At 42.3% G+C, this 121,896-nt stretch overlaps 2 protein-coding genes across 9 annotated transcripts; one reads left to right on the top strand and one right to left on the bottom strand.

Moving 5' to 3' along the window:
* Positions 1 to 241: 241 nt before the first annotated feature.
* Positions 242 to 33,030, bottom strand: LINS1 (lines homolog 1). Of its 6 annotated transcripts, XM_027521651.1 has the most exons (8): positions 32,527 to 33,030; positions 6,601 to 7,100; positions 6,402 to 6,491; positions 5,424 to 5,565; positions 4,164 to 4,754; positions 3,014 to 3,185; positions 2,212 to 2,306; positions 1,149 to 1,235 (listed from the first exon to the last, which is right to left on the bottom strand). In XM_027521651.1, the coding sequence occupies exons 2-7, from the start codon at positions 6,997 to 6,999 to the stop codon at positions 2,240 to 2,242; spliced, it is 1,461 nt and encodes a 486-aa protein (XP_027377452.1). In that variant the 5' UTR covers positions 7,000 to 7,100; positions 32,527 to 33,030; the 3' UTR covers positions 1,149 to 1,235; positions 2,212 to 2,239. The 6 variants fall into 6 exon arrangements, with proteins under 6 accessions (XP_027377450.1, XP_027377447.1, XP_027377448.1 ...); XM_027521649.1 differs by lacking the exons at positions 1,149 to 1,235; positions 2,212 to 2,306 and adding an exon at positions 242 to 932 and having other exon boundaries at positions 32,527 to 33,027; XM_027521646.1 differs by lacking the exon at positions 2,212 to 2,306 and having other exon boundaries at positions 242 to 1,235; positions 32,527 to 33,026.
* Positions 33,031 to 33,281: 251 nt separating this feature from the next.
* Positions 33,282 to 88,932, top strand: ASB7 (ankyrin repeat and SOCS box containing 7). 3 transcript variants are annotated; one of them, XM_027521654.1, is made up of 7 exons: positions 33,282 to 33,820; positions 33,974 to 34,065; positions 41,654 to 41,777; positions 43,695 to 43,961; positions 71,098 to 71,703; positions 85,108 to 85,207; positions 85,557 to 85,644. In XM_027521654.1, the coding sequence occupies exons 4-6, from the start codon at positions 43,751 to 43,753 to the stop codon at positions 85,164 to 85,166; spliced, it is 876 nt and encodes a 291-aa protein (XP_027377455.1). In that variant the 5' UTR covers positions 33,282 to 33,820; positions 33,974 to 34,065; positions 41,654 to 41,777; positions 43,695 to 43,750; the 3' UTR covers positions 85,167 to 85,207; positions 85,557 to 85,644. The 3 variants fall into 3 exon arrangements, with proteins under 3 accessions (XP_027377455.1, XP_027377454.1, XP_027377453.1); XM_027521653.1 differs by lacking the exon at positions 85,108 to 85,207 and having other exon boundaries at positions 33,294 to 33,767; positions 85,557 to 88,932; XM_027521652.1 differs by lacking the exon at positions 85,108 to 85,207 and having other exon boundaries at positions 33,294 to 33,820; positions 85,557 to 88,932.
* The last annotated feature ends 32,964 nt before the right edge of the window (positions 88,933 to 121,896 follow it).

Raw genomic sequence — 121,896 nt, 5'->3', positions numbered from 1 at the left:
GACACCTTGATTTTGAACTTCTAGCCTCCAAAACTGAGAAAGAATAAATCTCTGTTCTTTTAAGCCACCAAGTTTGTCAGAATTTGTTACAGTATCAGTAAGAAATTAATACAGTAACTATCCCAAATTTGAGCAAGTTTGAACCACCATAGATTTCAAATGTTGTACAACTGTATCAAGTGACTTGTTATCTGATATATCTTTTTCAGTCACTAGGCTGCTCCCAAAAGGCAAAAAAGCATGGTTTAGAAAACTCTTTTGAGGTTTATTTATTATTTTTAATACTGTTATCTCATTAAGGCACAACTATATTAAGGGGAAAAACAGTTCCTGGAAATAAAATGTCACTGTTTTACGAAGGGGTCATACTTTTATTATATATTGTCTCAATATGTTTTAATAACTTTAAAAGTGCTGTTGGATTATACGGGAACAGATTTTTCTTCTGCAAACGGTAAATGGCACCTTGTAGCTCTTCAAAGCACTTTACTGTTCTGTAAGATATTCCCACTTCAGAAGCAGTGTTATTTGGGGCTATATCACAATAAACAGAGAACAGGGTATTAGATTCTTCAGTAACCAGAGGCCTTGACTGAGACTCTGGGCTAAGTTCTTTTTTATCCCCACTTGCTCCAAATGTGTCCTGAGTTTTCTTCATTGCTTCTTGGTGTGAAGACGTTAGTCTGCTGTTTACTAAACACAGGCTTGTGGATCCTTCTTCAGAATCATCAGAGCTGTCATAATCTACCAGACTTTGAGAAGCTCCTGGGGTAGAAAGACAATTAGCCTGGAGCTTGGTGTGGGCCTTCTCCAACGTTACACCATGGTTCAGTGGTTCAGAAGAAGCAGCAGAAGCCCAGGAGACCCAAGAATGAGCATCTGTGTGACTACCAACAACAGCCAAAGGACTAGCTTCTGCTGAGTTGCTGTTTCTACCTTGGACAAGTGAGGAGATACAACAAATATGTATGTTATCTTTAGATTCAGTTACATCAAAATAGTTGCAAATGGTTAAAAAATTATCCCAGTCTTTTTGCAATAATTTTAAGTATCTAACAAAGTATTCAAGAAAACAAGTTTCTGATGAAATCAAAAAATCAAGAAGAACGGTAGGATCAAATCCTATATTTTTTAATAAAAATAAAAAAATACAGTGTGGATTATAGCCATTTTCATGTGTGTGATGGTTCCACATTTCTTTTTCTTGGGTCAAGCTTTCAGTAGCTTCACATTCTCTGAAAATAACAGACACTCCAGATTAATGACTCTTTATAAATATAAGTTTTGACAGATATGATTCACATACCATAAATTCTGCCACATTATTTTTTAATCTATGCATTATTTTAAAAAGAAAAAAATTCAAAACAATCTCTACAAACTCTATACAAACCTGATCCAATAAAATAAATGATATCCTTTGACTTTGGTAGTTCTAGTTTTTATCTGTCCAACAAATGCCCTCCATCTTCCTGTCTATTGACATCAGAGTCTCTTATTCCTACAGGTAACTAATTCCACATGGTAAGGTGGGAATTAACCTCCTTCCTTTCCTTCCACACTTGTCTCAGCACGGGTGGGCAGGCGACCCAGGCTAACTAATCAGAGTACCCATGGTCCTAGCCACCATGATTCCAACATGAATCTGTGACCCATGCAGGTTAATCAGACCTCCTCTGGGATTTCTGCTGGCCTATTAAAGATCTTAACTGTAAGGTTGCTGTAAGTCTGGCACTGCTGGTGGCCCTGCCTGAAAATGAATTCAAAGCTATGAGACAGAAACAAAGAGAAATAATCAGTGACATGATTTAAGTCATGCACAGTTGCACCTGATGCCAACTTGATTCCTTGGAATTCCCAGGAAGTAAATTCCTTTTTTGGCTTAGACTAGTTTATATTGATTTCTATCATTTACAACTAATCTTAACCAATTCAGTTACATTAAAAAATATATATATGACATGAGCACAGGCCTCTGTGATCACACAAAATTCAAGAAAATTAGAAATTCACATGCAAAATGAATTTACTTCAGAAGCTTCCTCTTTCCTGAGGCATAAGAAGTCAGCTTTGAATATGACTATATATTCTTCAAGGCATGTGTATTCAGACTGAATTTGTATTTGACCGTTTCTGAGCCTAATTCAAATCACATGCATGCATTCTGTGTTCTTGATTAGAACCTTTTGAAAATTGGCCCCAAACACTTACAGTCTGAAAGCAGTCATTGCCAGAAGTGTCATAACACAAGTAAGAACTGGCAGCACAACACCACACCGACAACCATTAGTAAGAAATCCCTTTCTCTGAAGCCAGGAAAGAAATGGAAATAAAGCAAATACTTTACGGTTTTAATAAAGCAGAAGCAGAAATACTGTAAAAGGTCATCAGTTATTAACTTCATAACCAATTACAGACATTTGCCATAAGAATGACCCAAGTACAGATCTTTTAATAAACAGAAATAGGATCAGTATAAAATGTCATCAGTAACATAACTTCATAATCAATTTCAGATATCTGCCTCAAGATGATATCAGTACCAATTCAACTGTATATTAAAAGTTCCTTTGATTACTTACAAGTTTGAATTCAGCTTTACAAAGGCAAAAATCACCTTACAGAAGTTCAATACAGACAAGTTAGTCTTAAGGGTGAAAAGAGTTTCAAATGTCAGTTAAAATATGACTTAGACAATGGTATTAACTTATTCTTGATCACACAGGTAAAGCAAAGATGGAGACTCAGCCAGAATCCATATTGTCTAATCTCAGTTTAGTTCTAATTCCTAGATCTGTTTAGCCATTCAAGTTTTCATAATGAGAACTCAATTGTAATCTATTTTCATGTAGGGCAGTGTTAAAGAAATTGGAACTTATAAGGAAACCACAAGATTGTTAGGGATTTTTTCCCCTAATGATGGAAAGTAAATTGTATGTCCAATACATTATTAAAAATGTTTTCTGCTTTCCTGGCCATGTTAGTTAGTATAATTACTTTAAAATATACAAACCTGGTCAACTTCAGGTAGATGCCCAGCAATGCTTTGGCAGCCTCCAGCATGTCATCGTCTTGTTCTATGAAGACCCTAGACAACCACTCACAGAGATTGTGTGATTGCAGAGAGGGCTGAAGGTGAGGCTTTAAGAAGGTCAGTAACTCAGACATGAACCTCTGGTAATCAACTTCAAAAAATGAAAAATTTAAAGAGAAAACAACAGTTTATGAATGCATTTATAATAACTTACCTATTCACATATATTTATAACATCTAGAGCACTTTAAAATGCATTATCATAATTCACACATTCAAAAGTTTGAGTTAGGGATTATCTCTACTCTGTAATATTAGGAAATTGAGCTTCAGAGAAAAAAACAAAAAAGACCCACTTGGTAGGATATAGTTAAAATATATAGCCAGATCATCTATTTGCCACAGTGTCAAATAGGTAGTATCTCTGAGAAATAAAAGTTACATGAGTTCTTGCTAAAAACATAAATGAAGAAACAGTAGAACAGAAATTGCTTCACTGGATGCCACAGTGTTTGTACTAGAGGCAACAATACAACCAAACAAAAATAATTTGCCTTCAAAATACCAGCAGAAAAAGTTCTTGTTTGTTTCAAGTTTTTTTAAGCATTAAAAGAAAGTACTACTATTAAGCACAAAAGTCAAAAAGGTTTTGAGGCATTTTAACTGCAATTTAAAACTCTTGATTTATGTAACCAACGCCATCTAGTGTTGTAAATGACAACTGCACAGGATTACACCCTACATTAGTTTAATTCAACTCCTAATTATCAAAACTCTGTATTAGTAGATACACCAATTTTGTGAAGGAAAATATGAATAATATACCACAAATATCTGAACATGAATTGACTAACATTGCTTACTTTGACGAGACTCAACAATATTTTTCTTTTAACTACAGTTATTAACTATGCTATGCAAATTCAGTTTAGCACACAAAACTGAAACTTTTAAAAAGACAATTCTAGCTTTTTATCTTTATTGGAAGAAAATTTAATAAATTATAACTAGAATAAGATACAACTTAAGTTAGTGAAATTACAATCCTGAGCTTTGATAATTATGAATAATTTTACTTCAGTAAATAATTATCCATTACTTTACATACAAAAGGCATTCAGAAAGTTACCTTTCATTTCATTTGCTGAAGAACAATTTTGAAACTTGATTTCTAAGGATCTTATGATAAGTAAACTCAATGCTCTAAGAATCACATGATCTGGACCAGGGTCATGCTCATATCCAGCTAGGACTTCACCACCTCCAAAGCAGGAACATTTTCCACGGACAGACAATGTCCTCAACAAGCCCAAATCCACAGCTTGCAGAACAGCACTGGCCAAAGCTAACAGGTCCACATCCAAAGGGTTATCTGGTGGCATGAAGGTAGGGACAGATCCCCGACAAAGGTCTTCACCCACTTTGCAGAGAAGGCACTTTTTGATGAAGATGATCAACTTCCTTTTGACAAAAGCCTGAATAGGCCAGGTAATAACATCAAACACACAAGAAGGTTTCAAAAATAAAATCCTCTGGCAAGTGTAATGTAACTTCAGGTAGATTCTGGAGGCTATAAGAAGTTCAAGCAATTCCAGGAAACATATCAAACTGTTTATTAGTTTAGAAGCATCTTGGTGGTTTTCAAAATGCTGAGAAAGTAAGGACTTGTAAAAGGCTTCAAAAAGAGTGTCAAAAGGAGTCAGGAACTGTTTTAGAATTTCTGCAATTATAAAAATAGTAATTATAAGCAACAGGAAAAACAAAGTTTTCTTAAAACACAATTTTACAATTCAATTTTTAAAATCATCATCACTTCGTAAGGCGAAAAAATGGATTGGATTATTTACCTCTAACACAAACAAATGAAGATAAACATGCCAACAGCTAATAATCACGGCTAATATCCATTTTACAAACATCAGCAACATCAGACTATGCAAAGGACATACAAAAATGAAAAGCTTTAATTTGAATTTTTAATAATAGTGAAAAGAAAGTGAAGTCGCGCAGTCTTGTCCGACTCTTTGCGACCCCATGGACTATAGCTTTCCAGGTTCCTCCCCGTCCATGGGATTTTCCAGGTGAGAATACTGGAGTGGGTTGCCATTTCTTTCTCCAGAAGATATTCCTGACCCAGGGATTGAACCCAGGTCTCCCACATTGTAGGCAGATGCTTTATCGTCTAAGCTACCAGGGAAATCCAGTAATAGTGAAGTTTTACATTTTTCCTTTTAAAAAGGTATCCTCAATCAAACACTATGGGGCATGGTTTTTAGTTTTTCATACTTCAAAACAATTAGAGGTTGTAAAATAAGTTTTACTCATAAAAATATAATGCTCCCTGGGAATAAGACAATGACAATTGTTTATTGGGGAACATAGTTCATACCTGTTTTTTGTGAAGATGTATCTTTAAAGATTTCTTTAATTACAAAGGTAAGTATCCAGAGGCAGTACACTACTTTATTACTTTCAGAATATTCAGAAATATTTTTTTGGCAAAAAGAAATCCAGGAATTACTCAATGTTATCTATAAGTGAGAAAAAAATTTTTAAGTAGTAAGTTGTAATACAACATTTTCTTTGCCATTACAAACTATCTATTAAATACACAATTCTACACAACATTGTTTACTTTGTTCCAAAAAAAGAAGTATAATATTTGCTAAAACAAGGACATAAATATCCCAGTATTCCTTAAGTCAAGAAATTTAATACGCCATAGAAATAGAAAACCAAGAAGGAACATGAAATATTAGCGGTGGTTATTATCTCTGGTGGCTGGAATGATATGAAATTTTAATTTTGGTCTTTATACATTTTCTCTTTTTCCAAATTTTCTATTGTACATACCACCTTTTTGTATTCAGGAAAGAATGTTGTTTTAAGAAAGGAACAAGCAATTATAGCTAAAATAAGTCAGGAAATGTTTAGATATATTTATTAACTAATTCAGAGATAAGAGAAAAATGATTAATTTGTTCATATTTTTTCACTATGCTGAGGACCACTCTTAGAATTTATATTAAACCTATGAAAATGGTCTTAGTCTCAAGCAGGGGCTCCTAAGCCTTGTTTTTGGAAGGGAGGAAGGAGGCCCACCTACTCCTTTGAGAATCTGAACAGTTATGGACTCTCTGACTTGCAGTCTATCTTTTGAGTTAAGAATCTTATCTGTAATGATTTATAATGTATTTAAGACTCTAATCCTTGAAATAAGTCACCAACATATTATTTTATTCTTACATTTTTGTGGATTTACACATTATGTGAGCAAATATTTTATTGATAAAAAAACTGAATGCCAGAGATCAATTTTAAAGAAAATATAAAAGTAATAGTAACATAATTTGACTACTTATCTTACCTTTTCCTTCAGTTGGAAATACAGAATTAGTGCAAGACACTTTGCAGCCATGTGAGATAACAATTTTTCCGAGTTTTGGAACATACAGGTCTATAGGAAAACAAATACATTTACCTACTGTTGCTGACTGTTTTAAAACTTTCATTTAAAAAAAATCTAGATCTTAAAAAACACACACACACAAAGTAAATGGGCTTACCAATTGAGATTCGATGTCAGATGATTTTAAAAGAATTTTAATTATATCTCTGTATTTCTCCTTTGCATGGAATTCAGTTTCCACAGACAATATTCTGGTTATCATCACTTTGATCACTGTTAACTGAAGGAGCATTATTTCTCGGGTACTGCTCATCTGAGAATGTCTCTGCAAACACATAGGTGCTACAGAAAAGGTAGGTAAACTGACAGAGGATGGCTCCTGCTTGTCCTGAACATCAGGGGCGTTTGAGCAGTCTGAGGAGGTGGTTGTAGAACAATCTTGATCTGAAAATGCTGGGTAGAGATAAAAGATGTAATCATGGCTGTCATTTTCAAGTGTGGCTCCAAGAAGTACCTTCTTGTATAATTGTTCTAAAGCTTCAAAGAAAGTTTCCATTTTGATGGCCAAAATCTTTCTTAGAAGAAGGTCAACAACTCCAATTGTAAATGTTAACCTTGGAAATGCGATCAATCTCTAAGACGTTTCTTCAGTAAAACCTAAAATAGGAAAAGTAATTTTAAAAGTGCAAGTGTTATACACATTACAAAGGAAGGGCACCTGTTTTAATTGGAGGATAATTACTTTACAAGGTTGTGTTGGGTTCTGCTGTACAACAATGTGAATCAGCCATAAGTATACAAATATCCCCTCCCTCTTGAACCTCCTAACCCAGCCACCCTTCTAGGCCATGTTACCTAGCAACTTCCTGCTAGCTGGCTATTTTACATTTGGTAATGTAGGTGTTCCAATGCCACTTTCTCAATTCCTCTCACCCTCTCCTTCTAATGGAAAAGCACCTCTTTCTATTTATTTAGTCTCTCAAGTTAAAGGTAATACTGACTGCATAATTTTTAAATATGGAAAATTGGTAATAACATTATTTTAATGTATAAAAACAAAATGTATGTTTTTCATGTAGATTTAAGACCATAAAATTATTTTTAGTTTTATCATAGCAAAAACTTCAGCTTTCCTCTAACCTTCTTCAATGGGCTATTAGGGTTTCCCAACATTGGCGTGATTAACAGTAAGAACTGGGTAATTTTGCTTTGGTGGGCTGTCTTATGCATTGTAGGAAGTTTAGCAGCATTTCTGGCCTCTACTGATTAGATGTCAGTAGCAGGCCCTGGGGGTTGGGGGGAGGGCAAAATTGTCTAGGTTGAGAACCACTTGGCCCATAACACAAATTCATTAACTTTCACCTTCAACTTACAGATGAAAATCTAACGTCAGAATGCTATGCTAAGTCACTTCAGTCGTGTCTGACTCTGTGCAACCCCACAGACAGCAGCCCACCAGGCTTCCCCGTCCCTGGGATTCTCCAGGCAAGAACACTGGAGTGGGTTGCCATTTCCTTCTCCAATGCACAAAAGTGAAAAGTGAAAGGAAGTCGCTCAGTCGTGTCCGACTCTTAGCGACCTCATGGATTGCAGCCTAACAGGCTCCTCCATCCATGGGATTTTCCAAGCAAGAGTACTGGAGTGGGGTGCCATTGCCTTCTCTGTAGAATGCTATGTGGCCAAATTATTATGGCTATGTGGCCAAATTATTATGGTTATGCTGATTAACTCCCAACTTAAAATTAATAACATTGTTGTTCAATCTCTAAGTCATGTCTGACTCTTTGGGACCCCAGGATTGCAGTATGCCAGCTTCCCTGTCCTTCACCATCTCTCAGAATTTGCTTAAACTCATATTCATTGAATCAATGATGCCATCCAACCATCTCATCCTCAGTCACCCACTTTTCCTCCTGCCTTCAATCTTTCCCAGCATCAGGGTCTTTTCCAATGAGTTGGCTCTTCTCATCAGGTGGCCAAAATACTGGAACTTCAGCATCAGTCCTTCCTATGAATATTCAGGGTTGATTTCCTTTAGGATTAACTGGTCTGATCGCCTTGCTGTCCAAGGCACTCTCAATATTAATTTTCATAACATTAAGTTAAAATATTTTAATGCCATCCCAAGAAAAAGACAGGATATTAAGCAAAAGCAATCCAAACATGAGGAAACTAATTTGTATTTGTAGTTGGTTATAAATTTATATATCCTGGATGTCTCAGGCTCCTCTGACCTGATGGAGACCAGAAAGAAAGGAAAAAATGAGACATGGCTTTTAAGGAGAAAAATGGGTAAACTACTGACAGATGACTATTAGAGAAAGCATGCAGTTACTACAGAGCAGGCACGGCTAGGAAAAACTAAAGACCGTGGTGTGACCAAGAGAGATTACTGAATAGCCTTTCAATGGAATAATGGGGCCGCTGGGAATTACCTGATCCGATGGGGCTTGGTCTTTTCACTGCCTTTGAGCTGTTTTGTTGTTGTTGCTTAGTCGCTAAGTCATGTCAGACTCTTCTGTGACCCCATGGACTGCAGCCCACCAGGCTCCTCTGTCCATGGGATCTCCAGAGCAAGAATGTTGGAGTGGGTTGCCATTTCCTTTTCCAGGGTCTCTTGCCAGCTCTGGGATCTAATCTGTGTCTCCTGCATTGGCAGGCATATTCTTTACACTATTTTACACCTTGGTAAATTATAGGTAACTAATAGCAATGCAAATAATTCTTGTTTATGGACATGCCCATAATCGTCTGGTGAAAGGGTAACCCTCCCTGTAGTGGGAAAACCCAGTTTTGCTTTCATCTGTAAACTCATTTTAATATTCCTTCTCTATATAAATTCACAGTTCATCAACTTTTAAAATGGTTGTGACATTTGGCTAGTTCTTTAATTAGTTAAAAAAATTCGTTCCACCTTCATTTTATATGGGTCATGATCTTGTCCTTTTAAAATGCATCCTTTAACAAAACCCATGGAATTCTCTCCTTTAGCCTGGCCCACTGACAAACACCCATCTTTCACCCCTTCCCTCCTCACCAGAAGCAGTCTCGGAGGGAGCGCGGTCTCCTTCACTGGGTCCCACTTTGACCACGGGCCGCTGGCCTGCCCCTGGTCTTCCGCCCTCCCTCTGCAGTGGGTTCTTCCCCTTGCTTTATTTCAAAGGACTTCCAACCCCTGGTCACCCTTATAAGGCAAAGCTGCCCTGTTCTAGTCCTTTAGTGCAGAAATATTAAGAATCCTATAGATTTTAATAAAACAAACTTCTATGGTGCATATATCACACAGTTTATAAACATAAGTATGGTAATAGCAGTAACCTTGTTCCATCCGGCAATGTTAAAATTGACCTGAGCCTTGTGCTTCCAGAAAGCAGTCATGGTTAAGAAGCGCTACACCTTCTGTGTTCCAAGGAAGGGCTGACCACTGGTGATAGGACCCACCTCCACCTTTCCTTACTGACCTCCTACTTTTATAAACTCTGTATTTTCTCCTTCTTCGAGAGGTTCCCATTAATAAACATTCTCCCTGTTGCATCCCATGGACAGAGAAGCCTGGTAGGCTGCAGTCCATGGGGTCACACAGAGTCGGACACGACTGAAGCGACTTGGCGGCGGCAGCTGTTGCATCAGCTTGAACAAAATCATCTCATTAATTGTCTGGTATATTTTGTCTGTCACAAAGCAGAAATTAGTTTTCACATTCTCCTTCAAAGATGAATTCCATTGTGCTTATTTTACTTTTTAGTTTAATTACAACATTTCTTCCCAACAAAACTATTAAGGTTTTTATATATATTCTGTGATAATATTTCTATACATCTTAAGTTCTTAAATTTTACAAGTGAGAATAAAACTGCTATTTCAACTATTTTCAACCTATAAAAAGGGCCATTGCGAAAGGTTCATTTCAACACACAAAACTAAAATGTGAATGCCAATAAATTTAGGTAAACAAACACACACTTCCAGGGGTTAGGGGTGAGAGAACTGGCTGTTTTCTATCACAGTGGGACCTAGGACCTTGATAGGAGTGGTTATAAGAAATCAGATTGAAAAATTATAAACTTGAAGATACACAGAGTCAAAATATGCTTTACAGGCAGAAGAAATCACAAAAGCATAAACTAGGGGTCACAAATGGCAGGCAGATAACAAATGAGTGAAGAGAGTAGGTGCTAGGCGGCTTCTACTCTCTCATAAACCTTTCCTGATTTTAGTGTCTTTTAAGACATTAATACTGGCCAAACAAAATTGCATTGAAACAAATGTCTATGGTAGCCCATTGAGAATTGAGAATTGTAGCTGTTTACAAGCAATTATATCACTAACAGCAAGGAAGGACAAATCCTGAAAAAACAAGCTAGGGGATTAAGCAACCACACTTTTTTTTCTGGAATGGCTGTTACAAGATGGGGACATCTCAAGCTGCATTACCATACTGGTCTGGAGAAAGGCATACCCCTCAAACACCAGGCTCTTCAGAGATTCCAATAAAGCAGGTGTCTGATAAAAGACGCTTAGAATGCTGACAGGCTGTGAATCCAGTTATCCTGGATAAATGACAAGAGATCTGCCTAGTCTTGAAAGGACACAAATGTTAGGAGGGACCTAATTAGGACAAGTGAATGAGTAGTGCTTTTTGGAGTTTTCTCCAGAAAACACCTCGTGGCAGAGGAGCGTGAACTCCCATATTAGGGGGCTAAGGGCATGCCCATTACAAGCACAAAATTTGCTTAAAGTCTCTCTTGTACTGTTTAAATACTATAAACTACTTGAATTTTATACTCAAATCTAAATAGTATTATGCTGGTCTTAATATAAAAAAGACAGTCCCCACAATTTTCAAATAAAAAAGATGGTCCCCACCCATCCTCACACAAAATCAATGATTTAGGGATCAGATCAGACCAGATCAGTCACTCAGTTGTGTCCAACTCTTTGCAACCCCATGAATCACAGCACGCCAGCCAGGCCTCCAGTCCATCACCAACTCCCGGAGTTCACTCAGACTCACGTCCATCGAGTCAGTGATGCCATCCAGCCATCTCATCCTCTGTCGTTCCCTTCTCCTTCTGCCCCCAATCCCTCCCAGCATCAGAGTCTTTTCCAATGAGTCAACTCTTTGCATGAGGTGGCCAAAGTACTGGAGCTTCAGCTTCAGCATCATTCCCTCCAAAGAAATCCCAGGGCTGATCTCCTTCAGAATGGACTGGTTGGATCTCCTTGCAGTCCAAGGGACTCTCAAGAGTCTTCTCCAACACCACAGCTCAAAAGCATCAATTCTTCAGTGCTCAGCTTTCTTCACAGTCCAACTCTCACATCCATACATGACCACAGGAAAAACCATAGCCTTGACTAGACAAACTTTTGTTGGCAAAGTAATGTCTCTGCTTTTCAATATGCTATCTAGGTTGGTCATAACTTTCCTTCCAAGGAGTAAGCGTCTTTTAATTTCATGGCTGCAGTCACCATCTGCAGTGATTTTAGAGCCCCCCAAAATAAAGTCTGACACTGTTTCCACTGTTTCCCCATCTATTTCCCATGAAGTGATGGGACCAGATGCCATGATCTTCGTTTTCTGAATGTTGAGCTTTAAGCCAACTTTTTCACTCTCCACTTTCACCTTCATCAAGAGGCTTTTGAGTTCCTCTTCACTTTCTGCCATAAGGGTGGTGTCATCTGCATATCTGAGGTGATTGATATGTCTCCCAGCAATCTTGATTCCAGCTTGTGTTTCTTCCAGTCCAGCGTTTCTCATGATGTACTCTGCATAGAAGTTAAATAAACAGGGTGACAGTATACAGCCTTGACGTACTCCTTTCTCTATTTGGAACCAGTCTGTTGTTCCATGTCCAGTTCTAACTGTTGCTTCCTGACCTGCATACAAATTTCTCAAGAGGCAGATCAGGTGGTCTGGTATTCCCATCTCTTTCAGAATTTCCCACAGTTTATTGTGATCCACACAGTCAAAGGCTTTGGCATAGTCAATAAAGCAGAAATAGATGTTCTTCTGGAACTCTCTTGCTTTTTCCATGATCCAGCAGATGTTGGAAATTTGATCTCTGGTTCCTCTGCCTTTTCTAAAACCAGCTTGAACATCAGGAAGTTCACGGTTCACATACTGCTGAAGCCTGGCTTGGAGAATTTTGAGCATTACTTTGCTAGCGTGTGAGATGAGTGCAATTGTGCAGTAGTTTGAGCATTCTTTGGCATTGCCTCTCTTTGGGATTGGAATGAAAACTGACCTTTTCCAGTCCTGTGGCCACTGCTGTTTTATCCAAATTTGCTGGCATATTGAGTGCAGCACTTTCACAGCATCATCTTTCAGGATTTGGAATAGCTCAACTGGAATTCTATCACCTCCGCTAGCTTTGTTCATAGTGATGCTTTCTAAGGCCCCCTTGACTTCACATCCCAGGATGTCTGGCTCTAGGTGAGTGATCACACCATCGCGATTATCTGGGTCATGAAGATCTTTTTTGTACATTTCTTCTGTGTATTCTTGCCATCTCTTCTTAATATCTTCTGCTTTTGTTAGGTCCATACCATTTCTGTCCTTTATCGAGCCCATCTTTGCATGAAATGTTCCTTTGGTATCTCTGATTTTCTTGAAGAGATCTCTAGTCTTTCCCATTCTGTTGTTTTCCTCTATTTCTTTGCATTGATTGCTGAAGAAGGCTTTCTTATCTCTTCTTACTATTCTTTGGAACTCTGCATTCAGATGTTTATATCTTTCCTTTTCTCCTTTGCTTTTCGCTTCTCTTCTTTTCACAGCTGTTTGTAAGGCCTCCCCAGTCATTTTGCTTTTTTGCATTTCTTTTCCATGGGGATGGTCTTGATCCCTGTCTCCTGTACAATGTCACAAAACTCAATGCATAGTTCATCAAGCACTCTATCTATCAGATCTAGGCCCTTAAATCTATTTCTCACTTCCACTGTATAAGCATAAGGGATTTGATTTAGGTCATACCTGAATGGTCTACTGGTTTTCCCTACTTTCTTCAATTTAAGTCTGAATTTGGCAATAAGGAGTTCATGATCTGAGCCACAGTCAGCTCCTGGTCTTGTTTTTGCTGACTGTATAGAGCTTCTCCATCTTTGGCTGCAAAGAATATAATCAATCTGATTTCGGGGTTGACCATCTGGTGATGTCCATGTATAGAGTCTTCTCTTGTGTTGTTGGAAGAGGGTGTTTGTTATGACCAGTGCATTTTCTTGGCAAAACTCTATTAGTCTTTGCCCTGCTTCATTCTGTATTCCAAGGCCAAATTTTCCTGTTACTCCAGGTGTTTCTTGACTTCCTACTTTTGCATTCCAGTCCCCTAAAATGAAAAGGACATCTTTTTTGGGTGTTAGTTCTAAAAGGTCTTGTAGGTCTTCATAGAACCATTCAACTTCACCTTCTTCAGTGTTACTGGTTGGGGCATAGACTTGGATTACTGTGATATTGAACGGTTTGCCTTGGAAACGAACAGAGATCATTCTATTGTTTTTGAGATTGCATCCAAGTACTGCATTTCAGACTCTTTTCTTGACCATGATGGCTACTCCATTTCTTCTGAGGGATTCCTGCCCGCAGTAGTAGATATAATGGTCATCTGAGTTAAATTCACCCATTCCAGTCCATTTCCATTCACTGATTCTCAGAATGTCGACATTCACTCTTGCCATCTCATTTGACCACTTCCAATTTGCCTTGATTCATGGACCGGACATTCCAAGTTCCTATTCAATATTGCTCTTTATAGCATTGGACCTTGCTTCTATCACCAGTCACATCCACAGCTGGGTATTGTTTTTGCTTTGGCTCCATCCCTTCATTCTTTCTGGAGTTATTTCTCCACTGACCTCCAGTAGCATATTGGGCACCTACTGACCTGGGGAGTTTCTCTTTCAGTATCTTACCATTTTGCCTTTTCATACTGTTCATGGGGTTCTCAAGGCAAGTGGTTTGCCATTCCCTTCTCCAGTGGACCACATTCTGTCAGATCTCTCCACCATGACCCGCCCATCTTGGGTTGCCCCACGGGCATGGCTTAGTTTCATTGAGTTAGACAAGGCTGTGGTCCTAGTGTGATTAGATTGACTAGTTTTCTGTGAGTATGGTTTCAGTGTGTCTACCCTCTGATGCCCTCTTGCAACACCTACCGTCTTACTTGGGTTTCTCTTACCTTGGGCGTGGGATATCTCTTCACGGCTGCTCCAGCAAAGTGCAGCCAATGCTCCTTACCTTAGATGAGGGGTATCTCCTCACCGCTGCCCTTCCTGACCTTCAACATGGGATAGCTCCTCTAGGCCCTCCTGTGCCCCCACAGCCACAGCTGTTAGGTCCATACCATTTCTGTCAATAAAGGACAGAAATGGTATGGGCCTAACAGAAGCAAAATATATTAAGAAGAGATGGCAAGAATACACAGAAGAAATGTACAAAAAAGATCTTCATGACCCAGATAATCACGATGGTGTGATCACTCACCTAGAGCCAGACATCCTGGAATGTGAAGTCAAGTGGGCCTTAGAAAGCATCACTACGAACAAAGCTAGCGGAGGTGATGGAATTCCAGTTGAGCTATTCCAAATCCTGAAAGATGATGCTGTGAAAGTGCTGCACTCAATATGCCAGCAAATTTGGATAAAACAGCAGTGGCCACAGGACTGGAAAAGGTCAGTTTTCATTCCAATCCCAAAGAGAGGCAATGCCAAAGAATGCTCAAACTACTGCACAATTGCACTCATCTCACACGCTAGCAAAGTAATGCTCAAAATTCTCCAAGCCAGGCTTCAGCAATATGTGAACCGTGAACTTCCTGATGTTCAAGCTGGTTTTAGAAAAGGCAGAGGAACCAGAGATCAAATTTCCAACATCTGCTGGATCATGGAAAAAGCAAGAGAGTTCCAGAAGAACATCTATTTCTGCTTTATTGACTATGCCAAAGCCTTTGACTGTGTGGATCACAATAAACTGTGGGAAATTCTGAAAGAGATGGGAATACCAGACCACCTGATCTGCCTCTTGAGAAATTTGTATGCAGGTCAGGAAGCAACAGTTAGAACTGGACATGGAACAACAGACTGGTTCCAAATAGAGAAAGGAGTACGTCAAGGCTGTATACTGTCACCCTGTTTATTTAACTTCTATGCAGAGTACATCATGAGAAACGCTGGACTGGAAGAAACACAAGCTGGAATCAAGATTGCTGGGAGACATATCAATCACCTCAGATATGCAGATGACACCACCCTTATGGCAGAAAGTGAAGAGGAACTCAAAAGCCTCTTGATGAAGGTGAAAGTGGAGAGTGAAAAAGTTGGCTTAAAGCTCAACATTCAGAAAACGAAGATCATGGCATCTGGTCCCATCACTTCATGGGAAATAGATGGGGAAACAGTGGAAACAGTGTCAGACTTTATTTTGGGGGGCTCTAAAATCACTGCAGATGGTGACTGCAGCCATGAAATTAAAAGACGCTTACTCCTTGGAAGGAAAGTTATGACCAACCTAGATAGCATATTGAAAAGCAGAGACATTACTTTGCCAACAAAAGTTTGTCTAGTCAAGGCTATGGTTTTTCCTGTGGTCATGTATGGATGTGAGAGTTGGACTGTGAAGAAAGCTGAGCACTGAAGAATTGATGCTTTTGAGCTGTGGTGTTGGAGAAGACTCTTGAGAGTCCCTTGGACTGCAAGGAGATCCAACCAGTCCATTCTGAAGGAGATCAGCCCTGGGATTTCTTTGGAGGGAATGATGCTGAAGCTGAAACTCCAGTACTTTGGCCACCTCATGCGAAGAGTTGACTCATTGGAAAAGACTCTGATGCTGGGAGGGATTGGGGGCAGGAGGAGAAGGGGACGACAGAGGATGAGATGGCTGGATGGCATCACTGACTCGATGGACGTGAGTCTGTGTGAACTCCGGGAGTTGGTGATGGACAGGGAGGCCTGGCGTGCTGCGATTCATGGGGTCGCAAAGAGTTGGACAAGACTGAGTGACTGATCTGATCGATCTGAATGAGGGATGCTGATAATGAGGGAGACTATGTATGTGTGCAGGCAGAAGATATACGGGAAACCCCTGTACCTTTCTCCCAATCTTGCTGTGAACCTCAAACTGTTCTAAAACATATACAGTCTTTAAAACAAAACAAAAACTAAGTATGCAACTACCATAGGATCCAGTAATGACACACTTGGGCACTTATTCCAGGAAAATAAAGACCTATATTCCCACAAATACCTGTATGTGAAAGTTCATAGTAGGTTTATTCACAGCATAAAACTAGAGACAATCCAGATGCCCTTCAATGGATGAACAGTTAACTATGAATGATGAATAGTTAACTATAAATGGATGAATAAATAACTATGGTATATCCATACTACTCAGTAATAAGAAGGAAAGAACTACAGACACATGCAATGATTTGGATGACCCTTAAGGGGATCATGCTGAGGAAAAAGCCCATGTCAAAAGGCTGCATACTGTACGGTTCAATCTTGAAACGCCCAGAAGTAGAGCACTGGAGAGATCAGTGATTGCCAGAGGACAGGAAGGGTCGTTTTCACTTGGTGAGCAGGGCTGTAAAGGCCCTATGACAACAGCTGATGGGGAACATGCTGATCTATCTGTGTGACAAAACTGCACTGAACTAAATATACATACACAGAAATGAACATGGGCAAAAGGAGAGTCCAATTAGGAGCAGTACACTGGTTGTATCAATATCAATCCTGGTTGTGGTACGGTTCCAATTTTGCAAGACACTACCATTGGAGGGTACACAAGATCTCTCATTATTTCTTACAACTTCAAGTGAATTTACAATGAGCTCAGATTAAAACTAAATTAAAAAAAACATAACTTGGGTATAGACATTAGCCTTCTGATCCTTAGCAACAATATGCATAGGACTTCATTAATATCAAGGAATTAATTAATATAAATACTAAAATATAAACATATTAGGGCTTCCCTGGTGGCTCAGATAGTAAAGAATCCGCCTGCAATGCAGGAGACCTGGTTCTGATCCCTGGGAAGATCCCCGGGAGAAGGGAATGGCTACCCACTCCAGTATTCTTGTTTGGTGAATTCCATGGACAGAGGAGACTGGTGTGTTTTAGTCCATGGGTTGCAAAGAGTCAGACAAGACTGAGCAACTAACACTTTGAGCTTTTCAGGTGGCACTAGTGGTGAAGAACCTGCCTGGCAATGCAAGAGATAACCCAATGGTCTGATCACTCACCTAGAGCCAGACATCCTGGAGACTGAAGTCAAGTGGGCCTTAGGAAGCAAAACTATGAACAAAAACAGTGGAGGTGATGGAATTCCAGCTGAGCTATTTCAAATCCTAAAAGATGATGCTGTGAAAGTGCTGCACTCAATATGCCAGCAAATTTGGAAAACTCAGCAGTGGCCACAGGACTGGAAAAGGTCAGTTTTCATTCCAATCCCAAAGAAAGGTAATGACAAAGAATGTTAAAACTATTGCACAATTGCACTCATTTCACATGCTAGTAATGGGAGAAGGCAATGGCACCCCACTCCAGTACTCTTGCCTGGAAAATCCCATGGACAGAGGAGCCTGGTAGGCTGGAGTCCATGGGGTCACTAAGAATCGGACACGACTGAGCGACTTCACTTTCACTTTTCACTTTCATGCATTGGAGAAGGAAATGGAAACCCACTCCAGTGTTCTTGCCTGGAGAATCCCAGGGACGGGGGAGCCTGGTGGGCTGCCATCTATGGGGTCGCACAGAGTCGGACATGACTGAAGTGACTTAGCAGCAGTAAAGTAATGCTCAAATTCTCCAAGCTAGGCTTCAACAGTATGTGAACGGAGAACTTCCAGATGTTCAAGCTGGTTTTAGAAAAGCCAGAGGAACCAGAGATCAAATTGCCAACATCCACTGGATCATAGAAAAAGCAAGAGAATTCCAGAAAAAACATCTGCTTCATTGACTATGCTAAAGCCTTTGTGTGGATCACAACAAACTATGGAAAATTATTAAAGAGATGGGAATACCAGACCACCTTATCTGCCTCCTGAGATATCTGTATGCAGGTCAAGAAGCAATAGTTAGAACTGAACATGGAACAATAGATTGGTTCAAACTTGGGGAAAGAGTACATCAAGGCTGTATATTGTCACCCTGCTTATTTAACTTCTATGCAGAGTACATCATGAGAAATGCTGGGCTGGATGAAGCACAAGCTGGAATCAGATTTCTGAAAGAGATATCAATAACATCAGATATGAAGATGACACCACCCTTACAGCAGAAAGCAAAGAACTAAAGAGCCTCTTGATGAAAGTGAAAGAGGAGAGTGAAAAAGCTGGCTTAAAACTCAACATTCAAAAAACTAAGATCATGCATCTGATTCCATCACTTCATGGTAAATAGATGGGGAAACAAGGGAAATGGTGAGGCTTTATTTTCTTGGGCTCCAAAATCACTTCAGATGGTGACTGAAGCCATGAAATTAAAAGATGCTTGCTCCTTGGAAGAAAAGCTATGACAAACTTGGACAGAGTATTAAAAAGCAGAGACATTATTTTCGTAACAAAGGTCTATACAGTCAAAGCTATGGTTTTTCCAGTAGTCATAAATGGATATAAGAGTTGGACCATAAAGAAGCCTGAGCTTTGAAGAACTGATGCTTTTGAACTGTGGTGCTGGAGAACATTCTTGAGAGTCCCTTGGACTGAAAGATCAAAGCAGTCAATCCTACAGGAAATCAATCCTGAATATTCATTGTAAAGACTGATGTTGAAGCTGAAGCTCCAATACTGTGGCCATCTGATACAAAGAGCTGACCCGTTAGAAAAGACCCTGACGCTGATGCTAAGAAAGATTGAAGGCTGGAGGAGACGGGGACAACAGAGGACCAGATGGTTGGATGGCATCACCAACTCGATGGATGTTAGTCTGAGCAAGCTCTGGGAGCTGATGATAGACAGGGAAGCCTGGCGTGCTGCAGTCCATGGGTTCCCAGTCGGATACGACTGAGAGACTGAACAACAACAGTGCAAGAGATGTGAGAGACATGGGTTTGATCGCGAAGAGTCAGAAAGAACTGAAGCAACTTAGCACGCATGCATGTAAACATATTAGAACTCTGATCTTAATTATTTCCAGATTGAAAACTGAGAATGGTTATTTAAAAATATTTACTTAAAAAATTCCTAAGAAATAGCACCTTTAAGTGCTGTCTATTTACAACATTCTCCCACAGCTTAATTTTAAAATTATCAAAAAAGAAGCTGTTAGTAATTTACACCTTGTCTTTTAATAAAAAAAAAGATGACTATTTCTTTTATAAAGTTTTTATATATAACTGCTACATTAAATTCAGAATACAGGAAAATAACTACTTTCATGATCAATATATTAAGTAAAAAAAACTTTTCTATGAGAAGCTAATAGTTTCCTAAGTGACTGGAATCTCTCAATATGGGGCAACAATATGCCCAACGCAACAGTAGGTTCAAATCTGACCAAAGGCTGACAGCTACTTTCTCTCTCTCTCCATTTACAAGGATGCTATGATTCTTAAAGTAGAAGCTGAGGCACTCTAAACAAAGGCTGCTTCTGAGATTCCAGTCCCTTCCCCCCAACTAACACAGCATTTACTTTGTCCAAAAAAATAAAATGGGTCTGGGTCTGGTTAGACTCTACAGAAAGTTGGGAGGGGGAGGAGACCCTGGGTGGCAGTGCCAAGGTTTGGAAAGGCTGAAAAGGTGGTGAAGGACTGAGAAGGCCCAGAAAATGAAAGGACAGAGGTTCCCATCACCCAAGTCCACTGCCAAGGCAATCACCGCTGGTCAACTCCAATTTCAAGAGCACCTCCCTACCCCAGAGGCAGAAGGAGAGGAAGGGTATGTTCCCACACCGTGTCCTGGGCTAGGCACCTTCCCTTTGTGCTACTGGTTCTACCCTTCCCCTTTCTCCACGCCCATACATGCTGCAGAAGGAGACCTGTGGTGGCGGTGGGTGGGGACAGGCTGTTCTTTCCAGGTTCAGGAACTGTTCCTTCTACCTACCTCCAGGCCGAGAGCACATAGTGACCGGGCCCCAGGGAACGCCGTCCTTTGCTCATTTCCTTAGAACAAGTTTCAGCTGCCCCAGAATCACTTGCAAGGCACATAAGAGCAGACCATGCCTGGGAGTTCTGGGATGGGGCCCCCCAACTTTTATTTCTAACAAGTTTCCAGGTTACTGCTAAAACACTAAGAACACTTAGACCCTGTCTCATGTTTGTAAATTGACCTCCTATTAAATTCTTATTGGCAGAACTCTGATACAGGTCAGGTGATTTTTTTCTTTTTTTTTTTTCGCATAAAGCAAAAGCCTGATAATTAACTTATAAAGACTTAAAATATATTATTAAGTGATTAAAAGTGTTTTTCTCCCAAAGCGCTATACTGGTAAGAGCCTGGAACCTGGGGTCTACAGTCACATGTCTCCACCACATCAGGGTTACCACAGGGCAAGCTACTAAGCCTCATTCTCCTTCCATGTTCCAGGACGTGATGACACTGGAAGGGTTAAGTGTGACTGTCTCCACAGTAATCCCCAGTGCACATCTGTCAGTGTTTCCTGTGCTCCAGCCGGAAACAAGACAACACAGAGTGGGACGGACTCCAGGCCCTGTCCGCCGACTCCTTTCTGTTACAGCCTTTTCACTTCTATTTATGGTGTAAAATGGCTAAAAGAGAATGAACATGAGGGGAGAAAAAAACAATGCTCCACCCCCATTTTTAAGGCGGTGGCAAGTTAAGGAAGGCACAAATAGAAGTCACTGTTTACCAGATTCTTTTTTTTTTAATCAAGGTATAATTGATATATAACATTATATTAGTTTCGGGTGTACAACATGACACTCTCATCTATATATTGCAAAATGACTACCATGTTATATCCAGTTAACATCCATCACCAAAATTTCAAAAAAGTTTTGTGTGTGGTGAGAACTTTTTAAGATATGCTCTCTTAGCAACTTTCAAAGGCAATAGTACTGACTATTAACCAAGGTGTACATCAGCAGTCCCCAACCGTTTTGGCACCAGGGACTGGTTTCATGGAAGACAATTTTTCCATAGACTGGGGGCTGAGGGGGGATGGTTTTAGAAGGATTCAAGCTCATTTACTGTGCACTTTATTTCTTTTATTATTACATAATATATAATGAAATAATTACACAACCTACCATAATGCAGGATCAGTGGGAGCCCTGAGCTTGGTTTCTTGCAACTGGACAGTCCCATCTGGGGGTGATGGGAGACAGTGATGCCCGAAGTGTGCTGCCTGTGTCTGTCTACTCCATAATCTCGTCGTGGTTGCTGTCATTGCAGAAAACCCCGCTTTACAAAGAGAGGAGACGCTGGAAATGGAGGCAGGCTTTTTAGTGCTTCTGTGGCAATCTCAGGATATTCTGCCTTGAGTTTAATCCAGAACATACGGAGATCTGAAGTTGTCTCAAACATACTTTTAAGGCCACTGTAATTTGTGATCTCAAGCAGTTGATCCTCTACTTTTTCACCTGGCTTATTCACAAATAGGTCATGGGTCTGTTCCTTCCCAGTTCAGAGGTCTTTTGTGGTTGGGAAGTTATGCTGACTCTTTTGAAAGCTGACACAGGTGATCATGCTCCAGCTGGGAGAAAGAAGACCTCGACTCAGTTTCTTTCAAAATCTCTGCTAATGTTTGAAATATGTCAAAAATCCCAACGTTCACTCATCGACCCATAATTCCAGTTTGGCTTTGAATGCAGCCACTTTTTCTGCCAGCTTGAACACACTGGTCCTTTTCCCTATAGTGATAGATTGAGTTCACTGAGAAGGTTGAATGTGTCACACAAATAAGCAAGGTTTGCAACCCATTCTGTGTCAGTGAAATGTTTTGCCAGTGGTGACTGTTTTTCTAAAAGAAACCTCTGGAGCAGCTCTTGTAACTCAAAAACTCTGGCCAGTGATCCACCTTTAGAAAACTATCTGTGTATAAGAGAAGACATATAAGCTCTGCGTCCACCTCCTCACACAGCTATGTGAACAGAAGTGAGTTAAGGGCATGTACCTTACTGTGGTTAACAATTTTAATCACATCCTACAAAACACTGTTAAGCTCAGGTGGCATTTTTCGGCTAGCCAGCATTTCTCTATGGATGACACCATGTGAAGACTCAACAGTCAGAGGCGACCTCTTTGACCTGATTAGTGAAGCCAAACAGTTGTCCAGTCACGGCAGCCTCTCCATTCGGGCACATACTGACACAAAATGACCAATTCAGTTTCCCGAGAAGTAGTCAATGACTGGAATAGTTCTGCAGCTGTGGTGTTGGCTGGCAACAAAAGCGCACATAACATTGTTATGCACACCCTCCTGAAAATATTGCATGAAGACAAGCTTTGTTGCCTTGTTGTCAACACCGGTAGACTTGTCAACATGGATTACATGCCACAGCGACTCATTAATCCTCCCTAATAATTGTGCCTCAGGATCCTGTGCTGTTTCATCAGTTCATCTAGTTATGGTGTTAGTCAAAAGAGGAACACGTGTCACCTTTTGAACTGAAGCCTCTCCTAAAAGTTCAGGACAGTGTCCTTAAGCAGCGGGCAGGATCAGCTCTTCACCAACAGGAAAGGGCTTCTTAGCTTTAGAGGTGCTGTCAGCCACTAAGAATGACGCTCTCAGTGCAGACACATTTGATGAAGTGGTGGCCTTCAATAATTGCTTCTGTTTTTCGTATTCATGTATTTTTTCTTTTGGAAAACTCCAAAGACATGTCTTTTAATGCACAGTGCTTGGTCTCCAAGTGGCAAAGCATTTTCGAAAGTTTCATGGCTTGGTTGGATAGCCAGTGTCTCCACATATGATACAAAGCGAGCTTGGAGAATATGAAGCACCTGATGCAATGAACCCATAATTTAAGTGGAACTCAGTTTTTCTTTTATATGCAGCTTTCTTTTCACTGACAGTCTTAAGAGTTTTCTGCTGTCTTATCACTGAATCTTGCCCTCTTTTCAAAGAAACTCTCCAGTGATGTTTGGTTTCCACTCATGTTGGCTAGGGTTAGCATGTGGGTTTACCAAAGCTGTGACTAAGACAAGTGTGTAGAGCAGGAAAGAGGGCACAGACAGAAGTGGCAAATAAAATAATGAGCAGGCCAAGTGCAGACTAAAATAAGTATCAGATTCTGACTTAAATCCTGCCACCAGATACAGCTGTGCAGTTGAAGTGCATCAGCTCACTTATCACTAGAAAGCCTACCACCAGATGTAGCTTAATTGTCACTTGCCACTCACTGCTGGGTTTTGATGAGTCTGCAAGCAGTTGACTTATTATGGCTCTGTGCAGTCAAACCTCTCTGCTAATGATAATCTGTATTTGCAGCCCCTTCCCAGTTGTAGGCATCACCACCCAGCTCTACCTCAGATTGTCAGGCTTACGACTCTCGACTCTCCTAAGCAGTGTGCAACCTAGATCCTTTGCATGTGCAATTCACAGTAGGGTTTGCTCTGTGAGAATCTAAAGCCGCCGGTGATCTAACAGGAAGTGGAGATGAGTGGCAATGCGAGAAATGAGGAGTGGCTGCAAATACAGAAGGAAGACAGAGGAAGCTTCCCTGCTCATCTCCTGCAGTGCAGCCTGGTTCCTAACAGACCACGGCCTGATGACAGTAACGGCTCCTGGCCCAGGCGTTGGGGACCTCTGCTGTACATTACAGCTCCACGTCTTATTTATTTTATAACTGACTGTTTGTAACTTCAGATCCCCTTCGCTCATTTGCCCTCCACCTCCACCCACCCCTCCAATCTCTAACAAACACCAATCTGTTTTCTGCATCCATGAGCTTGGTGTTTTTGTTATTTTCTTTATCCATTCATCCATCAACACACACTTAGTTTCTATAAACCGCACAGCAAAGGAATCAAGTAGTAAAATGCAAAGATAACCCACAAAATGGGAGAAAATATTTGAAAGCCACATATCTGATGAGAGGTTGATATCCAAGACATATAACGAATTCACATAAATTCTATAGCAAAGAATCCTCCCAAGTCAAAAAGCTGATTAAAAAATGGGCAGAGGATCTGAACAGACATTTTTCCAAAGACATACAGATGGCCAGCTGGTAATACTAAAAGATGCTCAACATCATTAGTCATCAGGGAAATGCAAGTCAAAACCACAATGAGATATTACCTCATACCTATTATATCGGCTGTTTATAAAAAAGACAAGAACTAACAAGTCTCAGTGAGGATGTGGAGAAAATGGAATCCTTGTGCACTGCTGGCAGGAATATAAGTGAGTGCAGTCTCTATAGAAACCAGTATGGAGGGCCTCAAAAAAATTAAAACTAGAACTATTACATGAAACAGCAGTTTCACTTCTGGCTATTTATCCAATGGAAATAAAAACACTAACTTGAAAAGATATATACTCCCCTATGTTCAATGCAACATTATTCACAATAGTCAAGACATGGAAGCAACCTGAGTGTCTATTAAACAGATTAACGGATAAAGAAAATGTGACTTTTCTATAGACACAGATATTATTATTCAGTCATTAAAAAAAAAAAAAGATGAAATCTTGTCACTTGTGACAATGTGGATGGACCTTGAGGGTAGTATGCTAAGTGAAATAAGTCAGATAAAGAGAAATACCATATGATCTCTTTGACATGTAGAATCTAAATAAATAAAGCTTCCCAGTGGTGCTAGTGGTAAAGAATCCTCTTGCCAATGCAGGAAATCAAGAAAAGTGGGTTGGATCCCTGAGCTGGGAATCCCCTGGAGTAGGAAATGGCTACCCACTCTAGTATTCTTGCCTGGAAAATTCCATAGACACAGGAGCCAGGCAGGCTACAGTCCATAGGGTTGCAAAGAGTAGAAAAAGACTGAGCATACACACATATGAAAACAACAAAAAATTCATAGACACAGAGAACAGACTGGTGTTTGCCAGTAACAGGGGGTGGCGTGTGGGCAAAACAGGGGAATGCACAGTACAGTGACTGTACATTCATGGGATGTAACGTACAGTACAATGACTATAGTTAACAATACTGTATTGTACTTTGTTCCCATTGCTGAGGGATAATCTTTAAAGTTCTCATCACACACACAAAAAACCTATGTGAGGACATGCATATTAACTAGACTTATTGGGATGATCATTTTACAGTATATACAAATCTTGAATCATTATGTTGCTCACCTGAAACTAATATGGGCTTCCCTACTAGCTCAGGTGGTAAAGAATCAACCTGTAATGCAGGAGACCCAGTTTGATTCCTGGGTCGGGAAGATTCCCGTTACCCACTCCAGTATTCTTGGGCTTCCCTGGTGGTTCAGATGGTAAAGAATCTGCCTGCAATGCAGGAGACCTGAGTTTGATCCCTGGATTGGGAAGATCCCCTGGAGAAGGGCATGGCAACCCACTCCAGTATTCTTGCCTGGAGAATCCCATGGACAGAGGAGCCTGGTGGGCTACAGTCCATCATGGGGTCACAAAGAGTCAGACACAACTGAGTGACTAAGCATAGCTCAGCTTCAAATATGACTTTCTCCAGCAAGGTTAAGTCCTCCTGAGATACCTAGACTCAGTCTTCTAGAATTACTGTCCTCTTACAGAATATGTCACAATTGTACTTTAAATGATCTGTGCAATGATTTCTAAGACTCCTGCTTTAAAGAGGAGTCTAGTTCATCACTTCTTCCCCAGCTCCTAGCACAATGCCAGGTACACAGTAGGCATTAAATATTTATTGAATGTTTTGATGGCTGAATACTGTTTCAGTCAAGTTCTCAGAGATCTATTAACTTCATTCATTTGGTGTTCATTAGTAATATGTATCTCTGAAATAATCCTAAAATCAGCTACAAAGTTCATTTTAGTACTATTTTGATCTCAAAAAAACTTTCAACTGCTGTGTAACTTTTAACTTCTGAATTTTAAAATACAATAAAACTTTCATGCCAAAAAATAAATGTTATACATAGCAGTACTATCCATAGTAGGGCTTGAGTTCTGAGCTCATTCAATCTTTACTATGTTACCTAACAGTGTGCTCAATGTGCTGGAGCTGCACACATTGAGTCACAATAAGGGGTGAATTAAAACTACCCTGAAGGGAAAAAAAAGTCTGATCAGGGCTATAAGGAAGCTCGAGAGCCAGCAGTTAGCTTCCTTCCTTTCAGCATTTTTTTCTTGGGACTGTAAGGTCAAAGTCTAAAAAGAGGAATTTTTATATCCAGCCCCTTCTTCCTTTCCTGCCAAGTACTGCTGAACAAAGTTATGCTGGAAGGCAGATGACAGACTGTCTGGTGGCCGTATTAACAACATGTAGGTCTCAATTTCCCTGTAGTCACAAAAATGGTATCTGCTGTCATTCACGGCATAACCTGCTCTCTCTCTGTATTATCAACACCGCCTGATTTAAGGGCTGAGACACAGTCTCCTGGGCAGTGGTTCTAGACTTCAGTCACTGAGTGAACTCACTGGGGCATGAGGAAAAATGCCTGAGCCCTGGGCACCAAGTAAGTCAGAGTTGCTGCAGTGGGGCTGGAACATTTTTCCAATGATCAAGTACTCTTCTATACAGGGTAGAAACTCAATTAAGACTGAGTCAGGGGTTTATGGGGGCTTCCCTAGTACCTCAGCTGGTAAAGAATCTGCCTGCAACGAAGGAGACCCTGGTTTGATCCCTGGGCTGGGAAGATCCCCTGAAGGAAGGCATGGCAACAAACTCCAGTGTTCTTGCCTGGAGAATCCCCATGGACAGAGGGGCCTAGCCTAGCAGGATCAAAGGGTTGCCAAGAGTCGAACACGACTGAGCGACTAAGCACAGCAGGGTTTTATGAACTAAAACATCATAAATGCTGATCTGGAATTACTTCATTTATCTGTTGTAAAATTAGTGTTTCCATTTGTGTGAATTTGATATCACCTAATGCAAAGTAAAGTATGTCTGGTGAAATCTAATCAAGTTTAATTTGCTAAAAATATTATGCAATCTAAACTGCTAAATCAGTGAAAAGTTATAGTTTAAGAATTATCAAATTTGACATCACCAACACAATAAATCAATTTAGAATTATCTAGTAGCACATTCTCTATGCCATGTTCCCTGGTTGTGATATAATTACCTCGGTAATCTCGCAAACTGTTGCAACCTGAACAAAGGATTTCAAATGACCAGAGAAAAGGAAAAGCTAGGACGCAACTCAGATACCAACTTCTGTTAAGCTAGGAGACCTTCATGTCTTGGTTGAAGCAACATTTAGCAACACACTGAGCTGCACGGGGCTGACGATGCTGTGAGACTGAACATTTCCTCCACAACTTCACAGATTTATTCGTTTATTTTATTCTTTTTGGAATTCAAAACTGCCTGATTCTATAGTCAGTAAACTTTATAAAACTGAACTTACAATTTACATTCATACTGGTAAAATACCCCTGTCAACAGTTGTTTTTTTTTTTTTCACACTGGAGTCCCATTGCTAAGAAACCTGAAAATCACTGGCCCAGATAACTCATAAAGCCTCTCTGCAATTCCAGAACCCAAGAGTGCTAGTGGACATCAGGTAGCAATCTGGGTTTCCAAGAAGGAGGCAGCAATTATTTAGGCAGCAATAAAGTCTCATAACACAAGTTTTTTTATTTTGGCCATGCCATATGGATCATGGGATTTTAGTTCTCCGACCAGAGAATGTATAGTCCAAACCCCTTGACTGCCATGGAATCCCCCAGGGCACATGTATTGTGGAAAGTGTATGAAATGTCTGAAGACAAAAAAAAGAGTATGCAAAAATAAAGTTGGTAGTTGTATTGAAGTTTAGGTATTATAAGCTGTTGTCCAAACTTTCTGTGATATTATTTGTTTTTATAATAAATCAGGAAGAAATCATGAGAGAATTGAAAGATCAGAAGTTGCTAATGTATCATACCACTTAATATGTCTGAATATAACTGGTTTCTAGTTAAAATTCAGTTACGTATTTTAAGGATAAAGAGAAATTAAATTTTTTTTAATTGGAAATTATACATACAAAAATATGTAGTAGCCTTCACAGTAGTTTTTTTAGGAAGAGTAATTCCAAGTAAAGTACCATTGTTCCACACTCCTGTTGAAATTCCTTTGGAAACTGCTTGCAGTCCTGCACATATTCCTTTGAATATACAGTTAGATACTACACTTCCTGGGTGGGTTTGGTTTAAAAAAAACAGAAGTTTTTAAAAACTTATCCTGTATAATTTTCAGCCTGGCTCTTAGTAGTATAAAACTTCTATTTTTTTCTAATTTAAGCAAATGTTTAGTAAGAATGTTCTTCTAAGAATTTGTATTTTCTAAAAAGCCTTACACAGAACAAGAGAAAGAAGTCTTTAGGGCTACCAATGTGACTATTAACACTGATCCACCCTATTTCAGTGCCTTCTCTATCATACATGATGGTTCTCAATTTATAATACATCTTTTCACTCTCCTACCTCTGCCAAGTCTTTAAGGCTTTTTCCTAAAGGGAGTTTCTGACTACAACATCATCAGAACTGCTGGCCAAAGGGGTATATTCTTTAAAGGAAAAATAGGCACATGTTCACATAGATAATAATTGTGTACTCCCTCCATTAAAAAATATTTTGCTTTGGGATTTCTCTGGTGGGCCAGGGGTTAAGAGTGTGAGTTCCCACTGAAGGGGGCATAAGTTTGATTGCTGGTCTGGGAACTAAGATCCCACGTGGCGTTCGGTGCCGCTAAAACAATAAATAAATAAATAAATTTGCCTTTTTCTGAACACAGGGAAGCCTGGCATGCTGCATTCACGTGGTTGCAAAGAGTTGGACACGACTTAGCAACTGAACACCACCACCACACACACACAAATTCCTGACAAGTCAGTCTCTCTTGGAGCCCCTTCTCCCTCTCTGGAGATTCTCTCTCAGACATCCTTGCTCAGTTCTTCTCCTGCTACAGTCACTTCTGGGTAGAAACTGGTTCTAGGACCCCTCACAGGTACCAAAACCGGTAGATGCTTAAGTCCCTTATTTGCATATAATCCAGGCACATCCAAAATTTGTTGGATCAGAGAGAAAACAAGGGAATTTCAGAAAAACACCTACTTCTGCTTCACTGACTACTCAAAAGCCTTTGACTGTGGAAAATTCTTAAAGGGATGCCAATACCAGACCATCTTACCTGTCTCCTGAGAAACTTGTATGCAGGTCAAGAAGCAACAGTTAGAACTGGACATGGAACAACAGTCTGGTTCAATATTGGGGAAAGGAGTATGTCAAGGCTGTATATTGTCACTCTGCTTATTTAACTTATATGCAGAGCACATCATTCAAAATGCCAGGATGGATGAAGCATAGGCTGCAATCAAGATTGCCAAGGGAAATGTCAACAACCTCGAATATGCAGATGACACCACTCTAATGGCAGAAAGAGAAGAGGAATTAAGGAGTCTCTTGATGAGGGTGAAAGAGGAGAGTGAAAAAGCTGGCTTAAAACTCAACACTGAAAAAAACTAAGATCATGGCATCCGGTCCCATCACTTCATGGCACACAGAAAGGGAAAAAGTGGAAGCAGTGACAAACTTTATTTTCTTGGGATCCAAAATCACTGCAGATGGTAACTGCAGGCATGAATGTACAAGACACTTGCTCCATGGAAGAAAAGCTATGACAAACCTAGACAGAGTATTAAAATGCAGAGACTTCACTTTGCCAACAAAGGTCCATCTAGTCAAAGCTATGGTTTTTCCAGTAGTCATGTATGGATGTGAGAATTGGACCATAAAGGCTGAGCTTCGAAGAATTGATGCTTTTGAACTGTGGTGCTGGAGAAGACTCTTCAGAGTCCCTTGGACTACAAGGAAATCAAACCAGTTAATCCTAAAGGAAATCAATCCTGAATATTCATTGGAAGGACTGATACTGAAGCTAAAGCTTCAAGACTTTGGCTGCTTGATGCAAAGAGCTGACTCATTTGAAAGGATCCTGATGATGGGAAAGATGGAAGGCAAAAGAAGAGGGAGGCAGAGGATGAGATGGTTAGATAGCATCACTGACCCAATGGACATGTATTTGAGCAAACTCTGGGAAATAGTGAAAGACATGGAAGCCTGGTGCGTTGCAGTCCATGGGGTCTCAAAGAGTCGGACACAACTTAGCAACTGAAGAACAACAGTAACAACAACGCACATCCTCTCCTATACTTTAAATCACCTCTGGCTTACTTAGAATATATTATACAACATAAATGCTATGTAAATAGTTGCTAAGCTGGTGGCAAGTTCAAGTTTTGCTTTTTGTAACTTCCTGGAACTTTTTTCTTTTTACAAATATTTTTGACTGGAGGTTGGCTGAAACTACAGAAGCAGAACCCATGAATACAACAGAGAGCTGATTGTAGTCTCCTTAATGTTTCACAGTCTCTCAATATCTTGAATTAACATCTCCACACTAACAACTCCAGAATCCACAGTTAGGTTTAGCTCTCTTCTAGGGTCCACTCTCAAATATCTAAATGCCAGTGGAGAACTCCACTTGGAATTTCCACAGCACCTTCAGCACAAACTCAACTCACTCTATGGTCTCTCAAAGTTGCCATCTCAGTATATGGCACCTGTATCGCCTAGTCACCCAAGCAAGAAACCTGGCTATCTTTCCAGACCCTCTCTCACCTCACTTCTTTCCACCCTTATGGCCACTGTTACAGTACACCACTCCTACCCTGGACAACCACAACATAGTCCTTGCTAAGTAGTTGTTTCCTGACACGCACTTCCTTCTGAAAAACATCTCCACTTTGATTCAGATAAAGTACAAATTCCTTAACATGGCTTAGCATGCCCTTCAAGATCTGACTGTTGGGGTCTTGTTAGGTCTGTGCCCCACAAATTTAGCTCCAGGTTTTCTCTGAGGGCCTCAGAAACTCTGTGCACTTTAAGGACTACTTTTCTTGGCCCATTCTCCCTAAAATCATACTCAGCCTTTCCCCTCCCACTCTCAACCTTCAAGGAGGAAACCTCCAGTCTTGGGGAGCCTACCACATACCCAAGTCAGGATTAAGGGCCTTGGCCAAGTGCTCCCTCAGGCTATATATAGTATTTGTCTCACTGAATTGTCTGCAATAATTTTCTAATTTGGTTTCCCCACACTTGACTATGAGCTTCCCTGGGTAGGCCTGAGCCCAGTTTGCCTACCTAAGCCAATAAACAGCTCATGTAGAAGGCAGAAAAATGAATATTCTTGATAAATGAATGATAATGTACAATAAAATAGCAGGATATCAATTTGAAATGTTTGCAGTGACCCCCATCTGCCACAAAACATCTTATTTTATTACATAAAAGTAGTTGATATGTTGAAATACAAACTTTCTTTATACAATTAGATAGGCGTTTCTTGAGGACACTGGTGGTAGCCAAACGTCTGCTGTACTGGGTGACTAAGTTTAAGATAATGTCAACTCTTGCCTGGACTACCACAACAGTCTTTCACATCTGCAGTAACCTCACTCTCAGCTACAGCCTTCTCCACTGAGCAGCCAGTGATCTTTTCAAAACATAAATAGATCTTCCCGACCACCTGCTACAGGGTCCTGCAAGATCTGCAGCCTGTCGTACACCCTCCACTCCCACAACCAACTTCATTATCAATCAGTTTCCCTGCTTGACTAGCTGGCCTTCTTTCTTGCAGTTCCTAGCAACGGCAAAGATTATTCCAGTCAGAGACTTTGGACTTTGATGTCTCTGCCTGCAAAATTCCCCCCCGCCCCCGCCCCCGCCCCTCGCCTCCCCCCCTCCCCCCCTCCCCCCGCCCCTTGATCTTAGCATGGCTGTGTTCCTCACTCAGATGGCGAGTCAAATATCACTTCCTCAGAGACCCTTACTAGCTAAAAGAGCCATCACGTCCAAGCCAAGCTCGACCCCATCCCTATCTAGTAAATAATTTCGTATCTGTCAGTCTCTTTGCTAAAGCGTAAAGCTCCACGAGGGCAAAGGATTACATATATCTTGTTCGCTTTTGTCTCCCTGACGGCTAGGACACTGACCAGCTTAAAGTAAATACCTGGTAAGTGAAAAAACGCACTTAATAAACACGGCCATCTCCCACATTTTCCACTCTTTTCCCTTTCATTCGCAGGAATTCTCAAGGGCCGCTGTCCTCGCAGGAAAGCCCTTGAAGCGTCACCGCCAAGGCACAGTGTCCTCTTCTGAGTGAGGCGAGGCGCGCCCAGCCGGGAGCTAACGGCGCCTCAGGCCCTGGAGCGCAGCCTAGGAGCCGGCGCTCGCGACTGAAAAGCACCGAGGGCGGCGGGACGAGGAGCGCCTCTCCTCGCTTCCTGGGGACTGACACCTCCTCAGTCCTAAGCCTCGAAACAGCCTCTCATCGGCCGCACAGCCGCTTCCCCCGTCGCCGAGCGTAGCGACCTCTTCCAGTTACCTGCTGGAGACCTGCCTCAAGCCACGCCGCCGCCGCATTGCCGTTCGAGCAAGCGCCGGCCCCTTCCGGGCCACCGTAGTTCACAGAACGTACAGGGCGCTGCCTCCACCCGCTTGCGCAGAGGTCCTGTTCGGCATATAGTGTTTCTTAGCAACCGCGTGGAGTCCCTCCGCCAGGGGCGGAGCGTCGGGAGCCGCGAGGTGCGGGGGGTAGTGGGGGAGTGAATGTGGCCAATCAGAGGCGACTCCTAGCCTCGCTCGGCACGCCTCCTCTAACTGTCGCGAATACGCAGGCCGCTTTACGGCAGGCAAGGGGTGGGGGCCGCTGGGGTAAGGAGGAGAGAAGGAAGCAACCAACCAACCAAGTCCCCCTCACCCCCTACCCCCCCACCCACCTCAGACCTGGTTTACGGCTCCGGGCTCCGGCTCCAGTGCGGCCGCTGATTGGCTGCTGAGGGTTTGGTCCCATCCCAGTGACCCCAAAGTGCTGGAGGGAGGGGGCGGGGGTGGCCCGGTGCAAAGTGCATCCCGAAAGCCCCCTGCCTGGCGCCCCGGCGGCCGGCACTCCGGGCTCCGTGAGAGCCAGGCCCTCGCCGCCCCGAGCCCTCCCGGGCCCCTCAGTGGCCGGGCGCCCCCGGCCAGGAGCGCGGCAGCCCCCTGCCCCGAGCGCTCGGACCGGGGCTGCCCCCCGCCCGCGCCGGGACTTCCTCCCTGCACCCCTGCCCCAGGACGCTCGGCGGCCACTGCCGCCGCCTCCGCCCGGCCGGGCCATCTGGATGCTGGCAGGCTGGGGCCGGGAGGCGCCGCGGAGGAGCAGGGACAGCCGGGTCCGGCCCTGCCCGGGCTGTTTCCTCAATGGAGAAGTTGGTGAGTGTGGAGGCGGCTGGAAGAAGGAAGGGAGGCAGCAGCTGAGGAGACAGGTAAAAGTCGGTTACCCCCGCTGAGGGGAAGGGGCCGGTCCGGGACGGAGGGGAAGCCTGCCGCTTCCTGCCGGCCCGCCCCGCTCTCTGCCCCGGGGCCCCCTCCGCCCCGGCCCCAGGGCTCTGCCCCGCTCACGGGTCTCTGATTTTCAGGTGTGAGCTGGCTGGGGGGCGAGCGACGGCAGGAGAGGGTCTACCCACCCGCCCGAGCAGCCGCGGAGCTCTGACCAGCTTCCACCGTCAAGGTAACGAGCCAGCCCTCCCCTCCCCCATTGTTTATTCCTGGCCCCTACCTCATTAATCGGTGCTTTCTTTTCTGGATAGTTACCTGGCAATGCACCCCTTTCCTGGCTTCTAGCTTTCCAGCAAAAACAAAAACGCTGCCCGTGCCCCAGTCTTTAACATTTTAATAACTTCTCTTTCCCAGGACCTTATTTTCCGCCTTTCCCTCTGAACAGTGTGTTTCCATGTGTTGCATTTGTCTTTTGGTACACTCCACCATTTACCCTGCTCGGAGACTTTGAGACCTTTTTGTAGCTCCCCCAGCCCCTCTTATTCTCATAGGAATTCCCCAATTCCTTATTAGTTGCTTGTTAATTCTGGATGACTCTGCTTTTTAATTAAACCACAATTTTCTGTTTTCCCCTCTTCTTTGCTATCATTCCTCTACCTCCATCAGAATATCTTTTGAGTTACCTCACAAGAGTTCGTGAAGGAAGGTTCAGTAATAGCTTGAAATTTGTGAGTTTCAGAAAATAATGTGATTTTTTTTTCCTATAGCAAAAAGTGAATCTGTGTACCTTAATAATGTGAATGATATGAAAGCAATACTCTCCTGAAGCACTTATGTATAATTAACTCTGGGCTTTTGTGTGTTTCTGTGTGACAGATGTGTAAAGGCTATGAAACTCTTATAAAAAGATAAATCATATTTGTTATATCTCAGATTTTCTAGTACTTATAAAACTTTATGCAATATTTTGTTAATCATTTGACGCTCAAGAATTTAAAAGCAAAAGAATATTTTGGTGTGTTTAGAACGTAGGGTTTTATTTTGGCACTTTTCATAAGATTTCTCATTTTGAAACCCTTGTAGAGAATTTGTTAGATTGAAATTTAAGCATCTGTATTTTGTTGCCACCTTTTAAAATGCACTAAAGGTAAGTTTAGGGCATTCATGTAAGTCCTAAAGAGGGGATATAAATAGGGAAATCATGTAAGAGTTAATTCAGAAATGAGCCAAGTAATAACTTCTCTAACATCCAATAACAGGAGTATAAAGTCTCTTGTTAATCTCAGAGTTATTTTAATATCACAGATTTTTTAGGGAATTTTACATGCAAGGAAGTGCTTATAATAGCAAAAGTTGTTAGGAAATCTTTGACTTGTTCTCTTCCTCTGGACTTTCTGTCTTCCGGATAAAGAAATGAATCTCTTACCTGATTCTTCTAATTGTCAAGGTGCAGCTAAAGATACTTTTAAAGGGCTTTGAGGGTTTGCGTATTCTTGAGACCTGGAACTGGATACCAAAATGAGAACGTATGCTACTGAATGGGGTTTAGAATCAGTATTGACTAATGACTATTCCACAGTGAACATTTAGGGCACCTTTTGTATGTACACGTAGAGTGCATGTATGGTCAGCCATGTCCGGCTCATTGTGACATGATTGACTGCAGCCCACCAGGCTCCTCTGTCCATGAAATTTTCCATGCAAGAATACTGGAGTGGATTGCCATTTCCTCCTCAAGGGGATCTTCCCCACCCAGGGATCAAGCCCACATTTCTTGTGTGTCCCGTATTGGCAAGCAGATTCTTCACTAACTGGGAACCTGGGAAGTTCCCTCTGTACATGTAGGGTTCACTGCATTTCAGTAAAAGCTAGGTAGAAGGCAATTTTCATTATTTAAATATGTGAATCGCCAGAGAAATGCTAATGATTACTTTAGACCTTTTAAAAAATTGCTAAAATACTTGAAGCATGTTTTTAGGGTAAAGATGAATTACATGTATTTTCTATTCAGGCCTTCTCAGTTAAATATTTTTCTGCTTTAGATTGAACTCTAGCATGTTTTCATTTCTGAGGGGTTTTATCACCTGTGCTGAGTCAAGTATGTAAGGTAAAGAGAGAACACTACTTTCCTCTCTGTTCTTTCTAATTTCTTAACTCTTTCATTGATCCTCTCAGCTTTTAGTGGTTTTTCTAAGATTATGGAGTATATATAAATTGTCAACATCTGTTCGTAATGTTAGCATGATTGAGAGTATTTGGTCTAGATTATGCCAAACATTTAGTGTGAATACTGTATTACCAAAAAAGCCTGTTGACTGATTTATATTCTTCAGTCTGGTAGTTAACTTTGTGTTAATTCTATTGTCAGTCACATGGTTTTGAAAAGAAAAAAGATAAACACCCAGCTTTTTTGGTAACCAAGTAAGATTTATGACCCCATAGGGAGAATCACTGATTTTAATTGAAGTGATGCATTTTGAGTATGCTGTGGCCAGTACTGACTGTCTTCATACCTAAAGTGATGCCATTCACAATTATATTATGACACATACAAATACCGCTTTATTTTGTTCACATTTAACTTTGATAATATAGAAGTACATATGATTCCTAAAAAGTCTGTAAAATCAGGTCATTTCTGTAAGCATATCTAATACCTGACTTTCAGCCTTTTCACTTCATCTTCAACAGAAAGTATGCCCTACGTAGAAGACTTATCTCCTTTCTCATAAACTTAGGTACTGATATGAGGCTGCTAAGATGGTAAGGCCAGACATAGGTTAAAAAGGTAAGGTTGACAAGATTTCATCATTTATAATACTTGTGATTTACACTTTAAATTGAGTTGAAGTAAGTGAACTACAAAATTTCCTCTGTTGCCTTGTCCACATTGCATGAAAATTGTTGGTCTTTCTGTCAGAACTTAGGAAGCTTGTAGAAAAGTTGTACATGATAATAAATATTTGTTATATGGAGGCCCAGTAATTTGGAGGAAATATGAATACCCTCACTTGTTTTAGAACAGAAACACTGTGGTACTCAGCCGAGTGATACTAAAATAACACTTCTACTTCATTTTGGGTTCCAGGCTCTTGGTTATATGAGTCGACCTCATCAACATCCATCTCAGCCATGTTACATGCTTTGGGCATTGTAGTGTTTCTGCATCTATCTTCCCTCTTGGGATTTGTGAGCTATTCATGTTTTTTGGTTTTTTTTTTTTTCCCCTTAGATCTAGTATCCTTGGAGTTACTGATTTTATTTCCTTACAGCCTGTATCTCTGTTTATTCTGCAAAGAAACGCTTATTTCTTTTTTTGAGTAGCAAGCTGTTACCTTGTTTCCAGTTCGTGTGAAATCTGAAAGCACAGTTCTAATTTGTGTCCCTTAATCAAAAAATGTGTGGCCTTTCAGTGAAAGTAATATGCAAAAGCTATTAATGACTAATCATTTATGCCAAAGGAAATTGGGGACATGTGGGCAAATTTGGTGCAAGTTACATAATTTTAGACAGATCTTAAATATATTTTGCTTTATAGCTATTTTATTCTTTATTCTATGAATATAGATTTCTTTTAATTATATGAAGCAAGAAGCTTTGGTTTTAACTTAATGAGGTTAACTTGATATCTGTATGGAAATTAGATGGCATGTAATTCCTAAATTTGTAGTTTCTAATATGGTCAACATTGTGAAAGCTCGGAGGCCTAGATTGTTTTCTTTTTTAAGAAAAGTGTAAAGTAGAAAAGATGAATTTGTAAAATTTAAACACTATTAACATTGGGCAGTAAAATCTTTTATAAAAGTGATATACATTGGGAAGCAGTTCATTTTGATACATAATTCTGAAGTCTTCCTTGTTAGTGTGTTTTTTTTTCCTTTTCTGACTGAAACCTAGAATGGAATTTCTAAAGATTGCATCCTCAGAGTTTTAGTCATTCTGAGTCAACTTGCATTGTACATATGTTTACTTAGAAAATTGACTCCTTCACCATTTTCTTTTATATGTGACTCCATGAGCTATCAGATTTTCAGACTTGCACTTTTTGAGGGGAAATAGATTTTTTTCTGTCTTATCTCTGGACTTCCTCTGTAGTTTTTAATGGTAACTTTACCACTGAATATTACGTTAACTTTCTAAGTTCAGTAGCCTTTTTCCCTTTACTTACACATACATGGATGGTTATACTCTATTAAATGCAAACTTTCATAAAATTACACCACGATGAAATTAAGTTGCTTGATGCTTTGGACTATTAGGATATTTTGGTAATAAGTCTTTGGCCTTCATAATTTAAGAGGACAGGAGTCGTGTGTGCATGGTATGTGTGTGTGTGTGTTTTCACATAAAGACTGAAGCACAAAGTGCTTTTTTTGCTTTAAACCTGTGTTTTTTATTTCTAGAGCTTGGTATGGTCAGAATAAAGAAAAATGATCCTAACCATTCTACAAGTATTTGATTCATTTGAAGTATGCGAAAACTCTGTAAGTTCTCTCCAGGGATAATACCAGTGGCCAAAGACTCATAGTATGCCAGGCACTATAGGGTACTCAGTAGACTTTCGTTTGTCTGATTGGAGTAGATGGTGTGGGATTATCACGAGTTGTTTGTGCATCTTGCATATAGAGAGGAATAATTGAGTCACTTTGACCTTTAACACAAAACCTTTCTTGATATTACTAATAAATTAATGCCATTTAATATTCTCTTCAACCTCCACCTCACTTGCCATCCCCCACCATTTCTGCTGCCTTCGTGGAAGTGGTGATGGATGTATGGAAGGCAATGATGACAAAAACAAGGACTCTTAAAGGCTCAAGACTGTGAAAAGTCATCTTCACTTTTCTTAGGAGGACAGGGGTTACCGAGGAAATACTTAGAAGTAAGGCATCCGGTGGTGTTCATTCTTGAAATGGAGGTGTGGATCACATGGAGAATAATGACATATTCTGTGTGGAAATGCTGCAGGCTCATCATTGAAGACATTAGTTTGCATTTTTTATTTTAGTACAGTTTTATAGATGTGCAGAAAAATGTTGATACAGAATTCCCATGTATTACACACTCACCTTCCCCTAACGTCTTACATTAATAGACACATTTCTCACAATTATTGAAACAGTATTGAATAGTTTTATTAACTAAAATCCATACTCTGTTCTGATTTCTTTAGCTTTTACCTAATAACTGTTCTCTGTTCTAGGATCCCATCCAGGATACCACATTCCATTTTAGTTGTCCTGTCTCTTTAGGTTCCTCTTGACTGTGACAGTTTCTCAGATTTCTTTGTTTCCTTGTGTTTGATGATCTTGACATTTTGAAGAGTTGCAGATATTTTGTAGATAGCCCCTCAGTTGGAATTAGTCTGGTATTTTCCTCATGATTAGACTGCGGCTGTGGGTTTTGGGGAGAAAGAGCACAGGTAAATCGCCATTCTCATCATATCATGCTAACAACATGATTTTGATGGTGCTCTTGATATTGGCCGTAATTATCTAGCTGAGGCACTGTCTTTCAGGTTTCCCACTGAAAAGTTCATCCTCTTTGAAAAGAGGTTCATCCTCTTTGAAAGGAAGTCACACTTAAGGAGAAAGGGGAGTTGTGTTCCACCTCCTTAAGGGTGAAGGGAGGGGGTGAATCTACACACATTATTCGGAATTTTGAACAGGAGATTTATTTCTTCTCTCCCTTTTAAAGTCAATAAGTTGTTCATTATCAATACAGACTTACTGATACTTAGGTGTAGTTTGGGTTAGTATCTAGTAGTACTTTGATTATCTTGTTTGATTTGTTCCACCATGGCTATTGAGAGCTCTTCTAGTTGGCTCCTGTATCTCCTTGACATCTTTGCGTTTTTCTTGGAGTACTTCCTTCTCTTTTGGCACTGTAAGATGCTCTAGGCTCATCTTCTGTATTTCCTGCCCAGTTCCAGCATCAACCATTTCTGTAAGGATTGTTGTTCTGTTGCTGCTGCTGCTAAGTCGCTTCAGTCGTGTCCGACTCTGTGCGACCCCATAGACAGTAGCCCACCAGGCTCCCCCGTCCCTGGAATTCTCCAGGCAAGAACACTGGAGTGGGCTGCCATTTCCTTCTCCAGTGCATGAAAGTGAAAAGTAAAAGGAAAGTCTCTCAGTCATGTCCGACCCTCAGCAACCCCATGGACTGCAGCCTACCAGGCTCCTCCATCCGTGGGATTCTCCAGGCAAGAGGACTGGAGTGGGGTGCCATCACCTTCTCCTGTTCTGTTGCTAAATTGTGTCTATTTGTGACCCCATGGACTGCAGCACGCCAGGCTCCTCTGTCCTCCGCCGTCTCCCAGAGTATGCTCAGATTCATGGCCACTGAGTCGGTGATGCTGTCTAACCGTCTCATCCTCTGCCACCCTCTTCTCCTTTTACCTTCCATCTTTCCCAGCATTAGGGTCTTTTGCAGTAAGTTGGCTCTTTGCATCAGGTGGCCAAAGTATTAGAACTTCAGCATCAGTCCTTCCAATGAATATTCAGAGTTGATTTCTTTTAGGATTGACTGGTTTGATTTCCTTGCAATCCAAGGGACTCTCAAGAGCCTTCTCTAGCACCCCAGTTCGAAAGCATCAGTTCTTCGGTGCTCAGCCTTCTTTATGGTCCAACTCTCACATCCATACAAGTTGTTGTTCAATCTCTAAGTTGTGTCCGACTCTTTGCGACCCCCTGGACTGCAACATGCCAGGCTTCCCTGTCCTTCACTATCTCCTGGGCTTTGCAGTTTTTATAGCTTGCTGTGTAGGAGTCCTGAACATGCCTAGTTTGTTTATTTAAAAGTGTTAGGCAGTTTTAAGCCAAATATTATTTATTTCCAAGTGCATGTTTGCAGAGTCTTTGGCTTCCTTGAAGAAATTTGACAAGGAAAAATAGATTGTGAAAAGAGATAAGGGTCAAAGTAGTCTGCACTAATTTGGGTTGGTTGAAAATTCTGGTCTGCAGCCGCCACCACCTGTGACGGCCACTTTTCCCCATAGCTCATCCAGGTGCTGGGCAGTGTGAACTTTCCTTGTTTAAGTGACAGAGGGCTTGGCTCACCCACCCCACTAGAATGGGATGGCAGTTCTCCCAATGAGTAATTCCTGGACGGTTTCTAGTGTAATGTGTGGAAGTCACTTTGCATGTGTTCTTAAGCCTAATGGAATTCATAGATCTAGGATTTAATGGATGTGTAGAAAGATCCCTTTTCTTTTAGTTGTAGAGAATTTTTTCAGGATTCATATGGAGAAGCCAGCAAGACTGTTGTTAATCTTTTGCCTAGTTTGGTGTATGCATAATGGCATAACAGTTTCAGTAACATGATGTCTTTTGCATATACAGAAAAAAAGCATTTAAAGACAACCTCCTTTTAGTTGTCATAGATCCCATTTTGACCCTGGCTACCTACTGTATTGAGTGTACATGTATTTTCATTGTTTAGAAAGAGCAAGAAACTAATGATGTCACTTAAAAAGTAATTCAGTTCTGAAAATATATTCTGAATAGACCCCCCAAAAAATTTGTGTTTGCATCCAAATTCCAAGTATGAGATTTATTATTTTCTTTATTAAAAAAACAAACAAACTACCTTTTTAGAAAAAAAAAAATTCCGCCCGATAAATCATATCCTATACCACGTTGGAGATTAGTGTAGATGTTGAGATAATTTCTTCTAAGAATTGATTTGAGTTCATTCCTTGCTCTGTAAGTTGTTGTAATGTGCTGAAATGCTAGCTCGTCAAAAGGTAGACTATTTAGGTAGCTATGGTTCTTTATTATTTTTAGAAAATTTTCCATGATTATTATTTCATTTGTTTTCAGGTTCAGAAAGAGTTCATTAACACCAGAATCTGGAGACACTCTAAGCCCCCACTCAACAATGCTGTATGTGCACAATGATTATTAGGCAATCCACATATCAGGAAAAGGGGCATTCTTTCATAAGGTAAGTGACTGAGTGACATAGGTTGTCTGTGCTGTTCTAGGGGAAAATCCATTTAGTTTTATTTCTCATTCAGATTATCTAATGTATACTAAACACAACACTTGCTGAAAGAAAATCTTGGTTTGTTTTGATATTGTTTAAATCTTTTTCCTTGTATAGATTGCCTTAAGTGCCAAGGTAATCATCCCAGTTTAAAAAAAAAAAAATCTGTTAAAGGAGACTGTTTTGAGTATATGGTGGTAGTTTCTGTGAATTTCTTCTAATTGTCTTTACCTTCCCTTACAATGCTAAAAATAAGCAAAAACCTAGTCCAGAAGGATTCTTGGTTTTAAAATTTCTAAGGCAAGAGACTTAATTTTAATGTCAGTTGAAAAAATAATTAAGTGGAAAGATAAGGGGAAATCATGTTTCTTAAGAAAACAAATTGTCAGAAAGTTTCTCATTTTCCAGTTTTTCTTGAGGAAACAGTTCTTTGTAGCAGTGGTTTGATATTTTTTAAATTACATTACTTTGTAACGATACTTAGGAGTTTGTATCAATAATAACCATTTTCTGTGTATAAACAAGGGAGGATATTTGATTATACCATTGAGCGGTGATAACATGACCAAAGTTATGACTTAAGTTACCTTAAATTGACCTTTGTACCATCTACAGGGATAAGTCTTCCAAGGTAAATTATTATTGGTAACAAGATTGTCCCGAGATGTCTAACCTACGTATGAGACCAGAATGTCTTTAAGGGACTTTCACATAATTTTTTTTTTTTTTTTAGAAATGGAAGCTACTCATTAGGCGGTGAGTCTAATCTAGTCCTTAAAGTTAGCCCAGGTGGAATGGCTTCTTAGAATTATGTTAGTTTAAGTTTCTGTGTATATTTAAAAACTTAGAAATACACTAAAAAAAGTTTTTGTATGCACACATGTAGGATATAACTTTTCATCAATTCAATTTGAACTTTTCCAATTTGCATGAAGGAAAGCTCATTTTGTATTGAGTTTGAGTACGCACCTCTTTTGACCTATTAGAAAGTGTAGAAATTCAATATACTGCTTTTTACTTTTTTCATGTGGTTAATCAGCAGATTGTTTAGACTTCTTTTAAAACATTTTTTATGACATTGCTACTTTGAATATTTGTAGAATAAAACTTCTGGAAAATGGAAATTAGAGAAGTGCCAAAGAAATATGGCAAGGAGTAGTAAATCTTGTTTCCTAAAGTGGAAAGGATAGATAGAGAAACAGAAATGAAAGGAATGTAAATATAATCTGCACATTTTTTTCCCTCTAATTTGCTTAACCCCACCTACTTCCCCTTCCCCTCCCTCCAGCTTTCCACTCTTTCTGGGGCTAAAAGTAAAATATTACTGAAATATTTTTGGGAGACCAGCCTAAAGGTCTTCGCCTTTTAAATGTTAAACTGCTTCTCATAGTTGAAGGTCTTTAGTCTTCCTAGTCTATGAATTGCCATTTGATACTCAGTGTTTACTTATTGATGTGTGATAGATTTCTTGAATAGTTTATAAATTAAATTTTCCATGTGCTTTAGGTAAATGTGAAATCCTAAAACAAGTGCTCATTTGCTTCCTCTGTTGTATCCATCTTCAGCTGCCCAGCATCACCTTCCCTTTTATGTTGTATTCACTGATATTTGCTCTGAGTTTACAAAAGGCTGTAAGAGGAAATTTCCTGTTTCAGCATTTTAGGACTATGCCTTGCTTTCTTTTTGAAATCTTTTATAATCTTAGGGAAATTACTGAAAGTTCTGGTCAAAACAGATACATGTTAATTTGTTATGGTATGAATTGTCATCACTGAGGCTTACATGAGTTAGCAATGGAAAATTCTGGGGTATTTAATGAACACACTGTCAGGTGTCAGGTATTCTAAATTTTATGTATTGTGCCTACCCTTCAAGGCTGATCCCTGTGACCTAATGAATCCTTTGTAAAAAAAAAAGTGGACTCAGCTAGGATGTTACACCACCATTGTCGAAGGAACCCTGAACTCCAGGAAGAGTTGCAGATTCAAGCTGCAGTGGCTGCTGGGGATGTTCACACAGTGCGGAAGATGTTAGAGCAAGGCTACTCTCCAAATGGCCGGGATGCTAATGGCTGGACCCTGCTTCATTTCTCAGCAGCAAGAGGAAAGGAAAGATGTGTTCGAGTATTTCTAGAGCATGGAGGTGAGTTTACTGGGAGTAAACCTTTTTTCCCCAAGAAGAAACAAATGAAATTCTGTTTAAAGTAATGTGTGCATGTGCATATAATTTCTAATGCTTCTTTTTTCTAATACTCAACTTCTTCTTCTCTCCTTTGTAAAGATATTATGCTGAGTTTTGTTTAAAACCAGATTGTCTAAAAAATTGGTTTGTTGAATGTGCTTTTTTCCCCCCTTATAACTCTAGTTTCTATATAGCCAGATTTCCCCAGATTATTTCAACTAAAAGCAACCCTTCTTCAGGTTGTCCACTTGCTTTGTTTCAGAAGCAGAAGTGGCTGTGGTCCCAACAACTAAGAATTGCTCAAGTTCCCCCTGTTGAGAATTGCTCAAGCAGATACCATAGGCCCCTATAAATACCATGGCCTTCATGATACCCTATCTTTTGAATTTACCTCTTCTAAAAGCATTTTTGGATGCTTTTATTACTGTTTTAGCTCTTGCCTTTTCTAGAATTGTACATAGTTTCTAGGTATCCTACAAGATTACCTGAGGTCTAATTTTATATGCAGTTGGAAGCTACATTTACCATTTTATGTTTTTGCTTTGAAAAACTGTCCATTCCCATAATTAGTAATAATTGTCTTAAACTCACTTTTTTGCCCATTAGATTTCCACTTAGTTTATTTTCCTAGATTTACACTTGTACAAGTGTACAAGATGAACAAATGTATTTTTTTGTACTCATATTATTTTCATAAATTATGATGTAAAGCAGCTCAGTTGGAACTCAGGATTTATTATGTACTACTCTAGGGCCTGGATTGCCTAACAATCATTTAGTTCCATTTCTGTGTTGTACTTTGACTAGTCAAACTTGGAAACGATTTTGAAGTACGGAAAATGTTAGAAGTCGCACAGCTGTCATTAGGATCTTGTGAATTATGTGAAGATAAGAATATGAAGGCTGTGAGCGTGGACTATCTGCAGGGCACTACTAAACTGAGACTAGGAATCATCACATGTCTTAGTGGCTCTGAAACAAGAATTATGTCCCCAAAATAGTTGGCCGTTCACAGGACCCCACCGTTCGCTGGCCTGGGCCTCTTTTGTGGCTGTCCTCTGCCCCTCCCTGTGGCCCTTGCTCATGCCTCATTTCACCTTCAAACTTGAAAACCTCAGCACAGAAGGCCGTGAAGGATTACTGTATGAGGAATGCCAGAAGAAAGGTCTGGAAACACTAAGAAGTGGGTGTAGAATCAGAATAGTTAAAATTCTGGTACTGCTTAGTAAAATGAAGGAACCGATCTCAGATTTTTAAATTCTACCTAGTTGTGTTCCTTTCTGCGTCTGTTAGCCTTGCTTTAAAAAACTAATTAAAAAAGAAAGGTCAATTACTCAGGTAATATATGAACTTGTTTCCTTAAAACAAATAAAACACAATTTCAAATAAATTATAAATAAAGCCAAAGTCCCCTTTGGTCAGCTCCCAACCCGTGTCTGCCCACCCCTGCCCAGAAGTAACTCATGGCTCTAAGTTTGGTTTGGTCCTTATTTTTCTAGATCATTTCCTAACATACTTCTAGAAAATACATCTTATTGTGTTGTGTGTGGTTTTAGAATATAAATGATATACTGACTGTATTATAATTCTGCAACTGTTATTTTTTGCTCAGCTATATGTAACTTAAGAATTTTTTAAATGTTAGGTTGGCAGACTTTTTCTGAAAAAGGCCAGATAGTAAATATTTTGGGCTTTTCAAGCCCTCCTTTTTCTCTTGTTAGCTGCTTAACTCTGCCTTTGTGGCATGAAAGCTGTCATATACAGTGTGAAAGTATGAATGTAGCTGTGTGCTGGTTGAACTTTATGTATAAAAACCAGTGGTGTTCTAGATTTGGCCTCTGGGTCCAGTTTGCTGAGCTCTATTTCTCCCCCCAACCCTGCCTCTCTGTTTGTATGTATGTGTGTATATAGATATTTTTTTAACAGCTTTTATTGAGATAGAATTCACAAACCTTACAATTTGCCCTTTTCAAGTGTACAATTGAGTAGATTTTAATGTATTCATAGAGTTGGACATCTTTCACCACGACCAACTTTGAAACATTTCCATTACCCCGAAAAGAAGTCTTGTCCCCAAAAAGAAGTCTTGTACCTATCCCATAGTAATACATACAGGTTTGTGTGTGTGTTTAGTCACTCAGTTACATCCAACTCGTTGTGACACCATGGACTGTAGCCTGCCAGGCTCCTCTCTCTGTCCATGGAAGTCTTCAGGCAAGAATACTGGAGTGGGTTGCCATTTCCTCCTCCAGGGATCTTCCCGGCCCAGGGATCAAACCCACATCTCTTGTTTCTCCTGCATCGTCGGCAGATTCTTTAACACTGTGCCACCTGGAAAGTACATATAGGTTTACTCTGTTATTTTCAACTTCTCAGTTCAGTTCAGTTCAGTCGCTCAGTCGTGTCCAACTCTTCGTGACCCCATGAATCACAGCACACCAGTCCTCCCTGTCCATCACCAACTCCCGGAGTTCACCTAAACTCATGTGCCTTGAGTCGGTGATGCCATCCAGCCATCTCAACCTCTGTCGTCCCCTTCTCCTCCTGCCCCCAATCTCTCCCAGCATCAGGGTCTTTTCCAGTGAGTCAGCTCTTTGCATGAGGTGGCCAAAGTATTGGAGTTTCAGCCTCAGCATCAGTCCTTCCAATGAACACCCGGGACTGATCTCCTTTAGAATGGGCTGGTTGGATCTCCTTGCACTCCAAGGGACCCTCAAGAGTCTTCTCCAACACCACAGTTCAAAAGCATCAATTCTTCAGTGCTCAGCTTTCTTCACAGTCCAACTCTCACATCCATACATGACCACTGGAAAAACCATAGCCTTGACTAGACAGACCTTTGTTGGCAAAGTAATGTCTGCTTTTCAATGTGCTATCTAGGTTGGTCATAACTTTCCTCCCAAGGAGTAAGCGTCTTTTAATTTCATGGCTGCAGTCACCATCTGCAGTGATTTTGGAGCCCCCCAAAATAAAATCTGACACTGTTTCCCCATCTGTTTCCCATGAAGTGATGGGACCAGATGCCATGATCTTCGTTTTCTGAATGTTGAGCTTTAAGCCAACTTTTTCACTCTTCTCTTTCACTTTCATCAAGAGGCTTTTGAGTTCCTCTTCACTTTCTGCCATAAGGGTGGTGTCATCTGCATATCTGAGGTTATTGATATTTCTCCCAACAGTCTTGATTCCAGCTTGTGCTTCTTCCAGCCCAGTGTTTCTCGTGATGTACTCTGCATATAAGTTAAATAAGCAGGGTGACCGTATGCAGCCTTGACGTACTCCTTTTCCCATTTGGAACCAGTCTGTTGTTCCATGTCCAGTTCTAACTGTTGCTTCCTGACCAGCATAGAGGTTTCTCAAGAGGTAGGTCAGGTGGTCTGGTATTCCCATCTCTTTCAGAATTTTCCAGTTTATTGTGGTCCACACAGTCAAAGGCTTTGGCATAGTCAATAGAGCAGAAATAGATGTTTTTCTGGAACTCTCTTGCTTTCTTGATGATTCAACGGATGTTGGCAATTTGATCTCTGGTTCCTCTGCCCTTTCTAAAACCAGCTTGAATGTCTAGAAGTTCACGGTTCATGCATTGCTGAAGCCTGGCTTGGAGAATTTTGAGCATTACTTTACTAGCATGTGAGATGAGTGCAATTGTGTGGTAGTTTGAGCATTCTTTGGCATTGCCTTTCTTTGGGATTGGAATGAAAACTGACCTTTTCCAGTCCTGTGGCCACTGCTGAGTTTTCCAAATTTACTGGCATATTGAGTGCAGCACTTTCACAGCATCATCTTTTAGGATTTGAAATAGCTCAACTGGAATTCCATCACCTCCACTAGCTTTGTTCGTAGTGATACTTTCTAAGGCCCACTTGACTTCACGTTCCAGGATGTCTGGCTCTAGGTGAGTAATCACGCCATCGTGATTATCTGGGTCATGAAGCTCTTTTTTCTATAGTTCTTCTGTGTATTCTTGCCATCTCTTCTTAATATCTTCTGCTTCTGTTAGGTCCATACTATTTCTGTCCTTTATCGAGCCCATCTTTGCATGAAATGTTCCCTTGGTATCTCTGATTTTCTTGAAGAGATCTCTAGTCTTCCCCATTCTGTTGTTTTCCTCTATTTCTTTGCATTGATTGCTGAGGAAGGCTTTCTGTTCTCTTCTTGCTGTTCTTTGGAACTCTGCATTCAGATGCTTATATCTTTCCTTTTCTCCTTTGCTTTTCGCTTCTCTTCTTTTCACATCTATTTGTAAGGCCTCCTCAGACAGCCATTTTGCTTTTTTGCATTTCTTTTCCATGGGGATGGTCTTGATCCCTGTTTCCTGTACCATGTCACGAACCTCCGTCCATAGTTCATCAGGCACTCTATCAAATCTAGTCCCTTAAATCTATTTCTCACTTCCACTGTATAATCATAAGGGATTTGATTTAGGTCATACCTGAATGGTCTAGTGGTGTTCCCTACTTTCTTCAATTTAAGTCTGAATTTGGCAGTAAGGAGTTCACGATCTGAGCCACAGTCAGCTCCCGGTCTTGTTTTTGCTGACTGTATAGAGCTGCTCCATCTTTGACTGCAAAGAATATAATCAGTCTGATTTCGGTGTTGACCATCTGGTCATGTCCATGTGTAGAGTCTTCTCTTGTGTTGTTGGAAGAGGGTGCTTGCTATGGCCAGTGTGTTCTCTTGTTAAAACTCTATTAGCCTTTGCCCTGCTTCATTCCATACTGCAAGGCCAAATTTGCCTGTTACTTTGCCTGTTTCTTGACTTCCTACTTTTGCATTCCAGTTACCTATAATGAAAAGGACATCTTTTTTGGGTGTTAGTTCTAAAAGGCCTTGTAGGTCTTCATAGAACCGTTCAACTTCAGCTCCTTCAGTGTTACTGGTTGGGGCATAGACTTGGATTACCGTGATATTGAATGGTTTGCCTTGGAAACAAACTGTCATTCTGTCGTTTTTGAGATTGCATGGAAGTACTGCATTTCGACTCTCTCGTTGACCATGATGGCTACTCCATTTCTTCTGAGGGATTCCTGCCCGCAGTAGTAGATATGATGGTCATCTGAGTTACATTCACCCATTCCAGTCCATTGTAGTTTGCTGATTCCTAGAATATCAACGTTCACTCTTGGCATCCTCTCTTTCAACTGCTAGGTAGTGTTTATTAGTATGGATATACTATCATTTGTTTAAATCAACCTTTTTTATTTTTTGAGAGAGGCTGAAAGTTTCTCGGTAGGACATTTTATTTGTTGAGAAGGTAACACATGCATCCATATACATGGTTAACATCTAAAGGAAAGGTGTAACGAACAGACTGTTGAGAGGGAAACGTCTGCCCCTCAGCCCTGATCTCCCTCTGCTGCCCAGAGGCACGCTTACTGAATTCTTTTGTGTCCCTGAGATAGTCTGTGCATCTGTGTGTGCATATTTTTCCACTGGCCACCTTCTCGCCTGCTTCCCTTTTATTAATCGTTGGTTCTGCATCTTGATTTTTTCATAAAACGTTTCACTAAGTGATTGTTCCCTTGTCACTGATTCCATTGTATGGATGTAATTTCTTTGAACTTATTCCCTATTTTGGACATTCTAATTTTTCATTTTTCTTCTTCTAGGAACAGTATTACAGAGAATGTCCTTGACTAATCTTTTTACATGTGTGAGTTTATCTCTTGGGTAATTCCTAGAAGTACAATCAAAGGAATGTTAGTTAGTTAGTTTGTTTTAATGGATATTGACAAATTGTCCTCCAAGGAAGGTTGTTAATGGCTGTCCCTAGCAGGTGTGAGAGGGCCCAGGCCCCTGCCTTTGCCAGGAGTATGTTGCTAGGTGGTTTGCTCTTCTGTGCAACGTGCTCGCTTCTTCCCCTGCCCCTTGCAAACGTGACATGAGTAGCAAAGCCTTTGCTGGACTGGGCTCTTTGCGGGTCTCTTTCTGACTGCTTGCAGGAGTTGTTTATATATTCTCTGCTGGTAGTTACATGTTGTAACAGTCTTCTCCCAGTTGGTAGCTTTTTCGCTTTCTTGCTATGCTTGTTTTTATTGGGCAGAAGTTTACATTTTAAGTAAATTGTGTTTTCTTTTGGCTTATGAGTTGTGCTTTCTGTGTCTTGTACATCATACCACAGGGTCATTATTTGCCTATATTTTTTTCAAAAAAGTTTCATGATGTTTAGGACCTTAATCTATCCAGAATTGGTTTTGGTGTATCACACGGTTACAATTTCACACATAAAGGAAGCCTCCATCATCGCTTCTTTCTCATTGTTGTGCCCTACCAACATGCATGGTTCCATTAATTCTGTTGTCAGTATGTCCCTAGGTGAGTATGATACTGTTGTAAATTGTTCTCTAGTAAGTTTTAGTATCTGGGAGAGCAGATCTCCTCTCCCTCTTTAGGAATGTCTCGCTACTCTTTGTTATTGTTGTCTCAGTTGCTACATTGTATTTGACTCTTTGTGACCCCCATGGACTACACCCTGCCAGGCTCCTCTGTCCCTGGGATTTCCCAGGCAAGAGTGGGTTTTCATTTCCTTCTGCAGGGGATCTTCCCGACCCAGGGATTGAACCCACATTTCCTGCATTGGCAGGCAGATTCTTTACCACTGAGCCACCTGGGAAGCCCTGTCTAATCTTATCACTTTGCATTTCCATATAAAATTTTAAAACAACAAAATTACATACTTTGCAGAAATCCCTCACTTATTCTTGTATAGCACCTTTTACTTCCTCCTTTTTCACGTTTCCTTAGTAGAATAAGAACTTTATGGAGTAGTTTTTTTTTTTTTTTAATCATAAATGCATTTTTATTTGAAAACAACTTAAATTTTTAGACAAATGATTTTAGTATATAAATTTGATTTTGTTTTTATACAGAATATAAAGATTTCCCTCATTGATCTTCCATGTGAAGGGTATTACAAGCCTGCATGGAGTAGTTTTTAAGAGCACGTTATGTGTCCGTTGGGGAACATAAATAGGAATGGAGCCCTCCTCCTGCTCTCCGCTCGCCTTGGCCCCGTGTGATGTTAGACACGCTCTGTATTTCGTCTTGGCCTGGCTTCTGATCACCAGACCAGTGCTGCCTGTTCAGCGTCTCCACACTCATGGCTCACAGTTCAGCATGAGCTGCTCCTTGACCGTGTTCTTCTGTAGTAAATGGCACCAAAGCTATGCCAGAAACCTAGAAACTATCCTTCTAAATAGTTGTCAGATCATTTCACTTCCTTTCATTGGAGGCACTGTCCTACCTCTGGGTAAGGAAACCTTATTCTCACCAGAACTCTTAAATGTCTCTTTCATCCCTGCTTCCAGTCAGCGCCCTCCCAGCCAGTCTCCAAATGGAGTGACCTCTTAAAAATGACAGTTAAAGTATGTCTTCTTAAAATCCATCAGTGGCCTCCCCCTTCTCTCTGGGCAGTTCTGAGTCCCTAATGTGACCTCGTGGCCCTGCAGCGTCTGCTCGTCTGCAGCGTCTCCTAGTTTGTCTCTGAGCCGCCCCTTCCCCTGGCCCATGCTGCCTCACTCACCTCTCCCCACGCTTCTCAGGGAAACCTTTCCTCACCATCCGGACTTGGTCAGATCTCTCTGTGATATGGTACTGCTAGGCTCTGTACCTTTGTATTGTAGCTCCTGTCACAAGCAATGAAATAATAATTTATTTTATTAATAATATAATAAAATAAATTATTTTTTTAGTATTCTATTAGTTCTGTTCTAGTTTGAGGCTTCGTGAGGACAGAACCCGTGTCTGTATTGTTCTCAGTGAGAGAGAGAAAGAAGAAATAAGCACCAGTTACCTAAGATAATTGTTCCCCAACTTTACAGAGACAAGGCTGATCCTTTTTTTTTAAATTACTATTAAAAAATACTGATTGAAATGGGCCAGTCTTCTGGTAGGATTAGAAAAGTGCCTGAATTCTTCATATCTGCTCTTTTCCTTAAACCACAGTTTCTTTAAGAGCTTTTAAACTTAGAGTTAGGTTGGCCCCATCCTGTTAATAAGCTTATTTTGTGCTGGACATTAGGATGAAATGAAGTCAAAAATTCAAATGTGGGGCAGGGAGAAATACACAGAAACAAGGGTTCGCTTTCCTCTCTCCCTCCTCCCTTCCCAACCTCTGCACAGAGAGAGAGAATTCGCACAGATAGAGGAGGGGGAGGCGGCCAGTTGGCCACTTGTTCAGATATTGATTCAGCAGGTATTTATTGAGTGCCTGACATATGCTAGGCTCTGGCCAGGCCCTGAGATGTGGACCTAATCATTATGTTCCACTTCTGATACTCCACAGTCTACTGGGGGGATGGATTTATAGCCAGCATTTGTTGAACATTTAGATTCTGCACAACTGTTCATGAGGTTAAATAAGTAAGAAGTGTTTTTTCCACTGAGAAAACTGAGCCACAGAATGGTAAGTAATTTGTTCACCGTCAATTCACCTCATAAATTGATCTGTATGATCTATAAGAAGACAATGCAGTCCCGAGAGACTGAACTGAGCACTGTTTATAAACCACCACCCACTGTTGTTGGGGTGGAGGTGGCGGGAGGGGCAGGGAAGGCCTGCTGGAGCAAGCGTGGTTTGGTTGCGGTCTTGAAAAGTGAGGCCATGTAGGGTCCTGGAAGGGTGGAGTTGTGGAGTTACTCCAAACTCAGAGGACACTGATGAAGGGTTGAAGGAAAAAGGGAGCATGTTTGGTTTTAGGAGCTGAGATTCAGCGTGATTGGAGCGCATCCAGTCATTTATTCTGGGGACAGTGGTGAGCCGTGTGACAGAGAGGAATGGGTGAAACAGATGTGTGCTGTGGAAAAGCTCACTGGTTGTAGCATTGTGAATTAGTGAAAGGGCGCTGCTGCCTGATCAGGACTGCAGCCTCATCTCCCTGAACCCCACACGTGTTTCCTGAGCACCTGCTTTGTGCCAGGCACTGTTCCGAGGGCTGGGACTACAGTAACAAAGGAAAGTCTCTACTGTCCCAACACTTACGTTTCAGTAACTGACAGTATACAGTATCGAATCGTGAAGAGAAAAGAATCAGAGAAGGGGTAAAGAGGGACAGACTGCTGTTTAAATTAGGTATTCATGGAAGGCCTCTAATGTGACATGTCAGCCGAGGCCTGAAAGAAATGAAGACCAAACCATATAGGTATCTGGGAGAAAAGTGTTAAGTAAAACTCTAGGTTGGGAACATCTTAGCACTTTCAAGAAGAAGCCAGGAAGATGGTGGCTGGAGCAGAATGATGGGAGAGGGAACCAAACAGGGCTCAAGAGAGTCAGCCAACATGTTCTCTAGCTCCTAGACCTTTAACTTTGCTCTGAATGAGAAGGGAGGGGTGCCATTGACCACTTCTCAACTGAGGAATGATATGAACTTCCTGAAAGACTCACTCTGGCTGCTCTGAGAAAGACAGATTGTAGACGAGCAGGGGAAACATCAGAAAACCTCTCCAGTACTTTAAAATAGTTCCGGTGAGAGAGATGTGTGGCTTGGGCTACATGATAGCAGTGGGTGTATTGAGAAGTGAGTGGTCAGATTCTGGATATATTTTGAAAATGGAGACAACACGATGTGATGATAGATTGACTGTGAGGTGAGAGGAAAAGAAACCAAGAATAACTAAGGTTTGGGGGCTGAGGGTTTGGAAGAAAAGAGTTGTCATTTACTGAATGAGCCGGAGAAAGTTAGAGCAATTGGGAGGAGTTGGGGGTGGGGAAGACATAGATGTTTAATTTAAGCCTTTCACCCTACCAGAAATGTTTAATCTCAAGTGCATTAAAGGATTGGATCTTGCAGGTAAATCTGTACACCTGCACAGTGAAACTGCCAGTGAGTGAGCACACAGATATATCAAAACTCAGAGCTCAGAAGTTGCCCTCTCTGTGCTGTGGTGACAGCGATGTGACTGCAGAAGGCAGCCTGGCTGGGGAACAGCTGTGTGACGTGTGCTTATGAGCAAGTTTGTATTACTAATACTGTCTGTATTCCAAAAGGGGGAAAAAGTAATAAGAGGCTGTCTTTAGTCTAAACCTGTGCTGTCTACAGCATGTGTAGCAGCAGGCATACCTCAGAGATACTGAGGGTTCAATCCCAGACCATCACAGTGAAACGAATGTTGCACTAGGGGGAGTCACACGAATTTTCTGGTTTCCCAGTGTATATAAAAGTTATGTTTATACTATACTGTAGTCTGGGGACTGTCGAAAGAAAGAATGTGCATACTTGAGTTAAAAAATGCTTTATTGCTAAAAAATTGCTAGCCATCATCTGAGCCTTCAGTGAGTTATAATCCTTTTGCCAGTGGAGGGTCTTGCCTCATGTTGATGGCTACTGACTCATCAAGGTGGAGACTGCTGAAGGCTGGAGTGGCTGTGGCAGTTTCTTAAAATATGACAGAAATGAAGTTTGACCATCAATTAACTCTTCCTTTCACAAATTACTTCCCTATAGCCTGCACAAATGTTTGATAGCATTTTATTCACAGCAGAACTACTTTCAAAATTGGAGTTAATTCTGTCAAACCCTATTGCTGTTTTATCAACTAAGTTTATGTAATATTCTGAAGTCTTTGTTGTGATTTCAACAACCTCCACAGCATCTTCACTTGAGCTTCCATCTTAAGAAATCACTTTCATTACTTGTCCCTGAGAAGCAACTCCTCATCTGTTAAAATTTCATCATGAGATTGCAGCAATTCAGTCACTCACGTCTTTAGGCTCCACTTCTATTTCTAATTCTCTTGCTAAGTAATCTGCAGTTCCTTCCTGCACTGGTCTTGACCCTCTCAGCGTCATCTGTGAGAGTTGGAATCAACATCTTCAAAACTCTTAATATTGATATTTTGTCCCCTTCCTATGAATCATGAATGTTCTAAATGGCATCTAGAATGGTGAATTCTTTCTAAAAAATTTTCAATTTACTTTTCCCCCATCCATCAGAGGAATCACTGTCTATGGCATCTGTAGCCTTAGGAAATGCATTTCTTCAGTAATAAAATTTCATAGTCGAAATTACACCTTAACCCATGAACTGCAGAATGGATATTATGTTAGGCATGAAAACAACATTAATCTTACTTATAGCTCTATCATAGCTTTTGGATGACTAGGTGCATTGTCAATGAGCAGTAATATTTTGAAAGGAATCTATTTCTGAGCAGTAGTTCTGGGCTTTGAGCTTTATACATTCAGTAAACTGTATTATACACAGATGTACTGTCATCCAGGCTCTGTTGTTCCATTTATAGAGCATAGGCAGGGTAGTTTGATACAATTCCTAAGTGCCCTCGGATTTTGGAATGGTAAATGAGCACTGGCTTCAACTTAAAGTCACCAGCTGCTTTAACAAGAGTCAGCCTGTCCTTTGACGCTTTGAAGCCAGGCTTTCACTTCTCTAACTATGAAAGTCCTAGGTAGCCTCTTACTCCAATAACATTGAATCACTGTTGTTTAGTGTGGCCATCTTCATTAATTATTTTCTAGAGAATTTGCAGCAACTTTTCCATCAGCACGTGCTGCTTCGTCTTACATTGTGATGTATGGAGATAGCCTCTTTCCTGGGACTTCATGAATCAACCTCTGCTAGCTTCAGACTTTTTTTTGTTTTTGAAGTTTCCTCACCTCTTGCAGCCTTCATATAACTGAAGCGAGTTAGGGCCTTCTCCAAATTAGGCTTTGGCTAAATTAGGGCATGTTGTGGCTATTTTGATCTTCTCTTTGGCCCACTCAGACTTTCTCCACATGATAAAAAAGGCTGCTCCACTTTTTTATTATTCCTGTGTTCACTGGAGTAGCCCTTTTAATTTCCTTCAAGAATGTTTCCTTTGCATTCACATCTTAGCTAACTGTTTTGCACAAGAAGCTAGCTTTTGGCTTGTCTCAGTTTTCAACATCTTCCTCACTAAGCCTAATCATTTCTAGCTTTTGATTTAAAGTGAGAGACATGTGACTCTTCATTTTCAACAGTTAAAGGCCTGATCATTTGTGTCCCAGGAGATAGGGAGGCCTGAAGAGAGAGAGAGACTGGGGTTGGTGGAGCAGTCAGGACAGATACAACATTCATTAAGTTGACTGTCGTCTTATGGGTGTGTTTTGTGGCAACCCTAAATAATTGACATAGTCACATCTAAGATAATTGATCACCATAACAAATATAATAATGATGAAAAAGTTCGAAATATTTCAAGAATTATCCTAATATGATACAGGGAGACAAAATGAGCAAATACTGTTGGAAAATGGCACTGATTGACTTGCTGTAGGTGATGTTGCCAACTTACAATTTTTAAAAAACATAGTCGATATCTCTAACTGCAGTAAAGTGTAGTGCAGTAAAATATATGCCTGTATTTACAGTTAAGTTAAAAACTTCAGTTCCTCAGTCACACTATCCCTGTTTAAAGTGCTCAGTAGCCACATGTGACTAGTAGAACATAAAACGTTGGCCTGTGCATATAAGTAAGTGATATTTTGCTGTTTTACTTTCAAACATCCTGCTTCAAAATGATGAACACTTAGGATTTTATAAAGTCCAAAAATATCAGTGTTTCCAACCACAAATGTGATGCATATGGTAGTATCTTTGTCCTCATCCTGGTGGTCTTTCTGATGAGGTTAGTGTGCTGTTTGAATTATGGGGAAGAGTTTACCATAAGAGTGCAAATTTTTAAGAAACCCGTATTGTATTCATTTTCCCATTTTGAATCTTTCTAAAAATTCTAATACTACATTGAACATTTCAAGAGTGTAACAGTAAGAGACCCTATATTAGCCGGTGTGTGTGTGTTTATCTTCAGATTTAGTGTTTATGCAAACAGACCTGGAGGGCAGTCAGCTGAAGCTCTAGAAGTTAATTTCATAAAGCAGATCCCCAGAGTAAACTGAGAAAAGTGTCTCAGGTCTCCTCTTGGTACAGTAGGTAAAATCCTCTTGGTGAAACATAAGAAAATAAATGGGAGATAAGGGATTGGTCAAAGAAATTCATAGCATGATCATGAGAAGTTATTTTTGTTTTTCAAAAATGAAAGGTCTTACAAATGGTAATCCCAAATGTGATGAAATGGGGACATTGATGGTAGACATTTAGGAAAGCATTTGTGGAAAGAAGTTTAGTAGTATGTGTTAGATCCTGAGACTACTTTTATTTATTTATTCCAAGGAAGCAGCTTAAATGCAAGAATTTTTTCCTGTATGAAAATTTTACCCTTTATTATATGTAATTTTAAAAATGGAGGCATTTTCAGTGCCTAAATATAGAGGGAAAAATGATTAGACTATGATTACAGTTATATATATATTTTAAATGTATAGAAGGAAAGCTGAAAGCAGTCTGCTGTCACTGTGGACAGTAGTTATTGAGGAATGCTGTTTTTGCTTTGCTGCTTTTCTAAATTTTCAGTTTTTCATTAGCAAAAAAGTAATGTTTCTTGGGGAAATCCGTTTGGGAACATTACACCACCTGACTTTCTAGTTCTTTGTTCTGTGGTGAATTATTAGTCAAGTTTTAAGGATTTGTTTAGATTTTTTTCCTCCATCACTGTGCTTTTTTTCCTATAATGACACTCATGGCACATTGCATAGCTGTTTGTAGACCTTGAAGCAGTGTCTGTTCTTGTGCCACTTAGCTTTGCAGTTGGTACTTTTAAAACTTTTACGAAGAGTAATCACATAAATAGCAAATTAAGGTGTGATGCCTATACATATATTTTGTAAAAACTAAGTTTCCCACTTTTAGAATTTTATAATGTCCAAAAGTATTTGAGCTTTTAAACACAGATGGGAAGCATATAATAACCTCTGTAAATATTCTGGTAATGTTTTTGACCAAATTAGTATATATATTTTAATCCTTAGAGCTACCAGTTTAAAAAAAAACAAAAGATAATGCAAAGAAGTATAGCTAGAACATCAATGGAGAAATTAAAATGGAATGCTAAAAATTGTTCTGATAATATTTAAAAAAAGGTATAAAGGAAAGAAGAGAGACTAGGAGACAAATGGAAATAAAAACGGTAAGTTAAATCAATATATCAATAATTACATTAAACATTAATGGACAGAACACTCTGATGAAAATCTAGAAATTATCAGAAAGGTAAGTAGACAAAACTCAATTATATGCTGTTTACAAAGATATGCTTTAAAGGTACAGGCAGGTTGAAAGTAGGTAGATAGATGGTGTATGTCCTGGAAATACACCATGCAAACAGCAAGCACGTGAAAGCCTGAGAGGCCACATTAGTGGTATATGAAATAGATTCCAAGACATAGACCACTATCAGAACTAAACAGAGACATTTCATAGTGACAAGTGGGCACTTCACTAGGAGGAATAACACTCATAAAATGTGCCCGAAAAGGGAACTTCAAAATACATGAGGCAAAAAATTGACAATGAAAGGGAGAAATGGACAGTTTCACAATCTTGAATATTCTAACATTTCTCAGCAATTGATAGAACTAGATTTAAAATATCAATATCTAGAGAAAATCTTAAAAACATCATCAAACACATTGACATACTATTTTTGAAAATAGCATCCAACACCTTCAGAATGTACATTCTTTTTGTGTGCATGTTATGGACACTGGGATAAACCATATGCTGCCAGTAAAGTGTCAGTAAAGGTTAAAAGGCTGAAATCTTAAGGGTATATTCCCTAACTGCAGTGGAGTTCTATTAGAAATCAACAACAACAATATATCTAGGACAGCCTCAGACGTTTGGAAGTCAAATTTTGAGCTGAATGATAGAGAAAGCACAGCATACCAGAATTTGTGGGATATACTAGAGCAGTGCTTAGAGAGGAATTTATAGCTTTAAATGTTTGAATAGGAAAGACAAACCATCTTAAATCAGTTATTTTTTAACTTAAACTTGAAAAAGAAGAAGTTGAGCCCAAAGTGGCTATTCCCATTTTACTCTCTCTGCTCTCCACCAGGCTCTGTGTCACAGTATCATGAGAGCTGGAATCCTGCTTGATGGTGGAAGGGACTGACCTGATTTTGGAGCCCACGGAAATGCCCCATGCCTGGACTGCTGTTGAAAATAACCCTGGTCTTGATCTAGGTGGTAAACAAACTGCAAGCTTGTTTGACTTGCAGCGCAGCTACTTGACTGAGGCTCTAATACCAGTTGGGGCAAGCAACAGAGAAGACTCACATTTAACAAGAGACCTGACAAATGAGATAGCCATGTGGGCTTTGATAAGCTGCTGTGTATTCCTGGGAATTTGGAAGGCTGATGCATGTTTAAGAAAGACCAGAGAGGACCCCAGTTATTGACTCCTCTCTCATTGAACTTGAAGCCAGAAAATGAAAGCTGTGACATATTTGTAAATTGTCTGATTATTAAATGTGTGTATCAGCCTACACACAGACCTCCTTGGTAAAGGATGGAAGCTTTACTGGTTCAAATTGCTTAAGCACAATCTCTAACCAGTTACTGGTCAAATATAAGTTATTCCTAGGAGCAGCCCCTAGAAGCCCTGCTTTGATAGTAACAACTGAGCAGAGACACTGTATACTCTTAAGGAAGACAAACTATGTAGAATTAGTTTAGGCAATTCATTAAAACTAATAGTGACAGCAGCCAACCTAGAAGAGGTAAGGATCAAAATCCAAGGATGCTGTGATAGTCTAAGATGGTCAGTTTTCAGTAAAATCAAGAGACTTGCTAAGAAACCGGAATGTATTGCTCATGCATAGGAAATGAAACTAGCTAATACAAAATGTCTCTGAAGAGGCAGATGCTACATTTAACAAAATTTCAGGATAGCTATTATAAAGGTGTTCAAAGAACTAAGGAAGCCATGTTCAAAGAATGAAATGACAACATGTGACCATGACTCATCAAATAGAGATGATCAATAAAGAAATTGAAGCCCCAATATTGTGGCCACCTGATGTGCAGGGCTGACTCATTAGAAAAGACCCTGATGCTGGGAAAGATTGAAGACAGGAGGAGAAGGGGACGACAGAGGACGAAATGGTTGGATGGCATCCCCAATTCAATGGACATGAGTTTGAGCAAACTCTAGGAGATGGTGAAGGGTAGGGAGGCCTGGCGTCCTGCAGTCCATGGGATTGTAAAGAGTCAGACAAGACTAAGCAACTGAACAACAACAACAATATATATACGGGAGTGTGTGTGTGTGTGTATATATATATATATATATATATATATATAATGTTTATATAAATTCTAGAATCAAAAGTACAATAACAAATGAATTCATTAGAGTGATTAGCAGAGATTTGAGCTGGCTCAAGAAGGAATTTGTGACTTTGAAAATTGATCAATAAACATTATCCAGTCTGAGGAACACACATAAAAAAGAATTTTGAAAAAGACAATAAGATATTTAAGATAGCTTATGATCAAAATAACTTATGTTTGACCAGTAACTGGTCAGAGGTTGTGCTTAAGCAATTTGAGGCAGTAAAACTTTTACTTTGCCAATGAGATCTGTATATTAGGTTTAGTAGACACAATCAGTAATCAGATAATTTACAGGTATGCCCCAACTTTCATTTTCTGGCCTCATGTTTAACCAGAGATGAGTAGATAACTGGGGTCCTCTCTGGTCTTTCTTAAGCATGCATCAGCCTTCCACGTTTCCAGGAATATGTGGCAGCTTATCGAAGCCCATATAGCTGTCTTATTTGCCAGGTCTCCTGTTACATGTGAGGTGATTCTCTCACTTGCTGTAAGCAGTGTCAGAGCCTCACTCAACGACCCTGCAGACCTGTGGAACATTATTAAGCATACCAACACATGCAAAGAAAGAAGTCCTTTTAGCTGAAAGAAAAGTACCATGTGTAATCCAAATTCACAGGACAAATAAAAATCACTGGTATAGGTAACTATGCATGTAAAAAACAGTGTGTTCATTCCTATTGCTATTATTACCTCCCAGTTTTAAGGTGTTGGCCAGACCGTTCTCATCTGTAGGCTTAACGGGGGAAGAATTTGCTTCTAAGCTCACTCAGGTTGTCATCAGATTAATTCCCTTGGTTGTATAGGACTGAGGGTCATAGCTGAAGGTTGCCAGTAGTTCTTAGAGGTAAACTGCAGATTCTTGTCCTGTGGGCTTTCCCAGCAAGACCCCCTTAGTTCATGAAGGCAGCACGGAGAGTTGCAGTGAGTCTGCCAGCAAGATGGAGCCTCGTGTATCATAACATACGAAGTTGTGGCATTCCGTCACCTTTGCTAGGTTGTTTGGGTTAGAGGAAGTCCAGGTCCTGCTCATATGCGTGGGAAGAGATTTACACAAGGGCATGAGCATCAAGAGGCAGGGATTATGGGAGGGGCCCCCTTAGGAGGGTGCTGCCATAGACAATGTAAATATGTTTCCCCCTTTTCATCTCTTAAAAGACAATTATAAAACGGTTGTTGGGCTTATATAAAGATGTAATATATATGACAGTAACAGCGCAAAGGAAGGGAGAGGAAAGCTGGCTCTCAGGTTACAGTTTCTCTGTATTGCTAGAATTACATTCAAAGTAAGAATAGGAATGAAATAAACAGAAGAAAAGAAATCAGTGGAATTGAAAATAGACAAATCATGGAGAAAATTGATGAAACCAAGAAAAAGCTGGTTCTTCGAAAAGATCAATAAAATTGATAAACCTAAAGGTAGACTGATGAAGAAAACAAAAAAGCACATAACCAAAAACAAGTATTAGGTTTTCACTACAGATCCTGTAGATACTAAAATGATAATAAGGAATATAATGAGCACCCTTCTGCCATTTAGAAGAAATGGATAGTTTACTTGAAATACACAAATAGCCAGAACTGACCCAAGGGAAAAACATAATAATTTAATCAGTTTACAACAAAGAAACTTAGTTCATAACTAAAACTACACTAAAAACCTTAGACCCGGCTGCCTTTTCTGTTGAATTATTTCAAATAATAAAGGCATAAACATTAACAAACAATGAGGAAATGATCCCAAACTTAAATTGTATAAGGTGTGTAGTACCCTGAAACCAAGTAAAGATATTTCAGGGAATGAAAACAACAGACCACTATCTGTTATGACAACAGATAGAAATACCCTTAACAAAGTACTATCAAGTCTCATTCACCATTATATAAAAAAGAATATATCACAGCTAAAGAGTGTTTATCCCAGGAATGCAAACTTTCCTTAATATCTGAAAACGTACTGAGTAATTTACCCTGTTAATAGAATAAAAGTAAATACCAAATGATCATTCCAATAGATGCAGAAAATGGAATTGACAATATGTTTTTCAGTTGCTAACTTGTGTCTGATTCTTTACGACTCCATGGACTGTAACCTGCCAGGTTCTTCTGTCCATGGAATTTCCCAGGCAAGAATAGTGGTGTGGGTAGTCATTCCCTTTTCCAGGGGATCTTCCTGACCCAGGAATTGAACTTGGATCTCCTGCATTGCAGGCAGATTCTTGATCATCTGAGCCATCAGGGAAGTGCTTCCCCAATTTTGAACCAGTCAGTTGTTCCATGTCTGGTTCTAACTGTTAAACACCCTTGAACTGCAGGGGTGCTCATTATATTCCTTATTGTCCTTTTAGTGTCTATAGGATCTGTAGTGAAAACCTGATACTTGTTGTTATTGGCTATGTGCTTTTTTTGTTTTCTTGACCCTATGGATTCTTGGGAGACAGGTAAAGTGGCCTGGTATTCCTGTCTCTTGAAGAATTTTCCAGTTTATTGTTAGCCACACAGTCAAAGGCTTTAGCATAGTCAATGAAGCAAAAGTTTTTCTGGAGTTCCCTTGCTTTCTCAATGATTCAGCAAATGTTGACAGTTTGATCTCTGGTTCCTCTGCCTTTTCTAAACCCAGCTTGTACCTCTGGAAGTTCTTGGTTCACATACTACTGAAGCCTAGCTTGAAGGATTTCAAGCATAACCTTGCTAGCATGTGAAATGAGCACAATTATATGGTAGTTGGAACATTCTTTGGCATTGCCCTTCTTTGGGATTGGGATGAAAACTGACCTTTTCCGCAGCGGTCCTGTGGCCACTGCTGAGTTTTCCAAATTTGCTGGCATATTGAGTGCAGCACTTTAACAGCATCATCTTGGAGGATTTGAAATAGCTCTGCAGGAATTCCATCACCTCCACTAGCTTTGTTCATAGTTATGCTTTCTAAGGCCCACTTGACTTCATACTCCAGGATGTCTGGCTCTAGGTGAGTGACCACACCTAGAGCCAGACCACACCATGAGGTTATCCAGGTAGTTAAGACCTTATATAGTTCTTTGCAATCTTGCCACCTCTTCTTAAACTCTTCTACTTGTGTTAGGTCCTTAGTGTTTCTGTCCTTTATCGTGCCCGTCCTTGCATGAAATGTTCGCTTGGTATCTCTAGTTTTCTTGTAGAGAAAACTAGCAGCTTCTTGTAGCTGCTACTGCTGCTGCTAAGTCGCTTCAGTCGTGTCCGACTCTACGCGACCCCATAGATGGCAGCCCACCAGGCTCCCCTGTCCCTGGGATTCACCAGGCAAGAACAGTGGAGTGGGTTGCCACTTCCTTCTCCAATGCATGAAAGTGAAGTCGCTCAGTCGTGTCCAACTCTTTACGACTCCATGGACTGCAGCCCACCAGGCTCCTCCGTCCATGGGATTTTCCAGGCAAGAGTACTGGAGTGGGGTGCCATTGCCTTCTCTGAGAGATCTCTAGTCTTTCCCATTCTGTTGTTTTCCTCAATTTCTTGGCATTGTTCATTTAACAAGGCTTTCTTATCTCTCCTTGCTGTTCTTTGAAACTCTCCATTCAGCTGGGTATATTTTTCTCTTCTTTCCTCAGCTATTTGTAAAGCCTTCTCAGACAACCACTTCTTTTTCTTTGGGATGGTTTTGGTCACTGCCTCCTGAACAGTGTTATGAACCTACATCCATAATTCTTCAGGCATTCTGTCTACCATATCCAATCCTTGAATCTATTCATCACCTCCACAGTGTAATCATAAGGGATTTGATTTAGGTCATATCTGAATGGTCTAGAGGTTTTCTCTACTTTGTTCAATTTAACCTAAATTTTGCGATAAAGAGCTCATTATATGAACCGCAGTCAGCTCCAGTTGTTTTTACTGACTGTATAGAGCTTCTCAATATTTGGCTGCAGAGAACATAAATCTGATTTTGGTGTTGACTCTGGTGATGTCCATGTGTAGTGTTGTCTCTCGTGTTGTTGGAAAAAAGTGTTTTTTATGACCACTGTGTTTTCTTGGCTCTGTTAATCTTTGCCTTGCTTCATTTTGTACTCTGAAGCCCAACTTGCCTGTTGTTTCAGGTACCTTTTGACTTCCTACTTTTGCATTCCAGTCTCCTGCGATGAAAAGGGCATCTTTTTTTCGTGTTAGTTCTAGAAGGTGTTGTAGGTCTTCACAGAAACAGTCTACTTCAGCTTCTTTGGCATCAGTGGTTGGGGCATAGACTTGGATTACTGTGAAGTTGGATGTGAAATGAACACATTTCCTTGAAAATGAACCAAGATCATTCTGTCATTTTTGAGATTGTACCCAAGTACTGTGTTTCAGATTCATTTGTTGACTGTGAGGGCTGTTCTGTTTCTTCTAAGGGATTCTTGCTCACAGTAGTAGATGTAATGGTCATCTGAATTAAATTCTCCCATTCCCATCCATTTTAGTTTACTTATTCCTGAGATGTCAGTGTTCTGTTTGGCCATCTCTTGCATGACCACATCCAATTTACCTTAACAGTGGACCTAACATTCCGGGTTACTGTGCAATACTGTTCTTTACTGTATCAGACTTTGCTTTCACCACCAGATACGGCCACAACTGTGTGTCATTTCCACTTTGGGCCAGGTGCTTCATTCTTTCTGGAGCTGTTAGTAATCGCCCTCCACTCTTCCCCAGTAGGATACTGGACACCTTCCAGCCTGGGGGGTTCGTCTTCTAGTGTCATCTCGTTTTGCCTTTCATACTGTAGATGGGGTTCTCCAGGCAAGAATATTGGAGTCGGTTGCCACTTCTCTGGTTGACTACGTTTTGTCAGAACTCTATACAATGATCTGTCTGTCCTGGGTAGCCCTGCATGGCATGGCTCATAGCTTCATTGAGTTATGCAAGTGTCTTCACCACAACAAGGCTGTGATCCATGAAGGGGTTGACAGTATAGTATACCCATTAATCATAACACTCTTAGCAAGCCAAAAGCAGAACATAACTTCCAAACCCTAAAGAGAGGCACTTGTGGAAAGCTACAAGTTTTCTGAAGACTACAGAATTACATCATAGTAAATGAACTGCTGAATGCTTTCCCTCTAAGATCAGGAGCAAGGCAAGTGTACATGTGTTTACTACATTTATTCAACATTTTGTTATTCAAATAAAAGTCCTGGAATTGGAAAGGAAGAAGTAAAGCTGTCTTTATTTGCAGAGAACATAATTGTGTATTTAGCAAATTGTAAGAAATCTACAAAGATGTCTAGACTAAAAAGTGAATTTAGCTAGATTACAGAGTATACAGGTCAATACATAAAAATCAGTTTTACTTCTCTCTACCAGCAAATAACATTTAGAGAATAAAATGTAAAACAATTCATTATAATAGCAACAAAGTTTAGTAATAAATGTATTGAAAGATGTGCAATACTTAATACACTGAAAAGTACAAAACATTGCTGAGGGAAATTAAAGAAGACCTGAATATTCAGAAAGGTGTTCTGTATTCACAGTTTAGAACAATAAATAGTATTTAGATAATTTGGAACAGGTTTACATTTTTGAAATATTTAGCATATTCCAATCAATATTTTTACAGGCCTGTTTGAAGAAATTGATGGGTTGGTTCTAAAATTTATTGGCCAAAAGAGTTTTAAAGAAAGTTTGAGGATGTTACCTGCTATCAAAACTTACTATAAAGCTCCAGTGTCAAGATAATCACGTATTGGTATGTGGATACAGTTTTAGATTGGTGAAACAGAATAGAGTTCAGAAATACATCCACACTTTATGGTAAACTGTTTTGTGGCAAAGGCACCAGGACAAATTTGTTTGTTGTTCAGTTGCTAAGTTGTGTCTGACTCTTTGCAACTGCATAAACTATAGTGCCCCAGGTTTCCCTTTCCTTCACTATCTCCTGGAGTCTGCTCAAACTCAGGTCCATTGAGTCAGTGATGCCATCCAACCATCTCATCCTCTGATGCCCCCTTCTTCTCCTGTCCACTATCTTTCCCAGCATCAGGGTATTGGAGCTTCAGCATCAGTCCTCCCAGTGAATATTCAGGGTTGATTTCCTTTAGGATTGACTAGTTTGATCTCCTTGCTGTCCAAGGGCCGCTCAAGAGTCTTCTCCAACACCACAATTCAAAACCATCAATTCTTCAGCATTCAACCTTCCTTGTGGTCCAACTCTCACATCTGTACATGACAACTGGAAAAGCCATAGCTTTGACTGTGTAAACCTTTGTCAACAAAGTGATGTCTCTGCTTTTTAATATACTGTCTAGTTTTATCATAGAAATGAGCAAGCATCTTTTAATTTCATGGCTGCAGTCACTGTCCGCAGTGAGTTTTTAGCCCAAGAAAATAAAATCTGTCACTGTTTCCACTTTTTCCCCTTCCATTTGCCATAAAGTGATGGGATCAGATGCCATGATCTTTTGTTTTTTCAGTGTTGAGTTTTAAGCCAGCTTTTTCACTCTCCTCTTTCACCCTCATCAAGAAGCTCTTTAGTTCACTACTTCCTCTTCACTTTCTGCCATTAGAGTGGTATCATCTGCATATCTGAGGCTGTTGATATTTCTCCCAACATCTTGATTCCAGCTTGTGATTCATCCAGCCTGGCATTTTGCATGATATATTCTATATAGAAGTTAAATAAGCAGGGTTACAGTGTATAGCCTTGACGTGTTCCTTTCCCAGTTTTGAATCAGTCTGTTGTTCCATGACTGGTTCTAACTGTTGCTTCTTGACCTGCTACAGGTTCTCAATAGACAGGTAAGATGGTCTGGTATTCCCATCTCTTTAAGCATTTTCCTCAGTTTATTGTGATCCACACAGTCAAAGGCTTTAGTGTAGTCAATAAGCAGAAGTAGGTAAATGTTTTTCTGGAATTCTCTTGCTTTTTCTGATACAGCAGATGTTGGCAATTTGATATCTTGTTACTCTGCTTTTTCTAAATTCAACTTGTACATCTGAAAGTTCTTGCTTCATGTAAACAAATGGTGCTTGAACAAATAGACACTTATATGGAAAATAATGAACCTTGATCTGATGTTACACTCTGCGCCAAAACCAGTTAGCAGTGGATCATTGCTCTAAATATAAATGTTAAAGTTATGAAACTTCTAGAAGAAAACACAAAATCTGTGATTTTGTGTTAGGCAAAGATTTCTTAAACAGGACACAAAATGCACAAGCCGTCAAAGAAAACAAATAATATAGACTTCATCAAAATTTAAAATTTTTTCTCTTCCAAAGACACATTATATAAAGTGAAAAGGCAAGCAGTAGACTAGGAGAAAATACAAGACAAAAGGGCTTGTATCCAGAATATGTACACAGTTGAGTTTTAAACTCAGTCATGAGTAAAAGTACATAATAAAAATGGGTAAATGATTTCAAGGACACTCCACAAAAAGAAAGTATATAAATAAGCCCAATATCACTAGTCATTGGGGAAATGTATGTTAAAATCCCAGTAAGTTACCACCTTATACTCAACAGAACTGGTAAAATTAACATTGCTAATAATGCCAAGTATTAGTGAAGATGTAGAACATTCGGAATTCTCATACATTGCTAGAGGGACTGTAATATTGTGTAGTCATTTAGAAAAAGTTTGGTACCCTTTTTAGGTTAAATTTACATTTAGGGATTCTTAAGGGGCTCAGTGGTAAAAAAAAAAAAAAAAAAGATCCTTCTGCCAGTGCAGGAGATGTGGGAGACGCAAGTTCGATGCCTGAGTCAGGAAGGTCCCCTGGAGGAGGAAGTGGCAACCCACTCCAGTATTCTTGCTTGGAGAATTCCATGAACAGAGAAGCCTGGTGGGCTACATTACAGTCAGTGGGGTCTCAAAGAATTGGACACAAGTGAGCTACTAGTTGCTCAGTCGTGTCTGATTATGTGACCCCATAGACCAGCCTGCCAGGCTCCCCTGTCCGTGGAATCCTGCAAATGTACATTTAACATGTGACCCTGCACGTCTCTCCTAGGTAGTTTCCCAAATGAAATGAAAACATAGCCACAAACAGACTATGTGAATGTTCACAGTAGTGTTGCTTATTATAGCCTAGGAATAACCTATTTGTCCATTTGCTAATGATTGTATAAATGAACTGTATATCCATAGTATGGAATATTGTTCAGCAGTACAAAGGGATGAACTTTTGATGAGCAACAACAACATGGGGATGAATTTCAAAAACATCACAATGAATGAAGTAAGTCAAATGCAAAAGCCTAATACTCTAGGAAATTCTAGAAAGGCAAAGCATTAGTAGTTGCCTGGGGCCTAGAGTCTGGGCAGGGAATTGACTATAAGGGGCAGGAAGGAGCGTTTTAAGAGGATGGGAATATTGTGGTTGTGGTGGTAGTTACATGACTGTATAATTCATCAGTTTATCAACCTGTATACTTGAAATGTCTCAGTTTTATTTTACTGCAGTAAAGCTGTTGGAAAGAAATCATTGGTAGGGAATGTTTCTCTGCTTTTATTAATGTATATTGCTAAACTTTTCAATAGGTTTAAATGGGTTTTTTGAGACTTCTGGAATTTGTATTAAATACGTGCACGTGAGGGGAGAAAGCTTGCTGAAGTGAACACAGTTATAAGGTTGATGGGGCTGCTGTGTTTGGTGTTCAGGGAAAGCTTTTCTGATGAAGAAACATTTGAACAGACACCGATGAAGTGAATTCAGTTAAGTCAAAGAAAGTCTTGCCTGTTTCTTATAGAATTTTATGTTTTGTAGTTTCTACTACTCCATTTAAGATTTTTTCTTATTGCATTGGCTAATAATAATTTTTGTTGTCATCTTTGTCTTATATTTTCCATGTTAATTTCTTGAGAAAAGTAACTATACAGATTTTACGTGTTGTTAACCTACAGTCTTCATTCTATGCTTTGTTTCCAGTATGTGCTCAAATCATGCATTTTTATGGTTTTTACTTAGAATAAACAGATCATTGCTGTATTTGTTAATATTTGTTTTCCTAGCTCAGTATAGCACTGAGTTATAAGTAGAACCAAAAAGAAAAAAAAAAAAACCCTAAAGTGAAAAACCAAAGATGAAAGTGCAGGTTCATGTAACATAATTTTAATTTTACTGTAAAATAACACATGAGACTATTTGCTGGCACCTTTAAAGGTGCCCATGGTAGATGAAAGGTGGGAGAAGTGAAAGTATTCTTGAATTTCACTAACAGGAGACAATATTTGGAAGCAGTTGATTGGTTGGGTATAGATTAAGAAATGACTGTCTTGGCAAGATTTACGGTTTTGTTTGAATAATAGAGGTTCTTTTAGATTTCATGCCTGTCCTCACTTACTCTAGATAAGTAAGGTATCTGAAAAAAAAACTTGAGGGCATCATCTGTCAAAATGGAAACATCAGGAGCCCCTGTTCACATCTTACCAGTAGATGGCAGCAATGTGCTTTGTTTAAATGTTCTTGCTTTTATTTTTTTTTAAGTCGCAACTTGAATATATACTATATAGTTTTCTTTTAGTGAAGAGCAGGGCAGATACGATACCCTTTTTTTCTTTAAACACATAAAAGTCTTATTACTGTTGTGTAATATCAGTTTATATGAAATAATTTTAGAAATTCAACTGATATAACTTAGCTTAAAAGTGCTAACATTGTATAGCTTTTGTTGTAACTATTTCTTAATTGAAATTTGTATTTTCCACAGTATTATTACTATTTTACGTATACTTTTCTGCCTCATAAGTTTTTCTAAGAGCCCAAACTGTCATAAAATGTTATAGAACTAAAAAATATTTTTACTAAACAATACATGAGTGTTTAATCATGTAACTGTGGAGGCTTTTTATTTGTTTGTTTGAAAAACACTTGTGAATTTTTCTCTTTCATGAACAAACGAAGAATTAAGAGTGACTTTTATAAGAAGAAAGCATTTTACTCTTAGACAGTTAGGTCCAATCAGCTATCTTCGCATGGACTTGCCAGCCTCCAGGAAGCAAGTGACCTGCCTGCAGTGAATAAAGGTTCTTTCCCCTCTTCTGCCCCCTGCCCAGGAAGGCCAGTGGGATGAGAGCGGTGCAGAACTGACTCTCAGCTTTAGGAAGGATTGGGGACAGGGGACAGAAGTCTCTGGCTTGAGGAGTCACATAGCTGATAAGTCATTTTAGTTTCTGTCTTTTTTATTTCTTTCTTCCAGAAATCTGTTGATTTAGAAGAGAGGTTTGGAACTGTTTTAGAAAATAATATTTACACAGTGCTGAAGTTTCTCCCAATTTTTCACACAATGTGTGCTGCCTAATTCTTAAAAACTCCAGAGTTCTTGTAAAACAAAGAATTCAGAATAGACTTTTATCTTATAGAAACATGATTTATCAAGATCTCTTAACATATACCTTACATACTTTGGAATTTTTATAGACCACAAATAACTTTTTTTTTTTTTTTTACCTAATATACCCTAAAATAACACAGTCTGCCAGACCACAGTACATCCGTAATTTAGAGCAGCAGATGTTGCTACACATGCTTCTTTTTAAGACCAAGAAGGAGCACAAGAGAAAATAAAACAAAAAGTTCAAAACAGAAGAGAAACATGAAACAGTGCAGAGATGAGGGAGTTGGGAGGCCAAGGGCGGCTGGTTAGATTAGCAAAGAGAAGGGATGTGGTGATCAGAGCTCTGTGTTTGCTGTATTTATCTTTTAAATGCTTTGTAAGTCATTTGCTCATCCTGTTAATCCAGGTTTGATGGCTTTCTACTAAAATTTATTTTCCATTAAAACTACTTCAATTAAGCTGAAGCAAGAAGGACTTGATACTCATTATGTGTTTAATCATTCCGCATTTTATGTGAGAATTGGCTAAGATGTGCTGTGCCATGGCAGAGTTGTTGCTTTTTCTCCCAGAGTCTGCTAATATTTTCATTTTGGTTTTAACTCTAGCTGATCCCACAGTTAAGGACTTAATCGGAGGCTTCACTGCTCTTCATTATGCAGCCATGCATGGCCGGGCCCGGATTGCACGCCTGATGTTAGAATCTGAATACAGGAGCGACATTATTAATGCCAAAAGCAATGATGGCTGGACTCCCCTTCATGTGGCCGCTCACTATGGTAGGGACTCATTTGTCCGACTCCTACTGGAGTTCAAGGCTGAGGTTGACCCGCTCAGTGATAAAGGTACAACGCCGCTTCAGCTCGCCATTATCCGAGAGCGGTCAAGCTGTGTGAAAATCCTCCTGGACCACAACGCCAACATCGACATTCAGAACGGTTTCCTGTTGAGATACGCTGTGATTAAAAGCAATCACTCTTATTGCCGAATGTTCCTCCAGAGAGGAGCAGACACAAACTTGGGTCGCTTAGAAGACGGACAGACTCCTTTACATTTGTCTGCCCTTAGGGACGATGTGCTCTGTGCACGGATGTTATATAATTACGGAGCGGACACGAACACAAGGAACTATGAAGGACAGACCCCATTGGCTGTTTCAATAAGCATTTCTGGAAGTAGTCGGCCGTGTTTGGATTTCTTACAAGAAGTCACAAGTATGTAATTTAATTATTGCTATTATTACATTTAAAAAAATTTTTTTGCCTCTTCTGAGGAGCTTAAGGTGTTTTTACAACTTAAAATGACCAGATGTTAATGATTCTTGTTAGCCCTGCTCATTCCACTCGTCTGAAATGAAAAAGAAAGCTCTGTATCACAGGATTTCATAAAAATAATCAATTGTGTTACTAAAAGTAAATAGGCATAGATAGGATGAGAGAAAAATTGGCCAAAAGGATGCAGAGAGAAGAATTTTTTAAATTAACCGAGATCAATACTAGAACAGGGCATTTCCTACCAGTCATAAACATAGTCTTTCCAGGCTTTATGAAATTGAGAATGAGGAATTAGAAGGAGAATTTTGGATCTTAGCATCCTTCGCTATGGAAGTGTCTTAGAATGTGTGCTTTATTCCTAAGCTGTGCTCGTGTTTTATCATTCCGTTTCTGCTTCTTTACAGTGTGAACACACATGGAATGGAATAGCAGTGTTATTTGTTAGGCATCCTAGGAGTGTAGATTAAGGATGCTAGAAATTAGAAATGGTTGTAAGGAAAAGTTTGTTCCCAGTAGGAGATTTGGTGCCACTGTCCCTGGCCCACACAGGACCGTGTAACCGGCCTGTTTTCCTGTAGGCGCTTTTTTTTTAGCCAAGAAGTGTGTGGCCCGCTGCGTTAATCGTGCGTGTGTGTTGTTTTTCGGATGGAGGAATTGGTTTGTGTGGAGCAGCCACCCTCTCCTCTCTGACTTCCTCGTGGGTACTCTCAGAGCTTCATATTCAACATGAAGCTATCGTCTGTAAACGCAGCCTTTGTCTACCATACTTTTTAATGAATTCCCCTTTCCTCAACTAATTTTTATGTTTCATTCATTGTTATAGAAGAAGAAAGATGTTCTAGGTCCCAAGTAGTAGAGGATTAGGAACTTACCTGACCTACTTGTAAATAATCCACTGTCCTCCTTGGAACTGAATTTGGGAGTAGAAAATTTATGAAGAAATGAGGTATAATTTGGATTTTGTTTATTCATAATAAAGACAGGATGAAATTATTACCAGTGAGTATATTCAGACTCAAGCATAAAAAAAAAAAAATGACACTTAGGATCTAACCCGTGCTGTCCACAGAACGTTCAGTGATGACGGGAATGGCCTCTGTGCTGGCCACTGTGGTAGCCACTGGCCCCATGTGGCTGTTGAGCACTCATTTTGTGGCAAGTGCCACACAGGAAATGGATTTTATTGTATTTATAAATTATTTAAATATCCGCAAGTGTTGACTTCTTCAGCACAGATGTGCCTGCCTTGGAGGAGGTATTTTGGGCTGTCTGGTAGGTGAGCCCTTGCAGAACGCTTTTGAGACACAGTGATGTACTCAGGGACAGGAGGTGTGTGTGCTGATTGCTCCCCGCTGGCTTCAGATCCAGGCCATATTTTAGGAAAAGACTGCAGCAAAAGTTCACTGCTGATTCTTTCAGCAAATATTCCAGTAGTTTTCATTTACAGACTGATAGGGGTGTTGGTGTTGTGAAAGATACAATTACTCTTGGACTTGAGGTTAGAATTCTGTCCTGGTGTATAGCCTGTACAGTGTATCTTACACATAGATTCTGAGTGTCGTCTTGCTGTTGTTGCTTTAACTTTGATACTAGATTACTTGGCTGCCTTCAGGAAGGCATGTTACAGGCATAAATGCTGCAGCCTGGTAAATACTTTGATCAGTGGTTAATGGCGTAGACCAGGACTCAACTGACTAGACTTCGCTCCAGCCCTAACTCTACCACGGACTACTTGTGGCCTTGGGTGTGTTTGCTGACTGCTCTGTGCCTCAGTGTCCTTATCTTAAAATTAGGGTAATCATATCTGTCTTATAGGCTTGTTGTGAGGATTGAATAGTTAATACGTATAAAGCACTTAAAACAATACTTGGCACATTATAAGTGCTGTGGTTTTTTTTTTTTCTTTAAATAAAGTATTAAATGAAGGTGGATGCAGGGCCTGACTTGCTACCTACAGATCGAATCCCTTAGATTCTTATTCTACCTTGCCTGTTTTCAGCTCTTTAAACTGTGGTGCGGTCTGCATGTGGAGACAGGCAGGCCAGAGGGGATGGGAGGAGCCGGCCCTTTGGAGCTGCTCAGCTCCACCATGGAGTGCTGCTGGAGAGCAAGTGATGAGTTAAAAAGAGATTCACACGTACCTCTAAAATTAGGGCGGATAGAAAAATTGACAGGCCTGCCTCTTTGTGTTTGAGTTCTCCGCTGCACCTGGAGCAAAGCCGTGCACCTAGAAGGTCTGCAGAAAAGGTAGATTGGCTGACTGCAACCATAAGGATGGTGGCTTAGCAAACTTGGGATGCTTTTCAGAAGCAAAGGAACACCTGTCCTTGGAAGGCTGCAGTTAGCCTCTGTCTTCAGATGCTGCGACATAATTCATTACCTCTTGACTTTGCCATCAGTGGTGTTTTCTGCCAAAAGCAAATGAAGTGTTTCTGCTTCACCTGTGCATTATTTATGAGGTTTTCTTTTTCAGTCGGTGCTGGAAGGACCGACTGTAACTGATGGCTCACTGGAGCTCTGTACTGGCTCTCTTGAAAACCAGAGTGAAAGATGGTTGGGTGGTTCAGGGAGCATCAGGTTAAATGCCTGAGTTCCTTCCCACCTGTGCTGCTGCCGACCCCCTGCTCCCTCAGCCCCACGTCCTCAGCCTCTGATCTGAAAACTCAGACTCCTGAGGTGTAAGAACAGCGAAGGCATTTGGTGGTCTTTGTTCGGGGCCTTATTAGTTTTAATTGTTCCATTTTGACTACAGAGCACATTATTTAAATCGGAAGAGCTCAGAACAGTCATAATCTTAGAATCTAAAAGCTGTTGTGGCTTTTTAGAAAAATTGCCATAAAACCTCTGATACACACTCCATAAAAACAGGGCAGGTCAAGTGGCTTAGTTACAGAGTAGTATCTGCAGGTGCCTTGTTGATCACAGTAGAGGGAGAAGCCACAAAAAGCTGCTATTACTCTACAGACAGACTTCCAGAAACCTCTGCCTTCTTGAATGTCCGGAACTCATTGTGGTCTCCTCCAGAAAGCCAGTCGACTGAAGGAGCAGCTTGTTTGTGCCCGGGAATAATGAATACCAAAAAGAGCCAAAGATCATACCTAGAGCATGAGCATCACCTTGCTGAGGGAAAGCTGTTTCCTCCTTAGAGAAGCTAGTTTTTGGTCTCTTAGTTCCTTTACTAGGAAAAAAAGAAAACGCAGAGAGAGTGAAGCAAAAACTAAAGACACAGTAAGTGAGATCAGTGAAGATGTGACCGGTGACAGGAAGAAGTGGCGGTGATGACAGGCAGCAGCAGGCATCCTGCTGGAGACCCTTACAGAGGCCTGCTGAGAACACTCATTCTGAGGGCCGTGCCAGTGCATGCCGTTAATTAGAGTAATTTGTATGTGTAGTTTGCACAAACACCATTTAGAGCTAAGAGGATCATGGAAATTCTGGCATATAGGAAGGGGCAGAAATTCTCTAGCTGAAGAGCAGAGATTGTAGGAATGTTTGTCCAATTCAAAAGAAAAAAATTAACATTTATGCACAAGAAATGGCAAGCACAAGAAACTGTTAAAGGAGGTACAAGACCAAAACTTCAAGAAAGATTGCTTTGTAAGGAAAACTTCCCTTGAGGAAATGGTTTAATAGTAATGAAAACCTCCCAGAGCAATTGGATTGGAAGCTGGTGCTCTTTTCCCCTTGTCAGCTCCCTGCCCTACAGTGTAAATTTCCCTAGTCAAAGAGGTGTTCAGAATATGAAAGTCTTTTAGGAAAGAGAGAGAAAGTCCATGAGAAAAGTGTTGTCCTTTCCGCTGTTTCCTGCCTTATCCCCCCAAATACCCACACTTTGGTGAGAGGACCGTGGTGGGGGGATCAGAGAAATGTTTATTCTCCGGGTGGGCTAGGACTCTGGTGAGGTCTCTCCCTTGGTGAGCAAACGTTTGTTGTGAAGTTTCCTGAGTGTCCATCAGGCCAGTGTTCACACCCTCCTCCTGCCAGAGCCACCAGGGGTCTCTCCCTGTGAAAAGGGGTCCCTGAAAGGACCCCTCAGAACACGTGAGCGGTTCCTAAGACTGTGGCTCTCCCTCCCAGGCTGGGCCACACACAGAGCTTGGCCGCTTGTCTAAAGGACCATTTAAGTGTTCCTCTAGTTTGTGGCTCCAGTAGCTTCTGCCCTAAGTGCACCGATTTCAGCTCTGATTCTAGATCTGTCTCTTTCTCCAGATTCTATGGTGGAGGTTTGCCCTATATATCCATTTACTGATGGGTCCTAGATACGCCCTTGATGAGTTTGTTCAGCTTTTTCTTCTTGTAGGGACTGGAGTGATTATGATTACTTCAAGTTCTCTTTTATGTTGGAGCTGAAACCAGAAGAAGTCTGTTCATTGTTTTTATCATTTTTCACTTACATTGTGAACGCAGTCCCTAGGCCTGAGCAGCGTTTGCCCTCTTGGGTTCAGCGGCCTGTGTCTCCCTCACGGCACCCCGCGGATTCTCAGCGGGGCCTGTGTCTGGTTGCTGTTGCGTCAGCTGCGTCCTGTGGCGGGGAGAGCAGACAGTGGGCTCTTGCCCTAGCATCTGACTTACCTGATGCGCTTGGGCAGGCCGCCTGGCCTCCCACCCTCCCCACGGATCTGTGGCCTCCTCTGAAAATTGGGGGAATCAGAGTCTGTGGGGTCCCTCCTTTTAAAAATTCTTGCCAATAACCACTCTTAAAGGGAATGATATCCTGCTGCTTGTGGTTTTATTTTGTTTTTGGATTCATACAGAACAGTGTGGACTCTTGGGGGCCCTCAAGACATGAGATCAAAACTAATTTCATAACAGTACTAAGATATTATTGGCTTCTTTGACTGCACTGATGTGTAAGAGCGGTGGTGGCTGAAACAGTAGGCACCTGAGCGTTCATGAAGGCAGTGGCCCCAGAGGCTGCTAGCAGTCGTGTTCTTCACCACAGGCAGCCTGAGGAGAGTGTTCCAGATCCATTTAGGAATGTCTTTGATTTAATTTTAATAAATCCTATCCATTTGAGGATGTACCTTTTTTAATATTCTATGGGATGGAAATTGAAAGTGTTCTTACTCTGTAACAAAGTGGGATTGAATTAAGGGAAAGTACGTCTGTGATTTGTTTGATCTGAACCAGCAACTTTTTTTTGATGGAATACCGTATTTACCTAAAATATGAGATGGACAGCCAAGCTGGTTAGGCTTTGGTATTTGGTAGACGTTTTCTTGAAAATGAATAAAGTTCACTTGTCACCTTAAGGAGAACAACTGAAAGTATTTATGATGAGCAACAAATTTTGAGCTTTCAAGTGAAAGTTAGAATTTTGAAAAGCTTATATTTGCCAGTAGGACACTGACAGTTTACCAATATGTACAAACTTTTCAAAATCAGTAGAGCTATTAACAAAAGTCATTTTTTGCTATCATGCAGTGAATTGGGTCACCATTGGAAAGATCTGCGTAACTCAGGTAATCAGTGTTTTCCAAACGACTAGTGCATGGTGTTACACAATCATGCATTGGGTAAAAGATCCCTTCAAAGGGCGAAACAGACCAGTGGATTTTAATATGAAAGGGTATAAAAAAGTTCACTGGTTTGGTGTCAGATTCCATTTTGCATCTAACCTTCAAAAAACACATCTTGTTGAGTTTTGGTGTAGTATCAAAGAACCATGATTTATCTGTAAAGGCCATTAAGTATTCCTTCCTTTTCCTACTACCAGTGTGTCTGGATTTTCTTCATTTACTTCAATCAAGACAGCATATTATTTACAACAGATGGTATGCAGAAGCAGGTCTCTGATTCCAGCTGTCTTCTCTGAAGCCCTACCTAAGAGATAATTTGCAAAGATGTAAAACAGCACCACTCTTTTCATGAAATCTTTCTTGTTTTGGAAAGCAGCTTTTTTTTTTTTTCCATAAAAATTTATTTCAACAGATAATGAATTTTATCACTCTTATTTTAAGAAATCAGTATTTTAAAAATTTCTAGATTTGGTAAATACAGATAGATACAACACACGTAATGGAGAAGGAAATGGCAACCAACTCCAGAGTCCTTGCCTGGTGGGCGACAGCCCATGGAGTTGCAAAGAGCCAGACACAACTTAGCAGTTCAACAACAACACACATAAATGAAAATTCTTTGAGGTCATCCAACTTTAAGAGTGCACAGAGGTCCTCAAACTAAAAAAGTTGAGATCTAGCAACGTTCAATTTCTACATTCAGAATTTTAAGGACACCCTGGTAACCTAGTGTTTCAGGATTTAATGATCTTCTAGCATATTTCCAGTTGCAGTTACAATCTGTGAATAAGATGGAATGTTTTAAATTACTGCTTGGTCGATGCCAGCATACTTATTAGTTAGGATCTGTAGAGAGAGATCAGTGATCATTCCATCAGATGCTCTGGGGGTAAAACAGGTTCATTATTTGTCAGTTTAAAAGACTAGTACCCTGAATTGTAGATAGCAGTTTCAGTGATTCACCATGCACAGAAGCATATCAGAGGTGCCAACGAGTCCTTGAGTAAGTTAACCACTTAACTGGTTTTTAAACACCTTGTTTACCTATCTATTTATTTTACATAGCATGGCAGGTTCTTGCATAAATTATTCTTAAGGCAGAGAATATGCCAGTTGGATTTGTGTTTAATATTCAGAAGAGTCAAAGGTAATGTAATGATCTGTGTTTCTAGTAATTGCTGTTCCAGTACTTGAAGCAGCCACTCAATATGCTTTAGTGGTTTGTAAAAGGTAGTGCTGGGTTGTATTTTGATTTGTATGTTTTAAAGAATTAATAAAAGGAATTATTTATTTAAATTTTAAATAATTTTAATGTATTTGATAATTTAAGTACTTCATAATTTTAAAATATTTTTATTTAAATAAGAATACTTTAATGATTACACTGATCGGAAGGAATTTGAAAAATAAAGGGCTCACGTTTCTGAGAGAAAAACAATTAGGTAAATGGGAATGAGTTGGATAAATTGTTTTGCAATGACAATCTGTCAAGTACTTCTTTAAGTAATTTGAATTTACTTTTTAAAGGAATTCTAAGAAAGTGAAATTTAGGCCGTGACTTTCTCAGCTAAGTCCAGTACAGCAACAGGTGTGTAAGCAGGCTCTCATGACAGCTCCTCTGCATCGGGGGCCCTTACTCCTGTGTTCCTTTCAGATGCTTCTGTTACCAATTTCTTTGACTTTTTTTGTTGTTGTTTTTTTAGTACGACTTACCAAAATAGTGATAACTTAGTATAGCTCTTTGGAGAAATAATTTATGTAACACATTTTAACTAAGATTATTTTTGATTATTGATTTTTCTTCTAATTGGGGATTTTGCTGCACTTCTGCATTGTAGTCTTCCTAGGTTATTTCAGTTCAGTTCAGTCGCTCAGTCGTGTCCGACTTTGCGACCCTATGTATCGCAGCACGCCAGGCCTGCCTGTCTGTCACCAACTCCCGGAGTTCACTCAGACTCACGTCCATCGAGTCAGTAGTGCCATCCAGCTATCTCATCCTCTGTCGTCCCCTTCTCCTCCTGCCCCCAATCCCTCCCAGCATCAGAGTCTTTTCCAACGAGTCAGCTCTTCGCATGAGGTGGCCAGAGTACTGGAGTTTCAGCTTTAGCATCATTCCTTCCAAAGAAATCCCAGGGCTGATCTCCTTCAGAATGGACTGGTTGGATCTCCTTGAAGTCTTCTCCAACACCACAGTTCCAAAGCATCAATTCTTCGGCGCTCAGCCTTCTTCACAGTCCAACTCTCGCATCCATACATGACCACTGGAAAAACCATAGCCTTGACTAGACGGACCTTTGTTGGCAAAGTTATTTAGTCTCAATTATTAAAATTACTTTTAGAAATAAATAGTACACTGCATTTATAATGGGCTAACCTTTATACTTAGCACTTTTCATCTTGGGTCAACATCTGCATTGGTCTCCCAGTACCTCCGTTTTATCTGTTTCCCTTTTAAGATCCTACCATGAGCACGTTTTATTCTTTTGCTCTTGTCCCTGAACCCCCATCACAGGGCTTAGTATGAAATGTGTTAAAATCTTATTTTATAGGACAAAGGTAGTTGCTAGCTCACCTCAAAATAAGAATCATGGTATTGAAAAGTAAAAGGCTACGTTGATTTGACTCTTGGATGCAATCCAGAATTACACAGCATCAGCTTGGATGATGCGGTGCACAGTTCTAAGTCAGATTACACTACGTTTTAAGGTTCTTTGATATAGAAAGTATGACCTTATTCTGTACCATTTCTGTCATATTTGTATTACTGTCTGTTTCTTGTGTAGCCTTCTAAGGATTTCTGTTATTTGTTACAAAGCAATATGTGCTTTTCTTTGGCTTAAGGCACATGCAGAGGTGGTCATGTCAAAAGGAGATATTTAATGCTTTAGGGTGTTTAATTTTTGAAATTATGCCGCAGCCCTGGTTTTGTAATTTGTTCTAGACGAGACCCTTCAAAAGCTGATTTCCTATTTTATACCAGCCCAATTATTACTAATGATGGGCTTCTTTACCAAGTGGAAAGACTAAACCCTTTGAAGTATTATGTAATCCCATTGTAATTCATTAGTATGAATAATAGTTGGTAGTGTCTCTGCATCCCCCATAGCGTTTATAGTTCCTTAAATTATACTTCTTGTGTCTGTGTGTGTATGAGATGTCTCCCCCAGGTCCACCCTCTTGTAATGTGTGTGTGTGAGAGAGATGTCTCCCCCAGGTCCACCCTATTGTAGTGTGTGTGTGTGTGTGTGTGTGTGTGTGTGTGAGTGTGTGTGTGTGTGTGTGTGTGAGTGTGAGAGAGAGATGTCTCCCCCAGGTCCACCCTCTTGTAGTGTGTGTGTGTGTGTGTGTGTGTGTGTGTGTGTGTGTGAGATATCTCCCCCAGGTCCACCCTGTTGTAATCCCATGAACACGGCAGCTGCTATTTAACAGCACAGGAGTGAGGCACCTAGTAACCAGTGTGTCATGTACTGATTTTTGTTGTTGTCCCCTTTATTCTCTTTCTCTGCCTTCTTTTCCTCTGTCTCCTTCTTTCCTTTGCCCCTTTAATCTTTGGGACAGTGCATTCTTAAGTACACAGTAGGTGCTCAGTAAGTACTTCTGAGTGATGTGTTGCCAAGAAAGTACAGGCACACCTTGGAGATGTTGCCGGTTCTGTTCCAGGCCACTGCAGTACAGGGAGTCAGGCAAATTGTTTGGTTTCCCAACTCATAGAAGAGTTATGTTTACACTATATTGTAGTGTACCCAGTGTGCAATAGCATTTTGTCTTAAAAAAAAAAAAAAAAAGTAATGATAACGTGCTCACCTTAACTTAAAAAATACTTTATTACTAGAAGATGCCAATCATTATCTGAGCCTTTAGCCAGTGGTAGTAACTTCAAAAAAAAGATTACTGATCACAGATAACATGATAATAAAATAATAATCAAGAGATAATAGTACAGTAATACTGAAAATATTTGAAATACTGTAAGGATTACCAAAATGTGATGCAAAAACATGAAGTCAGCAAATGCTGTTGGAAAAATGGCATTGATAGACTTGCTCAACTTAGAGTTGCCACAAGCCTTCAGTTTGTAAAAATGCAGAATCTACAAAGTGCGATAAAATGAGGTATGCCTGTACTTCTTTCTTCAGTCACAATCTTCTATTCCTAGAATGATTTTCCTGGGAGAAAATGGCTCCTTAAATAGTCTTGGAAATGGCAGTCATTACAGTGAGTAGTCTTTATTACTTGCTATCATGTAGCCTGCTTTTCATCCAGTGCTACTGCCTGCCAAGGTGAGGAAATAGCTGTGTATTTGTGGACACCCTGCACTTCATCACTGCACAGATTCTTCTACAAGGTTCCCCCATCTCTGCCTAATCCAAGTCATGTAGTGATTTCCAGAATATAGTTTCCATCAGTTTGCCCAGAACTGGCATCATGCTGCTTTACTATTAAACTGTCTACTCATTTTCTTACCATCTTAGCAGCAGGAAAACAGAGCTCCTTCCAAGAAGGAGCCCTCTACTTTTTTGAGAAGGAGAAGCAAAACTATATCCTTCCAGTATTTAAAATTACTGTTTTAACATATACCAAATACTCTATAACTCTTACTATATGCCTGGTCCTGTTGTAAGCACTTTACCAAAACTAATTCTTATGCTTATAAGGCCTATTGTGTAGGTCATCCTCAGTTCGTAGATGTGGAAACCAAAGCAGAAGGCTAAGTAACTCACCCAAGAGCTACTGGGTCTAACAGTTGATGGTTTAACTGTGGCTTTTCCCATTCAAGGTATTTCTGCAGACAAAAGTTACATATGGTCAAGAAATCTTCAAAAGATTAGATTCCCCCCAAATATTGAGACTGCTATAACACACTGCTTAAGAAGAAGAGAATTCAGTAGCAAATTGAGTAAAGCTTTCTGATATTTAGGCATAGGAAGCACATTTTCCCCTGGAAAGGCTCACGCACCGGTAGCTCCTGCAGATGGTGGCTTTTCTGTAGCTGTGTCCCTTGAATTCAGCTTGCTGGCTCATCTTGGCCCTCTTGCAATTTATCACAGCCAATGAGGAGAGCCAGTGGCACTTGTAATATTAGGCCTGGGAAATTTTCTTACCTAGATTGTTAGGGCATTTCCAGTTTTCCCCTTACCCCAGGTGACATGTTGCCAAACTATATCTTCCCTTTCCTCCAGCTTCTAGTAACATTTTTAAAACTTTTAGCCCTTACCATCAGCCTCGTCAAAGCTCTTCCCCCTGCTAGGTCCCAATAACAAAGCTACCTAATTTATATATATTTTTTAAATGGTAACACCCTACTTCCACATTCCAGAATCTCAGTTATCTAATGCTGCAAAATTGAGTGACTTAAAATGATAATAGTTGATTATTTTATTTCTCTGCGCCAAGCATTGTCATCTTGCTGGGGCCACTCCACTTGACTGGGGCCTTTCCACCTTCAAAATGTCTCACTCTGATGGCTGGCTAGTTGTGCAGGCAGTTGGCTGGGAGTTCAGCCTGGACTATTGGGTGGTGACCTCAGCTCCTTTTTGTAGACTTAATGGCCTGGTGGTAGTTGGGTGCCAAGAGTGAATGTCTCAAGAGCCAGTTGGGAGCTCTGATTTATGAGTTTCACCATAGTCAGGAGCCCACCCAGTTTCTAGGAGAGGGAGCCCAGATACCATCTCTTAACACTGGTGTATCCAGTCACGTTGTTAAAGAAGAGCGTGAGGTCTTTGGAGATACTGTCGTCATCTTTGGAGAGTGTAATCTTCCACAAAAGAAGACCTTTTGTCTCCATTTTTCCTACCTTAGCTAAGCAAATTCCAATAATATAATAATATAATTTTTCCACATTGTTAGATGATATGTTTTCATTTAAGTATACATGTATATTTATATATGTCAATTTATCTCATCTGTTTCGCCTTGAATACATTGTGGTGGTTCTTTTCATTAATATTGTACTTCAAAAGACCTGCCATCTTTTAGGAAAATCAAATTCTTTAAAAAAAGATTCAAATATGATTCATACTCTGGTTTGCATTTGTAGATCAAATAGTTTAAGCATTTGTTGAAAAATGACTGATAATTTATTCTCTTCCTCAAGGTAGCCCGTGAATGGTGATGAAAAATATTTCAAAACAGATTAAGAAATGATTTGCTGTTGACATGGGTGTGTTTTGCAGTGAGTTAGTTGACTGTTTTATACTCTTAGGAAAAGCCTATTAAGTATTCATTTGTCCAGCTAGTATTTGTTGAGTATTGATTGTGTCAGGCGTTGGCAGCCAGAAATCATCTTAACCTCATGGAACATGTAAGGAAGAAGATGGGCATTAATGGGTAATCACCGAATAAATGTGAAATCATAGCCACGTTCAGCACTCCAGAGAAACGGAACTCAGAAAGTATCTGATAGGGAACCTGACCTCGTCTGCTCTAATGAAGTGGCCTTTTTAGCAGAGATCTGGATGGTGAGGAGGATATAGCCTCACCAAGAGAGTCACGAGTGCGCACAGCAGCCTGGCACAGATCCTCAGGCAGACATCCATGGAGATACATGTGGCTGGCTTACAGCCGTTCTTAGGAAAGCAGTAGCTTCAGCTGTGATTCTGTTAAGAGACCATGTATTTAGTGCCTCTTGGAAAGGGCATGATCATACAGGCCCTACAGTGCAGAAGTCTGAGTTTTAAGGACCCTTTTTCAGTTATAATTTTGAATGATGGTGATCCGTGTAAACAGGTACAATCCAAGTAATAAGTACTAAGTATAGCAGTAGTCCTCCACGTATGGCCTGGGGACTCCTGGAATTAACCAGACCCTTTCAGGATATCGAGATCAAAATTATTTTCCTTGTGATACTAAGACATTATTTGTGTTTTCCACATTCCTTCCTTTATGAGAGTAAGTGAACTTCCCCAGAGACTGGATGATGTGGTTTCATCACAGCAGATTGGATATGAGAGCATACATGAGACTTCAGCTACCGTCCATTCATCCAGACCTTTACAAACTTGCAGAAATGGAAAGAATGCCATTCTTCTCATTTATTTTTGAAAATATTGTTACTTTCATAACAATGTTATTTATGTTAACATGTAATAGGCTTATCTTTATTATTTGTAAATGAATTAGTATGTATTTCTGAACTTTGTGTTTTAACTTCTTACATGGTAATTAAAGTGTAAAGAGGTTTTGAGACCAAAAAGTTTGAGAACTGCTGAAGTATGGCATTGTTCTTGACTTTAAGCATGTTATTTAATGTTGGAGATGCAAGCAGTCTGTAAAACGGGGGTGATGATCAAAGTACTTCCCTTGTAAAAGGATAAAAACAAGTTAGTGTATGTCAGGAGCCTATGAGACTACATGGCACAGAGTACACATTGAACCATGTTGATTTGTATCATTATTGCCATTGAATATGAAAGTAGACATTTATGTGAATCCGAACACTGAGGCTCTGTGGCAAAGAATTTTTGCTCTTGTTTGTGGTCATCTTTATTGTTTTGGTGAAACACAGTATTCAAAGATGAAAGAAATTGCAATGTGTAATTTTTTTTTTTCTTTTTTGAGTTCAGTCATAGCATAGGTTTATATTGGCAGATGGTCAGGATGGCTTGTTTGAAGACATGGAAATTCAGGATAGCTTGCTGTGCCTCTTCTACCTCCCTGCCCTCCCTCCCAGTCTGCTCCCTTTTCCCCACAGCAGGGTTCTGCTTCTGCTGTGTCTGGAATCATGGGGAACAGAGGGGCACACCTCATCTGAGAGAGCTCCCTGGGGTTGGGTTCCGTGCCCTGGACAGGGAGCTGATAGGAGGAACTCAGTTCCCTCACTTTTCAGGTGGAGACACTGAGGCCCAGAAGAGGGATTTGCTCACACAGGTTCAACCCGCATATTAGAGGCCTACCTGGGACAAGAACTGACATTCCGATTTGTAATGGTAAGAATACCAGGCTGAGAATCAGAAGAACTGTTTAAGTCTGAGTCTCAAACACTTCAGTTGGTCGTCTGATGTTGAGCAGTTGACTAAAATCACTGATCCTTAGTGTCCCTATTTGTAAAATGGAAGTGAAACTACCCACCATCCAGGGCTGTGAAAAGGATCAGTGAGATGCCATGTAATGGAACCCAGGACGCATCCTCCTAGCTCGTCTCTCTGCTCCTTTGCATGTAAAGTCCGCAGAGAGGTACTTCCCAGTGAAATAAAATACTCCTCTCAGAACCTTAAAGCCCTCCTTAAATGTTATGTTTTGCAGCTTTGTAACATTTTCTTTTTTCTGTCTTTTTAGGACAGCCCAGAAACTTGCAGGACCTGTGCCGAATTAAAATTCGACAGTGTATAGGCCTTCAAAACCTAAAACTACTTGATGAACTACCAATTGCCAAGGTCATGAAAGACTACTTAAAACACAAATTTGATGATATCTGATACACAGAGAACTGTGAGCAAGATTAGGAGTTATATTCCAGATACTTAAAAGGCTTTTTGCCTTGCACAAAGTATATCCTATGCAATTTCTGATTTGCTGTGAAGTCAGAAAGCAGGTATACACTTACAGGTTTTTTTTGTTTGTTTGGTTGGTTTTCATTGTAGGGGAGAGATTTTTTTATACACACACACACACACAGACACACACACACCACATGCTTGAAGGTCTTAATTTGGTTTCTTGGTCCAAGTTTAAGAGGTCCAAGCTTTCTATACAATATTGCATTTAAAACAGTTGTTTTTCCAAAATGACACAAGCAGGTTTGGAGTGGAGAATTGACCCTTTCCAAATTTACAGTTTCATTGGCGTGCACAATATTATAAACCAGCAGAGCACTTGTTACAGTTTGGAGGCACAGTTTCACCCAGGGCATCCAGGGTTCTACTGGAAAATGCCCTAAGAAATTTTTTAAGTAATGCTGTCACCTCATTCATTTTAATGAGTACAAATTGGCTGTTTCAAACTGTTCTTTTTCTAATTAACGTAGCTTTGGATGACTTAAACCCAGTCCCTCTGCTTTTTGTTGGTGTGCTCGTTTCTAACTTACTTTTTTAACAGCTGTAGTACACTACCTGGAGACGTTGAGTCTCAACTTCTGTCTCTAGTTGAATTGTGCTTTTAAAACAATTAATGGGAAAGAAAATAACTTTATAAAGCCCGTGTATTCTGTTTTTAAAATAGTGCCTCCAGTGCAATACTCTTTCTGGTGTATTTTATCCATTATTTCACTTGATGTTCCTCATTCCACAGCTGGCTTTGACATGCCTGTGAGAACAGGAACTGCCACTTTAATTTTAATTGCAGAACATAGAGTCAGTTGCAATTTCCATTTTAAGCTTTGTCTTTTACTTCAGTTTAAGCAGAAAATTTCATGTCCTGGTGGTAGAGTATTCCTTAAAAATAGCCAAAATACTGTTAAATCATTTGGCTTTAATGGATAAATAATTTGGGATGGTTTCATGGTGTTTATTTCTTCCCAGTTGAAATAAAATGTCTAAAGGGTAAAATTTATAATGGGTGCACATTTGTAAGTCTGGTTAATTTCTAATATGCTAATTAAGCATTTCCTATCTATTTTAAAGCTATACACAGAGACGCTCTTCAGAACAGTTATTTTCTGGGTTGATCGGCATATGTTTGCAGTATACACATAACTATGATAAAGTGTCAGTAAGAGTGGTTCCGGAGGTGTTAGGAATCTGTGGTGATGCCCTTGGGAATGAGCCCTGTGCTTGATGTGACATTGTATTAGTTCCAGAAGCAGCTTTAAAACTATCCCGGTATTGTTCTTAGTGCTTTGGGAAATTTCAGAATATTTACACACCAGTAATAAATTTATTATCAGAAGTGTACAAAATAAAGGGCTTCTCTTGTCTGAGTTTCTAGTTTTAAGTCATCAAGTATAAAGTTATTTCACCTGAAAAGTATAACTAAGTAGAATTAGGAATCTCCTCTGGCTTTATCCTTTTTCAGAGCCGACAGTGATATTTCCTCAAGCACAAAATTTATTCTCTTGGATGTGGAGTAGCTCTGGCATCAGATGCCTGCTCTGCTGGGCCTGGGCTGGGAGCAGGTTTCTGAACAGTGGGGAGCTTCGGGGAGAGGGTGATGTGAGGGATCACGGATGGGGTACGTAGCCTCTTCCGCAGGGAACCACTCAGAGTGTGGCCAGTTTTGCAACCATCCAAAAACTGTAACTGGGATGTGATAGATAGAAATGGGTGTTCTGACTTTTTTCCCATAAAAATATCTCCAAAAAGTCATCTTCTGAGAGAACGTCCTTGTGAAGCTAGGAGCTGAGCTGTGTCCTCTGGAAACCGATAACCAGGTCAGAGCTAAGACACATTTTTGGCATCGGGGACCTGGCATGGCCGGAAGTGGATGGTGTTGCTGCTCCCTGAACCCGGGCCAGGGAGGCAAGGACATGGGAAGGCAGGCAGAATCCTGTACTTTGAGCAGTGATGTTACTGTTATGTTCGCACAGGGCTCATCTCCTCATGTGTCTATTAATGTATTCAGTTAGTTTAAAATGATTTTCTTTCCCCAGCCATTCAGAGATCTCCAAAACTAAGTTCACCACTGAGTTAGAGTCAGGAAATTCCAAGTAAAAAGATCAGATGAAGGTAAATTCTTTGTTCTATATTGCTGCTTAGACTTCAGGAAAAAAAAAAAAAATTATGAGAGTTCTTCCTGGAATCAGAATTTCTATTTAATGAAGAAGTGTATAATTCCATTATTTGTTTGAGGTTTGATTTTTCTGGAAACTTGAAAAGAATGTTTTATTTTTGTTGTTACTAGAATCCCAATCACATATCATCTTTAACAATAACTAAAATGTCTCAAAGTCGGTAACTGGTGGAATACAGGGATGAATGTGCAGGTCTGCTCTCCAGTTTGATTGGCAGAGAAGCACTCTGTAGTAACATGAGAACAAATGTTTTCAGAAAATCAACTGGTTTTTCCAGAATCTTGACTGAAATGTTCAGAATAGTATCAAATTTGTCACTGATCCTTCTATGTTCCTTTTGAAATTTATTATTTAAGCCTGTTACTAAACCTTTATAAAAATATATTTGGCAAGTACACCAAAGACACCAGCTCATAAAAGATTATGATCGTTAATGAACTGCAAACCTCATCTTTTGCAAACGGAAGATTTTTTTTGTGTGTGTAAATATTTGTGTTTATAAATGTACAGCAGAGTAAGGGTGTTTTTTAGATTATTTAATTTCCATATTTCTAAACTATTTACTACAGAATAATCCACACTTGTTAGTTTGGAGGACTTGACAATTTTGTTTTTTTAATTCATTATCAGTCATGCTTGGAGCAGCATTTCCGCTAGAGAATTCAGTGTTCTGGCAGTAGCAAGAGTACACATCTGGAGCGTGAGGGAGTCTAGCTTGATTTGTCAGATACACACCCTACAAGACGAGAATGTGTAGTTTAATTACCACAGTGGACCATACAAAAACTGAGATTCTAACTTTGGTGCAGAATTGCTCATCAGCCCAGAGTGTCATTGGGATAAGGCCCTTGGCCCACAGATTAGCTCTCATGTAACTCCTAGTGTGTTATATCATAATGTATTTTGTTCTTCCTTTGTAATGTAAGTTTTGCTTTGGGTCAGTTTGAATTAAAAAAAAAAAACACTTAAATCTGGTTTAAAACATAATGGAACTGTGTTTTATTTCTAGTCTGCCTTAACTTTTTAACACTTCCAGCTATTTGGTCAAAAGAAAGTGAACTCTGTCTTTTATTCCTCAGCATTTTAGATAATTAAGAATTGGGTAAGAATGTAATACAGGAAACAGCACTGTTTCAGATCGTTTAAGAATCCCCCCACCCCTGCCCTGCCTTTTAACACATTCTTCACATACCCTCCAACAAAAGACTGTCTATCCCTTCTGCGTGTTGATCCGGCACTGAGCCTTTTGGGGCCAGATTCACCTCTGCCTCTTCTGACTGAGGACAGAGTTTAGACCACAGCATCTCTAAGCACAGAACAGTATATTCAGTTAAACAATGAATTTGAAGTAGTTTATTAGCTTGCAAGAGATATGACAAAACGACTTTGATTTCATACTTCCTCTGTATCCCATAGCACAGCTTGACTTAGGAGAGGCCTCAGACTAATGAGTGACGGTGTGCTAAGAAGGGAGGGCAGACGACTTAGCACCTCGTGCAGAAACGCAGTGTTTTCAGCCATGGCCTTGTTACAGACTTGTCCAGGATTTGGCACAAATGGAAGCCAAGAATGGGACATTTGAAACTATTCCTAATGATCAGCAGGGGAGTTCAGATGTGAAAAATAGCTGTGTTGCTTGGAAATCTTGAGGTCATTCCTTTTCCAATATGATGTAAGTAGTGTATTGTTTTTTCAGCTGAAAGACAATTTACAAAAATAGCTTACTAGCTATTGATAAAACAGATTATCTAGTTGATATAAAAAAAAAATTTCCATGTCCCATGTAGTTGGGTTTCAAAGATAAAAGAAAGTGGACTTGTATCACTTTGTATTTATGTAACAATGTGGCTTTGTGTTCTCATGACACATCTTACAAATTTTGATGTTAGAATTTATATTAGCTTCAATACCAGTAAAGATTTTAAATATCCACTGCCAGATACTGTTATTTAGGTTAATGTAGACTCCTGAGATACAAAGATAGTTTGTCTTTATTTTATCATTATTTTGTCATTACCTGTAAGGTTTATAGTAAGGTCTCTTAATTCTTAGATAAAAAGCAAAAAGGTCAACCAGCATATGGCTCTGCTGATATATAGTGATCAAAGTCTTAAATTTCTCTAAGAGCATGGTACATTTTGTAGATATTTATCTTCCAGAAAAACTGATGTTTGAGTGACAGTTAAAATGCTCAATCCACTTGATAAGACTGAAGTCCTGTGAGAGATCGTCATCGTGTGAATAAAACCCAGAAGTGGCGGTGGTGTTGCAGTGCGTGAAGCCCTCCTGTGAGTGCCTTCCACCAAGGGCTGCTGCTTCCATTTCTTACTCGCCTGTGCCCAGAGTGTCTTGAGCTGCGTTTCAGTTGTGCATCCACGGGCTAAGTGCTTTATCAATTCTGAAGATCCATAAACCATTAGAAGTAAAGGATCAGATTAAAGCAAAATATTTCTCCTCTGTTGCAGATGCGGCCTCAAAAACAATCATGTAATCATGTGTAGTCATTATATTTTATATTAAATCTTGGTTTGTTCCAGCATCTTAAAAATCACACTCGGAACCTTTTTTTATGTTTCCTTGTAATTAGGAAATTGTTTTAAATGCATAAAAGTAATTTATGTTACATTATGTAGTCATTAAGTGACTCACTTGCTGTGAAATAGTGTTTTATGAATCAGAAGTGAGATGGCTGCATTTGGACAAGGGGATCAGTTGAAGCTGAGCAGCTCAGTTATGTGATGAGTAGACTGACGCTTTGTGACCGACACAGAGGGAATCCAGCTGCAGATACTTCCTATTTTATCTGGCAAACAGACTCAGATTTTTCTTGCTTCTCAGTCTTGAACTAATGCTGCTTTTCTTCCTCTGATAGTTCTGGGTCAGGTCACCACTCAATTTTCTTTTTCTTTACTGAAAAAAAAAAACAAAACACTTGTGGGGTGGACTTACTGTACATGACCATTTTATATTTCTCTAGAGGTTTTCTAAGTTTTCCTCTCTTGCTTCTGTCCCCTTAACCCTTTAGTGAAGCACACACGTGCACAAGGCATGGCCTCACCCCGTTGCATTTTTTAAGTTTTTGAGTTCTCTCCTTACATGGATGGGAATGCAGTTTAATATCATTAGGAAATATAGTGCAATACCATTTAAGAAGACTAATAAGTCTGGGCTACATCCGTTTTCCATCTTGGGTAGCACCAGAGAGAACAAATTGCGTTTCTTCCTTGTTTATTACCGACGTTCTTTTTTTTTTTTTTTTTTTTACCACCGATGTTCTGAAGAAGTCCTTTTCTTTAAGTCCGTTGCTCGGCGACCTCCTTAAGGACAGATCCTGGGCCTCATTTGCCTGGATCTCACACAGTATTTGCTGGAAGAGCCATAGGTACATGTGGCAGTTGGTCATCAGCCAGTTACTTTATTTCCTCGAGCCTCCAAGGAGCCCAGGGCCCTGTGGACGGCAGCATCAGCGTTTCTCGGCTCCAGATCTCGGGCACCTCCTGCCAGGACTGTGTTTTCCTTCCTCTCCTGCGCCCCCACCTTTCAGCCCTCTCCTCCCCTCCCCTCCCCTCGGTGACGTGGTCCCTGAGCCGTGGACCCCCGTGATTGTGACATGCGGGCACCAGGGTGGCAGACTTCCAAACAAGCCCCGGTACTCTGGTCATGAGACATTCTTCCCGCCGGGAGTCCCCCCTCCCGGGGCCCCCACAGTGCGCTGAGCCACTGAAGGCTCCCCTGCCTCCCCTTGCAAGTCCAGCGCGCTGAGGTGTCTCCACGGGTCACGGCTACACCCCGTCGTGTCCCCGGGCGGCCCTGTGGGGACTGAGGTGCAGCTCCCGGCCCGTCACCCCGGGTGTGCCCTCGCCCTCTCCCATGGGCGGCGTGGATGCCCTCCCTGTCTGGGGAGCGGAGGATCCCTGCTGGCTACGGCGGCTCACCGTTGGTCCTTTCTGCTGTGCTTGCCTGGTGCTCTCACGTAGTGGGCGCTCAGTCAGTATTCTTCACGTGAGTTAATCCAGTCCAAACCCTTTTTTTTATAGGCAGGGGAGCCCTTCTCTTACGGGTGGAGGACTGAGGTGGCTGGGAGCTGTGGCCCTGCCCCAGTGGCGGGCGGTGAAGGCTCGGCTCCAGCTCCCCAGCCCCGGGGTCCTCGCGATCCTGGCCTGCCGGCGGCTCAGCCCTCACTCACGTCAGGTGTTTCTGTGGAACGGAACTCGGTCACTTGTTAACAGCAGTGATGGAATTAGATACGTTTTGGCGAGAGTTGGCAGGGCTCATGACTTTATACCTTCTGGATTTAAAGCCCATGCATCCACAAGACTTAATTTCCTACAAAACACTTGCTGAGAGTTCCATCTTGGGCTTCACTATGCCTTTTTGAATAATCTTGACTGTAAGGAATTAGGTTTGCGGGGTACCCTTAGGAACAGCATTGCCAGCCTCTGGTTCTGATTCATTCTGTGTTTACAAGGCAGGTTGAGTAACTGCGTGGATGAGGCTGCACAGAGATGCCAGAGGTGTTTATACTCAGCTTGTTTGTTTGTTTCAGTTTTCATTACAGGCAGCTAAGAGATTGATCCACCACCATCTTTTCATCATATATTATGATCCCTCACATTCACAGTGTATTTTTCTGTTGAGAGAGGAGTAGAGAGAGGAACTTGGGCGTTTTGACTTAGAATTAAGTGGAACTGAAATAAATAATATCCTTGTGTTACATAGCAGTTGTGTACACTTCGAAATAGGTGTTTCTTACCTAGAGGCCTCAGCTGAAATTCCTGTAAGAAGCTGATTGATCAATTTATCTGTCAGATAATGATCTCCAGCAAATAGAAAGTAAGACTTGTTTGTTTAGATGTGGTGAGCTAAGTGGACCTGCCGACGGAGGACGTCATTTGTTAGTTTACCCTGACTTAGCAGTCCTTGAGGCTGAGGTAACTGATTCAAATATACTATCCATAGAACATTCTGAGGTCTTATGGTTAACATTACAGTGGCTACATCAGTATCAAGGTAGTCATTTCTCTTCCAGCTTCCTGTTGAACCCAGGCAAAGTCACCATACATCCCCACCCCTGGCAGGGGTTTCTAGAGCGTGAGGTGGAGGGGGTTAGGGCCTCCACCCTCGGATGTGATACCAGTGATGGAGACATGCAAGTCCCTTGCCTCCTGCCTCTCTGTGTGGGTAGAGCGGGCCCCTCAGGAGGAATGTACCAGGTCCATGGCCACAGTCTGATGACAGACAAGGTGCGCCAGGAGCCTGATTCTGAGCCAGGCGGAACTGGTAGCAGCCTTGCCTTGGGCCCTTTAAAAACTACGGGACACTGCCTTGCCTGAGCCTGCACAGCTTTGCTACCGTGTCCTAACCCAGCGTGGCCTAGGAAGCAGCAACTTTGCTGGAGCCTGTTCAGAACATTTGTCTTTTGTCCTGATTCCTGTTAAGTCCGTCCTTAGGTATATCTGCTCCATAACATGTAAATAACAGGTGTGTGATGCCATCTAGCCCAGAGAGATGTGTGTGTGGCTTAGAAAGAATGCCTGAGATTGGCAGTATGAGGTTCTGATGAAAGAAATGTGTTAGAGAGGAGAGTATGGCTCTTTCTTCCCTAGGGAGGAGTATGGGCCTGTGGCCCCTCTGCAGAGAGGTCAGCTGTAGCAGGGCTTCTGTGTTGAGGGCCACCTGTGGACTTAAAATAACTTGGGCTGGTCACATCCGGAGGGGATGGGAAGCTAAGGAGGTGATGGAGGGGGCACCAGGTGTGAGTACCTGGAAGCTGGTAGTCCTGTGGTTGGTGGGAGCAGAGGAGGGGTTCCACCCTGCTGGGCATTCAGCCTATCCCAAGCTGGTGTCCCTTGGGGCGGCTTCTCCAAGACATTCCTGTCCCAGCTGTGAGGATGCCCTTCCCTTCCAGTCCTAGTTGAAGGGGTCACCCTGCAGTTCTTTCTAGGGGAGAACATAGTCTGCGTGTCCATCTGCCACACCAGAAGTGTCTGGAAGGCAGGGATCTGGCCTTGCCTTAGGCTTTGTGGCCCAGCAGGACCAAGACCTGTGAGGAGGCAGGCAGTGGTTCCCAGATGTTTGGGGAGTAAGGAGGCAGGTAGATAGCCCCTTCACAGCCCTGGGGCCAGGTAAGAAAGCTGGAAGGGAACCGACGCTCGACTTGTTGCATGGGCTCTGCTGCTCTGCACTTACTCTCGCTCAGTTCTCACCTCCCCTCTGCTCTGTGGGTGTCTTAGTCGTTTTCACAGTGAGGAGGCTGACCTGGAGTCCTCCCACTCTGGTCTTCCCCCCAGCTCTGCTGGGCCCAGGTTTTCATGTGTCCTCGCTACAGGAGCTTCCCTGAGCCTCCCAACAGGAGGCTCCCCTTCCCCAGACTCCCTGCCTCTCTCATCACAGCTACCAGCTGCTGTTTTTCCTCTGTGCCTCTGCTCCTCAAGTTCTTCATGCAGAACTAGGAAACCCCCTTCAGGGTGTGCAGATGTGTGTGTGCATACACGACTTTTCTGGGGAGGAGGGTCTGGGCCGGCGTGTCCTCAGAAGGATATGTAGCTCCCTAGTGTCAGAACCAGCACACAGGCTGACCCCTGGAGCAGTTCTGAGCATCTGTCTACCTGCCAGCCCAGTGCCAAGGGCAGCTCACCCACCACCTTGGGGTCCTGCCCGAGGGCCACACTGAGGTCAGTGACAAGCGTAGTGCAGACCTCCTGCCTCCAGGGTGCAGAGTCCCTCTCGGGCCCTGACGGCTAGGGCTTGGGGGCTGCTCCCTGGGCGCCCTTCTCCCCCACCTTGTCATTTCCTTGCTTAACTGTTTCCATATCGGTCCTGGACCAGGGTTTGCCTGCAGTGAGAAGGAGGGGCAGAGAGACCTGTGAAGCTGGAGGGGACCTGGAGGTCCCATGCCACAGACCCGGGAGGAGAGGCTGCCAGCCTTGTCTGCGGCCTGGCAGCAGGGGTGTGGGCTGGGCCAGCCTCCGGTCGCCACGCCCTCAGTCCTCTGCGGGCTCCCATGTTGTCTCAGGGCTGGGGTGGGAACAGGAGCAACCTGGAGGGTCCTGGGGTGAGCCTTGATGTTACTCATCTGCCTGAGGCCACCCAGAGGGTCCCTGTTGCCAGCATGGGCCCTGCAGGGGCCCACGGCAAGCAGGACCAGGGGATGGCAACTCGGTTCCCACTGCTGAGCAGGTTGAGTCCCCGAAGTATGTAACCCCTTGTTCTTGACACTTCCGTGCATTAAGATAAAAGGGCAAGTACACAGGCTCCAGTATGGAACATCTAAACCATATATTATTCTGTAGAAGCACTTACGCATAAAGCCTATAATTAACTGCCTAGTTTCATGGAAATGCTTGATGTTTAGGAAGTTATTAGCAGGTTCCAGAAAAAAAAAAAAAAAAAAACTGATCTGACCTGAGGTTAACTAATACCATTACTACCTTCTTCATCTAAAGTTTTTATAAATTAAAATGTTCTTCAATCACCTGTTTCAGTGGATTCAATGGACAGAAATAAAATGCCTGGTTAGTAGAAGCTCATCATTACATGATAGATAAGTTGAGCTGTTCCACCAGTCAGAGTGGACCCTGGTAACGGTAATAAAGCTCCTGAGAGCAATTCTTTGGTCTTCCTGACGCAGCCGAACTCCAGCCTAGTGCTGCTGGGAGGTTCCTGACACAACCTTCACAGACTCCACCCTCGTGTTCTTTACTGAGATGTTTACAAAGGCAGGTGAAGTTTGGAAATGATCAGTGGAGGACTGCTTCCCCATTCAACACATATTTTTGGATCATCTGAAAGGGGCCAGCATCATGCCAGCACCAGAGCCAGCCAGCATGGGAGCCCAGATGATGAGGAGTGTGCCTGGGAGCAGAAGTGGGGCTGCGGTGGGAAGCCCAGGTGTGTGGAGACTGGGTAGGGCTGTGCGTGACTGAGGACCTCCACGTTCTAAATTCAAAATGTGTACAATTCCCGGGGTGTGGAATTCTGGTGCGCCACTGTGTGCATTACTGGGTGTGGGGCTCAAACTTGAGTGGGCATCAGAATTCCCTGGAGGACTAGTTAAAATATTGCCGAGCCTTCCACAGTTTCTGATGCCTTAGGGCTGGGATGGAGCCTGAGAATCTGCGATTCTAATACAGATAATGTACATACTGCTGGTTTGGAGACTCCCTTAGAATCAGTGCATTTGAGTATTAAATCTAAGCTCTTCCATGGCAAATAGGAGAGAATGAGAAAAATCCAACAGTTAATATGAGATGTTACAGAAACCGCCTACCTACTTGTCCATGGTTGTGTGTATAGAAGTTCTAGTGATTCTTAGAAGCCACATGTGAAATGAGTCCCCTTGTTTTATAGGCTTCAGCAGTACGTGGACTGAGAACTTCCAGATGTACAAGCTGGGTTTAGAAAAGGCAGAGAAACCAGAGATCAAACTGTCAACCTCCACTGGATCATGGAGAAAGCAAGGGAATTCTGCTTCATTGACTCCACTAAAGCCTTTGACTATGTGGATCACAACAAACGGGGGGAAATTAAAGAGATGGGAATTCCAGAGCATCTGACCTGCCTCTTGAGAAACCTGTAGCAGGTCAAGAAGCTACAGTTAGAACCAGACATGGAACAACTGACTGGCTCAAAACTGGGAAAAGAGAACAATAAGACTGGATATTGTCACCCTGCTTATTTAACTTATATGCAGAGTACATCATGCTAAAGGCTAGACTGGATGATTCACAAGCTGGAATCAAGATTGCCGGGAGAAATAGCAACAACCTCAGATAGGCAGAGGATACCACTTTAATGGCAGAAAGTGGAGAGGAACTAAAGAGCCTCTTGATGAGGGTGAAGAGAGTGAAAAAGCTGGCTTAAAACTCAAAACCTAAGGTCATGGCATCTGGTCCCATCACTTCACGGGAAGTAGATGGGGAAACAGTGGAGACAGTGAGAGACTTTATTTTCTTGGCTCCAGAATCACGCAGATAGTGACCACAGCCATGAAATTAAAAGATGCGTGCTCCTTGGTAGGAAAGCTATGACCAACCTAGACAGCATATTAAGAGGCAGAGATATCACTCTGCCAACAAAGGTTTGTCTAGTCAAAGCTATGGTTTTTCCAGTAGTCATGTATGGATGTAAGAATGTTGGACTATAAAGAGGGCTGAGCACCAAAGAATTGATGCTTTCAAACTGGTGTTGGAGAAGACTCTTGAGAGTCCCTTGGACTGCAAGGAGATCAAACCAGTCAATCCTAAAGGAAATCAACCCTGAATATTCATTGGAAGGACTGATGCTGAAGCTGAAACTCCAATACTTTGGCTACTTGATGTGAAGAGCTGAATCATTGGAAAAGACCCTGATGCTGGAAAGATTGAAGGCAGGAGGAGAAGGGGGCAGCAGAGGATGAGATAACATTATTGACTCAATGGATGAACAAAATTCTTAAAGAGATGGGAGTACCAGACCACCTTACCTGTCTCCTAAGAAACCTGTATGTGGGTCAAGAAGCAACAATTAAAACTGGACATGGAACAACAATGGACAATGAACATGAATTTGAGCAAACTCTGGGAGATAGTGGAGGACAGAGGAGCCTGGTGTGCTACAGTCCATGGGGTCAGAAAGAGTCAGACATAACTTAGCGACTGAACAACAAGCAAGTTTATGGGTAGCCTTGAATAGCTCTCTATGTGTTATGTGATCAAAGATTACACATCTTTCCTACCACATGACAAGCTGACTGTATGTCTAGGCCTTTATGTCTCTAATTATCTTTTGCAACTGCCTAATTTAAGTTGGGCACAGACAAAACCAGTAGCCTGTAGTTCTATTATCCTGCTGTTATTATTCTTCAACCTAGTTTAGCAGCTTGTAGATAATATGTCTGCCAAACATTAATCATGACAGCCCTGGCCTGCTCGGGGGTGGGGGACACTGACTCTGGCTGCTCCAGCCAGCATGTGCCTCAGCACTGCCTACAAGGCAGGCGGCCAACGGTGCGTCCCACAGATGTGAGAAGGACAAGCAGCATTTTCCGAAGTGCTGATGGCAGGTGGTCAGGCTGGGTGCAGCCTGAGGTCCCAGGGTGGCCTGAGGGAAACCCAGCACCCGTGAACCCTTACCCAGCCCGTGGATGCAGCCTGGGCTTCTTGGGGCTAAGCTGTCATTCCCTACTTTAAAAAAGGAAATCAAACGAATCAGCTAGGAGATGAGTGTAGGTTTGCACCCATTGCGGCTGCTCCCGGCCCAGGAGCCACTCTGAGAGCCACCAACATGGAGTCATCCTGGGATGTCCTCTGCCCGCTAAAAAGAAGAATCAGTTGCGTTTAAAAAAAAAAAAAGTTTTAACGAGGTGTAATTATTATAGAAAACTTGCACATTTTATTGTTTACAACATGATAGGTTTGATTGTTATCACTGGAAAGTGGAAAAACAGAAACTTGAAGAAAAGGAAATATCCCAAGTGCCTCCTACAGACAGGTAAGGAGCGGCCCAGGTTACAGTCCTGAGGAGAGGACGGCCGTCGTGGGGAGAGACAGGTTGGAACCGACGAGGCAAGGACAGTGCAGAGTGGCGTCCCAGTGAGGACCTCCCCGAGGGGATCTCAGCCCACTCCATGCTCCGAACCCTGGCTGGGCAGGTCTTGGAATGGTGACTGCAGGCAGCCTGTGCCCTGCCAGCCACGTGGACTTCTAAGGAGGGTGCAGTGGCTGAGGCAGAGTTAGAGGGCCAGATCCTTTACCAGGTGAAGAGGCTTCATGAAATATATAGGGCCTTTGAATTCTTGGAAGGATTTTACCAGTCCTATTCTCCAACCCCTGTATCTCCCAATATGTCTAATCTAGTCTTTTCCTCAGAGAAGGCAATGGCACCCCACTCCAGTACTCTTGCCTGGAAAATCCCATGGACGGAGGAGCCTGGTGGGCTGCAGTCCATGGGGTCGCTAGGAGTCGGACACGACTGAGCGACTTCACTTTCACTTTTCACTTTCATGCATTGGAGAAGGCAATGGCAACCCACTCCAGTGTTCTTGCCTGGAGAATCCCAGGGACGGGGGAGCCTGGTGGGCTGCCGTCTCTGGCGTCGCACAGAGTTGGACATGACTGAAGCAACTTAGCAGCAGCAGCAGCAGCAGCAGCAGTCTTTTCCTAAAGGATGATGCAGGGGAATCCCCAGCCTGGTGGTCCAGAGTCACAAAGACCCTGGCCTGCTGTGATATTGGTTTTATGTATTTGGGATCTGGCTTGGGGAGAGGCCACATGAATATGACAAAAATCTAGATGTCTAGGTCATGAGTTCATGGGTGTTTGTGCTATTTTTCTCTGAGCTTTCATTTAACATTTTACCAAATAATCAAAAAGAAAAGTCATTTTCTTGCCCCCTTGATGGTAGATTTTTTGCAGACTGGGTCTGTTTTGTCCTCAGTTTTTGGATTCCCACACAGAGACTGGCTCGTTGCTAACGACCACTTGTTAGGTAGAAGTTTGGTCCATTGAGTTGAGGAAAGTGCCTCCTAAAATTCTTCAGTTGTTAGTGTGGAGAGGCGTCTCTCTTGACACACAGTCACTTGGACCTGGTGCCTCCTACCGCTGCAGTCAGCCCTCTGGTGATCGAAGCGGGAGGGGTCAGGAAGCTGCCTTCCCAATGTTTAAAGCTCTGGGGAGAAGAGGGAAATGCAAGTGACCAGTGCAGTGAGAAAGCAGGGAGGCCACAGGAAAGCCCCAGACAGAGCTCTGCGGAGGAGCACTGCTGGTTTCAGCTCCCGAGATGCTGCTGCCCTTTCTTTCTGATTAGCTTGCCGGAGACGGAAAAGGTCTGTGACTTGGGCGGCACACGGCCCAGGTTTAACTGGCTTTGCTGGTAACTGGTTGTATGACGCTGGGCAAGTTGTTTGCCAAAGATAGAGGAACCGAGCTGAGAGCTCCTTCACCTGCCACGACCGTCTGATTCTAAAATGGCAGAGAAGACAGGACGGGGGAGAATAGGCACCCGGGCCACGGGCCCGGCCACGGGCTGCAGCCTGCGGTGGGTGTTCCTTTCCTCGTCCCCACCCAGACTGTTACTGCAGCTTCTTAGAGGTGCTTTCTGAAAACACTGGAATCCATGCTCGGGTCCAAACCGCTCTGGCGAAGGGTTTAACACCATAAAACTCACTTTGTAAAAGTGCAACAGCTGTGATAAATAAGCTTAAGCCTCAGTAATCACTTTTTCACTTTTACCAATTACGCTAGGCTGCTTTGTGACAGAAGTTAATACCAAGGAAGAATTTTAAAGAAGCCTCATTTTCCTTGTCTAATTAAATTAAATACTTGAAAGGTGATTCACATGTTGATTCCCCCCTCCATTAGTCAACTGAAAATTACAGGATCTTTTAGGAGCTGGAGCCCCGTGACTGCCCTGCTCAGCCTCCAGGGTCAGGGAGCCCTCACCCCTGGACACTCTCCTGCCTGCATCCCAGCCACCTGTTTTTGTGTGCAGCTGTCCGTGGTGGGGCTCTTGGGCCACCACTGCACAGGAGAATTTACGGAGCGCATGCTTGTTAGTTTTTAATCCTTCCACAAAAAGGCACGAGATGCCTTTGTTTCCAGGTGTTTAATATTCCTACCACACGGCAGGTCTCTCTATACCGAGAAACCAGGACAGCCTCGTCCTTGCCGTCTGTCTGTGTTGTAAACTCGTAAGAGAATTCACCTGGATTGAGAGTTCCTCAAGTCAAAGTCTCTAGTCTTCCTTCAAGGTGACAATCTGGATAATTTAAATACAGTAGATCCTGGCAATTTTATTTCAACAGTGCCACCCAGATGCTGTACTTTGAAACTTGAAATGGTTTCCTTTATTTTCTAGTTTTACACTGTGCTTCCTGCTCCTTTTTTCTGAGATAGCACATATGCATGTGTAGAAAGTGTAGCATGCTCCACACTGGTATTTTCTTGAACACATAATGGGCCCTGGGGCATCAGGGAGCCTGGCTGGTGGCATTGAGTGTGGGTGAGCTTGCTTACCCAAAAGTTTGAAGAGTCCTCACCGGTAAAGTGACTATCTGGTGTAAGTTTTCATGATTGGATCAAATTACCAGTTTTCATGCTACATTTCCAGGTTGTCTCTCCTGATGTATACAATAATTTTGTGTGTGTTTCAAAAAGTCCTTGGTATTTCAAAATGAGTGTACACCCTTAAAATGTAAACAATAAATATGTATTAAGTAAGAACTGGAAGTCCTTTCTCTTTTCCTCCCAGTGGTAACTATGCAGTATGAATTCTAACAGGTCTTTCCCTATGAATTTAGTTTTACAAAAATGATCTCTCTGCAGTTTATCTCTACTCATAGAGACCCTTTCATGTTACCATGTTTGGATGTATAGATGTACCTAATTCTTGTTAATGGCTTAATAACATTCTGCATTCAATTTTTTTCCTTTTATGTATATTAAGCACCTTCCATGTGCCAGGTGCTTCTCCAGGGACTGGGGTTATAGCAGAAACTATTTTGTATTGTCTGTTTCTTGCTAACTTCTTTCTAGAATCCAAAGTATCCAATCTGCTTCTCAATCACTATATCATCAAGAGCTTTTGTTTTCTGAAATTTGCTTAATGTGTGTTTTAATTGTCTACATTAAACTGTGAACCCCATGAAATCAATGGCATTGCCTATCTTATTCACTGATACAGCCCCAGCACTAAAAACAGTATTTGACAAATACTAGCAGCTCGAAGGCACCCCACTCCAGTACTCTTGCCTGGAAAATCCCATGGACGGAGGAGCCTGGTGGGCTGCAGTCCATGGGGTCGCTAAGGGTCGGACACGACTGAGCGACTTCCCTTTCACTTTTCACTTTCATGCATTGGAGAAGGAAATGGCAACTCACTCCAGTGTTCTTGCCTGGAGAATCCCAGGGATGGGGGAGCCTGGTGGGCTGCCGTCTATGGGGTCACACAGAGTCGGACATGACTGAAGTGACTTAGCAGCAGCTCGAAACCTATTGAGTCTCTGCCTAGCTGAATGGACATGTTGATGGACACATAGGTAAATAGATGATTCTTGTGTTTCCCATGGATAAGGAACCACAGGAAGAAGTAGAACTGCTCACTGATCCCTTTCTTGGGCTTCCTTAAACTTCCAGAATAGTCCTAGTTACTTTAGACAGAGATGAGATTTAGTCTTATTTCTATTTATTATATTTTATACAGGTGTGTATTTACCCATTCTTTTATCTCCATAGCCTTTGATTATGCAGACCCTCATGAAATGGCAACCCACTCCAGTATTCTTACTTGGAGAACTCCATGGACAGAGGAGCCTGACAGGTTACAGTCTATGGGATCACAAAGGAGTAGGACACAACTTAGTGACTAAACAACAGCAACTCAGTAAATGTATATCAAGTATTTGTATATATTACCTACATAATACAATATACCTAGAATATAGCAGACAGTAATTTATATATTTGAGTTTGAGTGAACTCCGGGAGTTGGTAATGGACAGGGAGGCCTGGCGTGCTGCAATTCATGGGGTCGCAAACAGTCAGACATGACTGAGTGACTGAACTGAACTGAATATAAATTAGCAGTAATTTATATATGTATATGTATAATACATGCTATCAGTTCAGTTCAGTTGTTCAGTTGTGTCCAACTCTTTGCAACCCCATGAACTGCAGCATGCCAGACTTTCCTGTCCATCACCAACTCCCAGAGCTTGCTCAAACTCTGAGTCTGTCCATCGAGTCCGTTGAGTCTGTGATGCCATCCAACCATCTCATCCTCTGTCATCCCCTTCTCCTCCTGCTTTTAATTTTTCCCACCATCAGGGTCTTTTCCAACAAGTCAGTTCTTCGCATTAGTTGTCCAAAGTATTGGAATTTCAGCTTTAGCATCAGACTTCCAGTGAATATTCCGGGCTGATCTCCTTCAGAATGGACTGGTTGGATCCCCTTGCAGTCCAAGGGCCTCTCAAGAATCTTCTCCAACACCACAGTTCAAAAGCATCAATTGTTTGGCACTCAGCTTTCTTTATAGTCCAACTCTCATATCCATACATGACTCCTGGAAAAACCACAGCTTTGACTAGATGGACCTTTGTTGGCAAAGTAATGTCTCTGCTTTTTAAAATGCTGTCTAGGTTGGTCATAGCTTTTCTTCCAAGAAGCAAGTGTCTTTTAATTTCATGGCTGTGGTCACCATCTGCAGTGATTTTGGAGCCCAAAAAGTAAAGTCTCTCAGTGTTTCCATTGTTTCCCCATCTATTTGCCATGAAGTGATGGGACCAGATGCCATGATCTTTGTTTTTTGAATGTTGGATTTTAAGCCAGCTTTTTCACTCTCCTCTTTTACTTTCATCAAGAGGCTCTTTAGTTCTTACTAAATACTATAATACATATTATACACCTGGAATATAGCAGACCCTTAGTAAATATTTGTAGACTGAATAAATAAGTGAAATGTTTCTATTTATTATTATACTCACTGAGTATAATAACAATGTTTCTATTTATTATTATACTCAAATAATGAGTATAATAGCTTGTTTCAGTGTCCAGAGGACTGAACTCCTACATGAGAACATGTTCTCATTTTCACATAACCAAGTACAGGAACTGGGCAATATTTGATTTCACTTGGTATTTGAGCTACCATCTTTGGTTTGTGCCTGGCCCATTTTATGTATGCATTTATTAATAAATACTAGCCTCCACACAACCGAAGAACTAGAACACCAATAATAGCATTCATTGACATCTGTGCCCATCCCTCATCCTCAGAAGTCACCTCTGACCTGCCCTGGGATTTTATAACACTGCTCTTTCCTGTTTCACTAGTACAGTTGGCCCTCTGTATCCTCAGATTCCAAATCTTCAGATTCAACCAATCATGGGTGGAAAACAGTTGGAAGAAAAAAATTCCAGAAAGTTTCAAAAATCAATACTTGAATTTGCTACTCACCAGCAATTTTGTACATAGCATTGACACTGTCCTGATGACTATGTACCTAGTATCTACATTGTATTAGATATTATAAATAAAGTATAGAGAAAGATGTGCAGTCAGTGATATGCAAATATTATGCCATTTTATACAAAGGATGTGAGCATTCCTGAATTTTGCTTTCTTCTGAGTCTTGGAACCAGTCACCCACAGGTACTGAGAGATAACTGCTGTAGTGAAATCCTGTATATGTGCTTGCAGAAATTCTTTCTCCACTGTTTTTCAGAAGGGAAGTAGTGGAATGTGTCTTCTAATTACAGCCAGTTCGCCATTCTTTTAAAAAAATTTTAGTTTAAAAATATTTTACCTTTTATTTATTTTTATTCTCTTGGTTTTCTCTGTATTTTTATTTTGCTTATTTTCCCACCAGCTTTTTAACATCAATGTCTTCACTTAAAAAAGTAGAAAAAATTCTATGGTGAATACATCCATGTATACCCAACAACTGTGAAGATTGTAACATCATTGCTTTATCCCTATGTGTATACACATATCATTTAAAAGTTGTGGACATCATAACAATTCACCTCTAAATACTCTACCCTGCAAGAATAAAGACATTATTCAATATAAACATATGCCAACAACATTCCTAAGAAAATAATGGTGATCCGTATTCTAATGTCATATCCATGTGATCTTTTTGGTTAGTTTTCTGTCACTGTGGTTTTCCTTCTGTCTGCCCTCATGAGAGACTTGTGCAAGCTTCCTGATGGGAGGGGCTGACTGTGGGAAAAACTGAGTCTTACTCTGGTGGGCAAGGCCATGCTCAGTAAATCTTTAATCCAATTTTCTGCTGATGGGTGGGGCTGTGTTCCTTCCCAGTCTCAGCCAGAGACTCCCAAACACAGGCAGGTCTACCTCAGTCTCTTGTGCGGTCACTGCTCCTTTCCCCTGGGTCCTGGTGCACACAAGGTTGTTGTTTTTTTTTTCCTTCTGTCCCCTCCAAGAGTCTCTATTACCCCAGTCCTGTGGAAGGTCTGTAATCAAATCCCACTGACTTCAAAGTCAGATTCCCTAAGGATTCTCAGTCCCCTTTCCCAGACCCCCAGGTTGGGAAGTCTGTTGTGGATCCCAGAACTTTCTTAACAGTGCTAGAATACTGTATGGATCACAACAAACTGGAAAATTCTTAAAGAGATGGGAATACCAGACCATCTTACCTGCCTCCTGAGAAACCTGTATACAGGTCAAGAAGCAACAGTTAGAACCAGACATGGAATAATGGACTGGTTCAAAGTTGCAAAAGGAGTACATCAAGGCTGTATATTGTCACCCTGCTTATTTAACTTCTATGCAGAGTACATCATGTGAAATGCCAAGCTTGATGAAGCTCAAGCTGAAATCAAAATTGTTGGGAGAAATATCAATAGCCTCAGATATGCAGATGATGCCACCCTTATGGCAGCAAGGGAAGAGGAACTAAAGAGCCTCTTGATGAAGGTGAAAGAGGAGAGTGAAAAAACTGGCATAAAACTCAACATTCAAAAATGAAGATCATGGCATCTGGTCCCATGACTTCATGGCAAATAGATGAAAAACAATGGAAACAGGAAAAAATAAAACAGATTTTATTTTCTTGGTCTCCAAAATCACTGCAGACAGTGGCTGCAACCATGAAATTAAAAGAAGCTTGCTCCTTGAAAGAAAAGCAATGACAAACCTAGTTCAGTTCACTTGCTCAGTCATGTCCAACTCTGTGACCCCATGGACTGCAGCATGCCAGGCCTCCCTGTCCATCACCAGCTCCAAGAGGTTGCTCAAACTCATGTCCATTGAGTCGGTGATGCCATCCAACCATCTCATTCTCTGTCATCCCCTACTCCTCCTGCCTTCAATCTTTGCCAGCATCAGGATCAGGTTGGAGAAGACTCTTTTTTTTTTTTTTTTTTTTGGAGAAGACTCTTGAGAGTCCCTTGAACTGCAAGGAGATCAAACCAGTCAATCCTAAAGGAAATCAGTCCTGAATATTCATTGGAAGGACTGAAGCTGAAGCTACAACACTTTGGCCACCTGATGCAAAGAACTGACTCACTGGACAAGACCCCTGATGCTGAGGAAGACAAACCTAGAGAGCCTGTTAAAAGGCAGAGATGTCACTTTGCTGACAAAGGTCCGTAGAGTTAAATCTGTTGTTTTTTCAGTAGTCATGTATGAATATGAGAGTTGGACCATAAAGAAGGCTGAGCACCAAAGAATTGATACTTTCAAACTGTGGTGCTAGAGAAGACTCTGAGTGTCCTTGGACTGCAAGGAGATCAAACCAGTCAATCCTAAAAGAAATTAACCCTGAAAGTCATTGGAAGAACTGATGCTGAAGCTCCAATACTTTGGCCACCCAATGTGAAGCACCAGCTCATTAGAAAAGACCCTGATGCTGGAGAAGATTGAGGGCAGGAGGAGAAGGGGACGACAGAGGATGAGATGGTTGGATGGTGTTACTGATTCAATGGAGATGAGTTTGAGCAAATTTTGGGAGATAGTGAAGGACAGGGAAGCCTGGCGTGCTGCAGTCCATAGAGTTGCAGAGAGTCAGACACAACTAAGCGACTGAACAATAGCAAATGTAATATCTAGACCATATTCTGATTTCCTCAATTACCACAAGAATGTCTGTTGTAACTATTTTGATATTTTTAATCAGAATTTAATCTATGCATTAAACTGTTTATGCATCACATTTAACTGTGTCTCTTTTAGTCTAGAACACTACCTTATCTATTATTGATTTTTAGTTTCCTGAGATTGAGTAAAGAGTCTAGAAGAGTTGCCTTAGAGAATGCTTCATAATCTGGATTTGTGTGACTATTTATTGTTTATGTCATTTAGCTTGTTCATCATCTACTGTTGATATTTCCTGTAAGCTGGAGGTCAGTCTGACAGCTAGGCTGGAGTCAGGGTAAATATTTCATAGACGATGCTGTGTACCAGAAGACATTTTAAGAGTTTTGTCTCTAAAGGCAATTGAAAGTAGACAGCTCCTAGGCCTCACAGAAAGCCAACTAATCTTGCATTTAACAGGCAAGGATCATTTCTACCCTAGGAAAGTCTTAATGAGGAAAACATCTGGCCACTTAGCGGAGGCTGGGAATGGCTTGTGTCCCTTCCAGGAACTAGATAGTATTTGGGGATGCTCAGCACTGCACCCAACTCGCATTTCCTTTCCCAACTTGTTTATTCTGAGCTGGAGTGAGGTGAGGCAGCAGGCCAGCCTGTGGAGGGACGGCCTGGCCAGGCCTGTTTGTTTGGGTTTGGAGGGAGGGTTTGTTCCTCATTGCTTTAAACATGGTGGTTTTTTCTCCCACTCCCCGACCCGCCACTGCCTCTGTTTCTCTAATCATGTGTTTCATCTCTTAGGCCAAACACTGAATAAAAAAGTGAATGGATGACTGAAGCTGGTTGGTCCCATAGAGGTAGAGCTGAGGAGACTTACCTGAAAATTCTCTTCCTTAGGTTTTAAATTCTGTGACTCAGACTTGCTTGTGTTTAAACACACACACACACACACACACACACACACACACACACACACACACACGTCCACCCAGAAATGTACTGCCCTGCATTTGGTCTATCTGAGCCCTTGGCTGACGTCCCCGGGGGGCATTTCTAACGATTCACCCAGAACTTGGATGACATGCTACCACTGGTTGGGTTTTGATGGAAGCCACCTGAGCACAGTTCACAGTGAATGGTGTTCTCCACTCAGACGAAGGCCACTGAGGCTTTTGGACATTCTGTGCTGCTCATTGGAGGAGGCAATGGCACCCCACTCCAGTACTCTTGCCTGGAAAAAATCCCATGGACAGAGGAGCCTGGTGGGCTGAAGTCCATGGGGTCGTGAAGAGTCGGACATGACTGAGCGACTTAACTTTCACTTTTCACTTTCATGCATTGGAGAAGGAAATGGCAACCCACTCCAGTGTTCTTGCCTAGAGAATCCCAGGCACAGGAGAGCCTGGTGGGCTGCCATCTATGGGGTCGTACAGAGTCGGACACGACTGATGTGACTTAGCAGCAGCAGCAGCAGTGCTGTGCATGTTGCCAGGGCATTGGGTTCCTTCTCAGCCCATCTGGAGAAGGACAGTCAAGTATGTCCTTACCTAAGCCAAGTAGCACCACCCAACCAAAACCCATAGCGGTCTGGCTTGAGAAACTTAATGGTGCATAAAAGCCGCACCCCTCCCCCATCCCCCTAGAAAACCAGAGGTTGGTTTTACTAGAATTACCCTAACTTGTCACTGTGGTGCATTGAGTCACAGCAGTGGGGTTGAGACCCACTGAAGCACAGACAGGCAGTGACGGACAACATGGAGCCTGTCAGCAGACGCCATAGACTGTGAGAGCACGACCTGGCAGCTCAAGCTGGTAGCATCACTGTCAGAGCACGCTGGCTCTCTCTGACAGGGCTTCCAGCCTTCTGCTGAGAAGAGTCAGTGGTCTGTGGGCCCCACAAGGACTTGCTAGGCCTCCCTCAGGGTGGGCCCAGCCCTGACACCGTCCTGTGTGTGGAGAGCAGGAGGAACATGTTGCTCCCCTTCTGGGCAAAGCCAGTCCTGACAAGGCAGGCTTATATCAGTGGTGTTTGTATTTTCTGAACCCTAAATCAAGATGTATGGTCCCTTAGTGGGGTTTTGATGCTTTAAAGGAATCTGGGAGGCAGAGCTTGAGAAAGAATATTTTCTAACTGAAATGTGAACTTCTGCAACATTTTAGCAGCTTATGAGGTTTCAGGTTCAGAACATTTGGAATTGCAACTTTTCTGAAGAATCCTGGATGTTGGTCACTGTGTGAGTTTACACAGACTGGGTGCATAAACAATAGAAATGTACTGTCTTCCAGTTCTGGAGGCCAGAAGTCTGAGATCCAGGTGTCAGGAGGGTTGGTTCCTTCTGGAGTCTGTGAAGAGCATCTTTCCAGGCTGCTCGCAGCTTCAGGTGGTTTGCTGGCCATCCTGGCGGTCCTTCTCTGGCTGAAACACTGCTCTGATTTCCACTGTTATCTTCTCATGGTGTCCTCCTTTGAATGTGTGTTTTTCTGCATCCGAGTTTTCCCATTGCATAAGGACACCAGTCATACTGGATTAGAGCCCACCCTAATGACCTCCTCTTGGTTCAATCTGCAAAGCCCCTGTTTCCTGATAAGTTACATTCTGGGGAGTACTGGGGGTTAGAACCTCAACATAGGGATTTGAGCGGGACATGCAACTCAGCCTATAACTCTCACCATGTTAAGCCGCCTGCCTGGGGCCTCCTTTGTCGAGGTGAGCTCCCCGTGTCTTTGGACACTGGATTGAGACAGGAAAGGTGAGTTCTCACCTTTCAACGTTTGCCCAGCAAAGTGACGGGAGGCTGTGAAACAGTGGAGCTGCAATGCCTGAGCTTCCGTGCGGTGAGGAGAGGATGGGAGGGGGGACACACAAGCTGCTGCCTAAGAAGAGTCAGCTCCGCTCCCCAGCACCCTCTTCAGTGTCCCAGGCTGGGCTTGGCACAAGGCCATGCTTGTGTGGCTCAGAGAGGACGCACCCCAAAGGCCTCCTAAGAGCAGCTGGAATTGCCCAACCCCCATCAGTGCCCCGTGCTGCATCCCCAGCAGCCCTGCCCCCCAGCAGTCGGAAGAGAAGACTGGGGGTCGGGGAGGCAAAGGCTAAGTTGGCGCAGGCCGCTCTGGAGGGACTGGCAGACTCTGTGGCTTCCCCCGGCCTCGCCTAGTCAAGTAAGGGAGGTGGACATTGATAATCACCCTGGAGTCCAGGCCGCCCAAGAGAGGGGCCAAGTTCAGGACTGCCCAACTGGCCGCTGGCTGAGGTCCCCAACGGGCATGGCATGGAACAAGCAGACTGCTGCCCACCTGACCTAGACACTGGCACCCGTTTCTTTTTTTTTGGCACCCATTTCTTTCTGAGGTTCATGTGAGGATTTGAGGGATCACACCGGGCTGGGGAGAAGGTGGGGGCCCCCCTACCCAACTCCAGGTCCTTGCATCAGACAGAAGTGTTCCCAACACCACGCTGATGGGCCCCAGGCCCTAGCCTGCAGGGGTGAAAAGAGATTGCTCCTGAGCCCTCTGCCTCCAGGCGGAGAAGTGCTGGACACACAAGGCTGACCTTTCTGCGTGGACCTCACTACCTTCCAGAAGGGGCAGAAAGCGAGGAGGCCTGCCAAGGGGGCGTTCCCAGCAATGAGCTGGGGGCAGAGACAGAGAGAAGGCAGACAGGCCTGCGAGCTGACCCTTGCCCGGGGACCCACTTGACACAGACATACTCTGCAGCAGGGAGGTGAATCGTACAAGCCAGTTTCTCCCGGTAAGAGGATTAAGGAAAGCTGATTTGCACTGTGGGTTAAATCACCGAGGACACTGTGTGCCCTTGGGATCTCTGTGCTTCTGCATGATTATATGCTTCTGCCTTCAAGCCTCTGTGGTGTCAGGCAGACCCCTCGTCCCCAAGACTCAGGCTCCACAACCAAGCAGGAGTCGTGGGACTACTGTGATGATTACAAGCTGCTGTGTGTCACACAGCACCATCAAATGTCCAGCAGCAAGTGGAGCAGACTGCAGCCGGTCAAATGCCCAGCTTTGCTTTGCTGTGGTCATTTCTCTGCAAAAGCTGGACTATTTGGTGTGGGTGCAAAAGGCATACTCTAAAATATCTGGGATTCTAATTCCTGTAACCATCCAGATATTCCTCAGTTGTTTTCTTTTTAACAGGAATTACCCAAGATAAGCTGAAACTTGTTTATAAGTAGCTCCCATGCACATTTACAAAAAGGAGAGACGAGCTGGAGACAGCAGTATTTAAAAAGAAAAACAAGCATGAATGCCTTATTTTATTTATTTTTTTAGTAAATCACAGTCCGCACAGCATAATCTGTTAGGCCTGTGGATTACCAAATATTCTAGTCTAAGGCTGGGTTGTAAATGACTATAAGATACACCGTCAGCTTAACAGCTTTTCAGGGAGAAAAACACCATCACCTTCAATGTCTACATTGATTGTTAGAGGCACTGTGATTTTGAAACATTTGCTGTATGTTTCAGGAAACTCAAACAGGGGCTCTGTATCACCCTAGAGGGGTGGGTTGAGGAGGGAGATGGGAGGGAAGTTCAGAAGGGAGGGGACATATGTATACCTATGGTTGATTCATGTTGAGGTTTGACAGAAAACAGCAAAATTCTGTAAAGCAATTATCCTTCAATAAAAAATAAATAAAAATTTTAAAATGTGGGTAAAATGCAAGCAGGGACTATCAGTGGTGCTGAGCATTGAGGGGAGCCGCCGCATCACAGTCAGGGGGGTGGGGGCAGATGGCGCAGGGGAGACTTTCGGGGTGCTGTGGACTGGGGGAGAAAGGCAGCTCTGTGGTGGGGGTGGAGCCCCCTCAGGAAGCCCATGGGCTCTCTTTGTCCTCAAAACCCTCTTGTGGATACTTTCTGGACTTAAAAAAAGTTGTCAGGCTCTGAGACTTACACTTCTCATCTTGGAATATGTACAGCATTTTACACTTCAGCATTTCTGAGATGGCTTTAAATTGATGGCATCTGGGAGTTAGTGACATCCATAGCTGACCCAGCAACACTTGAATGCCAGGTGTGCATCCTGACTTTGCCCTTGGGGTGACATTCAAACTCCCACTGACCAGTGCTGAGTTCTCCCGGTGCATCCAGGTCACCTCCTGGGGTGCAGCACTCAATCTCGCTAACCCTCTCTGGGTCCAGTGTTGCTGCGGTCTTGCGTGGCCTGGACCCCCTCCCACTTCACACTCTCTGCCCCTGGTCCACACCAGACCCCCCTCCCCACTTCACACTCTCTGCCCCTGGTCCACACCAGACCCCCCTTCCCACTTCACACTCTTTGCCCCTGGTCCACACCAGACCCCCCTCCCCACTTCACACTCTCTGCCCCTGGTCCACACCTGGCCCCTCCCACTTCACACTCTCTGCCCCTGGTCCACACCTGGCCCCTCCCACTTCACACTCTCCGCCCCTGGTTCACACCAGACCCCCCTTCCCACTTCACACTCTCCGCCCCTGGTTCACACCAGACCCCCCTCCCCACTTCACACTCTCTGCCCCTGGTCCACACCAGACCCCCCTCCCCACTTCACACTCTCTGCCCCTGGTCCACACCTGGCCCCTCCCACTTCACACTCTCTGCCCCTGGTCCACACCTGGACCCCCTCCCCACTTCACACTCTCTGCCCCTGGTCCACACCTGGACCCCCTCCCCACTTCACACTCTCTGCCCCTGGTCCACACCTGGCCCCTCCCACTTCACACTCTCTGCCCCTGGTCCACACCTGGCCCCTCCCACTTCACACTCTCTGCCCCTGGTCCACACCTGGACCCCCTCCCCACTTCACACTCTCTGCCCCTGGTCCACACCTGGCCCCTCCCACTTCACACTCTCCGCCCCTGGTCCACACCAGACCCCCCTTCCCACTTCACACTCTCTGTCCCTGGTCCACGCCTGGGCATCCTGCCGGCCTAAGCCTGAAGCCTTCTTTGACCCCCAGAGTAGGTGGGGTCCCTTTGGTCCCTATCTGCTCTTTAGTTCCTGCTTGTGGGACTCTCCAACTTCATACCGTAACCCTCATGGACACGGGCCCTTGTGCCTTATTTATGCAGTACTTGGCACTTAACACAGTTTTAAGACAATGAATGCTCAGTAACCATCTGTTACAACACTTGATGAAGAGACAGTGATTAAAATGTTGCAAAGGCAATTCCTGACAGTACAGTCCATCCTCTAGAAGCCTCCAGACATCATCCTCTGATGAGGGGGAAAGAGACAAAAAGATTGTCCAGGAGGCAAGGGTGAGGATGCAGTCCTAGGATCAAGGCTTGCAAGGCAATTTCCTCCAAACTACCATGCGTCACACCGTGTGTGCTCAGTGCTACCCTCCTTCCAGGCTCTTTCACAAACCCTGCGGCATGTCCTTTCAGAGTGTCCTCTCTGTGTCATTTGCAACTTGAGAAACTGGAGGCATAAAGTCAAACCTTGCACACAAGAACAGTCATCCAGGGTGTGAATTCCTGCTCCTAACTGGGGACATCTCAGAAAGAAACGGTGTTTCTGCTGATGAGCTCCATGGTGTCAGAACCTAACCAGCTTTCCTCCAAATGGAGTTTTCTCAGCTAATATTCAGAAGTTCAGGGTTTAATGCAGGGTAGAGGTCCTGCATTATCAGGACCTCTGTCCCTGATCCCATTCTTTAAAAAATTTCATGGCTGTGTTTTGCTGAGAGCCTACCTTCTGGAGGAGTGGGAGAGCTTCTGGAAAGCATCGTTCAGGTGGAAAGATTTCCATAAAGGCCAGCACCTTGGAACGATGACAGGTGACAAGCACCCGGGCCTGGGTCCTGGCGGATGTTCTTGCTGAGTTCAGGGTGTGAGAGTGGCCTGCTCGGGGCACAGGAGGCATGGAGGGTGAGGCCGGAGAGGGGACAGCTGGGTCCAGAGGACCGAGAGCTGGACCCTGGCTGGGGAGGCAGGCAACAGGTTCCCTTAGCACAGCTGCGGGGAAGCGGCGGTAGGTTTCCAGAGCTGAGGCTCAGACCGCATGGAGACAAGGAAAGGGGCGATGCTGATTCTGCATCTGGGCCGGAGGCAGCCACAGCCCTGCAGGGCTGGGCGCCGAGCTCTGGAAATCTTCCTCCTGTCACCAGGAAGCCCAGATGTGGTGCCAGGGGCTCCCAGGCTCCACGCAGCACCTGTGGCCCCTTCCGGGACTCCTGGTGGGGCTGAGAGCTTGATGAGCCTGGATGGTCTTCCTGACAAGTCCCAGTCCCCTGCCCTTCCTGGAACTTGCTGGGCTCCCTAACCAGGGAGATGCACAGCATGGAGGAGCAGGGGATGCACAGCAGGAGCACAGCAGGAGATGACTTGCCTGGTCTGGCTTGGCTAGCTTGGGGTTTTAGGCGGGGTTGACCCCTTTGCTTCTCCAGGTGATTTTCAAGCAGACAGCATAAGTTTTGTGTGTGAATTTCTTCCTCAGGGAGGGGAGTGGGCAGCGGGTGGGATAGAGTCAAGGCTTCCCAGGCCCTCACTCTGCTCCCAGTACTTTGGAGGGACTTGGACCTTGAAAGCCTCACAGTTTCCCTGTGGGTTAGAGGCTGTTACCTTGTTTAGCAGGTGTGAGAACTGAAACAGAGGCAGGCTGGGCCCGCCTCACCATGCTATGGAAGCACCCTGCATATCTCTGTGGGGACAGAGAACTGGCTGGAAAGAGCCCTCAAAGGACAGGAGCGGTCCCTTGGCCAGAAGATTTGGAGGTTCTGGACTGCCTATGCAGCTGGCCCTTGGGACACTGGTGTCAACCATTGTGGGAAGCTGGCCCCACGGGAGAGTGGGTGGCAGCTCCAGAGAGGCCACAGATGGGGGAGGGGTGGGAACACTGGCTGCTGTAACATAGGATCCACCACTTGGTGCTGGGTTTCCAAAGCAGACTTCATGTCTCAGTGCCTAACAGTTCCATTGTTGGTCAATGGGCAACGTTTCCCCCATGTGTTTTGCCAGGGGCCAGTACGCTTCCATCTTGTATCTTAAAAAGTCTTAATGAACTAGATGCCCGTGATGGCATGGTCACTCACCTAGAGTCAGACATCCTGGAGTGTGAAGTCAAGTGGGCCTTAGGAAGGATCACAATGAACAAAGCTAGTGGAGGTGATGGAATTCCAGCTGAACTATTTAAAATCCTAAAAGATGATGCTGTTAAAGTGCTACACTCAACATATCAGCAACTTTGGAAAACTCAGCAGGGGCCACAGGACTGGAAAAAGTGAGCTTCCGTTCCAATCCCAAAGAAGGGCAATGTCAAAGAATGCTCAGACTACCACACAATGTGCTCATTTCACATGCTAGCAAGATTATGCTCAAAATCCTTCAAGCTAGGCCTCAGTAGTACATGAACCAAGAAACTCCAGATGTTCAAGCTGGGTTTAGAAAAGACAGAGGATCCAGAGATCAAATTGTCAACATCTGCTGGATTATAGAAAAGGCAACAGAGTTCCAGAAAAACATCCACTTCTGCTTTATTGACTCTGCCAAAGCCTTTGACTGTGTGAATCACAACAAACTGTGGAAAATTCTTAAAGAGATGGGAATACCAGACCACCTTTCCTGTATCCTGAGAAACCTGTATGCAGGTCAAGAAGCAACAGTTAGAACTGGACTGATTCCAAATTGGGAAAGCAATACGTCAAGGCTGTATATTGTCACCCTGCTTATTTAACTTGTACACAGAGTACATCATGTGACATCCTGGGCTGGATGAAGTACATGCTGAAATCAAGATTGCTGGGAGAAATATCAAGAACCTCTAATATGCAGATGATACAATGATACAACTCTAAAGGCAGATAGTGAAGAGGAACTAAAGAGCCCCTTGATGAAAATGGAAGAGGAAAGTAAAAAAGCTGGCTTAAAACTCAACATCCAAAAAGTGAAGGTCAAGGCATCTGGTCCATCACTTCATGGCAAATAGAAAGGGAAAAAATGGTAACTGACAGATTTTATTTTCTTGGGCTCCAAAATCACTGTGGACAGTGACTGTAGCCATGAAATTAACAGACACTTGCTCCTTGGAAGGAAAGCTATGACAAATATGGACAGCCTATTAAGAAGCAGAGACATCACTTTGCTGACAAAGATCTATATGGTCAAAGCTATGGTTTTTCCAGTAGTTGGGTATGAATGTGAGAGTTGGGCCATAAAGTAGTCTGAGGGCCAAAGAATTGATGCTCTCAAACTGTGGTGCTGGAAAAGACTCTTGAGAGTCACTTGGACTGCAAGGAGATCAAACCAGTCCATCCTAAACGAAGTCAACCCTGAATATTCATTGGAAGGACTGATGCTGAAGCTGAAGCTCCAATACTTTGGCCACCTGATGCGAAGAGCTGACTCATTGGAAAAGACCCTGATTCTGGGAAAGATTGAAGGCAAAAGGCAAAGAGGGCAGCAGAGGATGGGATGGTTAGATTAGTATCCCTGATTCAACTGACATGCTGATGCTGCTGTTGCTAAGTCACTTCAGTCGTGTCCAACTCTGTGTGACCCCATAGATGACAGCCCACCAGGCTCCCCCGTCCCTGGGATTCTCAAGACAAGAACACTGGAGTGGGTTGCCATTTCCTTCTCCAATGCATGAAAGTGAAAAGTGGAAGTGAAGTTGCTCAGTCGTTTCCGACTCTTAGCGACCCCATGGACTGTAGCCCACCAGGCTCCTCTGTCCATGGGATTTTCCAGGCAAGAGTACTGGAGTGGGTTGCCATTGCCTTCTCCGCAATTGACATGAATCTGAACAAACTGCCAGACAGTGAAGGATAGGCAAGTCTGGTGTATTGCACTCCAAGGGGTCACAGAGTTGGACATGAACTAGTGACTGAACAATAACAACAAAGCCCTAGATTTGCTCTTTGTCCAACCAGCAGATGGAGAGGAGGACAGGCAAGTAACATCTGCTCCTTAAGAACCTAACCTAGAGGTGACCACATAGCATGGCTGCACACATGCCACTGGCACAAGACCCAGTCACAAGGCCTCACCTGGATGCCAGGGAGACAGGAAATGTGGTCCTCTGGGGCTGGAGCCCCCTCCCAGGGACCTCCAGGCTCCTCTGTCCAAGGGATTCTCCAGGCAAGAATACTGGAGTGGGTTACCATGCCCTCCTTCCATGGGTTCTTCCCAATGAGGGGATCGAACCTGTATCTCTTACGTCTCCTGCATTGGCAGGTGGGTTCTTTACCACTAGCGCCACCTGAGGACCACTTAATAGAGCAGAAAGAGAAGAGAAAACCGTCAGGATCCCAGACATGGGAGACATGTCAACCACATCGGCAACAGCATTGGCCCTCGGCACTGTGGACTGTGTCCTGGCTGCTCCCTTCTGGACTGGCACCTACATCCTGTGGAACAAACTTACAACAGGGGGCCCTGGTGAGGATTAAGGTTGCTCAGTCATGTCCGACTCTTTGTAACCACATGGATGTACACAGTCCATGGAATTCTCCAGGCCAGAATGCTGGAGTGGGTAGCCTTTCCAAGATCTCCAGGGGACCTTCCCAGCCCAGGGATCAAACCCAGGTCTCCCACCTTGCAGGCGAAGTCTTTACCAGCTGAGCCACAAGGGAAGCCCAAGAACACTGGAGTAGGTAGCCTATCCCTTCTCCAGGGGAGCTTCCCGACCCAGGAATCGAGCTGGTGTCTCCTGCATTGCTGGCAAATTTTTTACCAACTGAGCTATTGTGAGGATTGGTGGTGAGCAAAATAAAAAGGGGTGTGTTAGGTTACAGCAGAATCAAATATGGGGGTCCTTTCAGAACAGGGTACCCCAAAGGCAAGAAAAGTCCTGGGAGGCAGCAGCACAGATCCTCCTCTGGCCCATCGTCCTCAAGGAGAGTCAGCCACAGCTCCCCATCGTCTCCCCTGCCAGCGGCTTGGAAACAGTCGACGGAAATGCAAATACACCAAAGAAAGGAAGGCGTCTGTAACAGGTGAAGTTGATTTGAATTACAGGAATAAGTGGGACTATGGAAACTTTGGAAATCTGGACAAGCGAGTTGGACTTTAATCCTTCACCATGTTTCACAAGTGAGTAAAGCAGATGACTAATATTTTACTTTCCAGAGCTGAGATTCAATCTTTCTTCTCTCTGTCTGGTTTCTGGGATATTCAAAAGACATCATTTTAGACTAGTGGTGAAACAAAAACTATTTATAACCCCAGTAGGAAGTGATTGAGTGTGAGTAAGACTTGAGGAGGGCAGAAACAATAGAAGGGACTTTTTGAGGGAAACAAAAGAAAATTGATTTCAAGAAAGGAATATTTGCTTAGTGCCATGGGTAGCTCTTAGATAGTTGTCCTTGGGAGAAAATGAACGTTTAAGTACACAGCATGATAATCAAGAAGAACAAATTATATCTTTTTACCCTTCCATGTACCAACCCCCCCCCCCGCCCCCCCGCCTCCCAGTTAGGTACACTCAGCCAAAAATGATATAATACATAAAACCAAAAATTTGAGTGGGAGAGAAACTTAATAATGATAATTAAATGGATAAACATATGTTCTGCCAAAAGTCTAGCAATGTTGTAATCAGCTGAGTGAGTTTCTCAGAGATTCTCAAGATGAAGCTTCCTGGTTTGTAAGGAAACACAGTGAACTTTCGGTCAGAGAAGGCTGAGCCAGAATACGCTGCCTTGATTTGATTCAGAAAGTCTCAGGGTAGACCAAGAGGGTGATGGAAAAAGAGAAATGGAAGGACAGTCCAACAAAATGGAACATTCTGGTGGGCCTCAGGCTTCCACACGGCCTGCCAAAGAAATCCTTGTAGGAAGCAGCGGACACAGAGGCATTCATTACATCACCCGGCCAAGGGCTGCAAGAGCGGGAAGAGCAAATTACAGGAAAACTGGGCTCTGCAGCTTCTCAATGCTGATGCAAGTGAAAAATGTGGCCCTGTTACCGACAGAAGATTCCAGCTTCTCCCCGCAGGCCGGGCTGTCTGTGGGAATGATCCACCCTGCCAGCCAGATTCCCAGGGCAGTTATCACAGCAGCAGCAAGGGAGGGAAAGATAGGATTCAGAGAAATAAGGGGGTGCCCCTGAGAGAGGGAGGCATTCAGGCTCTCTGACTGTAAAGCACAAGCTGGAATCAAGATTGCCGGGAGAAACAGCGACAACCTCAGACACGCAGATGACACCACCCTTATGGCAGAAAGTGAAGAGGAACTCAAAAGCCTCTTGATGAAAGTGAAAGAGGAGAGTGAAACAATTGGCTTAAAATTGAACATTAACGAAACTAAGATCATGACATCTGGTTCCATCACTTCATGGCAAATAGATGGGGAAACAATAGAAACAGTGACAGACTTTATTTTCCTGGGCTCCAAAATCACTGCAGATGGTGACTGCAGCCATGAAATTAAAAGATGCTTGCTCCTTGGAAGAAAAGCTATGACCAATCTAGACAGGATTTTTAAAAGCAGGGACAATACTTTCCAACAAAGGTCCATCTAGTCAAAGCTGTGGTTTTTCTAGAAGTCATGTATGGATGTGAGAGTTGGACCATAAAGAAGGCTGAGCACCAAAGAACGAATGCTTTTGAACTGTGGTGTTGGAGAAGACTCTTGAGTCCCTTGGACGGCAAGGAGCTCCAACCAGTCCATCCTAAAGGAAATCAGTCCTGAATATTCATTGGAAGGACTGATGCTGAAGCTGAAACTCCAATACTTTGGCAAAGAACTGACTCACTAGAAAAGACCCTGATGCTGGGAAAGATTGAAGGCAGGAGGAGAATGGGATGACAGAGGATGAGATGGTTGGATGGCATCACCACCTTGATGGACGTGACTTTGAGCAAACTCTGGGAGTTGGTGATGGACAGGGAGGCCTGACGTGCTGCAGTCACAGGGTCACAAAGAGTTGGACAGAACTGAGTGGCTGAAGAACAACAGAATAAGTCAAGCAAGGCCTGAACCAGGGGTGAGGGAGAGGCAGCCGGCCCCATGAACCTGGGCCAGAGGCTCAGCTCCAAACGCATCTTAGCTAGTGTTTCAGGCTCCCTCCCAGGGCCCCAGCTCGCCACTGCACAGGCCTCAGGAGCTGCTGTGAGGTGTGCTCCTGCCCAGACGCTGCCTTGGGAACAGCCCCGGCTCTACTCTTCTACCCAGAGCAGGAGCTGCGCCATGCCGGCCTGCTCCCCCGCTGCGGGCAGGGTGTCAGGGTGGAAGTCGACAAACCTCAAATCTAAAGTCAGCCTCCCTTCCCCACCCATGACCACGTCTCTGCCCTTCTAATGCCTCCCAGGAAGCCACAGGGAAGGCACCCTGTGCCCTTTGCCCCCTGGCAGGAGCAGCCTGGGATGGAAGGAAGATGTGCACCACGCACCCCAGTGACGCTGAACGTTCAGAACCCGAGCGTGTGTTGTAGCCGGAATGTTTGTTTCCTCCCTAAGGCCACAGGCTCGGCCCTGACCTCCAATGTGATGGCGTTAGGGGTGGGCCTTTGGGAGGTGATTGGGTTAAGTTGAGGTCAGGAAGGTGAGACCCTCAAGATGGTATTAGAGCTCTTAGAAGGAGAGAAAGAGACCCCAGCACTCTTGCTGTCTCCACTGTGTGAGGACATGGTGGGAAGGCAGCTGTGTGCAAGCCAGGAATGGGCTCCCAGTGGGAACCAAATCTGCTGGCACCTTGAGCTTGGGCTTCCGGCCTCCAGAACTGCAAGAAATAACTGCCTAGTGTTTGAGCCCCCGGTGTGTGGTATTCCATCATGGCAGCCCGAGCTGATTGAGACCTTGCACCGTGAGCCTCGAGGCTGCAAGGTGACTCCAGGGGCAGGAGTTGCTGTGGTGTGTTGCCAAATCAAATGTCAGAAATGTCAAGAAAACCCACCTATCTGATGGCCAGTGTTCTAAGACCTGAAAGGCACCAGGCAAAGGCATGTTGTTGATGTGCCTGCTCCCAGGCGAAGGTGGAGTAGGGGCCCCCCAGCCTGCAGAGAGCTGCCAGTGCCCCCCAAGCGCACTGGGCAGAGCAAGGGCCTGCCGTGTCTACCATCCCCTCCACACCTCCCTCCCGCTGACTGGAGCTCAGAGGCCGAGTACACAGAGCCAGGCTTGAAGCCCGGCCAAGCCCTCTTCACCAGTGACCCTGAGTGTGTCCATCTACCCGGTGTATGCAGGAGCCTCCTAGGCTTGTCTGGACCCAGATCTCTGCTCTCTCAGACCACATGGAGGCTTCATTTTTCTCCCTCCTTAGGCAGGGCCAGAGGACTCCTCTGAGCCCAAGGGTTATGAGGGAAGTGACATGAATCACTTCTGAGTCAAATCATTGAGTTGTTCATTCTGTTGGTCTTTTTCACAATTTATTTGATAAATGCTCTAAAGTAAGGAATTGGTCCAGGTGTAAACCTATGCCTAGATGAACCCAACTGGCCACTGAGGCTGCCTGAGGTTGCTATATGTGTGCCAGTGCACACACCCACATGTGTACACTGACATTGCCTGAGGTTGTCATGTGTGCACCAGTGCACACACCCACACGTGTACACTGACACTGCCTGAGGTTGCCATGTGGGCACCAGTGCACACACCTACACGTGTACAGAGAATGCCTGAGGTTGCCATATGTGCACCAGTGCACACACCCACACGTGTACACTGAGATTGCCTGAGGTTGCCATGTGTGCATCAGTGCACACACCCACACGTGTACACTGACACTGCCTGAGATTGCCATGTGTGCACCAGGGCACACACCCACACGTGTACACTGAGACTACCTGAGGTTGCCATGTGTGTGCCAGGGCACACACCTACATGTGTACAGAGACTGCCTGAGGTTGCCATGTATGCACCAGTGCACACACCCACACGTGTACACTGAGACTGCCTGAGGTTGCCATGTGTGCATCAGTACACACACCCACATGTGTACACTGACACTGTCTGAGGTTGCCATGTGTGCACCACTGCACACACCCACAAGTGTACACTGACACTGCCTGAGGTTGCCATGTGTGCACCAGTGCACACACCTACACGTGTACAGAGAATGCCTGAGGTTGCCATGTATGCACCAGTGCACACACCCACACATGTACACTGACACTGCCTGAGATTGCCATATATGCACCAGGGCACACACCCACACGTGTACACTGACACTGCCTGAGGTTGCCATGTGTGCACCAGGGCACACACCCACACGTTTACACTGACACTGCCTGAGGTTGCCATGTATGCACCAGGGCACACACCCACACGTGTACACTGACACTGCCTGAGATTGCCATGTGTGCACCAGGGCACACACCCACACATGTACACTGACACTGCCTGAGATTGCCATGTGTGCACCAGTGCACACACCTACATGTGTACAGAGACTGCCTGAGGTTGCCATGTATGCACCAGTGCACACACCCACATGTGTACACTGAGACTGCCTGAGGTTGCCATGTGTGTGCCAGTGCACACAC

The sequence above is a fragment of the Bos indicus x Bos taurus genome, chromosome 21 (assembly GCF_003369695.1).
Source record: "Bos indicus x Bos taurus breed Angus x Brahman F1 hybrid chromosome 21, Bos_hybrid_MaternalHap_v2.0, whole genome shotgun sequence".
Classification (NCBI taxonomy): Eukaryota; Metazoa; Chordata; class Mammalia; order Artiodactyla; family Bovidae; genus Bos; species Bos indicus x Bos taurus.
Note: the sequence above shows the minus strand (reverse complement) of the source record. Positions and strands in the feature narration are given on the sequence as shown.

Excerpts from the sequence above, each read along its gene's own strand:
- ASB7 (XM_027521653.1), top strand. The coding sequence starts at position 43,751 with ATGTTACACCACCATTGTCGAAGGAACCCTGAACTCCAGGAAGAGTTG. Across the intron at positions 43,962-71,097 it reads AGTATTTCTAGAGCATGGAG|CTGATCCCACAGTTAAGGAC; the intron begins GTGAGTTTACTG and ends TTTTAACTCTAG. Across the intron at positions 71,704-85,556 it reads TTTCTTACAAGAAGTCACAA|GACAGCCCAGAAACTTGCAG; the intron begins GTATGTAATTTA and ends CTGTCTTTTTAG.
- LINS1 (XM_027521646.1), bottom strand. The coding sequence starts at position 6,999 with ATGGAAACTTTCTTTGAAGCTTTAGAACAATTATACAAGAAGGTACTT. Across the intron at positions 5,566-6,401 it reads ATTTCCAACTGAAGGAAAAG|ATAACATTGAGTAATTCCTG; the intron begins GTAAGATAAGTA and ends TCTCACTTATAG. Across the intron at positions 1,236-3,013 it reads ATCTACCTGAAGTTGACCAG|AGAATGTGAAGCTACTGAAA; the intron begins GTTTGTATATTT and ends TGTTATTTTCAG.